The 111,831-nt window shown below is 41.4% G+C and overlaps 1 protein-coding gene across 2 annotated transcripts; it reads right to left on the bottom strand.

Moving 5' to 3' along the window:
* Positions 1-53,791: 53,791 nt before the first annotated feature.
* KIT (KIT proto-oncogene, receptor tyrosine kinase) lies at positions 53,792-109,296 on the bottom strand. Of its 2 annotated transcripts, none has more exons than XM_054065985.1 (21): positions 109,107-109,296; positions 90,377-90,616; positions 86,454-86,732; positions 83,273-83,409; positions 80,428-80,587; positions 77,428-77,617; positions 76,620-76,735; positions 72,232-72,346; positions 70,919-71,112; positions 69,748-69,854; positions 69,526-69,652; positions 69,163-69,267; positions 68,965-69,075; positions 66,764-66,914; positions 64,890-64,978; positions 64,424-64,551; positions 61,023-61,145; positions 58,218-58,329; positions 58,021-58,120; positions 57,269-57,374; positions 53,792-56,108 (listed from the first exon to the last, which is right to left on the bottom strand). In XM_054065985.1, exons 1-21 carry the CDS (start codon positions 109,171-109,173, stop codon positions 55,983-55,985), a joined length of 2,883 nt encoding a protein of 960 aa, XP_053921960.1. In that variant the 5' UTR covers positions 109,174-109,296; the 3' UTR covers positions 53,792-55,982. The 2 variants fall into 2 exon arrangements, with proteins under 2 accessions (XP_053921960.1, XP_053921961.1); XM_054065986.1 differs by lacking the exon at positions 109,107-109,296 and adding an exon at positions 101,172-101,196.
* Between the last annotated feature and the right edge of the window lie 2,535 nt (positions 109,297-111,831).

Genomic DNA, 111,831 nt, shown 5'->3' with positions numbered 1-111,831 from the left:
ATTGGTTGTTAGCCCTCGCAACCTGCAGTAGCAGTAAAAGCACAGAGAAACTGCTAAGTAGGATGCTAGAATTGGAAAAACATACACAGAAGGATTTTCACTGTGACAGTAGGTGGGTGATGATAGCTTTCTTTATCATCAGAAAGGTCAATCTAGAGCAAAGGTTAATATCATAATCTATTCCTTCAATTTAAGAATTAATCAATTTTCAAGGCTATACAATAGTGTAAATCTGTAGTAGCTCCACATTTTAATCAAAAGCACTTGCATGAGTTTTCATCTCAGTTAGTGATACGGATAACACTGAAATACTTTTTCTTTTAAACATATTTGAGGTTGTGAAATTGTCCCTCAGTATTTAATAAAATCCATCTTCCTGACAACAGCTGAGGATGTTGTCTATAGTGAACCTTTTTGGTAAGTCAGTTGCATTCGAGTTCATTGTGGCTGCACGTTCTGGAAGGACCAGAATCACTTTAATCCTTTAACCACAGAAAGCCAATAAAGTATTTACAAGTAACAGGTCTACAGCCTTATGAGCTCTTCTGAGGGCTACCATAAGAGCCCTGTTTCATTTTCTATTCAATATGTCTATATGAATCTAGATGGACAAATAAAGGCTCTAGCTGTGGTGATATGTGGATGTCAAATTGCAAGGTTGTAGGATCAAACTATAGATGATATCTGACTCTGAGTTTCTGTTGTTCCTGTCCAGGTTGTGTACTGGCTCAAAGGAGTCACTACTTTCATTTAGAGAGGTTTCAATAAAAAAATAAAAAAATAATAATAAAAAAAAAACCAAACAACAGGAAAAGAGTTAGATACCTCAATCCATAGAAGAAAAATATGCCTTGTTCTACAGCAGAGATAACTGGGAAGCAAACTAGATGCCTTAATAAAGTCGTATGGCTTTTTATAACCCAAGTGTAAAATGTCTGTAGCTGCTGAATAACCCAGGTAGTGGCTTAGGACAAAACTGCTCTTTCCAGCCATAGATGACAGTAACAAATAATTCTGGATTATTCTTCACAAACTTGCACTAACCATGATTCACATTTGTATTGGCTGCACTGAAAGGCTGAAATCTGCACTGTTCTCACCCTGGCTCTTGCAAGCTTTCTGCTGCAGTTAGTACAGAAAGCAGCAGCCAGCACAGCCAGAGGCCATTGTTACATCCTTACATACATTACAGCATTACATAGACCCTCCTGCCTTTCAGGTACTGGAAGGAGATCAATATGTGCAATTTCATGGTTAGATTTTTGGAAAGCTCAGAAAAAATGCCTGGATTCTCAGAAACACTGAGGTTCCCATTTGCAGTTGAGATCCATAGAAGAGGCATGTTTGGTTATTATTTGGCCCCAGACTATTTCTAAGAGCATTTTTCCAGTCATATGAGATATTATCCTGGGAAGGACAGATGCTTTAGCTGAAAGTCTGCTGTGTGGAGCATACCCTCCCATGGAAATGCTGGTTCAAATGAAAATTAGGTTCAAATTTAATCTGTTGGAAGGTGGATAAGTCTTTCATCATCCTGGAGAATATATCTCAGCTTTTTGCCATTACACTTCAGCAATTTCATGTGGGAAAATACTCTTGGTTGTATTGGCCAACAAAAATTGTCTATAAGGCTATGCTTGCAATAGCATCAAGACAGCTCTGTAGACTGAATTGGTTGGTGTCAAGGACCCAGTGTATGAGGGGACAAGAGGTTGCTTTGAACTATTTCTAGTCTGGTCTCTTAGCCCGAACACCCATTAGTGGCTAGGATACGTCAGATGTGTTTCTGTAGCCCAGCTTTCTGACTGGACTTCAGTTTGCACACTCTGATAGATCCCCAATGTGATTAAAGTGGTCACCCATGCGAGGGAGTGGAAGATTTGCTTCCAAAATGTTCCTTTGAAAAGGAACAAAAACACTGATGTAGGTGCAGCCTGAGTAATCCACTGTTAATATTGTTCTTGGCTGTAGCAGTTTCCACATCATTGTTAGTCCAGGCAACTCTCCTTACCTGAACCCTTCCTGAAACTTGTTAATGTAAACCTTTAGCTTTTCTCAACAAATTGGTTTGAACTTTCTAACCTCAAAGGTTAAGCCTGCTACTCAGTGAGTATCTTATATTATCTGCTTTTATAAACTAGAAGAGGGCCTGTGTCATCCCAGCTGTAGAAGTTTGCTCCACTCCTGGCAGGATTTTAAAATTGCAGATTACACCTGTTTATCGTCTGGAATAAGAAAAGCAATGTGAGTCTCTCTGTAGCAGCACTGTGTTTATCTGAGAGCTCAAGCTCGGGATCACAAGATCCTCGGGAGACCATGTTTCAACTTGGTATCCTGATTTGTGGCCTATAATTGTTTGTTCTGAAAACAAGAACTGTCACCAGCATCCCTTGAAAACAGAGCTCTAGGTTTTAAATGTGTTGTAGCAGTCATTTGATATTACTGCTAAAATGAGAGTGCACGTCAATGTTAATTGAGGTCAGTGTCAGATGTGTTTTATTGGCTTCTGATTGCTACCATTACAACCATTATTACTACTGCTTACCTTTCTATAACCTCCTTGCTCATCCATTATGTAGTATGTCAGTTAATCAGTTTTCTTCCAGTTGTAATAAATGGCAAACAAGAGATAATAAGAAAGTCAGCTTCAGCTCCTTGAGATTAATGGAAGTGTTAGTGCTGAAAGAGATGTTATAGCATTCCCCTCAATTAAAAAAAAAAAAAAAAAGAGAATAAGAAAAAGACAGGGTTCTGCACTTAAACCTGTCCTTAAACTCAAAACCCCGAATTCAAAATTGTGTTTCATGATAAGGAAATAAAAAAACCCATGATGCTCTATGCATGTTGCTGAGTACCTTTCCACAGATGAAACACACTGACAATCACTGGAAGTCAGTATGCCTTTCATAGTCATAGGGTAGTAGTGCGATATAAGTAGTGTGACGTGTATACAAAAATGCTGGCAATTTTCATACCATTCTAGGCCATTCCAGACCATCTCAAGATCTTGCTTGAATTGGTAGAAGAGTAGACTAACACGGGCTAACAGGAACATCACAAACTTCAACTAGGACTTGTAAAGAACCGAGATGTCTGTCATCCTGGCACAGTACCTCCCCACCCCCAGCAATGCAGTTTGGGACCAGTTTTGAGGCAAAAGGAGGACCTTCAGAACAAGAAGTTGCACAGAAGCCAGCAATGAGGAGATGCTGGGGAAGCTGGGTTTGTTTACCCTGTGGAAGAAAGGGCTCAGGGGGGACCTGATTGCTGTTTCGGCTACCTGTTGTGACATAAAGAGAAGTTAGAGCCAGGTTACTTTTGGAGGTACAGTGTGAAAGAACAAGAGGCAATGGCCACTGGTATGAAGCAAGGGAAATTTCAGACAGATATATAAAAAAACTCTTCACAATGAGCACTGGAGCAGGTTGCCCAGAGAAACAACCTTGCAGATTTTACAAATTTGATGGAGATAAGGCCCTGAATAATCTGATCTAACTCTGAAGTTAGCCCTGGTTTGGCCAGAACGGTGGGCTATATGGCTGTCAGAGCCGCCTCCAATCCTAAATCATTCTATGACTCAAAGTGTTAGGTTGTACCAGAGGAATATTTCAGCTGAAAGTTTTCCATAGAACAATTCTGCTCTAGTAAAATCAAAACTATTTCGTAGGACCATGTGTATTTTGACATGAAACTTTTTAAAAAAACTCAAAACCACATTTTGAACAACTCCAAGCTGAAATAGGACATTATTTCAATTGTTACGTTATCTGTATATATTTTTTACAAATTCATAATATACATATATATTATGTGTTCTTTCTATTGTTACACTGAACTACTGTGAAAAGGAATGATTTCTACACTATCAAGTTACTGTGATAAGGTCTGGATGATGTTTACAAATTCACAGTGTTTGGAATACTTTCTGCAAAAATTTATGCACTTCTAATTATTTTATGAGGGAAAAAAAAGTCAGGCTTGCCTGAAAAGAGGCAGTCTAAATGATTCTGTGAAGTCATCCCTCTGTAAGCTGGGCAGTTCGACCAGTCCTAGATTTTGTGCATGGCACTTCAGTTGAAAGTGGTTCCCAGAGTTGCGTTCCTTGTTCAGTAAAACAGATTATTTATTCCCTTTCTGCTCCTGCTGTCTTGCATTTATCTGATTGTCTGGTTTTGCTTCCATTTAAGTCAAGTTCCTGTTGGACTTTTACTCTTAGCAGTAATTTTTATTTATTTAGTTTTCAAGATTTTATGAGGCAACATAAAAGGAGACAAATTTTGCAATAACCCAGTTCATATTTGGAGGGACATAATGGAGTTTGAAATCATGCTTGAACACTCGCTTCACTTTCCCTAGTAAGTAAGGCTGAGAACTCACCCACCTTAGGATGGAGACAACTGGCCTGGGAAAATGATGTCCTTCATCTTCTGGATGGATTGAGGACAGGTACAGATAAGTAGGCAGGGTAACAGATATGGTTGGACGTACTACCCAGAGGGGCTGGAGGAATGCAGTGAAAAGGAGCCAAAAGTAAAAATGAGGCAAAGACTGTCTGATTGCATTGGCCAAGCTGAATATTACAGTCAGGAAAATATCTTCAAAGGACTTGGGAAGAGAGAAAAAAACGTACAAGAGTACCCTCTCAATTCCTGTCCTCCAGTCAGTTTTGTTAATTGGAAACCTCATTTTCTTTTGCCTTTACTGTCTCACAGCACTAGTAGTGAATTAACTGAGAAGTGTGACCAGGACGGAGCTTGCTCCAGCTGGTCAAGGCCTCACATCCTAACCTGCATGGACAGAGCCCAGGGGCTGGGGGTGTGAAATGAGGTGTTCTTGGTGGGATGAGGTTTTAATATAGAGCCATATCCAAGCGCTCAAAGGATCAGAGTTCATAGATGTGCACATCGTTAAACTGATTTTACCATCACCATTTGGATATCATCAGCACTTGCCTCGTCAGCACTAGAATTTAGATGCATGCTGTTAAAATAAAACATTGTGTTTATCTAGTTAATAAAAATGACTGGCAGTGTCTTACTCATGAGGTGGAATATTTTCACAGAAAAAATTTAATATTTGTCTAAGAAAAACTTGTAATTAACAGCAAGAAACGATTCATTTGTAGAACAACTGAGCATAACTGAAGTATCTGTTGCAAGACCCTTGGAAAAAGAAAATAATCATTAATCTTTGCACATTTCTTGATGGAAGTTGCTTTAGGGATCATCGTTCAGAAGGAAAACAACCTCAGCATATGAACCATTTTGGCCAATGTTTGTTCAAAAGCATGAGGACAAAATTTAGATGTGTACAAACAATTTTATGGGAAATTAATCTGTAATTCAGGAGAATCAGCAGGATACCAAGGTACAATGTGCTTCAAACTGCCATTGAAACTCAGAAATGTCTATGGCAAGAGTTTTAGTAGAATATGTAATATTCCAGAACACTTATATTTGCAGTTATTTTTCCACTGTGATGTAAATTTTTATCTGGAACGACACTCAGCAACACCTGAGATAACAGCAAAAATGAAAAAAAAATGAAAGCAGGTGTATTTGTGCAGAATCCTGTGGAGCTATTCATGTGATCGTTTGAAAATGTCCTCTCTGCCTTTTACGGGGGAAAAAATGAAGTACAGTTTCTAGAAATGACAGACTGAGTCCACGGCTGTTCTGGAGCTTGATGTATCTTAGCAATACAGTGAAAAGACTCCTACCTGCCAAAATTTGCAGCAACTTTAGCGATGCAAACTGTCCAGTTTCTTAGGCTGGAACATACCAGTAATGATCATTGTCTTCAGTGATGGAAAAAATCTGCACTGCAGAAAAAGCTGCGTAAGAAACGTCTTCCTGTTTCCTCGCAGGTCTTTCGCACTACGAGCAGGAGAACCCATACTGCCCAGTGGACAGAGGAAACCTCAGAGAATTCACTTTTCTTACCCTGAAAAAACTGACAGAAGGACTTGAGTAGAAACTGCAAGAGGAAAAACAGTGAAGTAATATTGGAATGGTTTTTAAAATTAAATTTTAAAGAAAGCCTGTTTGAGGAAAATCTGTGTCTTTCTAGGGAAAAAATATCCTTCATTTTAATCCTTCTCAAGTAGAAAACTACGACAGTATAAGTAACACTTACACTGCTCATCTTTTGTCAAAAAAACATATTTAAGATATAATCAATAGACAAGATTAAGTCTGAAGGGATGTCAATTTATAAAGCATATTTCTATCTCCGCAATAGACTAAGTTGATGAGAATCAAAACTCAAAATCCATGATTTTTAGGTTTTGCCTCTAAAGCTAGAGAGCTCAGGAAAGCAAAAATCAGAAGAAAAAGTATACAGTGCAATTGGGAACACAACTTTTCTCCGGTTTCTGGTTAAGGCGACTGTTAGCCACTGGGCATTTACCTGCTAGGTTGTAAGTCCTCGTATAATCTTGATCGTCCCATTTTATGACAAGATTGCACAGTATTAATTTGTTGTATTTATGCAATAGCAATAGACTATTGATGGGCTATCAGGACAAAAATGTGGATTGTTTAACCTTAGCCAGGGCTGAGAGGTGTCTTTGCCTGCTGAAATCTGCAAGTGAGATTCACAGCTGAAGAGAAAGATCTTCCATCCCCATCTCTGAAGATGGCCTTTTCCTTGAAGAAAACCCTACCATGAGCTCACAATTCCTCAGTCAGGGAACTCTTCCTTTCATCTGAACTATAGGGCTTTGGCATGAAACCATGCATATAAACCCGCCTTTTATTGGCTGGGAAACTTGTAACGACAGTGGATCATGAGACTGTTGTAGTCTCTATAGCTTCAGTGACTTGGGGTGCCACGCTGTAAAATCGTAGTAACGAAGGAGGTGGGCACAGGATGCACAGACCTGATGTGTGTTTTAAATTGCAGTATAGCCTTTAAGTATATTTAATATTTTGCTTCTTTTTGGAAACCTCTACAATTTTCAGCAATATTCCTTGGGAGAAATTCCCCTGGAAATGTCCAGCTTTTCAGAATGGTGCTTATTTTCCTGGACATGAATTATCAGGGGGAATATTTGCCTTGTTCCTACTTGTGACTTTTAAGGCTAAGATACTTTTGTGGTGGCTTTGAAGTCAGTCTTTCACATCACGACCTGTAACAGTGTCTTTTACACAGAAATACATTACATAAAAATAAAGTGATCAAAACTAAGTAAAAATATACCTTATAAAATCTGATTTTCAGGCAAAATTCAAATAAAACCAGGAGCTCACTGGGTCTGCTTCTGTATGATATGGCATTTAACTTGAAAAAAAAACAAGTCAACAAGAGCATCAGGGTTCTTACTTCCAGGAAGCAATCTATTTTTAATATTACAAATGCTTTCCTGTTTTCTTTCCGCCAAGATTTCTCCAGTGCATATGAAATTCAAGGGTTTAAACATTCCTCCCTACCGCCATTGGCCATGGTATGCAACCAGCGAGAGAGAACAGCATTTGTTATTTATTTTAAGAAAGTCTCTGCATTATATCAACTGAGTGGGATAACATTGATAGGCTTCACGGTTCAGAAATGTCACTCTCCTTCCAGGTGAAAAGCTACTATTGCTAGAAAGCTTGTGCACTGCATGCGCATCTAGTTTACGTGGGATACGTGTTCTGAGACTGAGAATGGTCAGGATATCTACTGATCTGCAATTAGATTATCTATGTTATTATTTTTAGTTCTTATTGAATTGGAAGCAAAATGAGCTCAGAAAGAAATAATCAAATGGCTCCAAATCAGACCAGTGATAAACAATTTTTTTCTTCACACAGCAAAAAGGAGGGTAAACACAACCCAGTTTTGCTCTGATAGTGACACTTGTAATACAGCAAGAACACCCTTTTCAAATGCTTGTCCAGATTGCTGCAGCAGGCAGAGAGCAAGGTGATATACGAGATATATATATATATGATATATATCCATATATAAATATAAACATCTTCTCATACGGGTTGTTTGCCGACGTGTGGAGTCCTGCAGATTAGGAGGAAAATCCGGTGGTGGAGTGGATTGCCTTTGTTGGATAGTGACTATCTGCAAGAAGATCACATTCCTTGTTTCAGCTGCCCAAGAACTTTTGCAGGTAAAGCCAGACAAGTTGCCAGTGTCAGGGTGCAGCTTGATCATTTCCCAGTTTTGCTTTGCAAGGTACCTTTCACAGTGAGTGGATACTATAGCAGTTTTGGAAAGCAGGTCAACTGGTTTTGCTGAAAATCGCCCAAACATTGCACGAAACACTTCTAAAAAACAACTGTCATGTTTGAATCTGCCAGTGTATACTACTCCTGGCTTTTATTACAATTTCAGGAGCTGTAATGCTGTCCAAATGGATTTTTTAAGCAACCTCTTCCCTTAGCTATGACATGTCTGTTTTTCAACCTCTGATTTTGCCAGGATCCCTCAGTTTTCAGACTCTTGCATGCCTGTTCTTATTACCACAGTATTTGCTATTCTTATACATTCTGTGCTTAACAGGGAAACACCTACACTTGCTTTTGTCACATCCAGACCTAACCGTAAGGCTGATATTCAAACCTTCAAATGCTTCCCCTTCTGCTTCATGTCCCTTCCTTTATTCACTTCAGAGAGTGATTTGTATTTCTGATGCTCCATCCTCTTCTGCCTTGTGACCATTTCTTTATTTTTGAAACTGAATAGTTACCCATTATAAACTGAATTTACTTGTTTTCTGGTCCTTTGTACTTTGTCATGAGTCATACTAGAACTGCTGATTTTCAGCAAGACATGGAGCTGGAGTCACTAGGCTCATGATGATCTGCACCCATCTTCCTCGCTAGCACCTGCTTCCTTTTCTGTTGCACTACTACAACAAAAAATGTAAGTAGCATGGCAAATTCCAGAGCCATTCAGAGTCATTTGGCGTCCATCCACTGACCTTGGTCCATAAGCCGAAGACCAGCTGAAAGCCTGTAAGTTGGTTCATTGCCAGTTTATCCTGGAAATCCTTGGTAGCTTTCTTATCCACTATGAATACATGACTTTGATGGTCCTTCAGTAGCTTAGGTAGAGTAATATGTTTCCGTCCCGACCCCAAGCCCCCATGCCTTTGTCTTCACTCTCAGCTGTTCTGCTGGTTTGCTGATATGGCTGACAGTCTCCAAGCCACATACTGATGGTCTGTACACCACCTAAGTGATCCAGTCTGTCTTCCAGGGGAGTGTTCTGCAGCACGATGACAGATGGACAGTTCACACAAGGGTGTTGACAGGGGCTTCCATCTCAGGAATGACCTAGATGATGGGACAAAGTGCATACTCAGCAATTTTGCACGGTTCAAAATTTGGAGGAGTGATTGATGCACCAGATCAATGTTCTGCCATGCAGAAGGGTCTGAACAGGCCAGATGAATGGGCTGACAGGAACTTTATGAAGTCCAACAATGGAAAAATTGAGTACTGCACTTGGGAAGAAATAACCCTGACACTATTACAGGCTGGGGGCAAAAGGGCTGGAAAGCAGCTCTGCAGAGGTGGTCTTGAAGATCCTGGTGGACACCGAGTTGAACACGGGTCAGGAATGTGCCGTTGCAGCCGAGAAGGTCAACAACTTCCTGGACTGCTCTGGGAAGAGAGTTTCCAACAAGCTGAAGCTCTGCTCATCACTGGTGAGACAGATCTGGAGTACTGGGTTGAGTTCTGGGCTCCTCAGTACAATAAGTTCATGGACATATGGCAGTGAGTCTGGCAAAGAGCCAAGAAAGTGATTAAGGAACTGGAGCATCTTTCATATGAGGAAAGACTGATAGAACTGAGACTATTCATTCAGCCTGGAGAAAACAAGGCTCGGGCGTCTTAATGGTGAATATACATACACGACGGGAGGGAGTAAAGAAAAGGGAGTTAGGCTTTTCTCTGTGGTGCCAAGTGGCGGGACAAGAGGAATGGGCAGAAACTAAAACATGGGAGGTTCCCTCTGAACATCAGGAAAGCCTTTTTTACTATGAGGGTGATCAAGCACTGACACAGGTTGCTCAAAAAGACTGTGGAGTCTCCGTCCTTGGAGATATTCAAAACCTGACTGGGTGTGACTGTGAGCAGTTTACTCTGAGCAAGGGAGTTAGAATATATAATCTCCAGAAATCCTTGCCAGACTCACCTGTTCTGTAATTCTGTGATCTTTGCACTACCTAAAGTGAGATGATTCAGTCTCCCCTTCCCTTGGTTAGAAACACTTTGGAAAACTCATAATAAGCATAAAACTAATTTGATCCTTTATTCTTGTGGATGACTTCTACAACAGCCTGCAGACTTTCTGGTTTCCCTCAGGAAATATTTCTGTTTGTTTCTTAAGTCCCTGTAGGAGCTCATTTCTGCTAGCAAGAACCAAGTTGGGCAGAGGTATCCTAGTGCCTCCATGTTTCTACTCCACAGCAGCCATGTCCTTGCTACTCCATAGCATGATGTTCTTGCTTTTCCAAACTGGGAGTTTTGCAGCTGGGCTTCGCATTTCTCCAAGAGTTTGTGTATTTTATCCATGCTTAAAGAAAAATGTCAGTCAACATACCTTTTCTGTGCTATTTTTGTAAAGCTTTCAGCTTCTGCTTGAAACTCTTATGCTAAACATCCAGCACTTAAATATTTGAGTGCTTCTTTAAATTCACACATCATGGACTGGATTTAAGTTATGGGAGAGCATCTACTACTTCTTCTTGGTTCAAGAGGGCTGCCAAATCCTCTTATCTTTCCACAAGCAAACAGTCACTGTCCTTGACACCAGCTCATACCAGCTGAAGGTCGGGGCTCCCCAGGAAATAAAAATCAGGGGGTGGAGTCAGATATCAGATATAAACAGATATAAACTTTTTTTCCTTTTCATTGTTCAGGAACTTATAGTATAGAAGCAGGCCAAGGCTTTAGGTGGTTCCAAATTTCTGCCCCCCTAACTGCAAACATGTAGGCACTAACCATGGATACTCAATATAAAATATTGCTCTGCACTGGCATTTACAGGCAAATTTCTGTGGCTGACATCCTCTCCTGTATGCATTAATTTTTAATTCCTTCACTTTCATTATCTGCAGGTAGTGATTTTTCCATTATACTTGTAAAGGTGCAGCCAAGAAAAAAAAACTACAAAACAGCAAATGGCTACTGGGCAGGAAATGAATCACTCTGGCTTTGAGTCTGCTAACTACAGATAACTGCAAATATACAGAAACACTTTGAAAACTTTCCAAGGACAATGCTCTGTTAAAACTATAACCTGTATTCTGGGGATCTGGATATATTATCACACAACTCTTTGAAAACAAAAAACAAAGCAGGCAGTAAAAAAACTGGGGATGTGTTCAGATGGTAACTTTCGTTTCAAATGGGCTGACACCTGCCACTCTCAAGCAGCACTCTGTAGCCAGATCTCCATGCTCCTTTCTAGGAGGGACTCAGCAGACTACTGAATGAATGTCAGGTAACTCTTGCCAGAGTATTTTATTTCTTCTACACATTGGTATCATCCCTTAAGGATGCTGAAGTAACATGTTGCCAGACAGAGATCTGTTTTGGCAGAGAATATGTGACTATTTTTTTCCAAAAAAGAAAAGTTGGGGGTTTCTCCGTGACCTGTTGCAACACCTGGCATTTTTCAGAGCATGTCTCTGGTCATTTGCCATCACATTGACAGTTTATGCAATGTTTCCAATTTGATTTGCTTGATGGGATCCCACTTGTTCAAGAGGGCTGAATATAATACATAACTAAAATAAAAGGTTGTCTCAGAAACTTTTCAGTCTCCTCTACTTCTCCACTGTAATCAGAGAAGAAACAAAGGCTGCAAGTTATGGATAAAGTTCAGTTCTAACTCATTTTCATTGACTCAGTTTAAGTAATGAGGAACACAAGCAATTTGGATAGTATCCATTACTTCCCAACATTTTGCACTATGTCATTAGTAGACATTATGTTTATTTCATTATCTTTTCAGGTATGTGCAGAAGATTATCTAAAAATCAAATAAACTATTGACCTTCTTTTGGAGACTTCTTCACTGTGACTCCTGTTTGAGCTGCCCAGATCTGGCCTGGATAATAGGTGATTCAACCAGGGGGGAGAAGAACCCAACAAAGTAAAACATCTGTGGTTCATTTTGAAAACATCACAATAAACAGTATAAAGTGTGAAAGTTCATGCAGCTTTATTTGAACAGCCTAACTCAGACCAATCTTGCTGTGTTTCTTTTCCCTCTAATTGCAGCACAGAATTAGGTTTGTCATAGCTGTTTGGCCTTCACGTGGGGCTGCAGCTGGGACAGCTCTCAAATGCAGAATTTCTAGAGAGTTTGTTATTTTAAAAAAGCCCAAGGGGAGAAAAAAAACCAGTAAGTAACATCTGTTTCTGACTCAAAAGAATATTTTAAACTAGCATATTTTGACACATTTCAAGACACAAGGATGGCAGCAATCCAAAGGTGTATGCAGGTTTGGATGTTAGCTCAGGATATGGAGCCGTCTCTTCCTTACTTAACTGCACGCTCCTCCATCACATGGAATATGCTACTCAGCCTGACTGGACATGGCGAAGGAACCATCACACAAACTAGTTCTAACCAGCTAGCACTCCTGGTTTCTCAGCAGGATCCAATGGCTATGATGTGTCAAAGACCTTTGATGACTTCTTTGTAACACTGGTTCTGCTAGAGGTAGAGAGGTTCATTACTTCACCATAAAGATATATGATTTGATATATGATATGATTTGTTGTATGTATGAGAACCTCAAATGTCATTGAATGGTATTTGCATGGAGTATGATATCTGGTGCATGGCCAATGTGAGGACTGATGCATGTGAGATGTGGCATGCCATCTGCCTCTGGACACTACTGGGGCACTCCCTCTCATCCATGGCATCCCTCAATATAACCCAGGGGAGCAGGGTTCTGTTATGCAGCACATTCACTTCCATTCTTGCTGCTTGGCCATTTCTTGACCATTGATAGGCTGAGAGAGTTGGGCTTGTTCAGCCTGGAGAAGAGAAGGCTCAGAGGGAATCTTATAGCGACCTTCCAGTACGTGAAGGGGGCCTACAAGGAAGATGGAGAGGGGCTATTCATAAAGGCTTGTGGTGATAGAACGAGGGGGGATGGGTATAAACAGGAGAGGGGCAGATTTAGACTGGACACTAGGAAAAATTTCCTCACCACGAGTGTGGTGAGGCACTGGGAAAGGTTGCCCAGGGAAGCTGTGGCTGCCCCATGCCTGGAGGTGTTCAAGGCCAGGTTGGATGGGGCCTTGGGCAGCCTGATCTAGTGGGATGTCCCTGCCCATGGCAGGGGCATTGGAAGTAGATGATCTTTAAGGTCCCTTCCAACCCAAACTATTCTACGATTCTAAGATTCTATGATTCTTCTCCCAAGAGTGCTCCTGCCCTGACAGTTCCCAGAAAGGACACAGTGCTCATCTGAACTCAGCAAGAGGTGGAGAATTCATCACTTCCTCAACAGTATGCTCTTACTGATATTTGCTCATCATCCAACACTGTGATCAGATCTACATGGCTTTGGCTTCCAGTTGTCAGTTCTCACTACACCTCTGAGCCATAGATTTTACTCCCTGTGAAGATAAATTCACCATAATGGAATGTCCATTATTTTTCCATTCTCCTTCTTTCACTGCAACCCTCTTGCACACTTTCCTATTAACTGCAATGTCCCTCCTAAAATGTGATCACAGACCTGTACATGGTCTCCATTACTTCTGCTTTACACAGAAAATAATGGTCCTCTGCTTCTTCTTCCTTGCATAGGCTTTCAAAGTTCATTCTAAACCTCTGTGGCTGCTACAGATCAGGATTACCTTTTGTGCACAATAATTCCTACAGTATTACAGGTTACTGAACCACCTGTGCCCAAGGCAATAAAGCAGGGTCTTTTCTTCATCTTATCCATTATATTGCGTTCCACACATAGAAAGAATGCACTGTCTTCAGTCTGATGATGCTGATAAGTAAACAGGCTGGTGTAAATCTTTTAGATGTAAGGACTGTGTCTCACTTTCCTTTTTGTACAGTGTTTGCTTAGCGCTGTGTGATCCTATCCTGCTTCTGTTCTCCAGCATTAGCACATACACAAAACAATAAAGTCAAGACTAACTAATGGGACCAACAACTCACTATCAGCTGCTTCATGTTTTTATTCCACAGCATTGAAACTGTGACTTGATGCTGTAATGACAATACTGCAGTTTCATAGGAAAGTGCAAGAAGCTAACCAAAACACTCTGAGAAACAGAAAACTAAATATTATTTCTTGAAGCACAGAAATCTTGCCTGGCCTAGGAAGAAGTACTTAGTGCTCTATATAAGACTGCAATTGGGATTTTAAGAGGATAACATTGGATATTTACTAACTGATGTAGTCTTTGAGCTACAATGATATGGAGGTTATTAGTTCAAATCTCATTTCCCATCAGAGCATGACCAGTAGGCACGTCAGTGTCTGCTTCTCTCCACAGGGATTTTCCTGCTTGTGATACGAAAGGAGGAGATGGAAGGTGGATATGTGGTGAGAAATCTGAGCAAGAAGATACTAAAAGAGAGTCATCTGACACAAAGAGAGGGGACTAAACGAAGTTACATCTCTGCTGTGTTTAAATCCATTTACATGGTGATGAATACTCATACATGGATTTGTGTATGTGTGCTTAAATATACATACTCATATCCATGAAGAAGATTGGGCAGAAGTGATAACAGTCTAACACCATTGCACACACTGCTCTTCTGCCTAGGTTTGCACTGCCTCCAGTGCACTCTGCCCTCTCAGAAATGCTTTTTTTCACTCAGATTCCTTCTGGACTTTTATTATACGTTTCTTCACTCTGATACACAGCATCAAAACTTCTCAATTAAAGCATCGCTAACAGGTCATTGCAGAATGAGCAGGTAAAAGACAGAAAGCTAAGAGGTAATCACAGAGATGTAAAACGTCACAGTCTGAAGAAGTGTTTCTCTCTGAACCAGATGTCCAAGGAGTGCAACGAGAGAACTTTTATTTGTAAATCACAAGGTAAATAACAAGTTCAGATATCACTCAAGAGTATCATTCACGTTACTGGCAAATATTTGCATTAGCAGCTTTAATGAACTTCTAAAAATAAGTCTTTTATGCAGGCTAGTGTAATTTCTCTTCATAAAATACAGAATCTGGATACATACAGATAATAGCAGAGCCTCTGGAAATAGAGAAAATAGAGATTTGATATGATGCACCAAGGGAGAGAAGGCTAGTGACAGCCTTCAGAGTGAGTTGACGAAGAACAACAGAAAAGGAAGGTGACCTTCCCTAACAGCAGAGTTTTGGATAGACTGACAATGGTGTAGCTCCCTACCAGGAAACCAAGAGAAATACAGAAAGATAACTGGAAAGTGACAAAAATCTGAGGAAATTTTCAGTGCTTAATAAAACATGCACAGAGAAGAAGGGCAGTCCCTGTACCAAGTTAATCCAAATTCTTCCAAAACACAAATTACTTTCATGCTAATGTTTTTTTGAGCACTGATGCTTTACAACTGAAACTAGAAAGCTCTGAGTTCAGTGGATCTCCTTCTACCTCTTTGAGATAAGTTAAAGTACTTAAAAAATCAATTAAAAACATATACATTATTGGCAATAAAGATATTTATTTATGGATTCACATGGCTTGCTGATTAAAAACTTGTATTGTAGTCAGGTTATTAGAGTTCCCCAAACCCAAAAATGCATTCTCTTCTCCTGGTATTCTTGTACCACATCGGCTCCCTGCTTGCTTCCGTTCTTCGGTAAAACTGGTCAGACCTCATATTGCATTAGTGTTTCTTGGAAAATCCTTGATTCTGCCAGTACTGTAGGGACCGTGCCATGAGATCCAAGCCATCAGTGCACTTCAGCTCTGGTAAAACTATGCAGGAGAGAGAAGAGTGTCACATGTGGGAAAAAAAAATTCAAACTGAAAATTACACAAGCTACTAATTTTGGGCTTGCTCTTTGCTGAAAACGAACAGGTTTTGCAAAGCTACATCTGGCATGCAAATCTCATCTTGCATTTGTTCAGAAACCAGCCACTGCCCTGAGCTTCTCTGCCCAAGTCTCTTGCACAAATGGGAGGAACTGACTATAGTATGGCACGGGTGCACCCTCCACTTACTACCACGTACCTCTACCAAGTAGCTGCCAGTGGAAGAGAGAAAAGCCAGCTTTGGTGGTCTGACATGGCAGGACTTGGGGACTTTGATTCCCACCCTCACCCTTAGTCATTTCTTCCATGAACTACTATAGTGAGGGCATTGATTTCCAGAAAAAAGGCCTCTACTTACACACAGATTAGAGCAGGTTTGGGAAACAGCCTTGAACATAGGTGGAAATAATGAAATTAGTCTTAAAAAATAACTTCCATTAAAAGAGCTAACAAGTGATATTTAAAGTCGACAATATGTCATATTCAAATTATCTATGGCATATTAAGTCACTAGATAAAATATATTTTCTCTTGTATTTTAACTAATCTAACTTTATATTGCACATATAGTAACGCAATGTATATTTTTATGCAGTGCATCCAATAACTGTCAATAAAATATTTTAAAGGCTATTACGAAGCAAGAAGAACATGCAATCAAATTCATTAGTGCAATTAAAACCCTTAATCTAGGATAGGGTATCTGCAATTGCAATGTTGCTCTTCTTTGTTAAAGACAGACTGGAAACATTCTACTCAGATTTGTGTCCGTTTGCTACTTTCATTTTCCCAAGAAAGAAAGATTGTCCGACAAGGCAAGCATTCCTCGGGGTTGCAGAGCCATCTAGTGTCGAAGGGCAGGATTCTTGCACACATCATTTCTATCCATTTCCTAGAATCATAGAATCATAGAATACTTTGGGTTGGAAGGGGCCTTAAAGATCATCCAGTTCCAACCCCACTGCCATGGGCAGGGACACCTCCCACTAGATCAGGCTGCCCAAGGTCCCATCCAACCTGGCCTTGAACACCTCCAGGCATGGGCCAGCCACAACTTCCCTGGGCAACCCGTGCCACAAGCCTCACCACTCTCATAGTGAAGAAATTCCTCTTTATGTCTAGTTTAAATCTGCCCCTCTCCAGTTTATACCCTTTGCCCCTAGTCCCATCACTACAAGCCTTTGTAAACAGTCCCTCCCCAGCTTTCTTGTAGCCCCTTCAGATGCTGGAAGGTCACTATAAGATCTCCTCAGAGCCTTCTCTTCTCCAGGCTGAACAACCCCAACTCTCTCAGCCTGTCCTAGTATGGGAAGTGCTCCAGCACTCCGATCATCTTCATAGCCCTTCTATGGACCTGTTCCAGCAGTTCCACATCCTTCTTATGTTGAGGATTCCAGAACTGGACACAATACTCCAGATGAGGTCTCACAAGAATAAAGGGGCAGAATCCCCTCCCTTGACCTGCTGGCCACGCTTCTTTTGATGTAGCCCAGGAGCGGTTGACCTTCTGGGCTGCGAGCAAACACTGCCGACTCATGTCGAGCTTCTCATTAACCAGCGGTCCCAAAGTCCCTGGACCTCCCAGGGTCACTCTCAATCACACCATCTCCCATCCGGTATTGAAATCAGGGTTTGCCCCAACGCAGGTGTAGGAATCTTTTACTCTTCATTTACCATTTACGCTTAATTCTGCAAACATTTCTTCATTCCATACTTTACAGGTTTTACCACCTTTTCTCAGGTTCCTTTTCTGATCTGTATTACCTTCCTTCCCCCTGCTTCCCCCTCAACTTTTCAGTCTTTAGAAATCTTCAAAATCTTTAGGGACAAAAGGACTGCCTGGCCACCCTGACTGCCCGGTACTGGCACACAGCTGATGGTAGGTCCAACTTTCAGTATTTGTTCCTTTCCTTTGGGTAGAAAGTATAGGGACAGAGCTGCACAAAGATCCTTTTGTTTATCCAACCCTCTGCAATACCTAAGTGGTCAATAATACCTAGGCTAGCCCCAGCAGAATTTGGTCTATCCTGTCTCTAAAAACATCCAGAACATCCTCATTCCAAAGGCAGGAATTTCACATTCTCCCTGGCCAGCCTTTCCCCTATGGTTACTCGTTTTCACTTGGAGAGTTTGATCTCAAGTCTATACTCAGTCTGCTTCTTGCAAATTTAGGTGGCTTCTTTTTGTCCTGCCTTGGAAAAAAGAAGAGGTATTTGACAGTGCTGTCTTTGTTCTAACATTTACCAATAAGTGGATGTGCCTCTTCTGTTGTTTTTTCTCTGTACAAAGCAAGTGTAAATATTACAGTTCTTCCTGCCCATTGGGGTTTGCAGGACCTCTTTCTGCTCTCCCCTGAGCTGTCTCACTTATTACACTTTACTCCAACAGCCACGGCAGAGCTGGATGCTGCTTCAGCTAGGGCTTTGCTAGTGCAGCATCGGGGCAACACAAGGGCTGCCCATGCCTTATAGACAACATAGTTAGTGCTCCCCTCAGGTGTGTTAGAAAGAATCTGAAGGTCTGCAGAAAACCCAGAACGCAGCAAGAAAGGAAAGTTCTGAGTGCAGGGTACTCAGAAAAACAGGACTAAAGGGTCAAATGGCTACTAACGATGTGTTTCATTTGTATGTATGGTGGTATATGTTATCCTCTATCTATCTACAAGACAGGATTTCAAAGGGGTGCCTTTTATAGTCAACTCAGCTACATCAGGTTTCAGCGATTAACTTCCAAAGTGATGGAGAAATAAATTATATAGACAAGCTGCCACCCAAGAAAAGGGGCAAACACAAATACAGAGCTGAAAGGGTGCAATGACAGGACAGATATAGTTACCTGAACATATAAATATCCACAGTAGATAGAGAGGAGTATTTATCACCCATGCCTCTTTTTAGGCACCTGGAAATAACATGTTCAACAGGATTTTGAAAGCAATCTGACAGAAGGTGAGTAACCTCAGATTTCCACTGGGATGGTTTATTTTTAGTCTTGTTTCCCAAGAAACAAAGTGTGTGTGATCACACTGTCTCCCACTAATAACTTCTGAACCTGCTGGCCAGGTTTGATTGAGGGCTAGCAATCTCAAAGATATGAACTATGAAGTCAGTCACTGGATGCAAGAGAGAGACCCAAGTGAATGTTTCCATAGAAAGACAGGTCAGCGAGTAAAGTCAGTTGTTCTTGGTACGATTTAGTCTATCAGCAAATAGTAGTACTGTACTGGAAAGATAGCAAATAAATAATTGTGTGCATATTGCAGACCCAGGCATGGCACAGCACTGGCTGCTGCCTTTTGGGCTTGCATTGTGTACAGCTGCTGGGCAGAAACTGGATGTTCCTTGGGAAAGGATGGAATATGTAACAGATAGTGGCACTAGAAAGGAGATTGCTTACTCATAGGAGTAGGAACTACTGTTAATGTTGCTGGTGAGTGGAAGATGCTGGACCCTCTGCAGTTATGTAAATAAGACATCTGCTTCCTCCTCTGCTATTCTACTAAAAGGCATAATTTCTTCAAATAAAATACCTTAGATTTGTCTTAGCTTGTGTTTGAGTTTCTGCCTAGCAATCAGCAATTTTATTAATTGGAGGTTACTATTTTGGAAAAAAAAATCACTCATTGGCCTCATTTAAAAATAAAAATTGTAAAGACCATTGGCTCACAATAGCTCTTAGGACATTTCACTGTCATGGGGATGGATGTGCTTTCAGACAGAAAACTTCCTTGCAGATGGAATAACTTAGCAGAACATGAAAATGAGAAAACTAAGGTAGTGTTTTGTGCATCTGTCTGCTGGCAGCCTCCCTCACATGGCGTGCAGGGGGATGTGGGCTGCACAGGTGCTGTAGGTTGCTCCTCAGGACAAGGGAGGTACCACAGGGACACTGATGGCCTGGATAATATAAGGCTGTGCCAGTAATTGTCAGATAGCATCCACTGGTACAAGAAAGCATCCATTTACTCCAGACCTTTGTTTAGAGGCTGCATTTCCAGTGGGGTATTGGAAGGTAAGGAGTCTCTGCCTTACTGCTTATTCTTTATGAATTCATTATGTTCCTCATTACAGTGAGGCAGAGAAGGTATTCCTATATCCTCCCATGCTTTTTCCTTTACCTAAGCTTAACCTGTCGCTGAAGAAAAATCAGAAAGCAACGTTTAAGATCAGAAAGTAAGGTTAAACCACAGGCTATTATTTGTAAAACCCTAAAAAGGAGCTGCGTGCAATTCCTGGGTGAGTGTATTATTACAAGAACATAAGCAAAACCACACCTGCTGGACAAGCCACTGTCCAGGAGACCTCTGAAGCCAGCAGCACCATCAGCTCTTGGTTGCAGGTATCACCCCATGCCAGTAAAGCTGGAAACTCTTTTGGCATCCAAAGTGCAAGAGGTATTTAGATCAGTATATGAAATGTCTGCAATGGACTGACAGTGTGTGCTATGTTCACTGTGTGGTCTGCCCAGCACGGGTGGTGCAGGAACAGGTGGCACTGCAGGCACCTTGGTGAACCCATTGGTGGCCAGTCCCAAATCCCTCTCTACCTTCCATCTTACCAAATGCTCTCACTGGTGCTGGCCTTCCTGCACTGCTGGAATGTGCACCCAGTATTCAGAGTCTTATCCTTGGTGAAACCTTCTTGTGACTGCCCTGTGGTCTTGTGCTTCAAGCCTCTCAGCAGCCTGTGTTTCATTTCTCCTTTAGCAAGCTGCTTAGTCAGGTCATAGTTCTGGTATAGCTCCTCTCTTAATCAATATTTCTTGTATGGCACCATGTCAGATGCTTCACTGGAATCAAAATAGAGAAAATCTGCTGGGAAAATCAGCTGTCTTGTCAAAGGAAGATACTGGGTTAATGTGGCACTACTTGCCTTTCAGTGAACCCATGCTGCTTTTCCCTCTGTTTGTAGCTTACCTTCATGTCCTGAATCACAATTTCCTCCCTGCCAGGAGACAGCTCTTGGGAGGGAAGAACCCCATACTCAGACCAGGCCAGCACCAGCCATTATCCCTCTTGCAAAGAACAGGATACTTGAGTTGTAACAAATAATGAGTGTTCTTAAGTAATTACTAGCACCTTTGGTGATGAACAGGAATTAATTAATCACAAAAAGTCTACACCAGTATCATAGCCCAATATGTTAGCATTCTTTTTCTATAACATAGAGGCAGGCAGCACTAAGGAGTCTTACTGCCACTGCTTGGCTGGACTTACTCCTCAATTTATGTGCTGCAAAGAAAGGTGTGTAAACCTTTTTCTTTCTAGCAACATTGGTTAGGTGAAGAGATGAATGAAATCTCTTTTGTTGAGAAATGGTTAGCAAAGTTATCAGTCAAAACATGATCAGTATCTGGAACAAACTGTTGAGATGATAGTGGTAATATACTCACCGTTGACACTGTTCAGTACCAAATCCCAAGCTCTGTAAAGTGGCAGGGTACGTTTGACCTGTCTGCTGTTACTACTAGGCACTAAGACCCTCGTCTCAGGGCAGTGCATACCAGACTTCCCCAGGAATCACATACAGTTTGCAGGCAAAATCTCTTCAGTTCATTTGAGATCCTTACAGACCCACCAGCTTCAGTGAGTCAGCTCTCTTTCCCTTTTCTCACCAAGGCACAATTTTCCTTCCCAGTATCATACATCTCTGCACAGAGACACAAAACGGTGTACCCAGGACAGTAATTTGCTCCTCTGGATATGTCCCTGAAGTAGGGGATTGTTCCTTTTTCTCCGCACCTGAAGGCTGGGTCACCACCATGTGATGCGAGGAAGTCTGGTTAGGTCATATGAGATGTTCAAATGCTGTTTGGCTGACGGACAAGTCTTGTTTCCCATGAAAAGGAAACAATGACTGGACTGTGTAGGCTATAGTCTTGTGCCCTTATTCTCTGCAGGGTGTACAGTAGACAGCAGGAGAGAGGATATGGCAGCAGATCACTTCTCATTTTCAGTAAAGAGCCCAGCACACTGGGAATGACATCTTTTGTCTTTCAAACAATGTCAACAACTAATACAGGAGAATTACTGCAATGCTGCAGCCCCATGCAGCGGGTACTCATTTCTTCCAATACACTGGAGTGAAGTGGCTGTTTCTGAATTAACATGTGTAACTAGAGCCCTGAGTCTCTCTGAATTAATAAAGTATTATTACCAACTATTCTTCTGGAGCTTTTCAGCTGCCACTCTGCAGCAAGAAGATAAACACAAGCCCTAGGAGTCTCTCACATTTTTCCCACATACTGTAACATGTTTTGGAGATCTAAAATAACACAATAGAGTCCAGTTGAACTGAGGAGCAATGCAGAACTTCTGAAACTGGTGAACTGGTGTGAGGGACTGTCTCTGCTTCTCCTACATTGCAGGCTTGGTGAGTTTTGCACTGCACTTCAGGATTTTTAAGCAAGCACACAATTCTCTAGCTTTTAAGCAAAGTTCAGTAAATACAGCAGAATGGAGGCTCTGTTTTTGAAGTGTCTGGGTCAGCAAACAGGTCATTCCTATATACTGCAGAGTAACAGGGACAGATGACTTCTACCTGACTTTAGGTGCCTCTAAGCACATCTACAGTCCAGCTTGATGACTAAGGACCTTTCAGAGTCAATAAAATATGGAAAACAATTACTCTTGTCTGAAGTAGTTGGCTGGATTTGGCGAGATGGATCACGAGATCTCAGCTGATGAGATCTCCTCAGGCAGGATGGGCATCCTGGCACCAAGTTCAGACACAGGCACCTATCACTGTGGTCAATGTCTAATGTCAAGCAATGCGATCACGGTCCAGATATCTGGTCCCTCCTCAAGGTTATCAGGTGCAGCTGTTACAATGCTAGTAAAGAAGATGCTATTCATGACAACCAATATGTTGCCAAAGAAAAAGCTTTTCAGAAAGAGCCCATTTCTTCACTGCTTACTGACAAGAGTAGGAATCGGAGAGCCCAAGAACAACAAAACTCCCAGAGGGCTTAAACAGAAGAAAGTAAAGGACTTGAATTCAATTATTTATAACCCACTGAGAAAACACATCTCTCCAGCAGCATTCATGGTATGTCTTTTCTTCAGAGATAGCATCCAGTGATTGACAAGTTGTCTGAATTTCCCCAAGCAAAGCCCGTCCTGAATTACAGAGCCTCCCTGCTGAGGCCCGTTTGGGGCTAGGACCATATTCCTCAGCTCCAGGGGCTTCTGCTGGTCTGCCTCTGTGGGAGGAGGAGAGCAGGAGCAGGGGAAGGAAGGGGAGGGCAGCCCATGCTTCAGCAGCAGCACCAGCAGCCTCAGCACAGAGACACCCTCTGGGGGTGGGATAAGGAAAACACTACCCATCAACAAGCTCCAAGACCAGGGAGGTCACTCAGCATTAAATGCTGCCCAAAATGTCTGTGCAGATCCCAGGAGCAGCTGCGCTGATGTGCAGAATCCTCATTAACAGAAAAGAGCAATTAGGCTTTTGTCTTCACAGGGCTGTACTTTTCTTAGTTGCCTACTAATCGAAGCTCATCCCTCTTTTGCTTGTACCTTCCTTTCACCGGGCCTTCAGATGCAAGCAGGAACCCTTACCGCCCTTTCTCAAGAATCTCCTTCCTTTCCTTTCCTTTCTTTCTTTATTGATGGCGCCAGACCTGAAGTAGAGATGTTCCATGGTTAAAGGCTGAGAACAAAGCTTTTTCCTCAGAAAACAACTTCATCCTTCCATTAGATATTTGTCACTTGTGCCTTGCTTTAAAGAAAAAAGTAATATTTATAGGTGAAATAAATTAACCGAAGACTGCAAGTCACATGTATGTGTGTGCATGTATGTGTATTTGCAAATTCTGAATTTGGAAATGTCCTTCCGCTCTCCTTGATTTTTTACGTGCCAACAGGAAACAGTTTAAACATTAAAGAAGACTGTCCATGACCATGGAATTACAGTACAATCACTACTGGCCTGTACAGAACGCAGATATTTATGTACATGACTTCTTCTTGTATAGAACATACGCTAAGAAATAAAGCAATATACAATTTCATCAGAATTTGTTTTAAGAAATAACTGAAATGAGACAGAGAGCATTAGCACATTTGGAACATCGTATTAAATAATTAAGGAAAATAATACCATTGTGAGTAGCACTGTGTGATTGTAGCACAGAAAAAACCAAGCAATTTCTTTATGAACACTGCCTAATAGGTTACTAATGTCAGGCGAATAAATAATGTTATCCCATCCTCCTGAAGCCTCATTTCTCAGTGAGAAGCCTCCCCAAGCAAAATGCTAAAGAGAGCAGTTCAAAGACTTACATAGGTCAGGATGTAAACCTCGGGGGAAATAACAGATTTCTCCAAGCAAAGAAACAGGAAAGGGAAAAACAGCAGCTTTCCTTCTTCCGAGAGGGGAAGGGGAAAGCAGATAAAGGGCCCTGGCAGCCCCTGCCAAGTCTTTGCACATGCTGTGCCGCAGACAGTCCTGCCTTTCATAGGCCATGGAGCAGCGGCCATTCATTATTAGCAGAGAATTAACTGCTTTTGCCATTTTTTCCTCCCTATTGAAATTACAAAAATTGCCTTGTGGGAGAAGCTAACCCTTTAGTTTGCTGTATCATGTCAATAATGATCAACCAAGAGCATTAAAAAGCAGAAGCAGTGATGTATTTTGTTTGACTGGGCCTGCTCTCTGATCCCCTTGATAATTATCAATCTCTGTAGTTTGATAATTGAAGTGAACATGCTAAAGACAGTGAGCATCACCTGCCCGGGAGCTGTGGGTCATGGCAGCCTGCTCTCCTCAGAAACCCCTGAAGCCAGGGAGCAAGATGTGATATGGCACTGACAAAGTGAGATGTCAGAATGGATGTGTTTCCTGAGAAGCGCTTTCCTCTTGACATTTGGGCACTTTCCCACACAAGATGCTTCAGTGGAAAGTTGATTCATATTTGCTTACAGCCAAACTCATCCTGTAAGGCAGTTGTATACCAAAAGCCAGAAAACCTTTGGTTGGCATGGGTGGTTTCTATTGCAACAGAAAAATATTGACCCTGATTTAATTCTAAAATCTTCTGCTGGTGAAATGTATTGCAGTGAGTGGAGAAAGGGGGCCCCATCCTTCCCCAGAGCATCAATAGTTTTTGTGATCTCAAGCTGCAAAAAAACTTTTTATCCATTTTATATCCCCAGAAAGGTTCAGGGACACAGCCAAAGAAAGACTGAAGTGCTCAAAGCAAAGCTGGGTGGGACTTGCCAGAATGAAAGTTCATCTCCCAACATTTGTGTACAGCTGGGTTGGAGTTGCACTTCTAAAGCATCTCACTTTCCCCCTACAAGAAATTAGAGGGTGGGTGCCTAGGTCTGGGCTTTGCATTTCCACTCTGTAGGTCAGAGTCTTCAGACCAATGTTTGCCCTGCATGGCACTCTACCGCTTCATTTCTGGAGCAGGCTTGTCTGGTGGCTGTGCAGTACTCCTGCACCCCTCTCCGCTCTGTGGATAGACTGCAGCCATTCCTTTGCTCTCACCCAAAGTTACACAGATCCTGAGCTCCGATTTCCAGCTCACTCTCTTCTGTTTTCTTTCAATGACATGTGTTTCTCCGTCGCTCTTTATAATTAGGAAGCCCTTGCACATTGTGTCTTTGTGGCAAACACAATGTGAAGTGGTTCTCCATAGTCAATAACCAGGTGAGGAGCAAGCCCTCAGCTCCTCAAAGCATGAACAGGAGTTTCTTAGGTGCTTCCCAACATTTTGTCACATGTTAATGAAAACTGTTCTAAGAGCATACTAATGTTCTAAGAGCATACTAATGCACTTGCATTTTTCAGAGGCTGCAGGCAGGAGGAATTTTGCATACAAGCTCTTGCCACTGAGAGGCAGCGTCCACCAGTAAGACAGAAAAAGAAGAAAAGAGTGAATGGGAAAGAGGAGCTTTGTAGGAAGCACCAGTAAATGGAAGAATAGGGAAAGGGTAGTTGGGGTGTGAGGCTGTGCCTGACCACTCCAGAAGTGCCACTGCACTTTGTGCTTATTAAGTTGCCACGATCTGTGAAGGCAAAAAGAAGTTTTAACTGGTGTGAAATGACAGTGATGTTTTTGAGGGAGGTGATTCTTTGTAGGAGCATGGCAGCGGTGGTACCTATCCTGATAGTTTCTGAGCCCTTGCTGAATAGCTCAGGGGATTCCCAAGCCCAGCTTCAGCAACCAAGGGACCTTGACTGTGGACACCTCTCTGTTTTAACACAGTGGGCAGTTTAAAGAGAGCAACAATTTAGAGCAGGTAGGCATTTACTAGAAACATGAAAACCATATAAAAATTTCACCTCTTACATTAAAAGAACTAGTTGAGGACTTGCTGTTTTTTTTTGCTAACAGAATATATGGACCTTTGTTTCTTTCTTTTTTTTTCACCCAGTGATATCAACATTCCTAAGGACAAAAGTCCCTAGCTTTCCACCTGTGAATCAAGGATGTTTTTCTATTAAAATCCTAATTGTATCAATGAGGTTTATGCATTGTTTCAGAGCTACTAGTAACAATTAGCATGCTGATGTTCACTGATTAAGAGAAAGGGGGGGAGGGGGGGAGTCTAAGGTAAATAAATCAACTTAAAAATTATCCCCTTCAGCAAACAACAGCTGCACAGGAAAAGGAAGACTGTTAGCCATCTTTCACTGATGTACTAGGCTGATCCAGTAGGTGCGTTTTCAAGTAGTCTGTGGCTGCAAGTTAACATATCCTACACTCTACAGGAAAGAACCACGCAGGAAAACAAAAAAGGCAGAACAATTGTGTGAACTAAACGCCCTATCTTATTCTGAAAACATCTGGGTCTCTGAAGGTTTCATTCATTCATTTGGTTTATTTGGTGCAAAAGCTGCCCAAACATTAGCAAGCTGTCTTGGTTAATAATAGAAAAAGCAAATGTTGGTGTAGAGGTCTTTTGCCTTTTATTCGATAGGACATGGACTCAGAAAACAGGAACCGCTTGGGGGCTGAGGCTATGCGAAGTATGATGAGATTCAGTATGGGGGAGGATAGCTGGGATGTGCAATGTTGGGATTAAGGAGGGCATAAGGAATGCCAGCAGTTTTGGAAATCCTGGTTTATAAAGAGCCTCAGTTCAACACAAAATACAGGAATGTTAGAGAAAGAGTCTACGGAAGAGAGAGAAATAAATAAATGGAGGATGAAATGTATACTCAAAACCTATCGGAGACTTTTGGCATGAAGCTTCTAAAAAGCCTGTCAGGACTGTCAGGACACCACAGTTTCTAACAATTTCTGCCAAACTCAGCCATGGGACTCTGCTTTGGTGCTGGGAAGTGTTCTATGAAGGGTTAAGCGGCGAAAGAGCAATTGCTTCATTTTATGAAGATAGCAAAACAAAGCCTGGAAATGCAAATGCGTTCAGAAGAAGGCTTTGAACATTTTTTTTATCCCTCTCAAAGTTGTTAGTTGTAGAGGTTTAAGAAAAGTTCTCACTGTTTATTGTTGAGTGTTTGTTACTGAGAACGTCAGGAATGGCTGACAAGTTTACATAAAAAATTCCGGATCTTAACATTTTCCCAGTTGTTACTTTTCCTTTTCTACTGCTTCATCTTTACAGAAGAAAGGGATTAAAGTGATGTATTTTGTCGCCCTTTTTCCTGCAGTGAATTAACCCTTGGTCAACAATGACAGGCAAGACAGTGCAGCTATATGAAAATGAACTTGACAGCCCCTAAACATGAGAGCCTGTTGTTCACTGGATTTCATTTTAGTAGGCATTAACAAGGCTTTTGGGTTAAGTAAGCAAACAGATCTAGCCCTGAAACTATCATTTCATTTCATAGTCCTTTTCATGGGGATTAACTATCAGTTTGAAAGGCCTGTGAGGCTTCATCTCACTTTTTAATTTGGATTGTACTGAATCCATTGCAATTCCCTTTTGCTCCTAAAATGCTACAAACAAGTAAACAATATCCATTGTGGATCCTCTTATTTCTTGGTGTGTGTCAGATTTTTTAATGAGAAATCTGAGGAAGGAATGGTGCAAATCCTCATTGCTCTACTAAGGGTAGAGTCTGCCTACTCTCAGACCTTAGGTTAGTGAAAATCTTCATTCTACAATGACAATTTTTCTTTAAAATATGCCAAAGGTGTATACATAAGCTTAAGGAACAGCTAAACCTGTTTTCCTTCCTCTCAAATTTTAAGTAAAGTTTGTGCCTAGGCTGAAATTCAATTGACTATAAGCTCTCTGGTTTGGGACACCAAGCTTGTGCCACTCCACAAGTTAATCAAAATTAAAGAGACATCTCACTATTGACCTTGATGCTATCATTCTGCTCATCCTCCTTCTCAACTATCTTCCCCTTCCAGAAGTAATACAACTGTTAACAGCTGAGTAAAAACAGGATCACACTTAAAAACTGTGCACATTTTATTTGGGGGTAAAAGAGATCGCAGTAGCCACAGCACTGAAGAATCAAGATGAATGGTTTTAATAACCAGTTCTGACTGAGAGCAACATATGGGAAATTAAACTAATGCTTTTACACACAATCTGGTTGAGCAAGTCTTTCAGCCAAGAAAAAACACAGTGCTTCCAAACACAACATTTGGGAGCTTGCTGAAGGAGGTCCCAACGGGATCATGGCCGGTGAGGGCAGTACCATGCTGCATGGCTCCAGCTTTGCATGGACGCACGAAGGCTTGAACACTCCGGTGATGCTGAGCAGCTTAATAGCACTGTACGACCTGGCGTACCCAAGAGCTGCCCCCTACATGATTCTCAAAGTACTGAGAGAATGGAGTTGGGTAATTGATGGAAAATAGTTTTCCCAAGGATTCATGATTCAATCAGCCATGCTTGTATACTTTTCACCTGCTTTCATGCAATTGTTTGTCTGTATAGATATTTGAGAAGGCTTTTATTTATATGAATAAATATTATTCACACACAAGTGAATGTATTGACATATTACTAAATGTGTTCACAGAAACATAAGCACACTATCTCTGGAAGTGATCATCCTGCCACTTGATATGTATGCATTTATGTGATGAGAACATGACTAGAGAAACAAAATGTAAATCATGCAGGACAACCAATAAATGTCATCAATGTGTCCCAGTCAGGAAGGAACCCAGCTATTTTTAAACCAGGGATTTATAAATATAGCCAAATATAAGCCATGCTCTGAAGAGGACAAGCAGGAATTGAAGATGCTCAGTAGCTTTCCTGGAGTATACGGCTTAATCATCATCACTATACTGACCCAGAACCTTTCTAACATCCTGTTAACATGAGTGCCTTCTGTTTTTTTAGCTAGTAGCTCTAGTGCATCAAAAAAAGTCTGTAGAAATATGCGAGAGGGAGCTTATCATTTCTGCAGGGCTCAGTAGCAGATTTCTGAATGACAAGCAGTGGAACGGTTGAGAGTGGAGTTTTCTGCATGTCTGCCTCATACTTTCAGGCATAGACACCCTGTCCTGTGGCTCACATGAACCTGACCGTGGTCCTTCACAGGCTGGGCAAAGACAGCATCACTACTCTCTTTCATCTTTTCAATAATTCAAAACATTACAAATTATTTAAATTGCCCTACTAAAATCCCAATATAAGCACCTATGTCTTATTGGACATTCAGTGCTCTCAAGTCCCCAACAATACCTCCACTGAAGGATCCTGCCATGCAAGAAAGGTGTCCTCAAGGCGGATACATCAGCAGGATTCTCAGACAGGGGCATTGTCTGAGGCTCAGGAAGCCGAGAAGCTCAGTGCCTAGAAATGTCTGTATTTCTGTGCTAAAGAACAGAAATGCAAGTATTGTATTAAGATACTGAATTTAACATATGCTATCTCAGCAAAGGGGAGGAGAAGAAGGAGGTTGGCGTGAAGAAAACAACTGTACTTACTACTCAAATATTTCTGTTTCAAAGATTTTCAAAAATATTTCATGTATTATTTGCAAAGTTGTGTACTAATTAAAATATGCACTGAAATATTTATTAAGATATTGCATCTCTCTTGATTCCCTCTCTCAAGCTGACCAAGAGCTATCATATCAGCTGCTTTGGGGGACTATGTACAACAAACAGCCCAGAGGCTTAATTTTGTGCAGCACTTCTCAAAAAGCTATGACTACAAGCTGTGTTTCAGCAGAGTGTGAAGTTGAAGTACAGCAAGATATTGCTGTTTTAATGTTCCTATCATAGGGGTATGTAAGGCATGGGAAGTAATCAATAGCTCATTATTAAAAATCAATTTACCACAGCATTCTACAGTGCAGACATCCACAATCGTAAGTAACGTAAAAAAATCAGATTTTATTGTGACTATCCTAATAAATTTTCTGATTTTTTTTTTCTTGGACCTGCAGTTCCTAGGAAAAAAAAGGAATTGGGAAGGTGTTGCGGGAGCATTAAAACATTTTTGGACTAGTAAAAAGGACATGGATGTTGTCTTCTCAATTTCCTTCTTTGAAACCATTCATATGGTATCACAGCTTTTATTAGTAAATTCAGTTATTAGTGTATTTTTTGGTTTCCCTGTCTCGTCAGCACTGACTGCATGCAATAATTATCAATTAACATGATATTTATGTTTGAAAGTGATTTTTTTCCACTTTTCCTAAGTTCAAAGACTTGATTTTATTCTTAAAATTACAGTTACAGCCCGCAACATGAGCTTTTATTGGGTTCATTCAAGAATTGTATTTTTAGTATCTGTTTTCAGTAGCTTAAAAGACTGTTGAATTTCAGTTAGTTGGGGATGTTATTTTCCAGTGTGGGTATCCACCTTCTCCAAATGAATTTGGAGAGACTGGAGGAGGAAAAGAAGTGTCTGCCCTTCTTACCAAAAAGAGATTATTCCCCTTAAGAAAGCTTAGTGTCTTCATGTTTTGAAACCATGGCTTACTTTCACACCCACAGACCACACCCCACGTTTAAATAGCATTATTGTGATGACAGTCTTATGGATGGGAAAGGTCAGAAATGTCAGAATTACAACATTGTATAGGGTTGTGCTGTTTCTCTGTAGGTGCTACACCTTGACTAGCAAATTATTTTCACATACCAGAATAGAGGAGGCAAAGCTTCCCTTTTCTGTTCTATGGTACACTGGATGTCTCCCTGTTGTTATCATTGCAAATATCCAGTGATATTAGACCCTCATGCCCCTCCTAAAAGCCCACACAACACTGTGCAGGAACCACTTATTTGGAAATTAGAAGTATCTATGTAACACCAAGAAGGATGTTTGTTATTCTAAGAGCTGGATAACACCAAGGTAAGCAAAATTTCTTTCAAAGCTATTCTACATTCACATCAGTGACAGTCTAGGGAGAGGCAAGCCTCAGTTACAGGTTTCTTTGAGGCTTTTCTGCAGCCTCAAGTCTTCTTGGACTCGTGCTCTCCACAACTCTCTCCCTTAAGCAAGGAGCAGACGGCATAGCCAGTGGAAAGACCTTCTCCCCCTTCCCCTGCACTCCCCACACATCGACAGTGCGGCAGCTGAGCAAGGACTGGTTTCTGCATAGAAGAGGTTCAGTGGTCACACACCATTTTTTTTTCCCCAAAGCAGCCTCAGACTGATCACCAGTCTGAATAGCAAACCCAAAGCAAGCAAGATAAGGCAGGAATGACTGGAACTTCCGTCGAAGCCAGTTTGAAATGCAGAGACTCCATTGCTTCCAGATTGTGGGGACTATACTACCACAGGTGCACGCTATTTCTCAACTATATTTCTTCACAGAGGGAGACTTTTTGCTTGGCTTAGTTAAATGGCAAACAAATGCCAAATAAAAGATTATTGCAAAAGGTACTATAATAAAAAAAATATGCCTTGTGATTAGAACAGGAAATATCAACAAAGTAGACTGAGGTCATCTATTACTATCTACCCATTCCATTAAATACTGCGGTGCTACTGTGGGAGGCCATGGAAACACTATGCTGGAAGTTTTTAAGAACAGGTTAGCAATGCCTCCCAGAAACAGATTAGGAACTGCAGATCCTGCATGGGGGTAGAACAGACTGAATGAACTCTCAGTATTGGGTTGGGGTTTTTTTCTAGCATTTATTTGTATAAGTGATTGCACACTAGAAACAGAGCCCCTATCCCAATCTAAAAGAGAAACCTGTATCATTCACTGGTCCTGTGATAGGATTTCCAAATCCCAGCCTGCTTTGTGCAATTCCCTGCACTTGCTGCTGTTTCACACCATCATTTAGCCATCACAGAGGAGAGCCCAGCCCTCACCACTGTGATAGCATGGCAGCCCAGCTCCAGCAAAGCCCTTGGCTGCGGTGCCACAGGCAGTCACACCAGAAGAGCTGTTTCAGGGAAAGGTGCATCCTCAGCCCCACAGTAGATGCAGGCACCTCTCCCTGGTGAAACCATGTCAGGTTTCTGCTTCTTTGCTTGTTCAGCTGTGGCCACCACGCAGCACACTGAAACAGCTCATAGACAGTTATGTTGCACTTTAATATGTTCAAGTGCATCCAGTATCCACTGCTCTGCACTGACTTGGCTGACTCATCCCTATTGGAAGCTCACACTTTGGAAGAGTGAAAGAAGTCCATCTCACTTTGCATGCAAATTGGACTAATTTTCTTCCCACAAGAAGAACAAACAAACTCCCTTTCAGGAACTGAAATTGAACCTTTTCTCCAACACACTCCATCATCCCCATGACCATTGACTGTTGGTGGTGTGAGGAGGCATAAAAGCTTTGGCTTAACTACTGCACCTTGTTAACAGTAGACACTAGTGAAAAATAATAGCTGAAAGTTTTTTTAACTCTTTTAAGATCTCATTTTATGATTTTAATTCTCAACAGAAAAAACATTGTGAGTGCGGCTCACTCTGTCTTGAGGGGACAAATGGGCTTAGACAACTTAGCAGCCAACGAGCAGAAGACAGGAACTACCAAGCAGTACAACTCGATGCCAAGAGTGAGAAGGGAACTGATGTGCCACCAGCTTCGTCTGAATATTCAGGAAAGTTAGTTAAATGGTGACACCTTGTCCTGGCACATGTCCCTATCCTCTCCTGTAAAGCAAACCCTGGCACACAGCACATGTCGTGTCACTTGCCTTTTTTCTTTTGGAGGAAGAGTGAAAAAATTCTGCACATTTGTGAGACATCTGCATTTAAAGCCACCGTAGCAGGAAATGCAGATGACTGTGCCCTTCAAAAAACAAACCCCAGGGCATATTTTTGCCGACTGCTTTATGCCATGCCCAGGGCCTCTGAAGACCACAGTCACATGGATTAAGGCAGAAGCCTTGCATAGACTGAAGGTATCCATCACACTAGGCAAAGACAAAAGCTAGCAGTAACTCAGACGGCAGAGTTCTAATAATGGCCCTATTTTTTTAGGAGTTTCCTGGCTGTTCATCGCCTGGAGGAAATGCTTTCTAGGACCAGGGTGGTGCATGTGCATCAACAGGTCACACCTGCCAGAGAATTTGTGGTGGGAGCCATATAAAAGTGGGATGTATTTGGGAAGCTATGGGCTGAGGTGTCAGGCATGGTAAATGCAGCAAGGGTGGGTGGAGGGCTGGGCTCTGCCAGGCTAGGAAGGACACAGGAAGGCCGGTAGAGAAGCCAGGCTGCTTTTTGGAAATAACTCTGAGCACAGGTCTTAATGGAGAAAACCAACCACTCTGTTAGTGCAATGCAAGGCTGTGGGGAAGGTGGCAGCTCTCCCAGAGCTGTCCCCTCTTTCCCACCCCTCCACCACTTTCACTTGCAGATCTAGAAAATGCTTGTCAGTACTGTATTCCCTGGGAGGATCCCAGGCAACGGCCACAGAAACACCTCCCATAAGTCTTCCCTAATATCTTCCACATCCCTGCATGCTCCTTGATGCTGCTCAAGCTGCCTGGGTAGTTTGCGCGATGGCTGGACCCTGCATAAGATGATCAGTCATGGAACGGCAACTGGAATTTGCCAGTTCCGCAGCAACATTTGCTGAGCTGGTTTGGCTGCTGTTAGTGAAGAAGTATGAACTCAGGAGCAAAGAGTATGTTTTCCAAGGAGATTATTTGGCACTTAGTGGTTTGCCTCCCAGATGACAGTGCTGGCCATCATAGCAGGAATTCTGTGTTAGCTGACTTCAAGCACTAGGTTTGTCTTGCAGATTACAGATGAAACCAGAAAAGGGGATCAGAAAGAAAGGCTCTTTAAAACTCAAAGGTCATGTCTGTGGCTAGATGGAGAAACAGATTTTTCTCTAGTAGTAGGTAATAATTCTTCTGTGGAATATAGATTTTGTGAAATATCACGAAACACTATCTTAAATCAGAGAAGGCTAAACCGTAAAACCTCACATTGGAGACACTGGGTTCAGGCTTTTCTAGAAACTTACCCTTCTGGCTTGGCTCTTTATCCAGGCCAAATCCAGGCTGAGGAAGTGCCCACATTAATCCATTTAAGAAGGAGGATCGCATCAAGCATCTCATGACAGCAGCTGACCTTACAAGAATGTCCCTTCATGATGAAGGAGCCTTGAAATGAACATACAAAATATTTGTCATTTTGAACTGCCCCACTGGGACAAGAGCTCTTGGGATCCCCAAGAATTGTTGTCTAATTGCTCTTCAACCTGAAATACAGTCTGTTCAGAAGAATTCAAGTAAACGTTTTGTAGCATTTATCTTCAAATATCTGAACTGACTTGGAGAAAACGGGATCTTTTTATAATGAAAATAATCGCATATGAGAGTTTGTATTGTTAAATCTTCCTGTTAAATGTAGGGAGAGACAAGGGTTGTACAGCATGGCTCCAGGCTGGGACGGTGATATAGCATTATCCCTATTCCCCCTCTACTATAGCTTTAAAAATAATCAGCAGGCTGCACCTCAAGACGGCTCAAGATTAAGGGTCTCATGGAGCCAGAGGTAAGTACCATGTTTTATCACTGCAAATTCCTTCTGTCTCCTGCCTGAATCAAATAGAGGTAGAATAGACTGGAGGTCTAATATTCGTGTACCTTTTGATATCTTTCTGACTGTGTAAAGGAACCACAAATGGGGCATAAGTGTAATTTATACATACTATAACCTCACTTTTTATTGCCCCTGTGGAGACTTGCTAACTGTAAGACTCAGGCCCAGAAAGTTCACATCAATTCAGGCACTTTTTGTTTCTTCAAAGTGTAATATGGCAGTTGTACAGACGAAAATCCCAGTGGCAGCACTGTAGCTTCACAAGAGGAGACAAATGAAGCATTCACTGTCCAGAGAATAGCACAAGGGCCAGTTTCAGTGAATCTTCTGATCTTTCCGGCATCTGTCAAGCGAAGTCTTCTCAGAGAAAAAGCATCTGTGCTTGAGTCTTCTCTTAGATCTGACAGCTTAGGAGGCAAAGCACACACTGTGAGGCTTGTATACAGACAAGCCGGCCAACTTCAGTCAAAACCAGCTCTGAGAGCATACAGGAAGAAAGAGGAATGGTCCTGTTGTTGCAACCACACTATATGACCTGAGCCCAGGCTGGAGCCAAGGAAGTGAGGAGGTTGCCACTGCTTTCTTTGCCTCCTACTTCAAAATATGGGTTTCCGGATGTTTTGATTTTCTCAGTTGCAGAGCAGCCAGTGCCACTGGGTTGCATGAACATCTGAGTTCAAACAACCAAGGGATCAGCAGCGTGCAAAGGCAGGCAGTGCACAACTGCTCTGCCAAGTAGTACCCTAAGGATCATGGCACTTGGTGACTGTGTGTCACCACAGCTAAGATCCTGTTTCCGTTTGCTCTGTCCCATCCTGCACTACCTGAAGTAGGAAGAGGAGGTCCATAAGGAATGGAGACTTGAGCTGTCAGTGTTGAATGAGGGAGCCTTGTGGCGTCTGATACTGCTCCCCTTAGAGCATCCATCTCACTCTCCTTAGTCCTCTGCATCAAAAATATTGTTCACAATTAAATGCAGTTCCTAGAGGCAGCAGGATGACTCTGCTGTTTAACGATACATAATAGCAATGCATAGATAACTTCTATTCATTTTCTTAAGCTTACATTAAGCCAGGAATGTGTGTTTACATTTAGGATTTCTAAGTATCATGCCTCTCATGTGTGCCTGATTTGTAATGATCTCCTGAATAATTCATTCTAAAAGCCTCTTTATTTTCTTCTCTTAAGTTTAATTAACCTCTTGTTGTAGTCGGTGAGATTTTACCATAAAAGCATAATGAATTTTACATTAGTGTGTAACTCATGTTGGAAGAATCTGGATCCAGCTACTAAAGTGTTAATGGCAGGATCTGACTTAATGCCATTTTATTGTGGATGATAAATAATAACAGAATCTGTTCTTTATATGCCTGAGCACTGCCTTTGGATACCTAGGAAGGAGTACTCATCCTGCCCGGTGCCACTGGCCAGACCTCAGTGCACAGCTCCTTCCTTGAACTGAGTCAGGGGCAGCATCCTGCATTAGTTTTCTATGGAGATCTTTTTGACCTTCTGAAAAGAATGAAGAGGGCACCCAAATGTATTCTGGTTGTCTGCCCTGGCTGTCCTGGCTGTCCCCTCTCCCAGCTTCTTGTGCACCTCCAACATCTCTGCTGGCAGGGTATGAGAAGCTGAAAAGTCCTTGACTTAGTATAAGCACTGCTTAAACATCAGTGTGTTTATCAACATTATTCTCTAAAACAATGCATGATATCAGCTACTAGGAAGAAAATTAACTCTATCCCAGCTGCAAACAGGACACCCATGTATAAGGTATCTTCTTATTTCCAACATGTCTTTTGTTCCAGAGTTTCTAAATGCTCTGTTGTCATGGTTTAGCTCCACCCAGCTAAATTTTGGCAGCTAAAACCATGCAGTTGAGCTCCCAAATCCTCCTTCCTCACTCCGCTGGGAGAGGGAAGAGGAAAAAGACTTGCAGGTTGGAACCCAAAACTATAGCTTTAATGAAATTATAACAATAATAATACTAATGAAAATAAGCAGAAAGTAATATAATATATACAAATATATGAGATCACGCCCCCAACCCTCAATGACTACAAGTCACCACAAATGCTGCAGAGCAGACACGAGGGAATGGGTCCATGGCTAGGAGGGAGCTGGTCTCAGGAAATGGATTCAGGAAAACGCGGATCTGGGATCAGGAACAACCAGACAGACAAGGTCCTCACTGGACATCAGCCTTCACAGAAGAGAGACACCCTCATGAGCTCTCCATTTCATACTGAGTATGACATATATGGGATGAAATACTCTGTCAGTCAGTTTAGGGTCACCTGCCCTGTTTGCCCCTCCTTGCAGATGCAGCCCTTTTCCACCAGCTTGAGGATGGCCTTGGTTAATTATAAGCATTGGCCTTTTTTGCATACCAATGCCTTGTGTTATCACTTTGAGTTATCACTCAAAAACATGCAGTTAGCTTTCAAAGAAATGAAGTTTCTTACAGCAACTGAGTCAGTAGTCAGAACTGATTCTAATTTAGCTCAAACCACACCACCTATGAGTGCCTGCAAACTCACTTGCCTAATTTCACAAAGTTCGGGCATATTTCTTTCTCTTTACAGAGGTTAGGAAATGGTGATACGGAGAAATTAATAAAATTGTTCCCCGTCTGTCATCTGGGTGGGGACATCAAAGGTGCATGCTGATCCCATTGTGGTACTTTAATTGCAAAGCCAGCTGTGCTGCAAAATGTCCCCTGTGCTCATAAACACTCGGCAGGTTCAGGGGCAACTCACATCTACAGCTACTTCAGAGGCAGAAACTCTCTTGATGTCTTCTGTCATTTATCCTACCTCTGGGCAAGTTTCTGTATCTCTTACTTGGTACATAGTCATACTCGACCAAGTCATGCTTGCGTCCCCTCAGTGCAGTATGTTCGCAGTGGACCAGCCAAGCACCGCTTTGGTCCTGTGGTGAGGGATGGCATGGGGCCATGTCAGGCTGCGCTGCAAGACCCAGAAGATGTGCAAGAGGTCACAACAGCAAGGAGCCATGTTCTCCTCTGGGCTGGTGAAAGATAAACCATCATTAGATAAAGCCTGTCCCCAGACGTTAGAGAATGACTCCCAAATTAGGCAAATGATTGAGCCCCAGCTGGTTTGATCTGGACTAATTAAGGCTGAGTCTTTGGCTGTGAAAAGTGACACGGAATTTAAATCAGCCTTGCACCGTTTCAGGAAACAAGAGTCTCTGGTGCTGTTTTTTTTCCCCCATAACTATTGTCTGGGTTCAGATTGTCAAAACACACAGTGGCGGTTATTCACTGTTAATTATTTGATCCTTTCTTAAGATCCTCTTATGCAACTGCTTGGTTATGCAATTAAACAGAGGCAGGTTGCCACACGTCAGGCGGGTACGAGGAAGCTGGCCGTACCTTAGATAAGCAGCAGGGGTTGGCGCGGCAGAGGGGCCAAGGGGCTGGGGGTCCAGGCAAAGGAGTGCGTGGAGGGGGCAGCGCTTCCTATGCACAAGCTGCACCAGCGCCTTGGCTTCCTGAGCATCTGCAGCTCATGGGATGGGCAGACCTCACAGCTTTCCCAGTAAAGGCCTTTTACTTCCTTTCCACCAAGTTGAAAATATAATAACCACCTACATTTTGCAACGAGGCTAAACTGAAACTGCCTGGGTCAGGGGGTTTCTCTTCTCCCTCTTTCCTGTGTACACATACAAGTATGCATATGAATACACTGCAAAGAGTGCAGTGTAGCAGTATTTTTCTCCGCAGCAGCACATAATTTTGAGGACAGTGTAATTCCTACATTATTTTTCATAGGAAATCTTTTGTAATTCACTTTACCAGAACTTTCAGACATTTAATCCTTCCTCAGTGCACACAACACAGCTCAAGCTTTAAGCAAAGAGGCAACCACTACCTCCATGAGAGAAGTAATGGTTCTAAATTATTTTGCTCCCAATAGCGTCTGAAGACATTTGAGTCATTTGCATCCCACATTTTCTGAATGTGGATAAAAAGTCAACACTTTCAGAGTCTTTGGCATTGCAGAGTGCAGTGTCCTCTGCATCATAATAGGGGCTCAGAAAGGGACAGAAATGAACAGCTCCACTGCTGGTGGTTTGAGGGAAGTCAGAGAGCGGTTCACAGGAGCCAAAGCTGAGCTGCCTTTTGCTGCTGGAGCTCTCAATGCGGGGATCTATCACATTGCTCTGGGCAGCAGCTGGCAGCAGCAACCTGCCTGGAGGTGGGAAAAGCCTCACTTCTTTCCTTCAGGAGCTCCCTCCTACATGTAAAGCCTGGTTTGCAGCTTATTTAAGGAGAAATTCAAGGGACGAGTTTTGGCTGTGAAACCTTAAGTGATGTGGTCCCTGTGCACCGGTGCCTGCCTCATTCCTCGTAGGCCTGCAGCCAGCCCAGGCACTCCTGTTGGGAATCACATATTTCGTGGAGAAGGTGCTGGCAGGTGACAGCTCCAATAGTCCGTGACACTTGCTCATCATGCTAAGCTGCCCCAGTGTGAATTTGTGGCTCTCAGTCTCTGCCCTTCTAGGAAGAGAAGAGAGCCCAATAGGCAAGGGGGTTTCTTTTAGGCATGAGTGTTGGTCCAACTGTATAATGCTATGGTTTAGTTTACCAGGTTACCTATGTGTATAAAAATGCATACTATTTTATTATCTTTTAATGTATATGTAAATGCTTTCAGGTCCAAAGATTTCTCTGAATACTAGTTTAAAACTTTTTCTGTGTTGTACATGAATACCATCATACTGTGCCACAGAAGGGAACATAATCATGAGGACATTACAATAAGCCATCTCTTGGTATGCCTCATTATTATTTTTTTATTTGGTAAGACATTTTCTAAGCATCAGCTCAAAGAGTTGTATCCTCTATCTAGGATTTCAAATTAAGAAAGCACTCAAAGACTATTGCCTCTGAAGTCTTCAAAATGGTTTCAGAAACAGTTTTTGGAGAAAAGAAACCAGCAGTTTGTATGACTTACGTTTTAAGTAATTTTGAAATGTAAGGAATTTTAAGTTTAGTTATCAACTACTTGATTTAGATTGTTAAAATCCGAACCACGAGTAGAAAATACACCTCTTCTTTTTTTCCTGTGTAATCAAATGAAGATTGTGCAGCCATAATTCAGGCTGTTTGTATTTGTCCCTTGTAAAATAAGACACTGGTTTTTTCCACAATATTTCCTAGCGTTAGAAACACATATCAAAAGCAATGCTTAAATTCCAGCCAGTTTAGATTATTTGATCTTGTTTGTTCCCAAGCTTCATTCTCAGCCAAGAAAGTTAGATTTCTGTGTCCTAGCAGATTATTATCATCTAAAATGATTTGCACTGAATGAAAACATATAGGAAATGCAGATAGCTTGTGGGCTTTACAGATCACTGCAGAGGAAATTCTTTCAACATACAATCTGCCTGTTCAGCTGTAACTTGCTACGTGTTGAAACCTTTATAGGCTAAACATATGGTATACGGCTTAAGTTTCCTCATGCTACAGAGTGCGCATCTTTGAAGGCATGACTTTAAAATGTTCGTATGCTTGTGAGACCTACCGGTATGCAGCAGCAGCAATCTTTTATTGGACACACTGGGCTGACAGTCACTGAGTCTTTATGAGCAAATTAATTAGGGAGGGGAAGAGGCTCAAGCCCTGTGTCAGTATTGTTTACATGCTGCAGGGAAAGCCCTAGAGCTGCAGAGGGTATCTTTTTATAGAAAACCTCAAAAGCTGAGCAGAGCTGGTGTTTATGTACCAAAAATAAAAAAAAAAGACACTCAGAAAGTTTCTTTTGCTGAACAGCAATTTTTCCTTACTGAGGCATTTGTACTAGTATATACACTGACATGTTGTGTATTTAAAGATTTTCCATATCACCCCAGCATGAACCTGCTTGCTGAATTTCTAGCTGGGGATCACCTTCCCAAAATCTCTAACTACCCTGTGCATCGTTTTACAGTACAGATTTGTGATGTTACAAGAAATGCCATCTAAAGAGCATAGCGTAATTCTCCACCATAAATTGTGTTAGTCAGTCTTCTGGAAAGCTGAATTGCCAAGGGCAAAACACCATCTCTCTGTGTCTGTCAAACTGGGGTAATAATAATACTTACCTTTACCACAAGGGTGCATTTAGGATTAATTACCCCTCTTCATGCCAAGGATGAGTTTATCCCGTGGTGTTTGGTACTGCCACCCATTAGTGGTAATTTGTATAACTAATTATTGTGAGGTCTGTCTGCCAATGTTTTCACACACATATACACACACGCAGTCCACATTAACTTCTTTCTAGTAGACTTTCTGGCACTAGTAGAAGTTTTAAGTAGATCTTTTCCAGCTAGGTCTTGTTTGTGTTGTCTTTATTTTTAAAGCAATCTTAACTGATGAGTCCCCAACCAATCTCGGATATCTGTCCATAAGGTGCAACTCTTCACTGCTGACATTTTAGAATACACTTCGAACCATATTTTGGAAAAGCAAGCAGAGTAGAACCCAGAGAGATGCTGCCACGGAATAGACTGAGAATCTTTCTCCAAGATGGTGGAATTAGATTATGGCGTGCAGATCAACAAAAAGTCTGCACAGCTCAGCCTTATCTGGCTAAACTAACATTCACTTCCCAACATTAATTGGAAACCTAGTTTCCATTTCCAGAAGTCATTTACAAACTGACTGAAACTGTTAATGATTAAAGGATTCACCTCTCATAGCCTCAGCAGTATAAATGCCGGCTTTGTAGGCTTGAATGATTCATCCCATCACAGAGTAAGCATCCAAGACAGGTGAAACTCTCTTCTGGCTGCAGAAATAAACCAAGGGGAATACTCAGCCAGGGTGCCTAACTTTCAGACAGCCAAAATTAACTGAAATTAATCCTATTTTAAGAGGATTTTGAAGATGGGAATTAGTTTGCAAAGTCACTGCAGCCCAGAACATCAAAGATCAGTGAGCACCTCACTGGAGCTCTTTTCCCAGTTCTGAAAATGTTCTGTCTGCACCACATGAAACTCTGGCGCTCAGTGAAAAATGATTGCGCAGTTGTATATTTGAACTTGTGAATGCAATGTCCTGTATATAGCACAGTGTGCTATACTGTTTGCATTCATTAAATCCTTTTCCACTGGAAAATTGGCTCTCCAGCTTGGGATATGCATGACACATAGGAAGGATGTCTGTAATCACTTACACAAGCATCCATATCCTTCTGTCCTTCCTGCTCTTTCCTTACTGTCTCTCATGCCCAGTCAAACTGCATCTTAAACTGGGAAATGACAACCCGTGAAGTATTTTCAGTCAGTTAGGATTATGTTTGTGTCTTGAGTATCATAAAAAGCCAGAAAAAAATGCATTTACTAAAACCTTTTTCTCTGAAAATGTATTAATAATGTATGACCATACTTCGTAGATAATGCAATAATTGCTTGCTTGATTATGTAGCCAAAATAATCATTTTCGGAGATGTTTGATTTTTGCCTGGTGACTACATTTTGTATCATTTTCAGGGCAACAGATGCTCATCTATTTGTTCTGGTTCAAAAAACAGCTCTAAATTGAAAGTGAATTACTGTAAATCTTCCACAGGCATCTAATTTTACTTTAAAAAAACATACAGCCTAAATGGCCTTATACTCAGGAGGGGAAAATCCACACACAAAGTCCATGTTCAGAGAACTCGGCACACTGCAATTAGCGTCACACCCTGTCAAAGCGGACAAAATGCGCACCCAGAGAATACACATGTGCACACACGCAAAAACATGTGCATTGTCTTTGTTGATTCTTCTTCTTTGCCCTGATATAACAGTATCTTGTGTATGTTTTTAAGTATGTGCCTATTTAATGAAATAAACATAATTAAATAAATAATCATACGTAAATAAATAGAAGTTATAAATGTAGGTGAATGAATAGATATAAGTAAATTAATAGAGGTTATAATCTTAGCTAGATGAAATGTATTTGAAAACCTGCCTGGGCAATGATTTTAAAAGTAATGTAGTATGCAGAACTTGACTTGCAAGATAGGAACAATCTAAACATGTATCTAGGGATAAACAGGTACTAAATAAAAAAAAAACAAAAACAAACAAACAAAAACAAAAAAAAAGAGAAAAATCTGGCTTTTGTGCTTTTTATTCTAAAGAAAAGGGGAAAATCCAACAGTAGAAAGCAGGACAAAGCTACAGCTCGTTAGCTGATCTGCTTCACATTTGGGGTTGTTATAAAGATATTCTGCCTAAGGTTTTCAATAGTCATTACCTCTGAAAAAAACTGTTTCCACTTGTTTCAACACCAACAGGACCAAGGCTTGGTGAAGACCCCAGTCTACAGCGTTGCCCTGACCAGCTTTCTTTTTAAGTGCTTAGGTGTGTTTTCACTGCTCTAATTCAAGAGTGAAACTCCCTACAGAAGAGGTTTTCCCATCCCTGGTCTGATGCTGTGCACCAAGAGCATCAAGGAGAGCACACTGCAAGTGCAGCCACCATCACACCAAGGGCCAGCACGGACAGCATTATTACCCAGTGAAGCCAAGCCTCCTGCTACAGCCGTTTCTGCTGCAAGGAGGAGCCCATCTGGAAATCAGAATGCACCACAGACCGCTGATTTTTTATTGAATTGTGAGAATTCTTGCTTGGTTTTGACAGCTACTTTTTCTTAAGCAAAGAGCAAAGCACTTTGTTCTTTGCATAGATATGGTTACATTATTTTCTAGTATATTTTCAGGTGGTATTTTTCACCACGGCCAGGCCTGAGGTACGAGGCGATTTAGGGCTTGGAAAAACAGTTGTAACTAGATGTAACCAGCAGCATAAATGGGTTCCCTTCTACTCAACCTCACTTACTAGATCCTCATTTAGGGTGTTGCAATTAGATGAAGTAACGTCTGAGACTGAAAGAGGGAGAATGACCTTATTCTAGGATTTTTTTTTGTAAATAAGACATTGAAATCAAAACAAGGCAATGTTGTACTGGAGACGAAAACGCAAGAAAGAAGTGGCTAGTCTGGTTAGCAAGAGGCTACCTAAAATCTTTTTCTAAACAGGAACTTGAGGTGGAAAAGGAGAAGGAAACACCCCAAAAAGTATGATTGGTCGTGGCATGCAGACTAAAGATAAGAGCATCAAAAGGAGAATCTGTGCATGGCAGGTGGAAGAGGTCAGTACTCAGAAATGACCTCATATATTTTGGGTGGGAGGCAAGGAGGAGCCATTCTCACCCCTGCTCCTGCAAGCATCTCTCCCAACCTGGCTGCACTGCAATGCTTCCTCTTCGTGCTGCCTTTGCCTGGTCTTCTGAGACCATGGGAAAGTTTTCAATAAAAATGCAAAATTCAGGGAGACAAGCTTAAAATAAAACTAAGAAAAAATAGAGGCAATCTATGCAGTTATTAACCACCCAATTTAAAAGGTAATTTTTGTAGTCATTATCTACCTGATTTCAAATCTTAGAACATAATGGAATATGGTTAAAAAAATTCCTTAAATGATCTGGCTCCAGACATAGCCACAGGTTGCTGTTCCTGAAACACAGGAAAATATAGGTTAGGAAACAATGTAGGAGGCAAGAGCTATGATACTTCTCGATTTCAGCTGGTTCTTCATAATATGCAGCAAAAAATCCTACCTGCTAAAGCACAGATGCTTGTTTGTGTTGTGTCTAAGTATGAATCGAAACCTTTTTTAAACAAAATCCAATGGGCACTACCTCTCTTTCAATAAGGCCCTTAATTGAGTAGTGCAGGCATCAGTATTAGGCCTGTTTTTATTTAACATATTTCATTATTCATGATCTAGAATTTTACAAAGGAGTCAATTAATTACAATTGCTGAAAAAAAACAAAACTGGAAGGTACATCAGTATTCTTCTGCCAGTAGCTAAAGTCAACTGTTTCTTTGGCAGGGAGATCCTATCCTCTGAGCCAAAATTAGCAGTGCAAGTACTCTAGATTGCTCTGTGTCCTTCTCCCCAGAGCAACTTCTTCAGGTGGTGGAGCTGGGTGTCATCAGTTCTATGGGGTGCATCCCAAGGGGGTTCTTAGTCTGATGGCGATGCCTGTGTGTGGCTGTCTCAGGAGCTGCGTGTGACTGTGCTTCAAGCTTGCTTGCTCAGAATGCACAGACAAAATAGTGCAGAATCCATGCCTTCTGAGCCCTCAGCACATCGTGCCTGTATATTTTATCCTTTCTGTATACTTGTCCCCACGTATTTCCAGGGCAGGCACAGAGGAGAAGACGAGCAGGTGGACAAGAACTACAGGTGGGTGCTGAAAAGCATTGCCAGGGATGTAGTGAAGATGCTTTGGCAGGAGCCATATTAGTAACAGCAAGCAACCTCCGAGACAACCTGTTGGCTTAGCAAGCTACATCTGTGCGCAGCTGGTTAAACAGTTCTCGTGATGGACTTCTCAAAAATAATAACACCTTTTTTCATGACAAAAGGCTTCTGGACAGCAGGATGCAAAAAGCTGCACAAAGGCTAGGTGGAAGAATAAAGCAAAATCTGAAGTATTTTTGTAAAGTCTGTCATGCATAGTCATGTCATAATATGCATGTCATAATGCATAGACTTATAGCTGGCTGTCATAGCAGCGCTGTACAGCCCACTTTCTAAACTTGGGGTAAAATGTTAAAATCAGTTGCAAAAGAATTATATTGAGTGCTTGGAGGTGATAGACTTTCTGAATCTGTACTGATTTTCAGGAACAGTCTTTTAAAGTTCAGAATAAACTTAGCCAGGAGAGAGGATTTGGACATTATTAGGCAAAACGGATCGCATTCATATGGTGTTTATAAAACACATTTGGTTGTGATTTCCCACTGCAGCAGATGGTACCCAAAATAAGAAATGACCTGGAACTTCATTACCAACAGCATCGAGTCTGCACAAGACTGCTCAGGAAAGCAAGAAAATATTTGACTCGGGGTTTTTTGAAGAACACTTTTCTTACTTTCAGTTTCTTAGAAAAGAAAGTTTATGGGAGTTCTCAGTCACTGTGGCACTGGGCAGGATGGAAAGCTAGAAGAAATATCCAGCCTCACGCTGTAGGGTACCAACCATCAGTCGCTGTCTTGGGTTAAGAAGACACATCCCCGACTGAGGCAGCTGTTCCCAAGGGGCACATGATGGGTAACTTGTTTCCAGCCTTGCCTGAGGCAGCTGATGTGGCCGTTGCCCAAGACTGCAACACTAAACGCCAGCATTCATTTTCCAGGGAAACAGCTGGAGTCTCAGATGTCTTTAAATAAGTGTCCTGGTGTCATGCGATGCCACCATCCAGCCTTCCCAGGCATGAAAGCTCTCAAGGGATGCAAATAAGAGTAATTATCCAAAGACCCAACACTAGAGAGGATGGCCATCTCTAACACTTGCCTGTTTTTGGCATTGTGCACTGTAGATTGCGGGCGTTAGCAGCCAAATACATAATCTCCTGTTTCCATTAGTTTCTGTCACTGTCATGAGTTTCCTGGGACAAAGATGAGCATGAAGCACAAAGCACAGGACTGACACAGTGCCAAGCCCAGTACTAATAGCAGTAGGATGCAGCCAGGGAAGGAGGCTGTGCCCTTACGGTGGCTTTTGAATCTGAAACTCCTAGTGACCATCTACAGCTGTGTTCGGGCATTGAGATTCGGAGTGCAGCCTTGCCTGATTTTGCTTCATTTGCTCTTGCTGGCTGACCCTTCACAGTTACTGCCATGAAGGATGGCAGCTGCTGTTGGCAGGGGCTGAGCCAGCAGTGCACAGGACATAGGAGTTCTGACTTTCTCCAGATGCTAGGAAAACTTTTTCCCTCCCCTCTGACTCTTCTTCCCTTTTTGTGTTTGCTGCAACATATCTATCTAGGTGAAAAGCATTCAGGCTGGATATCCCCATGTTTTGGGTCTTTGTTGGATCACAGACCCTGTTCCCAGCACACCTCTTACAACTCAGCCTTATTATGGGGTTCTTTCACTACGGCAAACTGCTGATGTAGTGGCTTCCCCTTTCTCAGCTCACAAAAGGTCTGCCCTCACTTCCCTATGGGGTGGAAATGACCTTCAGCTACAGTGAATTTCACAGGAGGCACAATCTGTTGTCCCAGTACTGGCTGCTTGTCTGTCTGTCCAGGTGTCTATCACTTGCAGAGGATCCCTGCTGCCCTCTCTGGGAGTCTCAGCTCAGCCTAGCACAGCCTGTTGGCTCCAACGTCACAAAGTTTAGCTTTCCTTCCTCCTCTTCTTCCTACTTCCTGATGTGTTGTGCAATTTCATATTTTGATACAAATTTGAGCCTAGACAAATATGTGTGAGTATGTAATTCAAGCTTAATCTGCCACCAGAAAAATTACTCTTTTTAATTTAAAATAACCATCTATCTGATGGTCAAGCTATTTAGCAGTTTTAACTGGAGAAAGAGCCATCCCAAAGAATAATAATGCTTCAGCGTAGGGAAGATGATTTTAGCCTGCTTTCTAAAACTTCCACTGAGCCCCCGAGGCTGGTTTGGGTTTTTTTGGTTTTATTTTTTTTTGTCAAGGAGGAGAAACAAAACAGTTTTTGCTGAAGTTCCTTGTGCAAAGGAGCAGAGGCATTTCCTTCTCCAGCTGATATGTTGTAGATCAGCTTTAACCATATTTGCAGGTATCGCTGTGGTTAGGCTTGTACATGACCACAGATTACAATTTGGGTGGCAAACAATCTAGATAGCTTGTCATATGACCGTAACGATCTTATGGCAGAGCACAAGTGAGGTCCATCATTTTCTGTGCAATCTTCTTTGTTTTTGCACTGGTCACATGGAAGCATAAAACTGCAACCTTTTGGTATCTGTTCTTCCATTGGAAGAAGGTGGCTTTGGTGGGCAAGCAAGGAACACTGATAACCCTCCACAGTCCTAATTTGTGTATATCTGTGGGCTCTGATAAAGTTAGGCTCTGCTCCAGAGAGTCTTTTGGTATCAAAAGAAGAAATCTTGAAACGACAATGAATCTACACGCACTCTCTGGGCTGGTGACAGTCGTTTTGTGTTACAGTACAAGACTTGCAGGCATCAGGCCAGTAAATATCCTTGGCAATATTGTGATGTTATTTCTGAAGGTATTTCTCTTGTAATGTCAGTCACTTAAGATTACTTCACATGTAATGTAAGTTCCTTCAACTGTCCAGATACTAGATGGTAAATGAAGAGGTTGAAATACTTACCTTCTAACTGCTTAACAGATATTTTCTTCACCGTTTGTAATTACATTACTAAAGTCCCACGGGAATCCAATACAAAATACTTTGAACTTCTCTTAGGACCTTATTTTTCTCTCCCCAAATAAGTGTGAAGTATGAGAAAGCAGATGTGATGTATTTAGACCTAAATAACTTTCTGCTTTGAAAAATCTGACAAAGCATTGTTCTCCTTCAGCCGTTCCTCTCCCTTTCCTCCTTTCCTTCAGGAACTGATGTTTTAAATGCTCTTCACTTTGAATAAATTTTATAAAAGTATGTCCAAACCACCATCATTTGGTGATTCAAACAGGCATTGCTCAGGGCAGAGCCGAGTCTGATCCGAAGGAAGTAAATCCATCTATTACTTGTGATTAGAAAAGTGCTGGGGTGGTGATCAGCACACATGATCATCACACGTCCTGGGGAGCCTACGTAATTGCACACGAAGTTGGTTAAAGGGAGATTTGTTCCTAAAGCTCTTTAAAGAAGAGGCCAGAGGGGCTTGTGTCTCACCACACAGCCTGCCCAAGCAGCGTTATTTGCCTGCAGGATGCTGCTTTCTGCAGCTGCCGCACGCTAACAAACACAACTCAAGGAGGAAGCTGAAGCCTACCCACTGCTAGAGAGAGGTCTTGAGCAGTTTGCCAGAAACCAGGATCTTCCCCAGTGCTGTATTGCTAGGCCTTCATAGAAAAATCAAAATTAAACACAAAATTAAACAAGACCTGAAGCTGGTGAGGCAATTTTATTAAGCAGCAGTAATAATAATTATGAAAATTAAAAAAAAAAAAAGCCTAGAAGTACTAAGTATCATAAAATTAGGTGGTTTTTCCCCAGGTTTTTTTTTGGCAGAGGCTGTAAGGAAGCAGGTAATATGCTTCCTGCTGGGATTAACTGGCAGAGTAAAAGAGGCCACCTGGGAGGCAAATCCTCTAGGTTAACTCCTACGGCTCCTAGAGAAATTCTTGTCCCCTGTCAAATGCTGGTGGCTTCTCTCGAGAGGGTCCAGTGAGATACAGTGCAGATGTCCCCCTTGATCCTTGAAGTCCCATACGTGGCCGCAGAGACAATCTGGGTGGTGAGTCTGAGGCCAATGCTGCTGAGGATTTTTGTCCCCATGTTGGGGTCCCAGTGCTCCTGCTGCCCTGAGTCCTCCTGATGCATCCTTGCAGAGGCTGTGCAGCAGAGTGCTGGCAGTGCAGCACAACACGCAATCTCTGGAGGGATCATGCAATGATATTTTTATGATTGAAAATTTGATTTGGTTTGTTTTTCCACTTAAGTGGCCAAAATCAGCTTGGATCTCTTTGCTGCAACTTTACAAGTGAAACGCAAACAACCGCTGCCATTCAAAGAAGCCTGAGAAATTCTAGGAAGCTTCTAACGAACTGACAGTTGATGGCCAGAAGGGGTGCAGAGAGGCACTGGGCAGCAGTGTCCTCTGGGCTGCTGCTGGAGCTACCTCCTTGTAACCCAGGGCTCCACTTCTGCAACACGGCTCCCCATCACCAGGCTCAGGCTCTTCAGGACAATGCCCTCAGGCTTCTTATATGTCGAGTGGCTTGACCATGAGCTTTTGAAAAGTAATTATAATCCTAGAATTCTACTAATTTCCTTGGGATGTTTTTAACAGTACTGCCCATATTTGTATACTTTCTCCATCCCTCAAAGTGCCAGAAGCTCTTAAGAAAAGAATAAAACTTCCAAAATTAGTTATATAACTAATTGTAATGAAACAATTTGATTTTATCCTTTTTAATTAGTTTCATCAAGATAGTTCAAAAGATGCTGACAAATATGCTCTACAAACATTTATTTCTATTCTTAGAAGATACTTTAAAGCATACTTAATTCCTGTGCCTCCCCCCCTTTATTGTCTTAGTTCTCTTAGATTGAATAGCTAAAATGGATTACAACACTAATTTTCCTCTCTTCCCTTAAAATGAAGCTGCTTGCACACACTGGGGTGAGTGAGGACACCTTTGCAAGCCTGAGTTGCAAAGGGATAAAGCTAATGTTTCCTCCACACCTTGGTGGTATGCAGCATGAGAGGGTCATTGTGCTTCTGCTGCTCTTAGCAATGCAGCAACTCAAGGCTATCCTCAGGCAGGCAGAGGGCTGTGCAACTACTTACTGCTTTTGGTGGAACAATTGCCATTTTTGATTGGTTGTTTCTGGTCCAAGGAAAAGTTTTTCTTTTGGTGTTTTGATTCAGAGACATCTCATCTACCAGAGTGAGTTGAAACACAAAACATGTTGTACAATAACTCTGGAAATTTCCGAATAATACTAATTTCTGGAACAACATGACTATCTAATGTTTGGTCCCACCAAAAGAAGAAAAACACAAAGAGCTTTTGAATGAAAAATGGCTGAAGGGGAAAACAGAAAACTGTTTTCATCTCATAAATGAGTCTTAATTACTTTGCTATTTTAATTCAAAAGAGGTATTTGGAAATTTGCTATTGCCCTTTTAAAATTTTCTTTTAATGCGTTTAATGTGCCAGAGGCATGAGGAATGTCTTTCAATCCTTTCATCTCCAGCCCACCAGGCAGCTAGACCCAGGGCAGCTGCTCTGCTCACCAGCCCTCCTCCCACCATGAGCAGGCAAGTCAAATGTCATGTGATTTCAGTCACCAAATGTGAGTGCTCAGATGTGACACTAAGCCAACTTCTTTTTTGATGACCACACCAACATCCCACTCCCCCAGTCACATATTAAGAGCAAGTCCCCCTGCCCAGTAGATACTTAGACCAGCCTGAAGCATGTGACGTGGAATTCACAGAAAAAGTGCAGCCAGACATTGGTGCTGGTGCTTCTCAAAATAGGCATATTTACCCAAAGCCACAGATTATTTCACACTTTCTGCAGCCACAGAAGTACTGGGGTAACTAGCACTGCACACCAATGTGTACTGATCTGCAGGGAAACCTATACGTTGTGCTTTCCTGCCTGGCGACTTGATGTGCTAAACCTGCCACACAACTCCCTTATCTGATGTTGCTGGCATTGCTCAGTGAGGCTAATGGGCCCTTCAGGGTCCGTTAGTTTCTACTGCCTGTCACAACCAAGCTAAAATGATTACCAGGTGACAGACAGAAATATCGTCACTGGAGCTATCACTGCTACCAATCACATCTTCTGCCTCACTGGCAGCTCATAGATAGTTATCACTGTAAAGAGTTACCAATAATTAATTAATGAAATACAGACGATCCTTCAGAAAACATAGCCTCAGAGCAACTTTTGGACATAAACTGACTGGTTACAGCAAAATCTTTTAAGAAATTAGTGCTCAGGAAACATGGCAATTGAAGGTCGTCTGTAACCATTATTAAGAGTTACAGAACTTTCTCGAAATCACAAGAACTGCAGAGTAGGTTTTCATAATTTTGTTACAGCTTCAGTTCTAAACTAGGGGCTAAAAGATCTATGTAACTGCTCCGTGTCTTCTATTGAGACCCAGACCTCCCCACAGAACAAGTGGGAAATTTCCTAATCCATGTACAGCAAGAGGGAAACACTTCACTCTCTCAGGTTCAGCCTACAAGGCAGTAGAATTAAGGATGCTGTTGTTCAACCTCTCTAGTGATCACTGAACATTTCGGTCCAGAGTGTGACCAGTTGTTCCCTGGTGACTTGGCCAGGCACATTGTGTCTCCATTTACAGACAACCTCCACAGAGACGTATATGGCATACAGATATGAAGGAGAGTCAGGAACAAAAAAAGCCAGCAGTGACAAAGCATATTAAACTGGTCACTGACTCCATGATCTTTCATTTTCACTCCCACAGAGACTAAAACTGTTTTCTTCTCTAGCTAGTAAAGAGAATGCAGGAAGAATCCTTCCATAGTGTACAAAAGTAGGATTTTCTTTCCTACTTCCAGCCAAGTGAATGTTAAGGGTCTCCGAAGGGCCCTTGCCAATTGCAGAATAACAGATTGGTTGAGGTTGGAAGTCACCTCTGGAGATCATCTGTTCCAACCCCACTGCTCAAGCAGGGTTATGTAGAGCCAACTTCCCAGGACCATGCACAGTTGTTATTTAGGATCTTGAAGGATGAAGATTCTACAACCACCGTGGCCAACCTGTGCCAGTGCTTGGTCACAACCACCGTGGCCAACCTGTGCCAGTGCTTGGTCACTCTGCCAGCCAAAAAAAAAAAAGTGTTTTCTGACATTCAGAGGGAACCTCCCACATTTCAGTTTGTCCCCACTGACTCTGGTTCTGTCACTGGGCACCACAGGAAAAGGTCTGTCTCTGTCCTCTTTATTATCCCTTTCAGATATTTGGTCCATACTCCTGATGGTTGATGCTGGTAACGTGGTGGTAGTTTGTCTTTAGATTTGGATACAATAAGGCTCTGAAGGACAGAGCATATTAAATGCCTACCTGATATACTTTTCCATGTAAGCTACTGCCTAGAACTGTACACAAGAAAATAATTCAGTTCCGTGCGACCATGAGCAGACACAGAGGCAGTAATCATTGTGAGCCTTGTAGTAACAAAATAAGAGAAAGATTTTTTTTCTTTTCAGAAAGCAGAGATGCTGTATTCTAGGTTGTTTCAGAAGGGAAAATAAAATTATGTGTTAACCAAATAAAAGCATAAAATGGCTCCTTTGGTTATGCTAAATGAGAATTCACAATTATTTTCACCAATTCAGCTACTGCAATGACTCAGTATGAAGTTTACTTTCCTGAATGTGGGGTGGATAAGATAGGATAATAAATGGTTCAAAATCAGCCACAATCTTGGTATTTTCTGAAGCATTATTAGAGAAAAATGACAATGCTAATTGTGGCAAAGCTTGCACCCCCTGGCTCCTCACAAAAATTAGATGTAATTTCATTAATTAGTTTTAACAGACAGATCCGAGACCTGGGCAAAAGAAAAAAAAAAAAAGAAAATAAAAAGAGGAAGCTGTTTTAAAAAGGAAATTCTGGAGGAGGAGAGCTCCTCAAGGAGGTCTGTTGACAGAACAGAAACGATTAAGGACCAAAACAGTCAAGGTCTGTGTCTCATATGAGTTATTAGAGGTTTTTGGTAAGATAGTTCTAGATACTTTAGCATATATGCTCTGCACCTACTATTAAACTACACAGCAACAATGCTGATGGAAAGCCTTATGCAGACGAGCCTGTGAGCAGGCAAGTCACAAATTTCAGACCTGGAGCATTTAAAGCAGAGGGTCATTCACTATGATGCAGAGTACCTGCTCGGCAAGGGAAGTATTTTCTCTTGATGACCCCCCGAGTGCAAGCAGTGCTGGGTATCTCATGCTGCCTCTCCTGCAGTGCTGCATTCAGCCTGTCCAGCATGTGCTCTAGTGCCAGTGTGCAGGAGGGGACGAGAGCATGTGTGTGTGCATGTGTTTGTGTTAAGGGAGAATATTCAGCACCACTGCAGCCTTCCAGGGGCTCCAGCTGCCTCTGCAACCATTCCCTTTCTAACACTGAGATGCATTTGTTCAGTTTTAAATAATACTATTCACAGCATATACATTGCAGTCTACGGGATCAATCTCTTAGTTGCAATTTTTTCCAGAATAAAATTACATCCAAGTTTTCAAGTATTTTTCCCATATATTGACAGGTAAAGAACTTTCATAAACATTAAGGTTTTCTGGCTCACATTTGCAAAAATGTTTCAGAATGCCAAACTTGACCTCTGTGTGGCCAGACACTGAGATTTTGCTTCAACCCAAGAATTTATTAAGACATCCATGAAAATATTTCATCTTAACATAGTACACATTAGTAGCATTTGAATACATATTTACAGATTTATTTGAACTTTTCTGAACTGCAATTCTACAACCGAGCAACATATCCATAAGTGTTTAATGAACTTTCAAACACTTACATATTTATACATATAGTTTTTGCATATATATATATATAAAAAAATACTTTTGAGACTCAAGGACTGAGAATAGTCAAAAGGACATTATTGCTACATTTCCATATTTACAAAAACAATGCATAAACCCATTTAGAACACCAAGCCATTGCAAAATAAGTTTCAAAAATCCCAAAATTATAAAAATATAATTTTCAAGAACGAAAAAACCCAAGCTTTTTTCAGCTAAGTGTCTGTTAAGTACCGAAATATCTATAACAACTAGCTTGCCTACAGTTGCTCTGAAAGCCAACATGTTACAAAAGAGCTTTTATAGCATTAAACTGAAAATGCTCAACAACAAGTATGCATAAGAGTGCCTCCAAACAACTGGATAACTTTGGAAAGGTGCAACAGCCTAAGTAACTTCAGTGCAAATGGCTAATTTTTTACTTACTCTGAAAGACAGATTCCTGTAACAATAAACCAAATGCACAGTCATACAAGGAGCATGGTATTCAACATAAACCAAGACATACTACCAGTGTGTGTATTTACAATTGCCTTGCATTTGGGCAGTTACTTACACATTGAAATTGCATGTAAACGCAACCAAAATCCTGATAAAGTATAAGTTACAGAGTGCTTAAGTGCATCGTAAATAAATAGGTACTTAACTAGTACTCTGCCTCTGACAAATGCTTCTCTCAATACCTTCACTAATTTCTAGGGCACAGAAACAAAGGAAAAGAATAAGCAGTGCCTCCAATGGGAAGAAAAGGCATTAGGAGATACTTGAGCACAACCCTGGACTCAACAGATACTGACCCTAAAGTTTCATGTCTATCAAACAAGACTGAAGGAATTCTTTCTCTTATCCCATTTACAAATTCAGTGCTTCCTAGTCAGGTCCTTCACTATGATCTCTGGACTACCATAGACATATGAAATTATTTGGGGCAGGGTAGAATAGCCCTTTCCAGTTAGCATTATCAAGGCCTGCCTGTCAGAAAGATTCACTTGGGTAGGACAAGATAAAGTAAGGGCCCCCAGGAGAGAATTTTCTGTCTCTGCTCTTGCTTAGATAAGATGACTCATTAAACAGCCTCTCTTCCAGACACACAGTTTACTGGAAGCAGCCTTCCTCCTCTATTTTGACCAACTTGGCAGGGCCCACCTACCTTTGGTGAATACTTTTGGACGTAATCATTAGCAAGACAAGCATTGAAGTCCTCTGGCTCCCAAGGCAGGAGGATACAGGAGCAATTCAGGCTTCGTGGCAGGGCAAGACCAAGTGATGGGCAGTGCTGTTCCTGGCAGTGGACGGACCAGTAGGAAGTAGTGCATATACCCATGGAAACCTCACGACCAGTCTGCAAGGCTGACAGTGTGAGTAATAAAGACGAGGATCCATGCTCTCTTCTCTCCTCTGGTTCAAACCCCAGAGCTCCTAGGAGGGTTTGCTGCTGTGAAGACCGACTTTAGAAGGGGTTCAGTCCCTTCACCGCTCTTGCCTGGGTACATATAGCACCCTTGCTGGCTTCCAACCTGCAATACCTTCCTGGGAAAGCTTCTCAGGCTGAGTTGGATATGGAAAGGGGCTTGCAAAGCCATTAGCTTCATATTTGTTTATTTCTTGAATTCAGCAAAACCAAAATTAATTAGAAAATTACTATAGGCTTTCCAGGCATGGATCCAGAGAAAGATAACTGCAGATTTGTTTTGATCTGTAGTTATCTCAATCCACACCCTGGCTCAGGATTTCTTTTGGTTTTTTGTTTTGTTTTTTTTTCTTCAGATCTGACTCTCTACTGCAAATACACACAATACAGCAAAATATTTACAGTTTCAGTTAACATTGCAATGATGCCTGTAACCGTGCTCCGCAGATTAAGTTTATGTGTTAACAGTGTGTGGTAAAGGACAGTATTACAACAACGTTTCAGCTACAGAGTGGTAGTAGTGAGAAAGTAAGAGAAATTATTGAAGTTGTCCCTCTCTCACCCCCTGCACAATACAAACAGCTAATACATCTGGGCTCCTCTTCTTCCAGGTGCCACTCAAACATCTTCACGTACCAGGAGAGGCTGAGTAGATGAAGCACTGCTACCCACTGAATTAATCCTCACCGAGTGGTCTGGAGCATTTCCTTCACTGGAAGGTGGAGTTGAGAAGTTTGCATAAACCTGCAAAAGCCGAAGACCGGTATCAATACTCCAGACAGCTCCCTTCATGTGTACTCAAAGAACTCTCCTTTCCTAGCCTTTTCCCACTGTGTACTATACACCTCCATGGCAGGGTTCCAGCTCAGGTGCTTCTTTGCAAATCTAAAGAGAGTTTCAAGTCTTCAACTTAATTTCTCTTTTAAAGAGTTAAGAACCTCAGTCTCACTTGTTAACAACACCACAGCTTCCAACTGTACGCCAAATTTCAACTAAGCTTGACAAAACACAGCTCAGGCTATTACTAAGCTCCCCAGAAACCTCACTAATATTTCCTTCACATTCTTGCTTTTGTTTTAGTAATGCCTGCACCTGCCAAAAATATGCTACAGGATGCAATTGAACATTAGCAGCTTTCAGTTTCCTCTTTTCTCAAATTGTCAGGAAGTCATGAACTCTGTGCCCAAACAAGGCATTCAGAAGGTAAACGGAAGCTGTATTTTTAAACCAGGTTGTAAACTTACTTTTTTAAAACCCAGTAACACACAATGTTATTGTGAGAAAAAAATCAAGTTTCTCATGTGCCTCCGACTTTCTGTGCCTCCAATTTTCTTTGGACTGTTTTTTCCAGTTACCCCCTCAGAAAAAGCTTGTACTAGGGAATGGTCGAAAGAGCCACGAATACAGTTTGTGACAACACACCTCCAAGGTTATTTAAAAAGAGCTAGGGCAAGCAAGTGAGAAGAGTCAGAAGGGCACCAAAAACTCACGACCTTCCTTTGTCCACCAAGCTTTTCTAATAAAAGCCAAATATACTTCTGAGATGTTTCCGAGATTAATAAATTTTGCATAGTTTAAGGTAAGATGAATTTATGCAGTACCATTGCATTTTATACAACAAAATTGTTGTGCCAGGTTTTGAGTGAGAAACATAAACCATGCAAAGAGTCTTCTCCAGATGGTACATTTCAGGTATCGGCTTAGACAGCTACTGTCTATTGGCACAGCTAAGCAAAAATACGTAGCCCAGACATCATTCCCAACACCCAAACTGACAGTGCAAAGCTATGTAAAAAATACTGGAAAATCTGTGAAGCACTCAAGCTCTTTGCTCCTCCCAGCTCTAGTCTAACGTCTTGCTTGAAACTGCCTTGTCTCCAAAAAACTAATAATCCCTAACTTACCCGTGGGGCGTTATCTGAAAGCTGCTGCTCTATCAGCTGTACGATTTGTTTAAATGTGGGTCTCCGTAAAGGATCAGCATCCCAGCAACTCTTCATTATGTCATACCTGCAAAGATACTGAAATTAAGTACTGCTCCTGAAGAAATCCTTAGAGCTCTTATCTCACCTCCATTATTATTTGAAAGAGAGACCCCTTCCCATACTTTGCCTTCTTTAAATGACTTTTAAGAATAGAAATAGTGTTGTTAACACATGTACTTTTGACAACAAAGGACTCAACACTAGTCGCTGGACAGTTTTCTTTGACAGCTCACTAAGTATCAATCCATTTACAAACCAGTGAATTAGGGATAGCTTATAAAGGTCACTAGCCAGTCCTCTTACTGTCAGGAAGTACAGCACAAATGCAGATGCTGTACAGTGTGGTGATACATCTCACTGACTTCTTTATCTGAATTAAAAATGTTTAATTATGCTCTGTGATCTGTCAATAATATATTGACACAGAGCAGATGTCATGCCCAAGTGATAAGACAGTACAAGGCATGAGTGCATTTCACTGCTTATAACAAACAACACAGGCATTTATTCCGCTAGTTAGATTACATGAATTATTTAAAAAGTGAAAAGAACTTCAGGAAAAAAAAAAGACAATGGGGCAGTGCAACAAGCCTTAATGCAAAAAAGAAAGCTTCCCTTCCTTTTCATCATTACTGATGTTTGGTGATTAGAGGTGTTGGGTGCTCGCTTACATTTCAGGTGGTGCGCACTCAGGGCTGAACATCCTGTATCCCTCCTTGATCATTTTATAGAATTTAGAGTCCACGGGCATCCCTGGATACGGGCTGCTTCCTGTTGAGAGAGCACGTAAGCAATGTGATTTCTGCATCTGCAGTAAAATCAAAATGAAAAAGAAATCGCCTGAAGTACAGTTCTAGAAGGAGCTTACCTAAAGAAAAGAGCTCCCAAAGCAATATCCCGTAAGACCAGACATCACTCTCAAAGGTGTAGACGCAATTGAAAATACTTTCAGGTGCCATCCACTTCACAGGAAGACGAGCCTTTCCAGCGAAAAGGCAATAAATTAAGACAATGAACATAAGACATACAAAATTCAGAAGACGAACCTTTTTTACTTCTCACATGCTTTAAATAGTCATTAAACCAAGAAACAAAAGTAACCAGCCAAAAATGGAAACCTCAGCATTTTAGAGTCGCCAAGCCCTGCATGGCTACTAATCCGTCTTTCTGTGGGTCTACGAACCTCTTGCAGTACCTTGCATTCTGATTTTCTGTATACTGTGTGATTTCCTCTATCTTGTTTATAAGGGATAGCAGGAAGTTAGAGCAATAGAATATATATGACCACTGCATGGTTCCTTATGCAAATATGCAAGTCTGCTTCCAGGGACTGGATACCACTGGCACAGAGACGAAATTCACAATATCAAGATGCTTCAAGTGTTTAACCAATAATTAAGACACCTGCTTTAGCTCAGTGTATCAGAGAATAAAAGAAAAAAAAAAAAAAGGAAGAAAAGAAAATTCACATGGAAGAAATACATTGACATTTTTCTCAAGTTTGTGTGGGGACAGATATCCCTTAGGGAGCAGAGGAAAGGGCACAAAAAGCCTTTGGATTTGCTTCCACCTTTCTCTCCCTGCTTTGTTCTTTCCTTGTTTGTCTATAGGAGCTGGTCAGGCTTCAGTCCTGAATGTTTGTCCTGCTCTGGAAGAAAACAGACCTCTTCCTTTTAAGTGGTCTTGTCACAATGCGTCCAAAGATGTATTTCAACCATACTATAGAAAACAGCTTTGAAGTCTTCCAAGGAAAGGAGAAGCAGAAAAGGAGCTAAACGGAAAGGAAAAGAAATGAGGTGGAAGAAAGGCAGCATTGGCCATGGGCTGGCCCACCAGAGAGGCAACCCGAGTTGTTTATTTCCTGAACAACACAGACAGCACTCACTCTTCTTGGCCAAGCTCCCAGCTGCTGTCAGCAGCACTGCCTCCCAGCCATGTCCACAGCTACCAGTGCCCCAGCACTACTGACTCCCAGCACTAAGATCAGGCCAGATGCAACTAGACACCTCCTGCAGCCACTGCTTCCCCTCTCCACAGGCAGCTGCAGCCTATCCTCCTCTGACCCTTTCAAGCTATTCTCTGGCAACTCAGGAAACTTAAAGGGTAGCCTAGACATGTAAAACTTAATTACTTACTGTCCGCTTCCCTCCTAAGCTGCTGGTCTAAAATTCCCAATCCCAGGAGCCTTGACTGATCAAACCACGCCTGAGCTGATCCTGACCCTCAAAGCAGCTTTCTTACACTAAATGCTACTCAATATTTTACCAGGACAACCATTCCTGACTTTTTTCTGCTCTTGTTGTTCCCTAACCTAAAGTTCTAGGCATCCAGTAGCTGGTACCAACATTGTTTTTTAAAATAACCAATAAAACCATCTCTCTTGTAGCGTAGAAGAGGGATGCTCTAGGTACCTAGCACATCAGGGACTGCTGGGTGACAGCAAACCAGCAGAGATCTCTCAGATACCCAAGATGCCATGGACTGACAGGCATGGCAAACCACTTTGATGAGAGATGCTCAGGTGTGAAATTCTCTCTGTCTTTTGCCCAAAGCCCAGATGAGCAACCCTCACTTTGTGTGTTAAGTCCTTAACCAATGACCAGCCCCTGCAGCACTCAGTTGCTCGTGAATCTTAGCGTATCTTGTTCAACATGGATCTTCTCTCTTTTGAAAAACAGCACAAGGAAAACCAAGTGTACACTGAAGACAGTGGATGGCTGCATGTACCTGATGCAGACTTACAACACTGACCCAGGCAGCACAAACCAGTTTGAGACACACAATACCTATTACTCTGTAGCACACTTCAGTTTAACCAGACAGATTCGATTCGCTTTTCCAGTAAGGCTCCTTTTACTGTACTAGCATTTTAAAGGGGACTTCACATACTGTCAACGCAATCTGCACCACTTCAAAGTGTCTTTGTACCCCTGCAGAGGTGTATTATGTATCAGTGTAATTGGTACTCTTCTACATAGAAGGTTTTAAAGTTTTCTCATAAAAATATAATGTCTTTTTCCAACTCTGTTCCAGGGTTTAATTACAGCTGCAAGTTAAAGCTATCTGTTACACATACAAGGTTAAAATCTGTATGTGGAATCAGATAAAACCAAGGCTTTTTTGCCTCCCACTATGCCTTAATAAATTCACACTTCAGAATCCAGTTTCTCTTGTCTGAGTGATGATTTGTAGTAAAGAACAAGTTGCAATCCCTGATTATTTAGATATTTTTAGAATAAACTATTTTAGAAATGAATAAACATAGCAATGCCCAAAGAAAAAGTTTCAAAATAATTATACTTAGAACTGGGCTACCAGAATATTCTAATGGCAAAACTTGCAATTACTCATAAAGTTATTTTTTTTAGTACGTTATGATATAACAGAAAGGCTGGGCGTTACATCAGTGCAGCAAAAACATCTCCTCCACTACAACATACATTTAGAGACAAGCATGTTTTTTGAGTATAACAACATGTATATACCAAGGGTTTTCTCAGCACACATATCTGTGTCAGAACTGCGCCTCCTAACATTCCTGACCAGCACAGATATATAGCAGAACTGGGAAATCTATACTTCTGTCTAACTAAAAAAGACTCTTCTTTGCAAGTCAAGACAACAGGAACTCCCATAACTTAAAACAGGTGGATGAAGTATCATATGTACTTACATTTCCTTTGACCACATAATTTGAGTCATTCCTTATATCTCTTGCCAGGCCAAAGTCACAGATTTTTGTTATTCGACCATGAGTTAGAAGAATATTTCTTGCGGCTAGATCCCTGTGAATGCACTAAACAACAAACAGACAAACAAAGCTATTTTATAATATCCTTAACAGGCTGTTGTTTGGTTTCATGTTTACTTAGCTATATAACTTTCTGCATTATATATTTTATGGCAAGCTGAAAGTCATAGTGAAACCATCTGTTCATAAGCTTACTCAGATAAATAAACAGTCTAGTATAGGATCTTTACTATCATGACATTGATCCACATAGTTAAGGCTGCGTTGCCTATGTATTCATTTTAGAAAACAACACTTGTAGTCACTTCAAATTTCCTAGTGTTTCACATATGCAGCTAAAGTATAACGGACCTTTTCTCTGACCTTTCATCAAGAAAATCACTAGCTTGTTTCCTAACACAGGACCCATAAGGGTAAAACATGGTTTGTTTCTAAAATAATTCTAATCTCCTAGTCAGTAAATATTGTGGTTGAGGGAAAAGTGCTGAAAAGCTGAACATAAGGAAAATTATGGTAACAACTTCAAAACACACAAGTCAGGAAACTGAATTCCATTGCAAAAATACTCTTCTGGAACCTGGGGTTTTAAGTATTAATACCTAGTTTTATAAGCAGATCTAAGTATTTGAAAGTGCTGGAAATTTTCACACGCCAGCATCTCAACAACAAACATTCACACATTCAGTGACCTAACTAGCTTATATTCCAGCTATAACTTTAGAAGTGTGCACAATTTGTAACTGCAGCTCCAGAAGGGTGCCTGAGTGTCCCAGCAGTTGTGTTTTCTTTGTATGCAATTGTGAAGCCAACAGAGAATGAGGCAGTTCTCTAACAAGCTCCCACTTTATTGGTGGTGGTATATAGTACACAGACAACAGCTTTCCAAAAAAACAGCTGAAGACAGTAGAATTTTTCTCCCTTTTTTTTTTTTTCCTTGAAATACAAAACTTTATGAGTTCCCTACAAAAAGTTACTTAAAATATCAAGAGTTACACAAATCAAACTCAGAAAATTGTAACTGCAGGTTGTACAAGCAACTTAATTGCTGTCCCTTTTACATGCTCACAGGAGGAACCATTTTTAATGATGACTACTTTCTCAGGGGACTCTCATTCACCTCCTTGTCCAATACACTCGTCACTTTGCGTATGTGAAGCTGAGAGCATAACTAATGAAGGAACAGCCAATCATCCAGCATGTCCCTGCCTCGTTGCTCCAGAATCAGTACAGTCTACATTGAATAAAGAGTTTGTCCTCTGGAGGAAACCCAGTCTTGTGATTAAGACACCATGTACTTAACAAGGGAATTATCCCCCCAGGACAGGCTCCTATGCTGACTCCTGCACAGAGGCACTTTTATCCTGTGTTTGCAGTGGGAATTGTGACTCTTAATTCTACTCCAAAGGAAACCCATATTAAAGCTTGCTCTTGCACTTGTGTTCAGAGGCACTTATATGCCCCCGAGTCTCGATACACAAACAAGTTGCAGAAGAGCATCTGGGTTGCTGGTTTTGATCTGCATGGGCACGAGGCAATGTGAAGCATCTTATCCATTGGCCCACACTACTCTACACTTACGAGCTGGAGCCAAGAGTGCGTATTTACTCAACCACTGAAGAGGACCTAACATAGTAACGTGTTAGCACAGTGCATCTTAACTCTGTGATAAAGCTGTTATTTCTGCACTGCCAAAGTGATACTGCGTGTTACTTCCCAACCTCACAGTGAAGTGCTGTTACATTCATTATTGCCTTTGCTACTCAATACCATGGTGTCTGTTTGTATCAATGGGAAGGCTATAAAGAAAACAGTCACCAGGAACAATGCATAGCAAATCCTGGGGATATAGTACAGGATAACTGTAAGAAATAAAGAATATGTGTGCTAAGCACTAGATGTCCTGAACAGCGAAGGATGTAAAAGCCTGGTGAAAACCATTAAAACCTACAATATAATGTGTGTCTGTCAGGCCTGTTTGAAACTGATGACATATGAAAAATAAATGAAAGGCTTTGGAAGGAGGAACACTGGGGAAACAAACAAGTGCAAGAGCAAGTTTTAATGTGGGTTTCCTCTGGAGTAGAATTAGAGCCACAATTCCCACTGCAAACAGGATCCCAGGACTACCTTACTTTCCTTAAATTGCATAAGTTTGGTTTTGCACTTTATCCAGGGTGCAACTGTACTATCCCATGTCTATGTTAGTTACAATGCTTACATATTAAATGGTGTTTTTCCAATAAAATGTAGGAACAACTATACAGAGATAATAATAATTATGCTGTGCTTAAGACTTGTGTTGTTTATATATCCTTTTCTGTTATGCAATATCTCTACTATGAGACCCAGAGAAACGTTTGTTATGCTCAGGGCAGGCAATGAAGACTCTTTGTGGGTCTCTTGTCTAGTTTTGTCTTTCCAGAAAAATTAAAATTAGTGCACACATCCTGTGCACTAAGGCATCCCGCTAAAAAAAACAAACCAACTACTCAGTGTGATAACTCCATTTTTTAAGGCAGCATTCTGCATGAAAGAAGTAGGAAGTGCAGCAATGTTTAAAACTCATGCAAACAGATAGCTTTTTATCTGTCTTTGGCCTATTCTTAGTTTGTAAACTCTCCAGCAATTCCATAGAGAATAAATCTTAAACTCTTGAGAGTTAATTATTTTTGAAGGCATCCACATATTAAGTTTCCAGTTCTTTCACGATTTCCATTTAATTCCCATGCTCCAGAGAAGTCTGAAGAAATAACTCTTTGGGGTTCCTGTGGGTTTCAGTTTCTCCAAAGCCATCATCAGTTCTCATGAAACTACCTGGATGCTCCAGGAAACGATCACACTCGTAAGAGGCACCACCCAAGCTAGTCAGTGTTCGTCTGTGCCTGCTGCCTCTTAGCAGATGACATTATTAATTAGTGGAGTCTTGTGGTGCAGCAAACACACTTTGCTGCAATTGCTCTCCTGTTCCCTCCTTGATATTTCCATGACTAGTTTCTGCTCATGAACAAGACCACTGATTCTACTAGCCTGAATTGTGAATACTCAATCATACTGATTCATATTGACTACTGTGTACCCTATATTCTGTTTATGGGATATAAACAACCATTTTTGGCCAATGAGCACAGCACAGAACTCCAACATTAGCCAAAGCTTCATGTACAAGAAGGAGCATATATATCAGTTTGCAGTGCTTGTTGAAAACAACATGTAAGTAATAACCATGTGTATTACAGGATTACATTAAGACACTGAAAGTAATGACAAAGGAAATCAGAAATCTACCACTGTTTCTGTACAGCTGCGACAAACTCTTAACTTACGTTTTTGGAGGCAAGGAAGCTCATGCCCTTTGCCACCTGGTAAGAAAAGCTTAGTAAATCTTCAACATCTAGAGCAAGTTCATCATCTTCCAGCATAGAAAGGGTAACATCCTGATCGGTATAGGACCCTACACAATATAAAACAAACCAGCTTTTGAGTGGACCAGGTACAATCATTTTGAAACAGATTTGTCTTAAACAAAACAGTCGTCTTGTTAAGAATGAGACTAGAGACACATAAATAGCCCACTGCCAAAAAGCAAAAAATAATTCTAATAGTAAATGTAAGTGCGGAGAAAAAACAAGACAATGCAATTTAGCATATCATTCTTGAGTCTTCCATCAATTCATGGTTTTTAATTGTCACTATCCATAAAAGCAAAATTATGATAAAAGTGAAAAAATCCATAATGTCCTCCTCCCTGCACTCCCACCAGCAAACAGAATTTGTTGTCACTGTACTCACCAGACTTTACTGGTCTCTTTTTATCAGCTTTTGGTGGGACTGCATACGACACTCCCGGTTTCATGTCCATGTACTCATTGACAACATCACTGTAGAGGCAGAAGATTAAATAAAACATAATTCAGTGAAAAAGGCCTCAGAAGCCATCCAAACAAAGAGCCAAGATTACACCAACCTCTGAATATAATGTTTTTCAGTATGTTGGAAATTCACAGGTGTGCAAGAAAGATGAGAAAAGGCCTGTACAGAAAGGGAGGTTTGTCAATAGAACTAATGTCATCTCAAAGTTTGAAGTGTGGCTAAGGTAAGCAAACAAGCCTTTTCACTGGTATACAGACTTCAGTCTCTATAAATAAACATCCAGATGTTTCACATGACATGATAGAGGCTACAGCTTTCTTTTTCTGCTTAGGCCAACTTCTACCAGAATATTCCAGGAACTCCAATGGTATCTGAAATGCAGAAGCTAAATGGTAAAAAGCATTAAATTCAGAGATTCCCGAGTTACAAAGGGGATTCATTTGTATTTTGAAGAATCAGCTGGGGCTTGGGACAGCCATCTGCTACATTTTTTAAGTTTAAGTCTTCTTCTTGCTACATATAATTCAAATGTACAGATTTTCATACTATATGGTTTATAAATAGAGCTGGGCACCTTTAGAAATGGTGGATGTTCTTTGGCATTTTTCACTTCATTGCCATTAGAACTCATATACATAGCTCTTCTTAGCCTGAAATATCAGTTTATTTTATGAACGATAAACGCAGCCACAGAGCCAACACGGAAGGGAGTAATGAGGTCATCAAGAGCTTTAGTCATCACCACAAACACATCTGATACATTTAGCAACTGCAACTTTACAGTAAATACTAATACAAGAACTTGTTAAATACTCTGCTGTTAATGCCTCAATGTACAATATGTACTTAAGCAGTGAGAATTTTGCACTGAAAAGAGGGTACAGCTCCAATAGCAAATAACAGCTTTGTGTTCATGTCCTCAGTGGTCCCAGCCTCCCTGGGGATCATCAGCCATCCATATATTGCCATGGCACAAACAGCTTCATCAGTACTATGTCTTGCCGGGACAAAGGACTTTACCATCTCCTAAGGGTCTGTCTGGTTCTCTTCTGTCTCCCAACACAAAGTAATGGGTCCAACAGAGCAATAAACAGACTAAAAATAAAAACGGGCAGATATTTTAACAGTCCCTAGGTTTCGTTAAGTTATGTCTCCCTCACTTTGCAAAGGGAAGGAGAAGCAGGAAATCTGCTTGGAACTGTACCTGGAAAGAGCTCTGGGTTGGTATCTAAAACAGATCAGTTAAAAATACACAGAGAAAGTAACTGAAAAAAAAAATGAAGTACAAGAGCAATCTCAGAATTGTGACATGGGTCGTGTCCTCACAAAATCTAGCGAGCTGTTGTAGCAGCTTGCCTCTGATACTGTATGGTTCTCATGTGATTTTTTAAGAAGTAATTTCTGAAAGCACGATCTTAGGAGAGTTCAGAGTATTAACACCTCAACACTCTGGGAACTGTCATCAAGCTGCTAAATGAGCACTGCCAATGCTTAACAGGAACAATAAACACAAATACACATGAAGACTGGAGCCAAGGAGTTGCATGAAATAACTACAGGAAATTTGATAAAGTAGTAAAACAGAGAGTGTATACAATCAATTGCTCTCTGTTGGAATGAACCACCCACTGTACAAATAGTATCTTTAATTAAATTGTTTCCTTGCACAGCAAAGAACCTTCAAACCCTGCTCATGAAAGGCTTCTTCACATTTCTTATCCCTAATAAACTTTGATATCTCCTCCTTCCCAATCATCTAAAACCACATGTACATTTCAGCAGGTCACACTTACGCCACAGGCTCTGCCTGATCCAAAAGATTCTCGTAAACTGCTGTTTCTGCATGTTCCTCATGTTTTGGACAAATAAATGAATCTCGTTTCCGTCTCAGAAAATTTAAAAGATCACCATAGCAGCAATATTCTGTAATGACCAGAGTGGGACCTGTAGATATATGTGAGGTTTAGAAAGCAGGTGAGTATTGTTTTCACAGCAGAAAACCTTACATAAAGATAGCATTCAGCCACGCACACAGACTGGGCTATTAAAAATCACACTGCCTACCACTGTCTAGACTTGAAGAGTTATAAAAAAGTAACCCGACATCTTCCCTTTCACAGATCAGCAACTATTGTCCAGCTAAAGCTGTGTCATTCCCAATTAATTTCCCCGCCACCACCTCAATAGCACTGCATTGTATAAAAATTAAACAAATAAGTCTTTTTCTCTTTCTTTATGTGATGATGTTTCTGGCCAGACACATCTGTTAGATTTTGCTCACTTCCTGAAGGAAGTTATTTGTTCCAAATGTTAGAGTAATTCAAGCTTCAAACATTAATCCTTTTGATTCACTTCTGTTTACAGTAGAGCTTCACACTCCTTCAGTAATGTTTTGGAAATGATGTAGAGTGTTATATTCTGCAGTATAATGGGAAAAATCATTCAAATAGAACAGCCTGCTGCGACACAAAACTACACTGTACAAGGTCTCAGAATATTAAAATGAAATCGGAAAGGAGAATCAAGTCATCTCCAGTACGGATGTTTATAGATCAAATATATGTTTTCTGAGTGAATAACTCCAGCTATGGCCCTTGAATATGTAATCGCGACACACGTTATTTCATCAGTAAGGTTATTCTCTACCACTGTTTCCTAACCTCAGTAGCTTATTTCCATTTTTCTGCAGTTAAAAATTATAGCTTTCATAATAGCAAACACACTGTTTGTGGTGGGAATTTCTTACAGACCACATTTTTTCAGCTGAGACAGGCATGCGCTCAGGTCACCAAGTCTATTTGTCAACTGCTTAAACAAATCTGTTTCATTCTATTTTTAAATCATTAAATGTGAGAGTGAAAAATGTTTTTCTTTAGTCTAAAACCATGATTTTTTACAAGCTATTTTTCTTTGAAAAATGAAGCAAAAACTTAAAAAGACAAGTATCTGTGTAAGAAGAAACAACATCTTTCATATCTAAATGCATATAAATTAAAAATACAGGACTGTATCATGGAATCATAGAATTAACCATAGAATAGTTAGGGTTGGAAAGCACCTTAAAGATCATCCAGTTCCAACCCCTCTCCAATGGGCAGCGACACCTCCCACTAGAGCAGGCTGCCCAAGGCCCCATCCAACCTGGCCTTGAACACCTCCAGGGATGGGGCATCTACAGCTTCCCTGGGCAACCTGTGCCAGTGCCTCACCACTCTCATGGTGAAGAAATTCTTCCTAATGTCCAGTCTAAATCTGCCCCTCTCCAATCTATACCCCTTCCCCCTGGTCCTATCCCCACAAGCCTTTATGAATAGCTCCTCTCCAGCTTTCCTGTAGGCCCCCTTCAGGTACTGGAAGGTCACTATAAGATCTCCTCTGAGCCTTCTCTTCTGTATTGTATCACTCTGTATTGACATTTTAGCTGTTCTGTAGCTTTTATTACGTATGAAAACAAACTTACTAATTTAATATTAAATGTGAAACATTTGGGTCATGCAATAGTTTGTTTGGAAAATCCTTTTTCTCAACTTTCTGCTGCTTAGCATTTATAACTTCAGCGGTGCCTTAACAGATACATTTATAGTTTAAACACAAGGCTAGAAGACTATACAAGATAGGCTTGTTGACTTCACTTTGGATACCAACAAGGAACCAGTTCACATATCTTTTCTTGTTTGTGAGAAACAGTGTGGTTGAGGAAAAAACTTATGCTGTGCATTTTGTCAGCTCTCAAGAAAAGAGCACACAATGGCTCACACGAAAGAGAATAACAGCAACCTTCCTTTTTAGCTGCAGCTACAGTGGTCTCTTTACTGCCTTTTGGAAGAGCCTAAAATCTAGTTTTGATAATTCACAGGTGATAGTCATGATATCTGCAACCTGCCTAAGCAAGACATGTAGTTAAGATTTCTAAAATGGATTGTTCTTCCCAAGATTCCTCCTTCTGACAATAAAAAAGGAACAGAAATAATCAATAATCTGTTGATAACCCCACCTCCAATAGTGCAAGCGCCAAGCAGATTCACAATATTAATGTGGTTTCCAAGGTAACTCAACACTTTAAGCTCTGACATCAAGGCTTCTCTTTCTGTTAAATGGGCACTTGCTGGAAGGCAAAGTACAACATTCAGTACATAACACACCAACCAGAAGGAAATGAGAAAAAATTGTACAGTATATTACAGCAACTTACGTTTCAGCATCTTTACTGCTACCGTCATAGCAGCATCAGATTTAAACAGACCATAAGCTGTGGCTTCCACAACTTTTCCAAAAGCTCCAGCACCGAGAGTTTTACCTAATAAAGCAGAACATATACTCTGTAATGACTGGGAGCTCTTCCTCCTTAAGGGTGCAGCATTTTATTTTATGATATCAAGGAAGCTATTGTAGATACGCCCGCTTGCTTTTTGTCCCAAGATAAGTATAAGAAATTACCACTATCTGCATTATTGCAAACCATCATTTTGACAAAACCCTGCTATGTTTGACCAAAGTCTCATATGAGACCTGAAGGTTTGACCTTGCAGAGGAAGTTAAATGAATCTAAACTAACCAAAACTCAACCGGTTTCTAGGAAATTCCCATTTGTGATCATAAGGAAGTTGTGTTGGATCTATGTAAACATAGTTGTTCCCATTTATTTCTTCAACAACTTTCCACTGAACTTCGTATTTGGGTTTCTGGAAAGGAAAGAGAATGGCTGTTACTACTGAAACCTCCACAGGCAGCTCACACACTTTCCTCCTAACTCAGGCAGAGGGGCTTCTGATTTTACCTGCAAATATATGTACACCAGGATCATGACAATGATGCACATCAGTCCTGCAGCAACTCCAAAAGCAATTAGTAAAGGGGTGAAAAGGGTATGGGTACGGATTTGTTCTGCAAAGAAACAGAGAAATTCTGCTTAAATACTGAAAAGAAAAACTCTATCAGAAAGATGAAGGTGAAAACCTTTACTTGGTTCTTCCTTGTGACACATAGTTCGGGGTTTTGACTTTCCCAGCTGTGCTCTAGGCACATCAGAACAGCTTTCTTGAATGAGCTGTGGGGAACAAAGCTGGCACAGAAACCATCCAGTTTGTTGCCCCAAGAGTCTCAGCTTCATCAGTTCAGGAGGTGTGACATCAAGATCAATTAATACAAGGGATTTGCATGATCTCCGTCAAGTTAGCTTTTTTCCTGAAATCTTAATTTCTTCTCTTTTCCCTCCCAAGTATGATCTCTACAGCACTTTACAATTCGAGGTTGTGCTGAGTGGCAAAGGAATACCACTCCAGTAAAACAAATCTGCTCCAAATCTGGCTTATTTTTTTATATGTTATATCTGGACGTAACAAAGAGAAAAGAAGCAGCAGAACATTTGATTTTACAAAGAGCACAGATTTACAAACACATTTTGAGGCATCTATGTTCTAGTGCTTTTTTTTCCCCCACAAACCCATAAATACTGCTACAAAACTCATAAGCCCTTTGGCAGTGTTTTGTTTTTGCCACTTTTACAACAGGAGGACTCCAGTTAAGTTCAGGACCACTTTCTCCTGAGATATTGTAAAAACATTTAAAAAATGCAGTTTTCCCTTGTTAAAAAATGATGGTCTAAATAGTCAAAACAGACAAAGATGGGAAAAGAAAAAGGAAGAGAGAGAGAAGAAAAGCCAGTGTAATGCTTCAGGTGTTTTGCCCCTGTGCTGCACAGACAGAAGAAAACCATCTAACTATCGCGCTGCAGACCTGGAGCCGTAACATCTGGATACCACAACATTAATTGAAAAACTAAAGCAATGCTTTGACAGGCAGAACATGTCATATGTTATCATACACTCAGTCACGGTACTATAAGCTTTCTAATGGCAAAGGTAACACACACAAGATATGAACCCTTTTACAAAGGTAAGTGCTAAATGGCACCCACATTTTCTGATCTCGATCACTCCAGCTATTACCTTTAATAGCAAAGTTGAAGAAAGCAGAGCTCCGGTCCCCATTGCTGGAGGCCTCACAGCACACAGTGCCAGTGCTCCTGAACATGCTGGCATTGATGGTGCTTTCAACGAGGATTCGTTCAAATGACGGCACCGATGAGTTTGTGTAACCGATTTTGACATCCATGGGGGATATTGTTGGTGAATCAAAACACCTGGGAGAAACAATACTGACAGTTACCTGACAGGTATTGCTATCTGGAATGGATGACAGGTCCTGCTGCTGAGACAGATAGTCACTGCTAGACCATCGGATAACTAAACAACACAGCTCTACAAAGGGATTCAGTTGAAAATTTTATCCTTGAAGCTTAGTCTACACAAGATGTCTCATTATCTTCTATATAGTGAGTTAAAGGGATGCATACACCAAGCCTGACCCAACTGAACACTATGAGGTCTTCATGATTGCTTTTGCCTAGAGATACCTACAAGTCTGTAAGTCCACTATGGGTTTTATGCCATTCAACCTGGATCTCCAACTTCAGCTTCAAGCAGTTGCGGTCTCTTACCTATTCTTGAAAACTTTCCACAAGCATCATTTCATTACAGCACAGGAAAACTGCATGATGTACATACAACAACTTCAAGCTTATATGCAGCCGAAAAATAGCCAGTTCTGTTCTCTCGAGATGCTGCTTTTCCTTCATATATCATATACTTACTTCATGAGCACATAATTAAGATTGTAAAAGTACTATTTAAAAAAATTAGGGAAATAATTATTTTAAGCATAAAACAAATCATACAGGTGGGAGACCCATGACTTGCTAGTATGGGATCTACAACCATGGTGGAAGTCAATCAAACCTTAAAATATGCTTCATAAATGTTCACTTCACAGTGACTCTCTACAACTTTTTTAGAAATATGGTAACTAGACACCAGATTTTATTCATAGTAACTCTGGACTTGTTTACTTGTCGCATGTTTCCTGTGAATCTAATTACTTCATGTCTTGAAAAATTTTGTAACAGGCATATTCACAAGTGATTCTGTGATTGTTGGTCTGTGAAACTGCATACAGAACGTGTGTCATTTGGGGCCAAACCGATACAAATCTTAGCTAGCTTACAGGAGACAGAAAGTTTGGGATTTACTTTTCTACAACAGAACAGAATAATGAAATGTACCCCTGCCTTCCCCTCAAACCACTGCAAATGATGCAATGCCGAAAATTATGAAAACAGTTGCGCAATGTCTGAACGTAACTGTTACAAATTGGGTGTGCTGCATCTGGAATTACCTTTGGAGACTTGATTTACTTAACTCACCTCTGCTCAGTTCCTGGGCAAAAATACCAGTTTATGGTAGGGGCTGGGAATCCAGCTGCTACACACTGGAGAATACCATTGCTAAGCATATCCAGAGTGAGAATCTCCGGTTTTGCTGCAATAAGCAAAAACAAGAGTCACAAATTAGGGGAACACAGAATTTGCATTGCTATTTTCTCCTCACCCCTGCAACTGGCATCTATCATTGTTCGTGGGTGTTCACTCAGGTGAACAGAGGTTCACGTGTTCAAGGGTGTCGAGGTATGAATCCTGCAAGCACTGACCATATGTGAAAGCATCAGTTCTTACATGGAATGCTTGGGCTGGATTTCAGAACACTTTACTTCCACTGAGTATTTGGTTTGATGAAAGATCCTAAACCAGCAAAGCCCAGAGCTTAAACAACCCAGAATAGTGCGTACTTGGAACCACAGTGCAGTTCCTATTCCTGCACAGCAGGACACCACCCGCCTGTAAAAAGGACAGTTTCTTCACAATTATAAGCATACTAAATCTGTCAAACCACATCTCTCCTATATCTGCCCTTTTTATTAAATACTACCACCACATCCAGGAAAGGAACTACAGTGTAAGGAAACCAGTGCAGACAGAGTGCCCACAGAGGACACACATCTCTCTAAGATGCCACTACCAAAAATGCCTTAGTGCCTAACTCTCTGAAACACTGCACACAGAGGAATCTTAAATTTGGCTGAACATACTAGCTTTCCAAACAATAATTTGTGATTAATTGGGTAGTTTAGAAAGCAACTTGGCCAGCTGATGCCTCTCCCATCCTGCACTTGGTTCAGGAGCTCCTGATATGAGTATGGCAGGAAACCAGAGCGATCAGATGGATTGTACAGTCATTAGCCCAATGTCATAGACTTCAGCAAAGAGCATTGCCAAAACAGTTCTGGCAAATACTAGCAAGATGTTTTTCTTGGAGAAACTTGACTAAGAGGCCTTATTTCCTGCAACCACCTCAATTTGCTTGCAAAATCACCCACAAGAAAGTTAGAGGCGAAAACCCCAGAAGATATTGCAATGATGCTGCTCACCTAACAGGTACAAGTTAAGACTCATTATCAGTTAATCAACTGCTAATACTCTAGAAAGTTGTGGAGCTGTATAGACTACACCGGGAAAATGCTGATTTATTTCAAACAAAATCCACGCACAAAGACTTCACAGTGTTAGTTTTTAATGAATATTCTACTCGCTGATTAAATTAGAGGCAATAAAGCACATGTATATCCTCAATCACATAGCACTTCTTCATGACTCATGTTACAGGAACCGAATGTTCTTTCTTTTCTAAATCTGCATGTTGTGTTTTATGCAAACCACCAAGGACCAAACATTGTTGCAAAACGTTAAGAGGGATTTTCAGCATTATTCATTTGATGAGGTGCTTTATGAGAGTGCGCAGTATCTCACTCACCTATCTCAGTGCTCATGGAATACACAAAATCCACATTTCCAAAACTCTTATTTTGTCTCAATGCTCTGTATAAAACCCTGTGCATTTAATTGCTTTCTGTTACTAATTTCCTTTTCTTCATTGTTACAAAGTAAATGTCTAACACTTAATAGGTATTGTCTGTCATGACAGTCAAAGAGGGCTTTCCTCCTGAGCCACATTTTATGGATCAGAATGAATCTTTTTATAATATCACAGTGACTCCAGATTTGTTCACTGCATATTCCAATTACAGAAAAACTGCTGAACTTGATCTATAATGCTGTGACCAGTTTTCTCCTTGCAGCATGAGCCCCAACTACATACGTAAGATTTTGTTGACTATAATTAAGCCCAGCCATTATTTTGCACTGAACTCAGATACTAGTGGAAGATTCTTTCACTAATTACTAGATGTACTATACCTTGCCACTCTGGAGATTTCTACAATTTCTTAATAGTAACTCAGTTCAGTACGCTGCTTGTCAAGTTGTAATTTTCTTTTGGCTCCTAATTTCAGAGCTCCTTCTTTCCTTACTTCATGTCACTTTTACTATGACTGACTACATTTTTTTAAGCAATTTAGTATTGTTTCAGATTAGCATATGCAATTACTAATGGTGTTCAAATCCAAGGCAAGTATTTCTGCACAGGCTTTTTCACATCTTTCAGCAAACACTTTAGCATCAATTTTTGTTTATGTCAAGACATTCTCTTGATTATGAATCCTGTTTTACCTGTTTGATTACTTTCTACTGATTACTCCCTCAAGCCAGACGTGTAAACATCACGAGCTACAGCCTAGCAATTTATGCAAAATCCCCACTGACAACAATGTCAGGCCAAGATCTGACCCACCCACACATAACTACCTGGTAGTTACTCTGCTATATCAAATATATGGTATATTGTCATGCAGTTTATATGTCATACCTGAATCATGAGCATTTTACAAGCCACTGAAAGCAGGTTATTTTTCTTTACAAAAAACCCAAACAAACTAGAAGGATAAATCTATTTAATCTCCTTTTTTTCAAAATGAAAACATTGGCAGGTGCTTAGTCAAAGTGCTGAAAGAAACTCTTTTTGAGTCACGTGTCAAATCCATATGCTTCGGCAATGTCTGCAGTCCCCTCGAGGCTGCTGGGCATGGTAACCTAGGCTCTACTGAGACAGCTTAAATGTCCTCACTGTCCAAGACTAATCTTACTACTTACAAGACCAGTAGCTGGAGCAAGAGGGAAGGAGACTTCAGTGCTGCTGGTTGCACTAACTATATAGAAGAACTAAGCCATCCATGCTCCCTCCTGGCTAGGACATACTGCTTAACCACACTGTTCTTAGTCTGGTTTCCTAACCATCACCCACAGGAGTTTCCAGCTTTTATCAAGTAGCAGATTCCTCAAAAGTGGCAACGCAGAGCTCTGCACTGAGAACTGACACTTGATGATAACAAAACTGAGGGTTGGCTTTTTTTTCCACTTCCTGTAACCAGACTGCTCCCAAGCAGTCTGCAGAGTCTGGGAGAGTTAGGGGGCCCATGAACCATCCCTTGCTCCAAGCTCATATACAATGCTGCAAGTTGGTAAACACCATCCAGCCTCATCTAAACCAACGGCTTCATGAGCAATCTGCAATTTCTCCCATTCCTTCCCAGAAATTAAACTTCTAACTCAACAATTTACTCTGCTAATCTGCAAAAAAGCAGAATTATCCCTCATGAGTGTAACCCACGCTCATCTACGGTGACAAAGAACATGTGAGGTTGCCAGTGCCCTCATCTCAGAGATCACACAGAGGCAAAATAAAAGGCACAAGAATACAAATGACAATATTACCAATGAAGGAAGAAATGCCATGTTCTGAAAGGAGCCCAAATGACATTTCTAGACCCAAACTATGGCATGGCTAATAGTGACACTACATATGTTGACCTTCAGTGATAAATCTGGAGAATTCAAGAACTAAAATCTAGGATTATATGCATCTACAATTTGTAGATTTGCGCATCAACAGTCCTCTGCATTAGCTTATGCCCAGAGAAGGACACATTACTGCTGAAGCATAGCAGCAACACAGAACTGTATTTGCAGCACATTCACTCACTTTCTATACAGTTACTTCTGCTTGAAGGCATCATTGTCTACCTCCTCTTAGTTTCTCAGTCTGCCTGCAGTTCCCTCCTGGTTTAACTTTCCTTAAGCTTGGCCTTTAGCATCTGCCAATATTTGTTTGCTGAAAGCATTAAATTCACTAAAATGATGGCTCTGCTAAGAAGGACAGGGTTTCCTGAAGGTTTCATTGAATTAATTTTGAGGTTTAGCTTTTGTATTGAAGAACGCTTTTTGAACTGAAGCCGAGACGCGTTTTTAACAAGCATGTCCCAAAGATGACAGCACACGCATTTGTTAAGCTATGCAGATCTCTCTAAAATAAAGAAGATCTATATATTATTATACAGAAGTATTTAGATGCCACAAGGCACAAGTGACAAGCTTTCAAACTCTGCATCCAACTCAAATGAATTAAAGACAATTAATAGCTTAACTTGGTTGCCAAAAATGCTAATTATAATCCCTGTATATCCTGCTCCACCTTAAACTATCAAAGGTTTACGGTACATGCTTATTTTTGAGATCGTACTTCCAGGTGCTACAGTTTTTTTCCTGTATGAAGTACCTAGCTGCTCTCCAGTAACCTCTGGAATACATTTGCTACAATGTAAGGTCACATTGGATAGTAGGTGGATTTGTGTAAGTACTCTGCACTTTTATATCTTGACATTTAAATAGTTCCCCAGCATGTGCTTCACTTCAGAAAGCCTCTCATATGCTGAACCACCCTGTGACATCTTGTGCATACATTATGTTGTATAAAATACAATGACTGTGATAATGAAATATTTCAGACTGTTCACTTTACTTACTTTTCACATAGACATTAAATGTTACAGAAGAGCTGGCATCAGAATTGGACACAAAAAATGTGTAAATGCCTCCTTCTGTTCCTTTTAATCGGGTAAGGTGAAGTTCACTTATATAACTGTAAAGAAAAAAAATTAAGCATTACTGATACTCATAACTTGCGGTGAACAGGGAATTGCTACATGGAAACTAAGGAGGGAATTATTAGCATGGCATCTTCTTCTGCAGGCATTGTCCACGCAGACACTCCTATCTTGCATTATGACTGCCCTTGCGCTACAATATCCATAAGTTTTGCCACTCCTAACACCCAGATGCATGCTCACCTGACAGCTCAGCACAAGCTCGGACCCCACACATGCACCACTCCCTGCTTCTTTTTTTTGCTGAGGAGGAAATTCAGATACACAACCCAGGCCACACGTGCTACGTGTTACACTGGCAGACAAGGACTCAGCAGAAATAAAAGCATAAGTTTTTGTCCAGAACACTGGGCTCTGCTGTGGTGGTGGAGAGAGTTTCTGAACATGAACAACTTTTAGTTCTTATTTTTGCTTATTGCGAAGGAATGGCATTTTGTAGGTGAGTCGTGAGTTTGTGGCTCACTGGTCCTCAGATGGTGTGGTTGGCTCAATGCTATTCCAAATCTAGGTTAGCAGACTTTGCACCAGTTACTGTGGTAAGCCACAGAGACTACAACATCTTCTATAATCACAATTTTCTAGCTACCTCCACTTTTGTCTTTCCAGAACAGACTCTAGCTTGCTGTTCCAAAGTGAAATTGACAGCACTTACAGTCATTTGTATTACCTGTTGTTGCCCACAGCCTTGAACTTGACATAATGGTCCGATGAATTCTGTAATGTTTCATTCATGTACATCCAAACTTCTTCCTTTGGTTTTGGATATGCCTCATATTCAACTGTTAAATTTCCATTTTGCCCTGCATTTACATCTATTGTGGTATTCATTGTCACAAACAAACGGACAAATCCTTTAGCTGACGGCCATAAGAGGAGAAGAAAAACAATTTCAGGGCCACTTAGAAGACTGTTAGTACTCTAACCACACTTAGACTACGTCAAGATCAGTGATCGAACATCCAACTGCGAAACAGGAAACCTTATCTACAAAGCAGAACTTGAATCCTCACCTGCCCAAACCAAAACCACTAGCTTTATATAGCAATGAGGCACAGGATTTAAAGCAGCCTTGAGTGCCTTACTACAAATAGTTCCATCTTCTGGAGATAAATATCCATTATCTCATTTTGGGAAAATGCAAGCACATGTTTGATTCTACCCAAGTACAGATATTTTTCCAAAAATCAGGGCCCCTCACTGTATGGCATGAAAGAAACACTAGGAAAAAAGCAAGATAAATTGATCATTTATGACAATATACTAGAATATTTAAGGTTTCTTTGTCAAGTGTAATTAAGAATGACATTATAAATGAAGCTATTAAAAACTGTAATTAGAGGAAGATGTGATAAGTCCACAGGCCTGGATACCAATTGTCTTAAACCTAGGCATTTCTGTTCATCTACTGCTGGGTCTTAATCTTTTATTTGACAAATACCATTTATCATTGTGCAATTCAGTTCCAAAACATCATGCGGAGCACCATCCTTACTGCAGCACTTTTATTTTCATTAATAAACTCATCAGCTTCAGGATTATTCACATTTGAAGACAAATTTTTCAGTCCTATTACATAAATTCATATGGGAATTATGAGTTTGAAAGGCAGATTGCAATTACAACAGAAGAAATTTACTGGGAGAGCTTGAATTTAGATCAAAAGTCAATCTCAAATGACTGCTTCTTCCCACCTCCTAGTAATCAAACTGCTGTGGCCAGCAGGGCACCTTAGCTTGGTGAAAGCATATGGAGCTGTCAGAGCACTTGACAGATGCTTTTGAGGAGAAAAGATGAAGTAAACTCACAGCAGGTAGGTATGCTCCAAAATGCTCTCCATCATTACAAAAGAGAAAAAGGTTTAAAATCTTGAAACTTAAGATTTTTAGTTCCTTTGCAGAGTTTTTTTTCTATATCCTGTATAAACATAGGATCCCCTGTGCAACCTAGATTGAAAATCAAACCCAAGAGCCTGCATATAAATTTTATGATTTTATGATTGTGCTACCAGTACCCAAAAGAGTTCTTGAAACTGTTTATGATTAGACAAATCAACTGTTTAAAAAAGTAATTAGGACATTTACTCCAAGAAAAAAGCCATTTTCATATAAAACTTCAGCTAGTATTGAAACCACCACAATTTAGAAACTGATTCAATCCCAGGATCTCTCTTGTATGTGCCATACACCACTTCCCAGGACCCTGGGAGGTGGCACGGTTCAGATAAATGTAGTCACTTTGAAAATGAATAGTGAAAGACATCCAGGAGACAGTTTTTTATTTTAAGTCAAATTTCAGTGGGTGGGGAAGAAAAGTATCTCGAAAAGGAAAGATTCCAGCTTTTCTCTGGTAATTTTTATTAAATAAAAACTTTGCATTTTACTAAGTACAAACTTGTTACTTTTATTTTCTTTTTATAATGCTGTCCTTTCTTTTAGTCTCCCGACCTTCCAAAGTCAATCATTTTTAAAGCCACATTTGCATACATAGTAGTACTAAGAATTTCTGCAGAATTTCTTCCCTCCTCTTATAATAAAAGCTTTCATATTGTTCCCCTTGGGTAAAAGATTTTCTTTCATACTTCACACTGCTTTACTTTTATATATTAATTTAGTCTCTCCTGTAAAAAAATGAGGAAAACATCACCATCATTATGAGCCCTACTCCCTCGAATGGCCGAGCAAGGTTAAGGGTACTCAAACCTCTCCCACTCTGCTGAATATCTGACCCATATAGGTCAAAAACTTCTGCTTTCTTTAAATTATCAGGAAAAGCAAAACAATGTCGCAGGAGTATCTATGCAACAGAAAAACAGATTTGAAAAGGAAAAGGCATCCAAGGCTACACTTCCCTCAACTACTGCACGCTTGAATGGTGCAGAACTGAAACTGTTGTAGCAGACTTCTTCTGAATTATCTTATTAACTGTTCTTAACATGTTCTTAATTGTCCTTAATTTATCAAATTAGGAGGTTTTGTCAGCTTTAAAATTCAAAAGGCACTGTGTGTCACCCATGGTAATATTATAGCAGACTCTAAATGAGTCTGTTATTAAACTAGAGATGGGAGGGAATCCGTTAACTGTTAAGGGACACAATCCTAAACCCATGGAAGTGATGGACAGTGGATTTATTGTGAGGGTGAATGCCAGAACAATTTAATGCTGTATATGCACATCACAATGTTCCTTGAGGCATTATTTTAAATAGGGGTACATATATAGCTTCTCCTACATAAAAACCACCAACTTATCAATGTCAGCAAAATTTCCCTTGCTTGGAAGGCACATATTAAAGATACGCTTTGTGCCTGTGCTGCCAAATTACTTAAGTGTAGGGATAGTACCAGGCAAAGGTAAATTACTTGCTTCATTATGACTAGATTAAATTTAAAATTAAACCAGGAAGAATGAGACAAACCAGAGAGATAGAAACACTGGTGTATGGTTGTTCTAATATTACATTCCAATACCATGCAAAGGGTTACAGAACACACCACAGCACTTCCTCAGCCATCCCATATGGTACCAGTCAGCAATAACCTTTTAATAAAGCAACTTCACTCATTGAGGTTTGGGGAAAAGGATAGAGATGAAAGGGAAGACTTCCCAGTGTTTTCACTTTCCACCTCCTGCTCTTAGAAATGTTAAGATTTCTACAAGAACTATTTACCTAGTGCTTTCAAGGTTACTGTGGCATTGGTTTTTCCAAAAGGATTTTCTGCTTGGCATGTGAATTCTCCAGAATCATTAACTCCCACTGAACGGATGTTCAATGTTAATTTCCTTTCGTATCCATAATCACCCAAATTTCTGCTTTTGCTTGTAACAATCTGTCGGTAAAAAACAATTAACATCTAAAACACTGTGTATGCAGCATCTTTCCTAGATAAATTAAAAATAGAAGTAATTATAACTTTGCTATATTAATATTCATAACTCTAAACCGGAATAATACGCCAGCATGACAAACCTGTCACTAGAATCTCTCCATGCAAAACAAGTGTGATCATCTGTCTTTGGGAGCTAATGTCCTCTCCTAAGCCCTATCCCCTCCCCTTATTCATTTTTTTCCTCCTCAAGCACTACCGTAAGGCAAGAATAAGTGCATGTGTGTGTGTGTGTTCACCAGCCCGAAGAAACCCAAACAGGATAGAAAGTGCAAGCTGCACAGCTGAAACTCTATAATTTCTTCAGATATTTGAATCACGTAGCAAACAGGGTGTTGTGCCCAAGGTTACACCCAGCTCGCTCTGGCTAAATTTCTAATACTGATGAAGGTAAGGAACGGGCGGGTTTTATTTGCACTAACAATGCTTCTAGCTCTAGGGCTTGATGTAAAACGACCACTGGGTCTTGATTTCCCTAATGCTCAGAAGCTGCAGCTATTATAAAAAGTCATTGAAACTCTGAAGTCTGGTTTAGCACTTAGGTGGTGCCTAAAAATCACTGAACTCTCTAACAGTTACAGTGCTTCCCAGTGAATGACAAGAGAGAATTTAAGTTGCTTTAGCTTCATTTTAAACTGGGTTGCTCTATGCCCCAAGACTGCGGTATCTCTTCATTGCAGACATACTGCAGACAGACCTGCTGGCAGCAGGCTTTACACAGAATCCTTCCTTCGATACCCACTCTAATTCTTGGTCCATAGCAATCTAGATTTATTAATCCAAAAGGCAACTTGAGACTTCATTCACTTTTCGAAGCATTAAGTATATCATGACTCTATGCCCACGTATGCATAGAAAAAAAATAAATCCTTTGAGGTGTTGACTTCAGTTTCTGTGAGAATGCTCAGTGTGTTGGAAAGACTGATAAATTTACATTATTAATCCAAGTGCAGACCTGGAGTTGTTATGCTTTTTCTCGTAGAATTATTTCAATTCTTGGAGGTTTCAAGAGTTTCCAGACAAATTTAATCTTCTCAATGCAATTTTGATTCCTCCCAAGCTATAATAATCACAAATAGAGCTTTGTTTTGTATGGATGTGTTTGCTTATTACAAGTATTAATTTTTAAAAGTGGTGATAACTTCAGTCATACAAAGAAAACATGGTGGGTTTTTTTATCTCTCGCTTATTCCAGACAAACTGTAATTCTGCATATATTTAAACATTAATTTTATGAATCCTGTTTCAGAACAAAATTTAATTTGACAGTCAATATTTAAAAGAAAGCATCCCCTGCTATTTACCAGAAAGGTCAAATTTATTTGGTCAAAGATATTTTCTTTGTAGCTTTTACTTGTAAAATCAAAAGTGATAAAGGATGAAAACTTACGGGAAGGCCCTGATTTCATCACACTGAACAAAGAAAAGAGAAAGGAATGAAAGAAGAAACTAAGATCTCAGATAAAGAACTTGCAGTTCTTTATCTTGTTCAAGTTCAGAACTTGGCACAGGACCAAAAGTTCCATCTGCATGTTCCATGCCACCTTCAGGTCATGTAGATCTTCTCAACCTTCAGAGCAGTGAAGTGGGATTTCTGGGGCACTGAGCACTTAACAAGAGCAGCTCTGCCAGAGCCAGTGGATGAGCTAAGCATGGCATACCCAGCCCCAGGGAATGGGCCTCCCATTTGCTATCTGCTCAAGGAGATGTGCTTTATCTAAACATTACAGCATCACAGAAGCCTTTTTTTTTGCCATATACACATGGACCGAGAATTATGTATTCTAGTCACTACTGTTAGCAGAAAAAGACCAACCAATTAGCATGGGAGTGTACATGGCGGGAATTACTAACAGGTCTTCACAAGGGCTTTTAATTCATTTAAGCTTCAGTGTATACCCAGAAGACCAAGTAGCGTCTTTAAAAACAACCCAGTGCCTGCTGCTCATTTCAAAGGCAGAGCTGGTAGCATGCTGGTTGACCAGGGGAGGGGATCTCTCTGCCCCTCGTCTGCAGAATAGCTGTGCTGCCAGGAATAAACTCTCCTGGAGCATGTAACCTGTCAATAATTTAATTTGGTGATGCCAAGCAGTAACTTCATCTATCACTACAAACAGAAGTCAGTTCATGGATTCATTTTTCAGAACTCTCCCAGATAGTGAGGCACACCATGTAATTTAAATGAATTAATCATTCCTGCAAAGGCTTACTACTATTCCTGTCACATACAATCCCATGCTAATTAGCAGGTATTTTACTGTTAATGATAACGACTAGAATATGTAATTTGCAGTCCATGTGTTGATATTTGCAGCTCCCATTGATTGCAATGTGATGTGTAGGCACTCCTTGCTTCTGTATTTAGGCAGCGCAACAGAGGTCACCTAAACTTCACATTGAAGAACCTAACTTTAATTTATGTCTGGGAAGAGACGGTCTTCCTCTCAGCTGTCCACATGGGCATGAGACAGTTGTCGCTGGCCTCTCACCAGTCTGTGGGATGCAAGACCTTTGGAAATGCTGCAAAGCCAAACCAATCCAGCATCAGGTATCAGGTATAGACAAGCATGTGAACATCTACAGCGAGCTTGCGTATCATATATTTATGATAAAATTAAAGGAACTCACCACACTTTTGTGAGAAATCCAATTAGTTTGTACACTGCTATCCACATCTGTGATTATGCATGTAACTTCAAATCCTTCCCCTTCTTTGAGAAGCTCGTAGGTTTTGGATAAGCTGATGACAGGAAGAGCTTTGTGAACTGGAAAACAATTTAAAAGTACATTACTTTTCATTAGCTTGAGAGCTTCCAAGGCAAAATAAAAATCAGGTCATTAACTTTCCTGTAGAATTTCAGGTCTTCAAGAGGTATTCAAATTTCTTTTACATATTACACAGTTGTTCCTTTACAACAAGCATATTTCTGCTTCAAACTCCCTTCAAATTACACTTCAGTTAGATAATACTTGTTACAGCATAGCAACTTGCATGAAAAAACTTGAACAATGTTGAATCTTCAATGATATGATTCATTCCATCACAGCGATCAAAAAGTTGCACTCTAGAACTGAAAACACAGCCACTGAAGAACCTTAGCCTAGTATGAACTGCAACTTTTAATTACAAATTACTACAGCTGACATGAAGTACAGTCCAACATGTCCCTGACAAGCCTCTGGGCAGACTAGGAAGGACAGCTACAGCTCAAGAACTTCTGTGATGGTTCACGGAGATGGCTGGTGCCAAGACTACAGACAAGTTTGTCACCCAAGAGGTAGGTGGTTACCAGCAGCCATGGGCTAGCTGTGCCTCTACTCTGCTTCAGGGTGACTTTGGTCAACAGTCAAATATATCTGAGGACTACGTGTTTCTTATCTCCACAAATCTCTTCAGCTCTTTCTCTGTTCCCTCCACAGTCCTCAGCTTTTCTTCATCCTTTCTTCAAATTTTCCATAAATGAAACTACAGAGAACTTACCACTAGTTTTTTTTATGCAGGAAGACTCACTTTTGAACTGCAAATGCAACATATATCAGATAAGCCCTTCCAGACTCTCTTCCTGCCCTGACACAGGCTTTGTAGTTGTCTTAGGTAAATTATATCAAACTTAGGAAAGCGCCATGCTTTTCAGCCATTCATACTTTAACAATAATGTTTTCCTCATGTTCTATAGAAGAGAACAAAGAAACATGTTTGTTCTCCTCAGATACAAACCCACATAAAATTCTCCCCCTGGTATTCAGCAGACCCAAGAGACAGGAGGAAGCCAGTGCAGAAGGCATGCTGTGTTCTCACCCAATAGCAACATCTACAGACAACTGAAAGAAAGCCATAAGGCCACAAAGTTCCTCATTGTTTTGAGAAGGGCTGAACATAAACACTCCCTGTGCTATCGTAGCGGGGCTGTGTAAGCCTGAGTACACCTACACAGCTCCCTGTTCCATGGATGCTTCTTCTGTCTTTTGGCACCAGAAGCTCAGGTCTGCAGGTTTAAGTGCCACGGTTATGATTACAAAAACATTGTCCACCAAAGTTCTATAATGTACTTAAACCTTTAGCCGAGGAGAAAATGGGAGTTTTACCTAGTAAACTCAGTAAGGACTGAACACAACAGCTTAGTAGTTACACCACTGAGGACAACAATGCTGCTGCTGCTGGTGGCCTCCAGCAGATGCTTCCACTCACTGCACGCTTTCCCACACACAGAGAACACAGGCAGAGCGCCCAGGTCCCACCGGCCGCCTGCCCAGGCCCAGGATCAGTGGGCCACTGGTGTTGGTCAGCACCCTCCCATCTGAAGTCACTGCTATGTTGAGCAAGTCCAGACTTTCATCCCATAAAAAATGTAACAGTCCAATATTACAACTTGCACTCTCCTGTGTCAGAGGAATGCCAGTTATATCAATCAACTGCTTGCTTTCTTTGGCCATCGCTGAAGAAACGGTTGGAAAAAAAAACTTGTTACAGCACAAATAACAGGGACAGCAAGAAAGGACTTGATTTTTATCGTCAAAGGAGAATGCTAGAGATGCCTCTACTGATTAAACTTTTATTCTCTTCTCATTAATTAAAATTTATTATTCATTAAAATTCACTATATCAGAGTTTCCAAATAACCACAAAAAAGACTTCTTCAATTTTACAAGCTGGGTACTTGAGATGGCCTCTGCTGCCCACCCCTGCCCCATCACCAAGGAGCACCGCACTGGGCAGGTCACACAGCCCGGTCACAGAGCCCTTCCTATGGAGCAAACACCATGTCCCCTCACCACACTGCAGGGCAGCCCCTCATTCACCACCAGAAGAGACAATTCTGGCACTGGCCCAGTCTCAGCTCCTAACACTTCAGATGGAACACAGCACGGGGAAGCACACCAGCCCACTGGCCTGAGCTGCACAAACCCACCTCCAGCAGCAGCCTCGACAGCACCACCAGCGCGGCATTCCTGTTGTCACGACATCACTGATGGCTGCATGCCTCTGAAAGCACAAAGCCTAACAATGCAGCACCTACCCTCTCCTTTCAGCAACAACAAAACCCACCAGGACACCTTGGCCGCATGAACAGAAACACATTTGCAGCCAACAGAAAGTTCTGAGGCACAACATACATGTGTGCACAGACAGGGGACGTCTCCTCCACAGATGGAGACAAACAAGGGCCCTATGCTGGTTTAGGAATTGTTAGGAATGCTTGGACTTGATGATCCAGTGGGTCCTTTCCAACTTAGTGATTCTATGATTCCGCTGAATCCCTGTTATTCAATGTCATCACTCAGTTCCTCCTGCTGTCACTTGTGGGCAACAGACATGTGAGTTAGGCATCCAAATCTCCACCTTGCCTGCACAGACCTGCACAAACCTCAGGGCACTGGCTTGTCCTCAAAGATTAACAGCACAACCCACACTCCTTAGAGTGGTGAAAAAAACCACCTGGAAATCACCAGGAATAGAAAATAAAAGCAATCATGGCCAAACCTGCTCAGTGCAGCCAGAAGGCAAGTGTCATGAGATCAACATGTGCTCTGAAACAACTTTTCCAGAACTAGCTTTCTAAGTCCACCACCTTCCTCAGGACAGTCTGCAGTGGTCACAAGTGCCACATAGCAATTCCCTAATGCATAACCACCTCTGGCTTTGAGTAGAAGAAGACTCCAAAAGCCTCCAGGGGAGTCCACCACCAGTCCCAGCCTACCCACGACAATATGTGAACACAAAGTGAGGCTTCACCACACTTCCCATCAGCTCCTGAAAGGTGAAGGGTAAAATCAGGTGCTCTACAAGAAGACAAAAATTCTGTGTTACCTGGCCTCACATTCAGGAAAATGTGCTCTGATATCTTCTCAACTCCGTTGTGCTTGGCCAAGCACTGGTAGCAGCCCTTAAATGACCTCTGTACATTCTTTATAATGATGCCTTTCTGGGGATTCGGAATGAACGTCATATTTTTGGGGAGAGGTTTGCCATCGCATTTTCTCAGTGTGAAATTTGAAACATCTGGATCTGTTAACGGGCACACTAGCACGATGTCACTGTCTTCTTTTCCATAGATCAGAGAATCAACAAGGAAGAGTACATTCGGATCTGTAAAGAAACGCAAAGACCTGTCAGAGCAGCTGACATTGCACAGGGAACTTCTGATGACTCTAACTCTGCAACTGGAATTTACATCAAAGAAAGTTTTACATTCAGCCAGTAAGCCCAAGTATTACCCAATTCATGTTTACCAAGAGACATTACATTTCGTCTTAAAAAAGCAGCACAACAGGAAATGTGCAGCAGCATTCAATGCCAGACACACTAAAGAATCATGTGCATTAAAAATAATCTTACTGGTTTTATAACTGGAGATGGAGACTGTTTTTTCCTTGTTTAGCTCCAAAACCTCCACTCTCCATTCCCAACAACCGTAAACAGAGTTTTACAGACGATTAAAAATAATTTGCTTTTAGCTAGTGGCAGGGCTGCAAGGTTTCATGCCCACAGTAGGATTTTGAAAAAATTTATGAGCAAATGGAAGTCGAAAAGGACCTAAATTATGGTTTTCACTTCTGTAAAACACATAATCTATATGAGCACACATTGCTGCTAGAGGAAGCACCTAGCAACTTCTCTCTCTCTCTCCCTTCCCTGAAAGCTGGAGTTATTTTCAGTCTCCTTTAAAAAAAAAATCAAAAATCTGGGCATACAAACAGCATATCTAATTGAAAAATCATCATGTAATCTTTCACAAGGTAACTTCTCTAAAGCATATCACGTCAGCCAACCACAGAACTCAAACAGTACTTTAACAGTACTTGAAACACTTTTACAATCAAAGCCAAAGCATGATAGGCAATGACCTTGAAATGCTAAGAACCTGGCCATTAATAACAGACAAAAATAAAGGATGGTGTGGTGACTAATATTCTGTAAAAGGTTATTTCTGCTCCCATCTGCCCCCGCTACAGAGTGGCATGAATTAGACATGCAGAAACAGAGGGAAAAGTTTTCTTTCTTTTTTTGCAAACTGGCTTTATACAATTTGAATTATTAGAGATCAACAAACCTTAACTTAACAGAGAAGACTGAAAAGAATTTGGTTAAGATGATGGACACAATGGACACAATTGTGTTTAAGACAAGAAGTACCAGGCTGAAAATGAATCATGGGACATTAATGTAGGCAATTATGAAATGCAAAGTTGAAAGTTGGTCATCAATGAACAGAGAAGTTACTGGCTGGTTGCTAGCTTAAAGTGAGGGTGTAGGTTTAAGCTCATTTGATACTGCCACTTGAAAAGCCCCCACAAACTAAAAGCTCTGAAGCATCAGTCTGGAAATAGAGAATGGAGACTAGGAACAAATGAAAAAGTTCAGCATGGCTGAACAGAACTGAAGTGTGACGTTTTGCACACAAAGATACTGAAGAGAAATGCTATGAATATCTGTCACACCTGAGCTAGAAAAGTGTAGACCAGAAGAGCTGATCTAAATGTCCCCGCTTACAGAGACTTCACTGGTTGGTTTCCTCTCAGTCCACTTTTTCTCCAATATGAACAGAACCAAGACATCTTCACTATACAGTAAGCATGGCTCCACAAGAAAGAAAAAAGAAAAAAGACATTATTGAAAATAGAAGCAAGAAACAAAGACCTGTTTCACTAACAGCTGAAATTGCAAGGAAGACCTTGGTTGGGGCAAGCAGAATTGCTGAGGTGCTCCCCTCCTGTCTTCCACCCCTCTATGGAAGGGAGACACCATGGTGAGAAGACATGAAACTATTTGCTGTAGGGAATCCAGGCACAAGGAGGGTCACAAACATGACCTCAACGTCATGTTCTTCCCCTCATGGCTTTCCATCGCAGGTGCATCTTGCGTAGCACTTGCTTTTGGGGCACACCTTAGATTTCCAACACAAGATGTGGTGGTACTTATCATTGCTTGTGTTTGAGAAGACTTGAGATCAAAATTAACAGATTTTTCTCTCTTGAGTAGGTATCTGAACTAGCTTGATCTTCACTAAACTTTCCTGGATAGGGACACATACTGCTTCTATAGACACAACATACATACTTTCTGCCAAAGCAGAAAGGTGAAAGAGGTAAGCACCTTACAGTCTGTCAACACTGTGTCATCCTTGATCCCAGAAGCTTAGAAAAGTTGTTTTAATAGATCCAGATGGGCATAAAAGATAAACAGCTGCCACCATTTTGCATGCCAGCTGGGACTGCACAGGTTCAAGGTTCATGACCCTGTTCTCTCTTCATTCCCAGCTTTACAAGCAGAAAGCATATGGCGTGCTTTTGACAACTCCATAAGCAGCTGAGCTCATGGTAGCATCTTCAAGGCAATGTAAGATGTCATTAAGCCACAGTTTATTGCAAAATTATGGCCAACCTCACAAACATACTTATGTTACTGCTAGGAACTTGTCGAAGTGAAGCTTGCACATTTTTCACACAATTAAGACAAAGAAATAAATATGTTGCATGAGGGCCACACAACTTCTGTGATGCTTTGCTAACCATGCTCAGTGGGAGGGTTGCCTGATATCCTGAGGTGAAGAAGTCAGTCATGTAATGGAAGGCACAAAGATCTCTATGATCACAGTTGTTTAGGATAATTACCATGACCTTCAGGAAAACAGTCATGGTAGATAAACTCAACAGTGTTTGTAACATGTAGGTAAAATACATGTCAGGTTTCCTTTAACCATAGTCTCAGAGAAACACAGAAGGTCAAGAAAACTCATTCAAGGTTGGACAACTCAAGAGCAGTTAAAGCAGCACTATTTAAATTGTGTGGCCACTATGTCAGGTATCTCCCCTTGGAAAAATTACTCTTCACTGTGCTGTACTGGCATCTCCCTGTGTTGGAGAACGACCTTGCAGTAATTCTCAAAGGACTGGCTGGGTTCAGAGGAGGCTCAAGACAATGTCTGTTGGACAAGGAATACTGTCTCCAAGAAAGTGGATGCTGAAGGACTTTTGTCCATCAACAGAGACAAAAGACCACCAAAAGTATGTGAAAAAGAAGCAAAATAGCTCTCTTCTTTGGAAAGGAAAAAAGAATACTGGGCATGGTAAACTCTCAGCTTGAGGGCAGCTGATGAAGCCACAGATACGGGAGCAAGAAAAGAAGAGAAGAAATCTGAAGAAAACACTGCACAAAGAAGAAGAAAGGATTGTGAAAATGTGTCAGAGCAGAGGCACTTTTTTGCCATCTGAGACATTTCTGACCAGTAACAAGGTAGATCAAGAGCTGGAGGCAGAGGAATCATTGCTGCCTGCTGGCTCAAGCCTGAGAGTGCAGCCTCAAAAAGCCAAATCCTTTAGCAAACTGCCTCAGTAAATCAAGAGCTTGGGGCCAAACCTTACATGACTCCATACTGATGTATGGCATGGAATTAAAATGACATTTCTGCATACTGCTTGCTTCCTCACAGTACAACTGACTCAGACAACTGCTTCAGGTTACTTGGCTAGGTTTTAGAAAGAGAGATCAGGTATATTTCACCAAAAACCAAAAGCGATGCAAAGACAAACTCACCCAGAACTTTGCTCTGGTGACAAAGGCCACTGCAAACAAAGCTGGGAGTAAGTTTTCTTTCTGCTGGACAGGGAAGAAGATCTCTTCTATCCAACTGTGTTCTCCTCCTATACCCAAAATCCATCCCCCTCCTCTGGCATTTACTGTCCTAATATTTGGGGGGGACAAGCAAAAATAATGCCTTCATTGATGTTTACCTTTAACAAAAACGTAAAAAGAGGTGATGGTACTCCCTTTGCTTTTGCATATATATCTTCCTATGTCTCTGACAGTTGCATTTTTGGTGTACCACTCTTTCCCATAGGAACTCCTTGCTTTTGCCGATGGGTCAGAGTTCTGGAAATTCCAAGTCACAGGTCCATCCTCATTGCATGTCAGCCTTAACTCTTCCCCTTTATTCACAATCAGTGAAGATTCTTCAGTGGGCAGTGAACCACCTGGAAGACAAAAAAGCACAAAATACAATGCCTGTCAATATAACACTTTTCCTTTTTCTGCAGCAAAATTTTTATTCATAGTTGTATAAGTGCAGTTAATATTTTGGGAGTTATTTCTTAAAAATATGAAGCTCCAATGGCACTGTGCGATTCTGCAGACACCTTTTGGCTCGTAAGAGTTCTGCACACAGAGCAAATAACCACTGCAGATGGAAACTGGCCTTTAAAAACCATTTGAAACTAGTTCCAGATGCACCAGTTTCTGCAATGGTTTAGCTTTTGAATGGGAACAGACCCAAGCTATTTAAAAATTAAATTCAAGAACATATGAGCCTGATTCTACATGGCAGCACTTTTAATCATTCTTTGTCATTTACTCAGTATGTTGCCAAGAACTAAAGTTTCCTTGCTGAACAGTTATCGTTTTTTAACTGTTCTCTCATGTATTCGGAAGCTCCACTCACAGATTAGAAGTGTCCAGTTTAATGAAGGCATTGGTATATACTTTCTATACTTGTTCATTTCTTCAGTTGAAGTCCTAATTCATCATCTCTTACCACCAAAGAAATTTCATGTACAATATTCTTCAAGCTTCCATAACAACACTACCAAATCAATTTCACTGAGGCACCAATCACCCAGCCATCAAAAGCGCCCTAAATGATCTTTTAGCTTCTTTTTAACTGAACACACCATAACATAAGTTAAAAAGTTCTCAGAAAATAAAGCTGTGTAAAATTGGCAGCTTCAATTCACAGTTCCCAACCACTTCCCAACTTACACTTAGTACCTGAAGAAAGAAGCTCATTCAGGCTACTTTGACCCCCGTGTTAAAATAAATTAAGGGGATTGCAAAGTTAGCATATCCCTGAAGTGAAAGTCTTTGCAAACCTACAAAATGGAGTTCCTAGTGGAAAAGTAGATAAACTCTTACTACTATGGACCTGCATGAACATCAGAAGAATATATGCAAATACTGAGTTGGTCTTGTAGGAACAAACCCTTCCCATTTCAGAGTAGCTCTTTAGTCCTACAAGTAATCCTTAGCTTACAATAATTGTGCAGTTCACTAACATCTCTCTTGTGAAGCACAGTTGTACAAGATTATACAATATCCATATGTAGTAGCAGAGTCATGCCACTGAAAATACTACTTGCATTCAAAAAAACACTCTGCAGCTCCATTCAGAGGCTGAACTTCCCTACCCACACAGATAACAACAGACGTTCAAGCAAAACAGTTGGGTAATTAGTTGGGATAAGGTTATACATTCCAGGCTTAATGCACCCATCTCACAGCTTTAGTTGTTCTTAACATATATACTGGATTAAGAACAGGTCAGGTAACTGTTCCTCTTCCTGACAAATCCACCACAGAGTAGGAAGCAAAGGACAGTCCGACCACCTGCAGAGTCTCATTACTTTGTTCGTGGCTTGGGTTTTGGAGAGAGTCCTTGTTCTCTCTCCAGCTCCCTTGGATTAAAATTTATTTATCAATACTAAATGAAACAGGCAGTCATTTTTCTACAATCACCAGAAATTTTCCATGAGGTCCACTGACCCTGCATATACACTTCTGTGACTGAACGCATAAACAACCACGCTAGAAATAATAATTGCCAGAAAAAGGCAGAAAAAAAAACCTTCTGAATTTCAAGTCTGCTACCTCAAAATGCAGGTGTGAACCTGATCTGTGACACAGCAGCTCAAACATGAAGAGCGAAAGTTGCAGGACAAAGGAGCGCAGGTCCCAGCCAGCAGTGATTCTGCAGACAGAAAAGCTGGGGTTTTAACCCTTTGCCCAGAACAGTGAGGGGCCTGACAGCAGGGTAAGGAGAGGCAAGGAGACCTCTGATTTGCAAACTCCTCAGATCAGAGCAAGCAGTTTTCAGCACCAGAAAAGGCAGAAGGCAAAGACCCGTGCCAAGGCCTCAGGAAAGACCATATAGATCCTTCATGGGGATGTCTTTAGAAGACTTCTCTGCTGCTTCCCACAGACCATAGGGTGCTTCAAGGGAATAAGACATGCGCTGCACAAAATAGCAAATGTGCAATGCTATATAAAGCACTACGTCACTACTTCCTCAGATGAGTCGGGAAAGGCCTCAGGAAAGCAGAAGATGGGGATATCCTTCACTGGCATTACTCCCTGATTATGGCCAGCAAGGTCTCATCCTGGGCTCTGCCAGTGGAGGTGTGCATCTGCTCAGGCTGGAACGACCCCTCTGCCCACCCCTGCCCCATCACCAAGGACCACGGCATCAGGTCCCCTCACCACACTGCAGGGCAGCCCTCCTTGATGACCACAAGAGACAATTCTGGCACTGGCCCAGTCTCAGCTCCTAACAGTTCACATGGAACATGTAGCACAGGGAAGCACACCAGCCCAATGGCCTGAGCTGTGCACGGCATTCCTGTTGTCACGACACCACTGATGGCTGCATGCCTCTGAAAGCACAAAGCCTAACAATGCAGCACCTACCCTCTCCTTTCAGCAACAACAAAACCCACCAGGACACCTTGGCTGCATGAACAGAAACGCATTTGCAGCCAACAGAAAGTTCTGAGGCACAACATACACGTGTGCACAGACAGGGGACGTCTCCTCCCCAGACCTTACTGCAGCCTCTGCATCATCCATGGGCCTAAGCAGAGACATCTCAGCTGCAGCACAGGGTTACTTCATTGAAAAAGCCCCAGAGCCATGCAGAAAAGAAACCTATTTGCTTGCCCCTGAGGAAACGCCACACAGCCTGACTTGCTGAACTGCTCCCTCCCCTTCTCTCCTGGGTATTTATACAGTGGATTAGCGACACATGGGGTAAGGGTAGCCTCCAAAATGCCCAGACAAAACCAGTCTGGTATGTACTGCAGAGACAGGCGCTGGGCTTCCCTTCCTTCCCAAATCCACTTAACCACTCAACTCTAGGGCACAAGGGGTCATGAAGGTCAAACGTAGGGTGTTGCCAACAGTTTTGCAGAGGAAAGGGACAGATCAGGGGTAGCAGTGCCTAAATTAATGTCAAAACTGACCTACTAAAGGAGTGTGGATCTGTCACACCATACACATCACTGTGATGTGTGCAAACACTGCTGGGTGCTGCAGCCACAAACCTTTCCCTTGAAGACTGGCTCTTCAGTCCTAGGAATAACCATCACCCGATACCTCACCAACACACGGCACAGCGCTGCACAGTTGGACTGTATGTATAACAGCCACGTCTGAGCTGAGGGGGTGGGGGAAATATTTCTCAAACCCCAAGACACCACTCGTGTGGAAAAACACACTCTGCAGCTCATTCAGAGGCTGAATTTCCCTACCCACACAGATAACAGACGTTCAAGCAAAACAATCGGATAATTAGTTGGGATGAGATTATATACTCCAGACTTAATTCACTCATCTCATCTTGCAGCTTTAGTTGTTCTTAAGGTATATACTGGATTAAGACCAGGTCAGGTAACTGCTCCTCTTCCTGACAAATCCACCACAGAGTAGGAAGCAAAGGGCAGTCAGACCACCTGCAGTCTCATTACTTTGTCTGTGGCTTGGGTTTTGGAGAGACCCCTTGTTCTCTCCCCAGCTCCCTCAGATGAAGATTTATTTATCAGTGCTAAAACCAACAGGCAGTCCACCAGCACCTGTTTTTCCAGCACCACCAGAAATCTTCCACAAGGTCCACTAATCCTCTACAAAAAGTCACATGACCAAACATATAAACAAGCATTTCAGAAATAATAATTGCTTGAAAGATAAGAAAAACATAAACTCATATTTTTATGCGATGTTTGTGACTTTCACCTACTATTTACCTACTATTTCTTCTAGTACCTATTCCTCTTCCATTCAGGTTAGGCGTTCAAAATTTTGTAACACTTATTATCAGGACTATCTAGCAAATTTTTGGAAGGCTTTTAAAGGTGGTAAACACCATTGCAGAGCGTGACTCCATCCAGAGGCACAAGAAATACATTATGTACCAGAACTGAGGAAAGAAAGGCAAAGAGGGAACAAACACACTGTGGCACTCCACAACAAAAGCCACAATATTCCAGTTAAAACCATCGCTCATATTTTGAGACAACCGTGCTCTGGCTCCTCTCATGCAGCCTACAAATTCTCAGCAAAACAATTTACAAATTGAACTAATGCTTTGTATAAAGGATTTTCACAATCTAAAGGGATTTTTTGTTCCCTTCTGAAAATAATGTATCTTCCAGAAAAGCATGGCAGCATAAGGACAAAAGGTTGTAAACACAAGGCCTATCAGATGTGCTTGGTATTCTGTAACTAAATATGGCCTGTCTTCAAAAAAAGAATTAAAATGGTGCTCAGAAAGATGGAAATGACTTTGTATCTTCTTTTTGGAGGAATAATTAAGCAACAGAAATCTGAGAGTTTAACCAACAACTTGTAATCCAGTGTACTAATCTCCACAGCTTGTGTCCATCTGCTATCTCTTGATCTTTCCTCAGACGGCTAATGCCTCGCATCCGAGACTGCTCCATTTGTACTGCACCTGAGGCATGATGGGGCCCTTCCAGGCCCACTGTTGCTCTTGTGCACTCCAGTAACACCAGTCCTAAGCACGCAACCACAACTGTGACACTAACACTAATAATACGTGGATCAGTTCTGTAGGCAGGATATATATTCCAGGGATGGTAAGATATCTACCAAACCCCACAGGATGCAGCACCTGCTGTCTCTATCCAGGGCTTCATAAGTACCATAGTCAGAACAATGATTTTAGTATTCATCAGCAGGATTGTAAACTTTCTGAGCAAGAGGACGGAGGAACCCATTACGTCTTTACTGAATTTCCAGGTGAGGGTATACATCCTTACTCTGTCATCTAACCTGCATCTGGGCACACCACCCCCCCCCATCTCCTTACACTTTGGAAAAGGAGATGGACCACTACTTCATTATTCAGCTGAGTATTCCCACCTTAGTGAAGCCCATCTGACCACAGGGACTTCCTCAGGACAAGGGGAAGAGAGGAAACCCATCCTTTGCCCCTGCAGGCTAGTAGATGATCCCACTGTCATCACAGGCTGTGGATCTCACTGTGAAACGTACAATACTGCCCATACACTGCATAGCTAGAGTATCACACTGGGCTCCTGGATGATCCTTTAGAGTTGTCCTCAAGGGCAACTGGCAGGCAATTATTACATGCTAATAAAGTATGTTGATAATGGCAAATATTAAATAATTAACAATATAATAAAAACCCATAAAATGAACTGCAATGCTCAGTCAGAGATGGACAGCCCAAGATCTATTTTGGATGTTTCAAATGTGTGTCTCACAGCAGAAAAGAGTCACTTCGACTACCCTAGCATCTCCTCGTAATATAACAAATGTGAGTGAAAAGCTAAAATGATGGGATCACTTGTGAACAAGGCTGTGTAACTGAACAAAGAAGCAGAATATACAAATATATTACAAGCAGCTTCCTAGGTCCTAAAAATGAAGGAAGAGGGTGGAAAGAGGGGGAGTACAGCAGTTGTGATTTCTACATGCAGAAAGAACATCTGGAAAACCCGGCTGGAGGAATCAAAAAATTAAATAGCTCTAGATAATACTGATAGGAAATGCAGGTCAAATTGCAGGGATATGATTAAGGACAACAGAATGTTCCTGTAACAATTAAGGGATGTGCAAACAAAAAAAAAAATAAAACAAGACAAAAAAAAAAAGCTTTGGCTAAGGAGTGCACCATCCTGGAAAAAAAAAAAAATATGTGAGAGCTTTTCAGCCTCAGCCACAACATTGCTGTAGTACGGAAAAGCAGGTCAGGTGCAAGTCTCCATCACACTCACAAGAAACTAAAGACCATCTCCAGCTGCCAAGCAAACAAAAGACATAAGACTGCCATGGAGTAAGATGACGAGTCAAGTGGTGTGGATTTTACTCTCAGGTCTGCCACAGATTTCCTGCATAACCTTAGGCCAACAGGTTAGTCCCTCTGTGGTAGTTTCCTCTTTCAACTCCTAGCTAAACATTAAAAGGAACAGGAAGTTGGTGGCAGCTCTACAGCTCAACAGATCACTTTCAGAGAAAACAAAACAACACAACTGCTGTCTGTGCCTTATCCTGCTCCCTTCCAAATTAAACTTATCTTAAACATCTCCCAAGACACAGCATGGCTTCACAATAGAGTCACAAACTGCTCACATCCAGTACCATCCTTTCTGCCAAGCCAAAGGACTGGCAGTAACCTGCAAGCACCACTACCCAACCGCTACCCAGCAAGAGCAAATCCCTTCTCCCTGCCTCTCCCATAGCAGGCTCTTCTGAGCCTGTTCCTCTTGTGGTTCTTCATAACCTTCATGAAGGACCTTATATGGTGACCCACGTAAGCTGTACAAACACTGCACAACAAAACAATGACCTAAGCATGACCATGATTTCTAAATCAGTTAACATTTTTTCTATGACTAGTGCATCAAGGAGCTAAACTTCAAGGAACAAAATGTCTGTATCTTTCAGGTAAGATTGTGCTGATTCGATTCAATTAGAGACTACTTTCTTTTCAGCGCCTCTTCATTTTGGGTACTGGGTTGAATTCAAGGGCTATCACACTGACCTCACTCACCACATTTTTCAGTTTCTCATCTACAACAACATAAGAGAGCAGAAACAAGAGATATGCTTTATCAGTTAAAGTAGTGGCACTATTGTAGATGCAGTGGTCTGGGGATATCAGCAAGGCATGGCTTGCAGAGAGGCAATATCCTCTTTCAGCATATCCAATGCTGCTGGAAAAATGAACGTGTTTTCAGACAAACGAGTCTCCTACAGGTCTGAAAGAAAACCAGAAGCAAAAACATCTCTTTTACACAAATGCAGAAGTCCTAGCCAGAAGCCTGCCTGGTCTTCTTTACAGTATTAGCTGCTCTAATTGAAGAGTATCGCCTTTCCAACTCTGTATTTTATTTGTTAAAGCCACCGTGACACTTGACATATGCTATGATAGAGATGAACTTAAGACCTTTTCAATTATATTTTTATTGTCCTGCCATTTCATGCCCCAAGGAAACAAACAGTGTCAAACGCACATGTTAATCACACTGAAACAACTCTAATTTAATCTGATGTATAAAATCTCCCAGATTTTTCAAAGGAGAGATACTATCACACACTTGTTTTGTTCCACTTCACTAAACAGATACTCTCCCTTATGCTAGATGAAAAGTTTAGCAATGCCAAATGTCAATTTTAAATGATTTGATCTGAAAGCTACATCAGGTCCTGTTTCAGCTAGGCTGCAGGGGGAAAGAAGGCGAGCAGTATAGCTTCTCACTTTGCAAAAAAAACAGCCATGACAACACTCATGCTAGCGTCTTCCTCGAAGACATAGACCAAAAAAGACCAAAGATGTGATGGTCCCCTGCAAGCGTCATGGACTCTTGGAATGTACGAATGCCACAAATCCTTGTTGATAGAAATGCTGACTGGCTCCTTTGCCCCAACTTCATCTCAGAGACTGAAAAATAACTGCTACTTGACATGTAGTACAGGGTCTAGACTGATTAGGCTGCCCCATAGAACTAAGTGGTTTTTTTCTAACCCATCTAACAGAGTCAGTGCCATCTGCTGACCAATAGGCTCAACACCATGCACTTCCCAAGCAGAAACAGAGCCCCTGTGCTTGCACGTGCTCTAAAGTTTTGTATCTCACAGGCTGTTCTTCACTAAGCAGAAAACCAAGGGAGTGGATTAGTGTGGGCTTTGGCATTTACTCAGCTGTATGAGGTCAGCCACTGTCTTCTCAACCAGCTTCCCAGACCCTTCACCCTGAATGGGAAGGGGCAGAGGAAGGACACCGTGGAGGGTAGAAGGCGAGAACTCACCAGCCCAGCACTCAAAGGCACAGCCAAATCAACTCCATCTGCAGGTATCATAAAGGAGAGACAGGTATCTCCCAACACAAAGAGCATATGTGGAGCCAGACAGCTAATTTCCACTCATGGCAAACCCAAGAGAGGAAGTAGAAGGAGGTTGGAATAAATGTTTTCTTTACCATCTGTGGAGGCAGGAGTGTGGGGAACCACAGAGGCAGTTGGACCTTGACTGTGGCTGTGAGACAGGCCCCTTTGCAGTGACAGCCTACAGAAGGCTTCCAGCTCCACGGTTTCAGATTGCTCCTACAAGGACCTGCCTCACTAAATGCTTCACGCCCTGGGAGGGCATTCCACAGGACATGTAAAAGGCATTTGATGTTTACCTTTTGCAGAGAAAACCAGCTCAGGTGTCTCCTCAGTCACCTGCAGAGAGGTTATACACCCTTCCAAATGAGACACGGTTAATCAGAAACATTCAGTAGCAAAGACAGGTGGCAGGAAGACAAATCCAGACAGCTCTCTAGCCCCCGCACATCCCACTTTCCGAGAGAGACATTCACAGGATCTACAGGCAGGACAAGCATGAACACCTGCACTGATCCCCTGCTTGTAGATGGAAGCCAGCAAATCCTGTACAGAGGGTCTCATCACAGCAATTAACAATGCAGCTAATCGTACTTTGCTTCCTTACTTTGGAAGCAGGCTTAGCAGACCAGATGCTGTACATGACCTCCAAAACAAACATGTGAGAGCTGTCCTACACATGAAAGAGCAACACTCTATCAAGGCAGGAGACCGGGGGAAATAACTGCACCATCCAGAGACAGAGATGCACCTTTCTCTTCTCCCAGCCTTTGCTGGGATGAGGAACTCCAGCCATGCGAACAGGATACTTTTCCTGCCTAACAAGCAGCTTGCACTTTCTGATTGTCATGCCTCGCTCTGCTAATACAGCTAACAGAGGCATCTGTCAAAGGCAGACATGTAGCTGAATATTATTCTAGTTTAGCGCAAATACTAAATGGCCAGAGTGGGATCAAACACCACGTGTCTTTTCAGGACTGGGTATGATACCTTTCTGAATCCTCTTTTTCTGACAAGTCATGGCTTCGGGGCTTCTTCTAGGTTTTTTTTTTTGAGGGGTAGGAGGTGGGGTTTGGTTTTTAAAGGAGCACCATGTGCACTATAGCAGTCTAGTCACTCATCTTGAAATGCTTTGAGCAACAACCTATTTTAGGTGATTAATTCATTTTATCACAGCACATTAATACACAATGGTCTCTTATAACTAAAATTCCCACCACAGAAGGCAACATGCTAAGAAACAAAACCAAACCCAAAGCATGACTGACCTATCAGGTTGTTTCAAACTAGAATGGTCTAAGCTTAAAACAACTACCTGCTAATTCTTATTCAAAGAAAAATACAGAGGATATATACATACATATACATGTATGTATACAAACACAGGCAGGGTTTGCAAAAAAGAGCAACTATTTGTCAAAACACCTGTCAGCATTGTGATTTATACATTTAAACTGATCCTTACTCCTACTGAAGAAGCCTTCTCCCCTTTAATTTCCAAAATTACTTATTAACTAGCTGTTGCCACAGTTAGTTTTATAATCTGTTACACCCATAAATAAACAAATTATAAAGCAAGTAATTACGGAGAGCGATTAGATGGAATGAGAAAGTGCAGTTATGCACAGTGTATTCAAATTCAGCTGTCATTCATCCAGCCTATTCCTTTAATGGCTTTTTCTTCTCACTTCTCTTTACTGACATTTACATTCAAAGGTGCAGTATCTTTCAGCTTCCATTTTGAATGAATGTTCCTTGTAATGAGCAACTTGGGCTTGAAAGCATGTTTTCTCAAATGCAGCGGAAAGGTAGTTTTAATGAAGATAAATGAGAAAGCTGGAAAACTGAATCATTTTGCAATCTGAATTAACGCCTATCTGAAAAAGGCTCAACTAAGGAAGGAGATGTAAGACTTTTGGCATCGTGAATTCTAATTATTTCAAGTCTTGGCAGTAATTTTATCAAATAGTAGCAATTTCATTAAAAGGTGCACTGGTAATCATCTACATAAGGCCTCCAGAGGGGAAAATATACCAATAATTGCATAATTATGTTATCATTGCTCTTATGATGGACCACATTAAATACCACAAAGAGGAGCACTGCTTTTTACTTTCTCTAGATATTTAGTTCAGTACTGTTTCCTAGAAGATTACAGCAATAAACAAGACTTTCAGATTAATAAACATGTTCACCAAATCTTGCAGAAAAGACATGGCTATCTTTTATGTCCATATTACTTCATATTCACTTTTCCTTCACTGAAAGGACCAACACATTCATGAGAAAAATGCCGGGTTTACTAACAAAATAGCTAAATTATTTATACAGCTCTTTTACTTAAATAAACGTCATTGCATGACGTCATGCATCCACATGGTACACAGATCCATTTAAGAAGCAGGTTTCGAAGTATTTCCACATCTATCTGTATAAATTATTTTCACCTAGTCAGTGATTCTTAATAAGCCTGCAATAACTTAGAATCCCTTTGTCTAGCTAATGCACAAATTTTGCTGCTAATTAGGTTGGAATAAAATTCTTGTAAGAGCATTGCCTTACAGACAATATCATATCTGATAAATGCACTTTTCATGTGTTAGTATTAGAAAAGTACCTTTACACATGATGCCTTCTGAAACTGTGACCAGGACAACTTCTGGAGGATTCAGCAGCAGGTTCTTCAGAACCTCCTAGCGTGAACAAATCTCGCCTTGAGTAATCACGCTAACACCCAGCAAGATCTGTCACCGTTGTTGTCTTGGAAGTACCTTGAACACAGAGACTAAGATATTTTTCTGACAATCCAGTTTTGTTTCCCCAGCCTTTGTCTGGCAAGGACATACATAACTTAGTCACTGAACTTAATCTCCAACGTCAGCAGAACTCCCACTTACGTATTTTGCTTGCTAATTGTACTATATTTCCTAGTTTACCAATAAGCCCTATCATAAATTCTATATACATGGCACATATAGGTAGCTGCTTATTGAAAAAGTGGTCCTCCTTCCTACTCCAGGAAACATACACAGTAAGTCATCACACTGTGAGTGCAGTCTGAGCACCTTGCCTAGGCAGGGAATCCCATTTCAGCATCACCTCTGACGGTAACTAGTTTATGGGAGCAGACCAGGAACACAGGTTTTACTTCTCCTGCTTCAATTTGACCTCTTTTATTGTGCTGCTTTCCTCAAATCTTGGGTACGATGATATTAGCATTACTGTAAATTCAGCAATTTTATGTATAATACCTGGAAGTCAGACCTGCTATGCAATGGGAAACTTCAACAGCTTGTGTTACAATGAATGCTACTGGGAGGAAGCTTTTATTTTGTTGAAGATAACATAATTTCTTTTCAAAGTTAAAAAGTTATGCTCATCCAGGCACAGAAAGCACTTCCATGTGTATAAAATAGCAAACAGGCAACAAAACCAAAGAAAAGAATCAGGCAGTCATCGAGCATCTGAAAATGAATGCCTCAGTATCAGGTCCTAGTGCAGAAGAGCATCTAAGGTTTATGAACAGAACCACTTCAGGTACAAATACGCTATTAAACTGTATATCTAATTTAATACTATGATAAAAGTAAAAATGTAGCAATTTTAGAATATAAATTTTCCTCTTATAAAGTAAAAGTATAAAATAATATTGAACATAAAACAACATAAATTCAAACTTAACAACTCCTGTAATCATTAAAAAAAAATTCAAGGCAAAAAATTATTGAAGCCGTACATTTGCTGCCAACATTTTAAATATAATCAAACTACCAAATTCATGGAAGTCACTCGCTGAACACCTCTAGGCAGGTTGTGCCGCAGTGATAAACCAGCCTTTGGCATCTGAAGTCTCCTAGCAGGTGCAGAGAAATTATTTCCTTTGTTTCAGTTCATTCAGTACAATCCCTAGTCCATTCAAGAGGCGCTACTAATCAGGAGTTGAAAAAAACCCATGGATGTTTTTTTCCATTGCCATTTTAAGAATAAAAAGAGGATGAGATGGACTAGTTCTAAAATTTTTACAGCATAGTGTAAAAAAAACCCACCAGTTTTGACTACAGATAGGCCTTTCAGACATTAATTCTTTATTTCAAAACGTTTCTCAATGAGTTTTTTTCTTCTGAATTGGCTGACTTCTATGTGATGCTATTTATCTAACAGAAGAACATTTCAGAATTCTCGTTTCCTTCATTGTAATTGATGCAAATTATCAGTAAAAATCAATTATCTAGTACAAGAATTGTCAACACTTTCTGTTTTCACAGTAAAACATTCACTGGAAGAATCAGAATAAGTGTACATGTAACAAGCTACATAACTGCTTAAATACAGGCACGGTGATTAATCAAAGCAAGTATAACATTAAGTGCAAAGGCTATATTTAATTAAAACTCTATCTCAATGGTAATAAAGGAGGTTAAACCTTTCTTTACAAAATGATTAAGTACAAATGCGAAACAGTTAAAATGAGGCTTACTGTTGGCTGATTTAAATCATGATTAAAATCAGATTTACAATGCTTTGAGTCAAATTGAAGCACACAGTACATGGGGAGATAACTATTTTGTTAAACCTGGGAGCACTACATTTTTATCTGGAGTCAGATATCAATTTTACAGATCGTATCTGGAGGAAATGCAAACAAGTTGAAGAGCGCTGAGAAGAACAAGAGGAGGAATTACAAAAGATGCATTAAAAGAAAAGGCTGAAAAACATTCCTTATAGAAAAGTTAAGTCAAAGATGTTATATTAACTGTGAACATATAAAATGTTTTTTGAGGATGGTGATCAGCAGTTCACTGCAGCCACCAAAGCAGGGGGAAAAAAAAGGCTGGAATTAAATGGCCAGCAAGGAAGATTACGTTAGGTATCAGGAGAGGCTTTGGACCTTTAACAACTAGCTATATACTAGAAAAGATGGGTTGTAGACTGGACCAGAACTCTGCCTTAGAGCAGGTCAAACAAAAGTCCACCTGGGAAGACCTGCTCCATCTGAGCCCAGGAGAAAGCAGGGACTGATCAGATGACCTCTGCAGCTCTCCTCCAGCTTTACTCTTACAGTTTTGTGGAGTTTCCAAAGACTTGCTGTCTCTTAGAAACCCAGATGCAGAAGGCAGGTTGTATGCATGAGAAAGCCATATTTCATTCAGCAAAGAATGAAGTTTCCAGTCCTGAAGGCTGTGGACAAAACCTTCCACACGATACCCATGTAGTCATTAACTCCAGAACAAAAAACAGATTAAGAGAGCCAAGTGCAAGTTTTCAATCTCATGATACCTTTCATCAGCAACCTAGTTAGTTCTGAATGGCCTAGGTATGTGAATACCCAAAAACACCTCTGTTACACAGCTCATTGGGACCTTTCTCCCCCTCTGAAATACGAAGGCTCTGAATGACAGGTTACAACCAACAAGTTCCATTTCTTTTTTCAGTGTGGTTTTTGCACAGAAGTTTTATTAAAAAGAAGCCTACTCCACGTCATGAGAGTTTGTTCACACAGCATGAGCAGGTGAGCACTAATTCAGTTAAGACAATTACTGATAGGAAAAGAAAGGAGACAAAGGACTAACCTAGCATTTGCCAGGCTTCCAGACAACCTGTAAGGGACGTATCTCTCCAAGTTTCAAATTTCTTTGCCATGGTTTTCATCTATTCTTAACAAATCAGCCCATGCATCCTCTTATCACTTAGATTTACAACTGTCAGTGCCTAGTTGACCAGTGAATTCTTCTCCATATCAGATATTTAATGATTATGCTACATGATTACAGACTCAGCTGTCAGATGATATTTCAAATCATAGACATTTAATACTGTCAGCCACACGAATGGCAAAAAAATCCTGTAGTTGATAACTAAATGATGCCTCTTTTTAGTTACAATTTCGAGAAATGATCCTTATGGAGCAGCCCAGGAGCTGCATAGCATGGTAGCAACATTAGAAACTTCTTTATTATTTACGTGTCTATGAGCCATAATATAAAGATAGTATAACCATGAGCCTTACTTGGTGCACAAAAAAAATCTGTTGCGACATGGAAAAGATCATTAAAAATCCATTTAAAGGTATATCTGAAAACCTATGTTTTCAGAATAAATCAATATAATTCCCAAGAGTAAATCCTCTGACAGATTAACATTTACTGTGCTTTCCAATTGGTATACCCTAGAAAACAGGAGTCTCATTCTCTCTTCAAACACAGCTGTTTACACTCTCCTTATGCTTTTATCACTAACGGCAGCAATCTTGGACAGTGGACAAACAATACACTCCAGTTGCCATTAGGTTTGGCAAACAGCCAAGGAGGCTACTCATACATGTAAAATTATGTTCATTTATGACTGTTTTCAGGATTCATTGTTAAAGAGGGTCCTTTGAGAAAACGCTCTTCTAAAAAGGGCTTAAACTCACTGAAAAAGCCAGGCACAATATTTTTGCAGTAAAAGAATACAGAAGAGTAATAATAATTTTAAAATTCCTTTCATGCCAAGCCCTAGTAATTTCATTCAAAATCTTCATATTTTTTTAAAATACATGTCTAAAAGATGTAACAGACAGATCTGGATCAGCACTTTCATTAGATCCCTTTAGCATCGGCTCTCCCATTTCACCTAAGGTTATAATGAACACCTTAAGCTCCATTAAGACTGAAGAGACTAATCAGGGGGAGCCAAGTTTCTGAAGGACAGAAACAACTGCAAGTTGTTTCATGTGCAGAGGAACATTCAGGAGAACACTGAGAAATTACAAAAAGGCAAAGTTTTACACTTAAAGTGAGAGGGTACTTACAGTAAATGCAATGCATTAGGATATTAGACCTCATTTCCTCTAGCCATTCTCCGAACAGCTGAAGGAGACTTAAGGAAATGAGTCAAAATCCTGGAAGATGTTTGTACTAGACAAAAAAGAAAACAACATCTGTAAAATCATATGTCACACACAGAGCAAGACAATGTGCAGCGCTTGATCTCTGCAATGGCATTCATCTTTACGGACAGAGTGAAAAAGCTGAAAAGTAGATTAACCTTGAGCAATTACTGCCTCTCTTCTACGAGATTGATATGAGATTAAATCAGTTGTTGTGTATTGTAGATAAACATACATGCTGTTGAAACTGTTTTATGCTGTGTAGTTCTTGTTTTATCCAGAATTTGTTATTCCTTACCTTGAGATGACAGGAAAGTGTTTACTGAAAGTTCAGGCTACAAATGTGTAATATTTGGTATATAGTTTGACAGCTCCAGATATGTCTTGAAACTCTTTCTAACAGCTTGCACTAACAATAAATTATAGTTCAGACAGAAATCCAAAGAGTATAAATATATCATTAAGAGTTTCTCACAACAAACCAGACAGAGAAAAGGACAAGTTTCACTATAAGAAACTCCTACCGACTGGAATATGACTCAGATGTTCCCCCTAAAACCTATCTTAGCTCATTTTCGCATATGCTAACAACATATCCTTTCTGATTCCACCTGTGTCCTGGTGCAGTATGTCCCTTCTGGAGGTGACTCAGGATCTTTTGATCAATCCAAACACCTGCAAAGCAGTGTTACTGTTTGGACAATCAACGATAGGTTTCTGGGAGGGCTGTGGTGGAGAGCCCCTTCAAAGCCAGTACAACCCAACAGTACCACAGCTGCAGTCATCTGTCAACAAGAGGCACACTCTTGCAAAATGAGCTTAGAGACTGGGTCTCTATGAATGGTACTTAAATGGGATGCAAATGGGAGTCTCACTTGTGCTAAATTTATCACATTCTTTATTATAAAGGCTGAAGAAAAATGACATACACACTTGCTGGGAGAGGGTTCCCAGTTGTACCAGAAGGAAAAAGAGTCTAGTACTGAGCAAGCTTTGAGTTTTCAATTCTGCTTCTGGCAGTGGCTTTGGACCATCTTTCCATGCAGGAGAAACTGCGCTGTCACAGCAGAGAGAGGAAAAAGAAAAGGAGATAGCAGAGATGGAAGCAGGGAAGTAGGGAGGGCAGGATACTCAAATGGTTAGTGGGGGTCAGGGCAGCTACTGAGTGACAGCAATCAGAATCCTCATCAAGTTCAATCTTCTTCCTTCAAGCCTCCTCCCTCCTACCTGCTGACAGGTAGCAGGAAACATTACTAAAACAGACATTCTTCCCTCTGGGCACAGGGAGAGCCTTCTATTACTCTGCAGTCAACTGAAAGAAAAAAAAAGGTTATATTGATAGTGCTGAAAGCAACCGTGTCCAGTCTTCCATGACCAAGGGATGGAAATGCCAGAGAGATTCTGGCAGAATACTAGCGGGTGGGGCCAGCGTGAGCCTTGCAGAAGGACAGGAGCGGCACAAAGGACAGACCATTCCCAAATATTGCGTGAAAGGACTAGACAATCTCCAAATCGAAGGAAAAGGAGAAGTATACAATAGGATGCAAGAAAAATAAAAAGTAGGAAGGGGCTATGGACAAAGGAGATAAATGGCTTACCTTCTGAGAAGCCACACTAAACTGTTTTCTACATTTTCCTTCCCTATTTGCAATCAAAGGAAGAAGCTCTTGACTAAAGACCAAAAAAAAGATACTTAATATAAATTCGTATACCTATAAACAACAGGATAGGACTGAATAGGGACTTTGGGAAATCATCCAGTCAAAGCATCTGCACTAAGGCAAACCCAAAAGTAACCCAGGGTCACACTAGCTCCAGAGCAATCCAGCACAGCAGATCAGCCCCATCCTGCCTGTCACTTCTGATGTCCCCTGTGCCTCTGCCAGGGCACAAGCCATCACTCCAATACCTCCTCCAGCACAAAACTAGCCCTGAATATTCCTACATCTGTGTAATACACAGATGATGCGCATATGTACCCAAAGACAGTTGTGTTTCGCAACAGCAAGTCATTTATGCCTACTACACAGTGGATTTTTGTCTACACAAGTTTGTCTGATGTGCCCCTGAGGTCACATGTCTCCCAGAAGTAAATGTCTGCACCCAGAACCAGAGATAGATGACGAAAAAGGTCTCCCCCTTGCCTCTCCAGTACTCTGAAGCCGGTATTTCATGGCTTTCAGAAGATGCTGCCCGTCTGACTTGTTTCTCAAGTTTTCCTCAAGGACAGTCTAAACATATGACGAAGGAGAACCTTCAAGTGCAAGCAAGAAAGACATAAGTAAAGAAAGTTGGTGGGTATTAATCAATTTTTAAATTTATTTATCTTGAGGAATAACTCATTGGTAGGAGACTTCTCCATCCCTGTGGCCAGCAGCACTGTGCAGGTATATATGGGTATTTCTAAACAGGAGAGTTCAAATTGTTGGCTATCACGCTCTAGTTCAGATTATCAACAAACAAGAAGAGTAAACCCCAAATGTTACCCAAACAAAACTATTCACAAAAAAAGTGTTCATAAATCAACCCCTGCCATCTCTCACACCCCGGAATAAAATGCTTACAATAAAGAAGCATAAACAGTCACTACTGTTAGTTCCTGGTATTTGAGTTGTATGCGCTGCGGGCAGCATGGGCAGAGACTCGGAGCCCTCCGCGGCTGCTCTCACACGAGATGCTCTGCAAGGCTCCTCTCTCTTGGTGGCAGCAGACGTTTCACACCTAACACCGTGCATCGCCTCCCTGGATCCTCTGCTCGCTCTCAGATAAGCAGCAAAATAACCTTTCACGTTATCCGCTTTCAGACTTCAGTACACAGGGCCAAATTCCTTCCTGGGTGCAACTCCTCAAACGCAAGCAGCGACCTTATTAGAGTAACCCTCCTCCGTGGGCTCTCCCGACGCCTCTTAAGCGCCTACAAACTGTGCGAAGAGCCGCACGGCGACTCCGAAAGCCACGTGCGAAGCTGCCCCGCGCTGCAGACAGACGCTCCACCCGAAATCACCGGCCCCGAGCGCTACGGCTGCGGTCAGGCGAGGAGATCCCCTCTTACCGAGGAAGCGGAACTTTGCATTTAGACCCGACACAACTAAGTTTTTTTGGGGCTGACCAACCTCTCGAAGGTCTGAAAGAAGCTGTTTGCCCTCCTCTTTAACGCCGTGCCAGCGCAGACCGGTTCTTGATGACCGGCCCTGCACTGAGCCGCCTGCCCAGTCCCTCCGGTCGCGGGATACCGACCCGATGTGGAAGACACCGACCCGATGTGGAGGACACCGACTCGACGGGGGGGCACACCGGGGCACCCAGCCGAGCATCACCCCGCGGGGAGGCTTCACCTCTGCTCGGGAGCGATGGACACCTGACGGCGGCGGCTCGTTCCCTGCCTATTGTTCAACGAGCACTTCATTGCGGGGACATTTTGTACTGATTATCAGACAGTTTATTGTCATAACAGCCCGGCCCGGGGAGATGGGGAGGGAGGCTCCCTGCCGGTCCCTCTCCCAGCCCCGAATAACCAAGCACTGCAAACAAAGGACTTCTTTTTTCTCCCCGGCGGGGCGTCCCGCAAGGCCGTCGCGGGGCGATGCCAGGGCGACCCCCGCAAAGACGCCGCTCCCCGCCGGAGTTTCTCCCCTCATGCCCCCGCGCCTGCCCCGTCCCCCGCGCGGTCCCCGCGGCTCCCACCTGCGGGGAAGAGGCTGAGCAGCAGCACGGCGTGCGCCAGCTCCCAGGCGAGGGACGCGCCTTCCATCCCGCCGCCGCCGAGCCCGGAGCGGGGCGGCTGCCGCTCGCACCGCGCGGCGCGCACAGATGCCCGAGCCCCCGCGGCACGGCTCTGCCGAGCGCTGACGGCCCCGACCGAGCCGCCGGCCCCGCCTCCGCCGCCCGCCCCGCCCCGCCCCGCCGCCACGAGGATGGGTGCAGGTGAGAAGTTCGCTCCCCCCCACCACCACCACCGCCCGCGCCCTGGTTTGCCTGGGTGGGGCTTGCTGGAAAGACCCCCCCAAATACACCCCGAAATGAAGAGAAAACCCAACTGGACGAATATACACACAATGCTGGCACACGTGCCGACTGTGCAGACGTGCTGGGCGTCGGGCGGTGCTGCGAGGAGGGGTCGGGGCTGGGGAAGCCCTGGAAGCAGCGTGGGTTTCGGTGGGGAGGCGGCCAAGCGGGCCACGGGGGTCTGGAAACGAAGAGAGCATCCCTCAAAGGGCAAGGACAAAGCTGTTTGTCTCGCTCTGAAATCCTCGCTCGCAGCTCCGGGAGGTGTCACCTCCGATTCTATGTGCAACAAAAGTAACGCTTCTGCCCAAGCTCGCACCGCTGAGATCTTCAACTGTGCCCGCTTTGGGCTGTCACCTGTCCAGGGTCAGCCGGAGTACGGAAGAGGGACTTAAAAGTGTGTCCTGTGACACAAAAGAAAGGCTTGAAAGAGCTGGCTGGTTTGCTATGGAAAAGAGAAAGCTGACGGGGAGCTTAGACAACCTTAGGAAAAGGTTGTTACAAGGAGGACTGTGAGCAGTTGTTTTGCGCGTCTCTCAAGGGCAAGAAAAAAAAGTAATCCATTTAGTTTTCAGGGGGGGGAAAAAGAGCTTAAATGTTAGGAAAGCACTTGCAAAGAATAAGAATGTACTCTACAAATGCACTGCAAGGAAGAGGTTATGGAATCCCACAGTGGGAGTTTTTAAGCACTGATGAGACAATTGATGAGGATCTGGGAGCACTTGCTTCTGTAGGTACAGAGCCGGAGAGGAGCTGCTCTTCAGGCAGCAATAAAGCAAACTGCAGAAATGTCTGTCTTTAACAGTGCTTTGTCGGTCAGTGTCACATGCTGCTCGGGTGACAGAGGTGACACAGGCAAAGGAGTCAACCACGCAGTAACTAGCTGTGCTCTGCCCAGGTATCCACAGGCACCACCCCAGCAAACAGGTGGAGGAAGGACACACAGGCTGTCAGAAAACCCCAAACGCTTCTGGATGTAGAGAAAGATGTAGGGAACACCTGGCAAAACCTTCACCCATGGAAAATCGTAAATATAGACTTGTTGAAAAGTGTCAGTACAGATCAGAAAAGTTATTGAAGGTAAATTATTCCTTTTTTTCTTTTCTTCATCTTCTTTTCTTTTGCAGTACTGTCGTTTTTTTTCCCAAGGTTAATAGCACTGTCCCATATGGTCCAGCAGTAGATGAAAGTCTTGTCTTATATGTTTAAAATGGTTCTCTCCATTTCTTTACTCTCTTTCATCTCTGACAGATAGTCTCTTTTGATGAGTGAATCCTTACTCTGCTGCAAAATGGAATACATTTTTGTTAGCACACCAACAATTTCAAAATCAAACATAATTTTTAAATCGTGTTTCTCACTAAGTGCTAGCCTCATCAAATTAATTCTAGATGGGAGGCGGGGGGAGAAATAGCTTCAATACTTTTAGTATACTTCAGATTTTCCAGGCATCTTTGGGTTTTATTTTTGTAGGAGGAAAAGAGCATTCACAGTTTAATTTCTTAAAGATGCAAAGGCAGTGCACAATATACTACAAGAGGTTTCCACTACAACTTTATCAAGGAACACGTGATGTTGTTATTGTGACAGGTTTCGCCCTGTTGTTCTTGATTAGTGCTCTTTCAGTTACTGGCCTGCCTTTATGTCCTGCACATTCCTGATCACATGAAACCAAACTCCGCATGGCCCTGCATCATGTGCCTTATTTTCACAAGCATTAGGTGGATGTTAGACAGCTGAAAATCGGGGTGGCAATGATATCCTCCGTGCATTTTGCCTGGCTATAAATAGCTACAGTAAGTGGGAAACGAAGGTGAATTGGTTTTAACCTTGCCACTTCATTTATTTTTAATAATTATAATGATAAACACAGTTGCCTTTTCCATTTCTGAATGCTATAAGTTCTTTTATCTATGTTCTCTTTGCATTATAGAAGAAAAAAAGGAAGTTTCTTAAGCAGTGGAGGATTTTGTTGGGTCTTTTTTCCACTTTTGTCCAAAATAGGTGAGCTTAAGCCAAAAAGTGTCTTCTTTGCACCTCCAGCCAGCTTAACATGTTTATGTCTTCAGTTATCATTGAGCTGTTGTGTCAGTGCATTAGGACAAGGAATGAGTGCCTTCTCTCCTTGTCTGCTGGAACCAACTTGCAAAAGGTTAACATTTTGGGAAAAGAGGGACGTCCACAGTTTTTTGGAGACAATAAATACATATTTGGAGATAAAAATGATGTGCTTGGAGAAATACATAAAACCCTATTCTTTGGAAAGCTCTCTTCACCTTGAAGTCCTTCAAGTCATTTAACATTTATGCACCAGCTCCTTAGAATAGTCAGCTCAAAAGATTGCTTCTACATATCCATAGGGTTGCTTACTGGAGTAAGCACTGAATAGATCAATAATATTGGT

This window comes from Cuculus canorus, chromosome 4 (assembly GCF_017976375.1).
Source record: "Cuculus canorus isolate bCucCan1 chromosome 4, bCucCan1.pri, whole genome shotgun sequence".
Lineage (NCBI taxonomy): Eukaryota > Metazoa > Chordata > Aves > Cuculiformes > Cuculidae > Cuculus > Cuculus canorus.
The sequence above is the reverse complement of the archived record's forward strand: the minus strand, read 5'-3'. Positions and strand labels throughout refer to the sequence as shown.

Bases quoted from the DNA above. Each gene is read 5' to 3' on its own strand.
- KIT (XM_054065985.1), bottom strand. From the start codon at position 109,173: ATGGAAGGCGCGTCCCTCGCCTGGGAGCTGGCGCACGCCGTGCTGCTG. The intron at 86,733-90,376 runs GTAAACATCAAT...GTTTCTTTACAG, and splicing joins TTTTTACGTTTTTGTTAAAG to ATCCGAATGTACTCTTCCTT. The intron at 69,855-70,918 runs GTAATAGCTGGA...GTTTCTTTGCAG, and splicing joins CTTCAACTTTGCTATTAAAG to AACAAATCCGTACCCATACC.